The sequence below is a fragment of the Hyalella azteca genome, unplaced genomic scaffold (genome assembly GCF_000764305.2).
Source record: "Hyalella azteca isolate HAZT.00-mixed unplaced genomic scaffold, Hazt_2.0.2 contig3780, whole genome shotgun sequence".
In the NCBI taxonomy this organism is placed as follows: Eukaryota; Metazoa; Arthropoda; class Malacostraca; order Amphipoda; family Hyalellidae; genus Hyalella; species Hyalella azteca.
Window position 1 is genome coordinate 65063 of NW_025934016.1, and position 122707 is coordinate 187769.

Here is a 122707-nt window from a genome sequence, read left to right on the forward strand (position 1 = left end):
TTCTTGCAGAAGAATTCAAAATGACTCCAGAAAAAAACAAAAAGAAAATTCAAAACATGGTATCAAAAACAAGAAAAGTATTTTCTACTTCTACGCTGTTCTTCTGTTTCGCCAAGGAAAATGTCAGCCATAAGAATAACATGTTATTCACTGAAGCGATACACGTTTTTATATTCATGGCATGTAGTTCCTGAGGTTTTTTTCGCGATGATGTCTTTGCTGTAAGCCAAACAGATCCATAGCTGACGAAGTAAACAAGGTGAAATATACCGTAGTGTCGTCGTTAAGTGCGGTGTGTAGCTAGGACACTTCAGATTTTTGTAGTGCGCGCTATGCTTTTGGCCCTATTTAGCATACCAACAGTAGTGTTCCATGCCACACTATGGCTTGTAATGCGTAGTGCTACTTCATAGTGCTAGTGCCCTATTTAGCATACCAACAGTAGTGTTCCATGCCGCACTATGGCTTGTAATGCGTAGTGCTACTTCATAGTGCTAGTGCCCTATTTAGCATGCCAACCGTAGTGTTCCATGTCGCACTAGTGCGGCACTACGGCTTGTAGTGCGTAGTGCTACTTCGTAGTGCTAGTGCCCTATTTAGCATACGGGCCATAGTCTTCACGCATCGATTGATATGCGACTCTATGTTGTAGCTTGAAAGTCCTATAGGAGGACATAGCGTTCTACAGTATTCCATTTTTTTGCCGTTTTCTTTGAATTTAACATTTTAATTTTTTTTATTTAACACGAACAAAAAAGTCTTAGATTTCTATTTTACACATGTGTACCAAGTTTCAAAGTGATCCGTCCGTAAATAAAAAGTCTTTTTACTCAGATGCTCCCCTTAAATTTAAAGAAATAATTGACTTCTATAGGGCATACTATTCATTTGGAAGTTGATACTGTGACTCACATGCCAGATCTTTTTCAATCAACCGAATCAATGAAGCTGTTTTTTTTTTTTCAATTTCGATGAGCTTGGAAGTTTAATCTCTCATTTCCAAGACTGAGTTCGTGATGTGCAGACTAATTCATACTTCAAAAATATGTACAAAAATTTGAGAAGTAGACATGGATAACGAACGTTACGTTCATTTAAATTTTAAAACAATGAAGAACATATGTAGCAGAATATTGAAAACTTACGATTGTTTCAATAAACGTTTAATTGCGAGAAGAGGATTACTAGCTAAAGAAAAACAACGCTAAGTGTGTCAACGGCTATTCAAACGCTTTTAGATTCAAGGGAAAACGAAAGGGAGAACAATATAAAACCAATTTTGAGGCAAAAGTGGCTAGAAAGAATTAACAATGTTCGTAAGCTATTATAACTCTGTATGCTCTAATGCTATGCATCAACGCAGTCAGCAGCCACACAGATCTTGTCTCATTTGAGATTTACTCAATAAGTTCTTTCATGGTAACAGCCTTCGTGTATAAGAACACAGACTGAGATTTTAAATACAATTCCAGCTATTTATTTTTAAATCATCGACTTTTAAGATAGATTTGGTAAACTTGGTTTTAAATCTGTCAACATGGTGGCCAAATTAGAACTCCGGTGTTCGTGAAGCGCGGCAATTCTATATTATTTTCGATATTTGCTAATGTTCTCCTATTTATTTCCAACTGATCGATATTCCATGCATTCCTAGTCAAAATCCGTAGGTTAGATAGAACGAAATAAGTCACCTAAGTCTAACTAAGAAAAAATACTAAAGATTAACGCAGGATTTCTCCATCGATTGTCCTACATTGGAGTAGGAAATGCATGCCCTGGGGTTCAAGAGAAAACTGCTAACTCATAAATAACTCGCCTGTCGCCATTTCCAGTAAGTGATAAATGTTCAATGATAATTTTTGAGTGCAGTTATCACTCAATGCAGGAAAATTAATCCTCAAACTTTCAACGATGATCAAAATGTACCTAAAATAATTTGTTCATTTCTGTACTCATCCTGTGACCGGTCTCCACAAGCTGGTCCGTGTTATAAAATGTTCAACCTTCTATGTGTGAGTATTTACAACATACAACAACACCTCATCCGTGGTGTGGGGGCTCTATTTTTTAACACAACATTTTCAAGCTTCAGAATAGTATTTTTCTGTACAGACAATAAACCATTAGCTTGTGCAGCCAAGCTCTGATTATGTTCAATATTCAATGCGAATAACAGCATCGATTTTCAGTTATCAAATAACGCTACTTCCTCAATTTATTTCTTGAATCAATAGTAAATTCAAACTACTTAGTAGCAGGATAGTGAAAGTAAACAAAAGGCGCATATATCTCCACTTTATTTGAGTGAACATGAGTCTAGTGACATTTGTTCACTAAAAGAGACACACGCCATAACACGGCTAAATAATGTAAAAACACTATTTTTAAAAATGGTGCCTGGCTTCCACTACACGTTTTTTGTGGTGCGTGCGTAGCCTGGCTTCCACCACACGTTGTTATGCTGGGCGAGCGTAGCCTGGCTTCCACTACACGTTGTTTCACCGTGCGTGCGTAGCCTGGCTTCCACTACACGTTCTTTCAACGTGCGTGCGTAGCCTGGCTTCCACTACACGTTTTTTCGTAAAAAATTCCAGGAATTCATCACGAGTGAAGAAGCACGAAACTGTTTCACGACACATCGGACAAGACTGACTGCACAGAAGAAAAAAAATAAATACTGTATTAGAATGTTGATTCCTAAATTATAATTCATATTGGAAAAGACGCTGTTAATTTTTGTATCGTTATAAATATGAACAAATCGGTGATAATTTGCACATCTTCTTTTAATGAAACGTTAAGATATCTATTTCACATAAAGTTTTCTGTTAATAATCTTTTCCAGTTTTGACAAATTAACTCAGATCTATAATATTTAACAAATATTAGGAAGTATTACACAATCAAGTTGTTCCAACAATTTTTATAGCATGTTAAATCAATAAAAGCTTGCGTCAGAAGAAGCAATAACTTGTTCCTAACTGCTGAGCACAACTGTGAGTTTTCACTTATCTTGGTCTATTTGACTTCATAATTTTATTGACAGATTTTCAATGCAGCATAATCAAATTTTGATATAAGCACTACATTTCTTTATTACTATTATTACTCTCCGAAAAGGCCTAAGTAACTTATAATCTGCCCAACAGAGATTAGCATGACCAATATGATGGTCATTGCTCGGAAAACTATTCCTGCCAAGACTGTGGTTCTCACACAAGACTTCTGTGAATTAGAAGAAAAAAATATTCGAACTCCAATGTATAAACAGATCCAAATAAAGCTAGATATAAATTTGAAGGGGAGCATTTTTTTAGTTTTGTAATAAATATTTTCGCAGTGACTGCGATTTGAAAACCCAATCATCCCGAATTTACTTATCACAAATCACGTCATTTCCCAGTGACAATTAGTAATTTTTATCAATTGAAAATAATTGAAAAAAACTTTTGCAAACCCATAACTAGCGTCGAACCTTCATTTGTTCGTCGAACAAGTTATTTTATGAGGAGGAATTCGTAGTTTCTTTGTGTCCAGAATATTCATTTACTACTTTATTTTTCCAGATGTTACGACCAATCCTGTTGAGATTTTTCAACCGAAAGTTATGACCGTCAAATCACCCATTCAAGCTCAAATTCAACATGGAACTTATGTTTTGAAATGCAATAAAATTATAAACCATCTTTCGGAGCATCAGTTTAATAATCGAACATCAATTTTAGTTTATAACCTATTTTCCCAGATTTGTAGTGCCTTACTATTCCCAATTCAGAAAAAAATTTATTATCTGGAGTGTTATAGATAACGAAGAAGCAAACAAACAGCCCTTATACTCTTGTAATTCCAGCGTCAGACTTCAATCAAACCTACCTACACACAAAAAAATATATACATAATGTGTAAAAAATTTTAAAACTCCATGCTGAACTCGGAATTTGATATGTTAACTAGTCAGTAGGCTCTAAAATACAAATTCAATGTCATCATTTAGGAATAAACTTTCAAAACATTGAACTTGCCTCACATTTAGCCATCCTTGAATGCAAGTTGTGCAGAAGACGTGCTTGCAGTTCGGTAGCACGCCAAAGTTGGTTTGCGGCGTGATTTTGGTATCGAGACACACAGCGCATGCTTCTGCCTCACCGCTCTTCGGAATCAAATCCTCTGCTGACTTCACAGATAAAAACCAAGACCATGGATAGATATTGCGTTTTCCACATATAGCTCCGACCATGTTGATGTTCCCTTCAATTATACTAATTTCACTTAAAAATTCTTTGAGAGGTATTATCAACGGGAAGAGCTTGAATGGATCCATCAAATTATCAGTGCGTCCGTGAACTAATTCTATTAGCACGGCTTTAAGATCATGCACCATGATTTCGTCTGATTCCTTGAATGGAACACACAAGGAAATATCTGAAAGAGACCGGACAATGTCTCGAACACTTTCAGTGATGCTTTTAATTCCTACATCACTTATTTCCCTATTCACTTCACGACTCCCGCTTCCTTCCAATCGTCCGACAAATGCAGCGTGTAAAGTGACGGAAGTAGAAGAAAGACATTTTAAGGAAGGATTACGGCGTGCAAGGGTATGGATAAGAAAAATATCCTCAATTATATCCATTGCCAGAGCATCCACACCATCAGGCACTGCAAATTCGGGTGTTGTTACTTCATTTTCATTGGGATTTGTTGAGCTTCTGCTGTCCATTTCGGTGCGTTGGTGGTAATCCTGTTCGATGGATTCTGTATTACGGCGAGGCTCGCCGTTTACATTGAGATTCGCAGGAACAGTTGAAATTGGCAGAGTTGAGATGTACTCAGGAGCCCCAGTCGTGAAGTTACTGGTAGCGTCAGACATGATTTGTTCTGCGACTGACGAACTTTTACGGCTGCACTTCAAGTCATGCAGAGTCCCAACTGACTTGAGAACTGCACTGATGCTGGATCTTTGAGGAGCTGTAACACACTGACGCAATGGTTTACATTACACGCCTCTACCCTTCGCCTACCCTACACGCTACTAAACTCAAGCGGGTGATTCGGGTCACGATCCGCCCCGTTCTTTGTATATTGTCATCTTCTAGAAATTTCCATATTTCTAGTTAGTTCTAGTCTAGTTAAACTAGTTTATTCTATTGTAGTTCTAGTCTAATTTATTTCCTTATTTCTAGTTTTTTCGTTTTCATTCTTTTTTTAAGCTGTTTTCTTTGCTTTTACATTCTTGATAAACTAGCGATTTAAGCAATAATAAGCGATCAAAAGCAATACTTATATCCTATCAAAATAAGGCGAAGATGGATGCCACTGTTTTAGAAAGTACTGTGATCTTCATCGAAAGTCGGCCAAGACTTCTTTAGACATCAAATTTTTAGTAAAGTGTAAATTTTACGGTGCGTTCCCTAAATTTCTGAGGGTCAGACTCTACAAACGTTGTCTGCATGCTTCGTCATTTTACAAGCCATGGTGGAACAAGCTCCTTTCCAAGGAACTATTCTCCAAGAAGAAGGAAGACCTTGAAAATTGTAACCGATTTGATCACCGAAAGTGAAGCACGGGTCGGGAATTTATTTTCCATTCTTGATGCCTTTGCTATCCGTAAACAGACCAGACGTCTAACTGAATCATTCAAGAAAACTACGAGCCGGACCCATCGGAAGAAACTTAGCAACCTTGGTATCCAGAATGAAATCCATCCTTGTAACCCTGGTAAAGTGGTTTTCAATTTTAGTTCATACAACTTGGAACCACCAATCAAATTCTTGCTGGCTTTCGGCCTTGATTTTTGTCTGCCGGTTTTTAAATTGGAATTCTATACTTTTAAATTTTAAATTCCAATTTAAATTGGAATTTTAAATTGGAATTCTATATATATATATATAATTCTGGTTCGTAATCAAGTTTTAACCTTTGAAAGACTTGCTCTTAACATAAGAAATGTTTCCATTACCAATCGTCCTGAATTTTTTGGCAACTTGCAAAGCCTAGCTCACCGTCATTTTTACGGCTTCAAATCTTATAAAATTTTCTCATCTGTTTTCCAACCCCGTGACAACCATTTGTTAAAGGACTTGGCCAAAAATAAAGACCTAATCATCTGTAAGCCAGATAAGGGCAAGGGAGTCGCATTGGTTGATCACAATCGTTACATCAGTAGCATTTCTGCTCGCATTACAGACTCTTTTGAATTTATCGAAATTTTAGATCCAAATGCTAAAACTATTTTGAAGATTGAGGATAAAATTAATAATTTGTTAAGAAAACCTAAAGATTCAGCTGCACTTTTATCTGAAACTTATTTGAAACTTTATGCCTCTGACTCTTGCCCAGGTATCTTGTGTATGGCTTGCCTAAAATTCATCAGCCTGATTTTGCTTCGAATTTTCAGTCTCGACCTATTTTTGCTACCTACAACACTACGAGCTTCAAGCTTGCTAAATTTTTGGCCCCGGTGTTGAACTGTTTGACAACCAATCAATAAACGGTAGACAATTCTTACGTTTTCGTAGACCGCTTGTAGAGTTTCACCGATGTTCAGGATTCAACTATGGCTTCATTTGATGTAGAGAATTTGTTTACAAATATACCTCTCCATGAAACTATTGATATTTGCCTCAATTCGTTGTTCAAAGAGATTTATGACAATGTCATGGGTTTGAACCGCGAAATTTGTAAATTTCTTCTCGAATTTTCGGTTTTAAACTCTTGTTTTGTATCAGCCGGCAAATTTCACAGACAAATAATTGACGGCTTGGGCATGGGTCTTCAACTCGGTCCTACTTAATTTTGCAAATATTTTCTGGACAAAACTTTGGGAAGCGAGGAAACTAATCAAAAGGAATTGAGGTCAAACAAAACACGATTACAAGCAAGGTTTAAATAGTCTTTTCTTTCTTTAATGAAAATTACTAAATGCCATTAATTCCATCATCCCTAAACTTGCTCGGTACTGCCTCCAAAATTTGCGGTTGCGACTCCACTTCACTGTGTGTGAAGAGGCAATGGAGTTGCGCCTTGCTTCCGCGTCTGCCCAACCCGTATATTCTGAAGAATTAAAAAAAAAAAAAAACGGTGGTCAAGTAAAGCACAAAGTTAAATCGGACGTGGAAAGTTGAAGCTCGATTCGGTAAAAGGTCATTAGAGACAAAATTCGCGAATCTTAGTTCAAAAATACGCCGAGCAAGTGCAAATTCTTTCCACATGTTCTATATTGGGTGTAGAATATACAGCATTTACAAAAAGATCATATAGCGCGATTTTCAGAAATACCATGAAAATTCATAACTCATAAAATTATCAAAGTAATTTATACGGGATTTATTATTTACTCGGGTCATAAGTGAAAGGAATAGAATTTAGTACCTCATCACCTCTTGCTCCATGCTTCGAGAGATAGGGTGACATGCCTGAAATACTAAACAATCCTTGCATGGATTGCTGGTGCCGAGTTCGTTTCGGGGCTAGTCCTCACCCACGCAGAGGAAGGTTGCTGGGGTCAAGGTAGTGGTAGCCGCAGCGAGGAACCATGGGCCGTGGAGGTTTATCGTAGAGCAGACGACACAGGTGCTCACGTCCATCATTCCGACCGAGCTCAGGCCGGGCTTCAAATACAAGCTTCACTCCATGGGGTCAACAGAAGAGCAGGGGCTGAACATGACCACTGGGTATCTTGGTGCTCGATGGTGGCACAAAACGAGGAGGAGATACAGCAACACCCTGCGAGTTAATGTTGCGGAGTTGTGCAACGAACTGCCTGAAATTCTTGATAGAGGGCGTGAAGTGAAGTTGCATGGTCGAAATGTTAACGTTAGAAGTACAACCCATCCGTGTTAACTGCATAATAAACTATTGCTCACTACGCAATGACTGATAATTCACGGCAGAATGAATGATCATTTTCTGTACAACGTACAATCCAATTATATATTTCACTGCACGATGACTGATCGTTCACTGGACAATGAGTAATTTTCCGCGTCGCAATTACTGATGATTCACTGTACAATGACTGATTTTTCACTGCACTGATTTATCACAGCTCAATGAGTGATTGCTTCCTGCGCAATTATCGTTTTGCAAAGACGATTTTAGTGACATGTAATGTGTTCAATTATTTAACGTGTTCCGATAAATTTAGCAACACCGTAAAACGAGTATTAATTAGAGCCTAGATTGTTATCGTGATTTGCGAGAACTTTTTAACGGATACAATTAAATGTTCCAGTAATGAAAAGGAAAACGGGCAACTAGGAGCAATGCAAGTAATAAGTTGTAGTTTATCACTTGCAAAATGGTAAATAGGCCAGTTATTGCATCAAATTTGTTCAGATCACTTAAAAGGAATTAAATGCACATCTCGAGCTCGATGCAACGAAATCGTTAACATTGTCGTCAAATGTCACTATAATAAATTATCTAATCTACCTTCTAATTACGAACGATCGGTGCGGTTAAGGGTCGTGAACCTAACGCGTGAACATTTCCACAATAAGTAATGGAATACAAATACAAATTAATTATTCAAGTTATTGAGGAGGCTAAGTCGTGAACCAAGTAGAGAAATGTTAACCGACGGATCGCATTACGTCTCGATTGACCTGTCCTGTGAAGCCTAAACTTGACTCGGCCACCAAATTTTGGAACAAAAGGTAAAGGAAACAAGAAAACACAAATACTTTTTAAGGCAAGACTGGATCTTCCACCAATAACAAAGAACATTGGTTATTTCATATCATTTAGAAAAATCACTTGTAAATGTCATTCATTATATTGTAGCAATATTCACAATCAATGACTTTGCGGTCCTATATCAAGCGACTATTGCAGCGCATTATAAAGCTCTTAAGTATTGAGCATTGCAATCCACAAGGTTGACGATGCGAGCACTCAGGAGAAGCTGTAAATATAGGATGATTTGATTTTCATGCATCGTTTGTCAAAAATTAACCGTGAGTTAAATTCAGTCTTTATGCCCACTGAGCTCATGAGTTTGACTGAAACGGAAGCAATTCATTTCTGACATAAACTTCTAAATTTCAAATCGGATAAAATCTGAATCGTACCGTCCCTTGCCAGAAGCCTAAAACCAATGCTGTTCCGGACGCAAGGAATAAAAACTCTCATTACACAGCCAACAGCAGGCGGGTGCTACACTATACCACTTGTAATAGAACTGTCATAAAACTGCCTCATAAACGACCTCAAGAAATCAGATGATTGTTGAAAGACCGGAAAAGTGTAAATGGTTAAGGAGAGCGTGTGGGTAAGAAATCGAATATATCGGCTTTTCAGTGTTTTAGGCTCATTTTGTAGCTGCTGAGAAGACTAGCGCAGCAAACCGCATGTCTGTGCGTAAAGTCTATTTTTTGCATGTCTAGTTTTTGCGTAAAGCAATTTCAAAAATATATGCAATGAACATTTTATAACAATATTTTAATATATATATTTGAATTAAAACTGTACTTGTTGATCATTATACTCGTTAATTGCAAAGTGTTTGCACACGTTTGAAAGCTACAAACATGACGCGTTCAACAAAGCTAATATCATGGATGTACATGCAATAATTTTTGTGAACCCCGGTGTTCGTGAAGCGCGGTAATTCTATTTCATTTTCGCTGTGCTAATGTTCTCCTATTTATTTTCAACTGATCGATATTCCATGCATTCCTAGTCAAAATCCGTAGGTTAGATAGAACGAAATAACTCGACTAAGTCGCGAAAACGTACCGAAGATTAACGCAGGATATCTCCATCGATTGTCCTACATTGGAGTAGGAAATGCATGCCCAGGGGTTCAAGAGAAAACTACTAACTCATAAGTAACTCACCTGTCGCCATTTCAAGTAAGTGATAAATGTTCACTGATAATTTTCGAGTGCAGTTATCACTCACTGCATGAAAATCAATCCGCAAACATTCAACGATGATTAAAATGTACGTAAAATAATTCGTTCATTTCTGTACTCAACCTGTGACCGGTCTCTACTGGCTGGTCGGTGTTACTAAATGTTCAATCGTTAATGTGTGAATATTTATAACTACACCTCATCCGTGGAAAGGGGGCTCCATTTTTTGAACAAAACATTATCAAGCATCAAAAAAATATTTTTCTGCAATGGCAATACACTAGCAGCTTGTACAGCCCCAGCTCTGATTATGTTCAATATTCAATGCGAATAACAGCATTGATTTTCCGTCATCAAATAACGCTACTTCCTCTATTTATTTCTTAGATCATTAATAAATTCAAACTATTTACTGAATGGATAGTGCAAGTAAACAAAAGGCCTCATATATCTCCCTTTTATTGGAATGAACAAAGTCTAGCGACATTTGTTTACAAAAGAGACATTCCATAACAAGGATAAATAATGCAAAATTACTATTTTGAAAATATGGTGCTCGGATCCCAATACACGTTGTTCTGTCGTGCGTAGCCTGGCTTCCACTACACGTTGTTTCACCGCGCGTGCGTAGCTTGGCTTCCACTACACGTTGTTTCCCCGTGCGTGCGTAGCTTGGCTTCCACTAAGTCTACGTAAGGATTAAGGCGTGCACAGGTATGGATAAGAAAAATCTGCTCGCATATTTTCGTCGTATGAGGATCCACACCACCAGGCAGTGCAAATTCGGGTGTTGCTATTTCATTTTCATCTGGATTTGTTGAGTATCCGATGCCCATATTGATGCGTTTGTGGCGATCCTGTTCGATGGATTCTGTGGTGCGGGGAGGTTCACTGTCTGCAGAGAGATTCGCAGGAACAGTTGAAATTGGCAGAGTTGAGATGTACTTATGAGCTTCAGTCTTGAAGTTACTGGTATCGTCAGAGATGATTTTTTCTGCAACGAACGAACTTCTACGGCTGCACTTCAAGCAAACTGAGTCGGAACTGACTTAAGAACTGCACCGATGCGGGATCTTTGAGGAGCTATAACACACTGACGCAATGGTTTACATTACATGCCTCTTCCCTTCGCCTACACGCCCATCTGTACAAAACTCAATCGGAGTTAGGTCCGCCCCAATTTTTTTTCGTCCATTGGAAAAATTTCTACTTCGTAAATTCCCTAAGGGCTACATTTTCCACACCCTAACCGCTCAGGGAGCGTTTCAAATCCCATGTCATCTACTCTATTCTATACGTTCAGGCCAAACGTGTTATTTGTTCCTGGTATTTGGGTGGACTTTACATCCGACCTTTTTAGTTAGGCTTACACTATGAATTTATTCTTGCTGCCCGCTCCGCTTGGACACTTTTGCGACAAATTTTAACAAAGAATTTCCGTAGCACAATTTCCACGCATAATTTTGTCAAATCAAAACCAATCTTGACAAATTGAAAACGAGGTCATTTATTTATAATTCGCATCTGCAAGCGTTGCCTAATTTTTTATCCTTAGATTTTCAAAAGAGCGTAGATTGCTAAGTTTTAGCACGTTCTACACATTTAATTTCGACGTATCGAAACTGATCACGTCCTAATGAACAAAGACTAAACTGAACTAATCTTAATCACAATACGATACTGTGAGCGTTGTCAAAATTATTTCTTGACCCATCCGTGTTAACTGCACAATGAACAATTGCTCACTACGCAATGCACAATGAATGATTGCTCACTTTCACAGCACATATTGCTCACTTTCTCAGCACAATGAATGATCGTTATCTGTACAGCGTACAATCCAATTATTTCTTTCACTGCACAATGACTGATCGTTCACAGCGCACTGGCTGATTGCTCACTGTGCAATGACTAATCGTTCGCTGTACAAAGAGTGATTTTCTACGTCTTCCTGACCCCTGAATTACTGCAGATTTCCTTCTTAATTTATCTTCCAAAACCCTAGTCAGTAGTCAAATGCCTATCGAATTTTAATACTAATTGGACGGATTTTTTTTTTCATATTCTAAATGACTTGAGTCTAGAATCTCTCCTGAAATTCTTAACTATTCCGACGTGTACTCCGGAACTCGCCCTAAAATATCACGAGAAAGGAACAAAAATAAACAAATGAAAGTCTAAATAATTCAGAAATCAGAACATAAAAATATCCCTTCGAATCTGCTGTGCCTTCTTTAAGGAATGTTAAGCAACAATAATCAGCTTCAATTCTATTTATTTGCCTATTTGATGTTCGGAGCATCATAAGGGTGACAAGATGTGACTGGTAGTATGCAGCGAACCTTAATAATATCATATTAAATTACGATAATTGTTTCCCGAACTGTGGATTTGCTTCTTTATTTGTTTGTTAATGAAACAGATTGGTTTTAATATTGATACAAAGATTAGATCCTATAGAAATGACAGCTGATTTTAATAAAAATTGAGAGTTGACTCAAATTGAACCTGCGACATGAGATGATATTGTAAATAATGTAATTCCTAGGTCAAGAACACTTGTTCAGCCAGGCATTTTTGTATGGTCAGATTTTGGTCTCGTACCTAAAAGCGTAACTAACTATAAGCCTCGACACTATATGTGTTCCCGATCTCTAAGGATAGATTAAAGTCGTTGTGTTTCGGAAGCTGAAATTGATCTGGATATCGATGGTAGAAATTGATATGATTTCCGAGGTAAATATCCCTGCCTTAATGAATTAAAATTATTTAGTTTAATTAATTTAATTTAATCAAAATGAAACGTTGCTTAGAGGCGCTTCTCAAGCATAAGGGATACGGGTAAATGTCGCTGATGAGGCTAATAGTAATGGATAATAATCGGAGAAATGATTCTCATAATTATAAATATACATTTTATTTACATAATTGTCGTGTTTGAGTTGAAATTCTTTACATTGTACTTTAAACAACTTTGAATTTGAAACAGCAGCTGGTGACTATCTCTCGTACAAAATTCACTTTATCTTTGCTTTGGTACCCTGCATCTTGTCGAGCGTTCGTGGCAAGCGAGTCTATGTAATGAGATGAACATTTTTTCCGCTATATATAACATTTAATTGAATTGACGCTAATGAAGCCTTGTCGATGCCTAAGACAGATGCGGTGATAAATGTTACATTATCATGATACTTTGATGTTAGTTTCGGAGCGCACGGAGGAAAAGTTTAAAATTTCAGGACAGATTCCAGACGCCGGCCATTGAAAATAGGGAAAATTTCTTCTGATCAGAATAAAAATTCGATAGGCCTTCGTCCAGGGTCTCGGATGATAATTTAAGCAAGATAAAGTAGAATTATAAATAATTGAAAGATATGAATGATATTTTAAGAATAATAGATTATAAGATTACATGAATTATTAATTTGTAATAAATTTAATCCGCCACAAAGAATACACGAAAACAAGGGACCATAAAAAATAAATATAGTTGGTTTCAACACCTGGAAGAAGTTCTGAAATGAATTGAAACTAAAAAAAACGCCATTGCCTTCGTCTTTAATTTGGTCAAGATTGCTTTGGATTTGACAAAGTTATGTGTGGAAAACGTGCTTTGAAAATTCCTTGTGAAAAATTGTCCCAAAAGTATCAGATCGGCACGGAATGCAAGAATAAATTAATTCTATATCGTGAGCCTAACTAAAAAGATCGGATGACCGCCGTCCACTCAAATTTCTGGAAACAAGAATACGTTCGACCTGAACATGCAGGGTAGAGTAGATAACAGGTGATTTGAAACGCTCCCTGAGCGGTTGGTGCGTAGGAAATGTAGCCGGCAGGTAATTCCGTCCATAACTCAAAATAAGGAGATTTCTAGAAGAAGAAAATAAACAAAGAATGGGTCGGATCCTGACCCGATTGAGTTTTTTAGCGATGGGCGTGTATGCGAAGGGTAGAGGCGTGTAATGTAAACCATTGCGTCAGTGTGTTATAGCTCCTCAAAGATTCCGCGTCAGTGCAGTTCTTATTATGAATATTAAACATAATATTAATATTAAATATTAATATTAATTTAATTTCAATTATTCATTTTAATTAATGATTTTAATTAATTATAATATTAATATTAATTAATATTAATATTAAACATAATCAGGGCGTGGGTTGAAAAAGTTGCTAATTTATTACCATTGCAGGAAAATGTTCTCCTGAAGTTTTAATTTGTTTTGTTAAAAAGGAAAGCCCACACACCACGGATGAGTTGGAGTTATAGACATACCCATCCGTGAAAATTGCAACAATTTATAGCATCAGCCACCTAGTGGAGACCGGTTACAAAATAAGTAAAATAGGTAATGAAGGAAATATTGACGCACATTTTTATATAGGTTGCAAATTTGAAGATGAAGCGTAATTTTCATGCAGTGATAACTTGCTTGAAAATTATCATAGGAGAATAATTCAGATCAATCAAGAGACCCATAAAATTACCGAACAGCTAAATGATAGTTAAGTCCTTTCTGTGAACAGTGAAGCTGAAACCGTACGGATAATTTGGGAAAAATATAAGCTCTGGTCAATGAAAAGTCGGTTCAGAACCCGTCAATGTTGATCTCATTTCTATAGAATCTTATTTTTATCAATATTAAGACCAAACTGTCTCATGAACAAACAGGAAAAGAAGCGAAGCCACAGTGCGGGAAACAATTATTGTTTTTTAATATAATAGTATGGTTCGTTGCATTCTACTAGTTACATCTTGTTAACCCTACTATGCTCAGAACATAAAATAGTAAAATAAATCAGTAGGAATAACAAGTCGTTGAACTTATATTATTAAGTTATTGAAGTGGATTAGTTCGAGATTGTATAGTTAAGAAACTCCAAGTGGTTCAATCATATAGTGGAACTAAATGTGTTATATAGATCAATTTTACTCATAGAATACAATTTCTGGTATCCCCATCGGTGAAACGTATCATATTTAAGATTATATCTGAACAAAATTTGAATATTCATCCATATACATAATCACATTTAGCAACGAATTGAAAATAAAAATTTGTTTGCTACAATTTCAAATCGACGGGAAAAAGAAATCTGGCCTCCGGTTTTTATACCTTATCACTGTTCAAGTGCTGTATATATCAAATAGTCCTTTGGTGTTGGTCTCAATATTAAATTCTAAAATGATTGATTCTGAGAGTCCAAGTTCCTTTACCTAATAACCGGATACGGAAACGATGAGAGCGATCGGTATCGAGGCTCAGGCAGTCATGCTTCTATTATAGGTTTTAGAGCCGAGCTGTGGGCCCAAAGGGACTGGTAAAAATTTGTTGCTACTTATCATGCAAGTAGACACTATTTGAAAATTAATTTATGAATAAATACAGTGATTGCAAGCACTTCGGTATGCATCCAGTAAGAAATTCAGTCTTCTGAGGAACTTGGTGGCGGCAACAGTTCTACCGCGTAGCTGTTTCACTGCTTTGGTGTCAGTGCATGTGTTTCAAATTAGAGCCTTTCCTTCGGCATTGAGAGCTAACAAACTATATTGTAAGCTGCTATCAATATTGAATTGTTTTCTCACAAAAAGATTAATTAACAATGTCAGTTCTGAGCAACGGATTCTCTGCTCCAACACCAGCAAAGTCCCCGAAACTTGCAGAATCGTCGTCAATTCGAACCAACACTCCCGCGGACATTACTCTTGTTCCCGGGAAAACAGACGATACCTATAATTCCTCATCACCCGAAGAATCTTCGCGTAACAGTGAATTTCTCCTCAAACCGAACAGCAGTGGAAGCGATTCCAACATTGATGAGTTAGACGCATGTAGAACGAAGTGTGCTCCTATCTCCCCTCTTCCCGAAAATGAAGTGCGATGTATGTTTACATCTCAAGACAAAAGTTTACAGCAGTCGTTGTTGTTTAATGTAAACCATGTAATATTGGATGCATTACTGTATCTTAGAATCAAGTCTCATCGACAACCATCCTGCTCAGTTATTTTTGAAGTTTTATCAGTCATGTCCTTCATTTTCGTGCAGAATAGCAAGCGACGTCGCGTTGTTAACAAACTTCTCGCTGATTACGTGATCATTATAATGCTACAAGATATAGCTAGGATCATCGATAATGTGTCGCATATTCAACAATGCTATCCGTACGACGAGCAAATCGTTATCCAGCTCGAACTTTTAGAAGTTCAGTTACGACTTTTGTTCCTGAAAAAGAAGAATAATCTTCGGCAGCCATACCGCAAGGAAAGTTTCAAAACATTGCTCGAAATTACACTAAGGAGGATCTACAAAATGAAATGTCTTCTTCATAGAATAGGAGTCATTACTCTAAAAGTTAATGATCATGACATATGGTCAAGACTGTTGACAGTGGAGGAGAAAGATTTTATTCCTTCTATAGAAAAGCCCGAGTATTGTGCAGTGTGTCACATTACCAAACTCTCGCGGCACTCCAACTTTGCCATCATGTCCGACTGTCTGCACATTTTCTGCATGCCATGCATTGAAATATGGCGTAAACAAAGGTAATAATATATAATATAATAATATATATATACAATATAATAATAAATTATATGTATGATCTCAGTAATGGCAATTATTATTATGGCTATTCGTTATTAATAACATTATCGCTATTATATTATTAGCCACTATCATTATCATCACGAATGGCTAAAATAATATATTAAATGTGGTATGGTTTCTGAATTTTTTGTTAAGAAATGATTTAGTCTCGCTAAAAATTTAAATACGTATAAGAAACATACGAAAAAAACATTGTTCATAGAATACTTTATAGGTTTATAATAAAAACATCCTTCAAAAGGTCATTATGATCAAAATTTTTTATTTTTTGTTGAACTTTCAACAGTGATATTGAACATGTGATCGTACATTCGCGTTTATCAATAAGTCAGCAAACCCATTATTCAAACGGGTATTCTATGCTCATATACACTGCAACTGTTAAGGCATATTTAATTGAGTAAATTAACATTCGTGGCCAAAGAAATGTTTATATTTGATATTCGCCAATTTAATAAAGAATATTTTTCTGAGCAGTGTTTCGTGCCCCATGTGCCGTACTGTCGTCACGTGTTTCACCAGCCGAAAGCATTTCGTGTTGTTGAAGGCTGAACAACAACAACTGGAAGCCTTGCGACAAACCAACGGAACTTCTCGCGCCACGAACCTCGGTTGCAGCTCTGCAAGAAGAAAAAGCGAGACGGCCATAAAAAGCAACTGTGCGATATGAAAAGTATTACACTTAGAATTCCAAGTCTAATAGTATGAAATGTAATATATTTGTATGCGCCCCAGCAACAATGAAAAGGTTAGCCTAACGCTGCGTGAAGAGATCCAAATCAGCAACTGTGCAGTATACATGCGAATTTTGTGCAGCGCCGCAGTCTCCTTGATTTCAGATCCCTTCTGCCTACGTGTAATAATAATTTCAAAACGCACATCTACGGTGTACTGATAGAATTGTTGAGACTGATAATTTATTCCTCATTTATGAAGACTTAGATGCGCTCAAAATTTTCCCAAATTTAACTTTAACGTGCGGTCGTATGACAAAAAAAATAATAAACAAAAATTTCCCACATCGTTTGACAAAAATTAACCGCATTTAAATTTTCAAACAAAATATTATCTTAAATCTTCAAACCTGTGAGCTTATGAATATTACAGAAATGGAAGGAATTGGAATTTTGACTTAAACTTTTAACAGTCAGACCAAGCGGGTGCTGCACTACAGCACATGTACTAGAACTGTCATAAAAACTGCCTCTAGTACAACATCAAAAACCAAGATGACGTTAAATGGCCGGAAAAGCGTAAATGGTTAAATTCAAAGGAATAATTTACTTTTATTGGGCATACTATTAATTTGCGAGTTGATATTGCTGCCGTTCGTGTTTAAATAGAATTTGTGCGAAGGAGTCGAAGCTGACTATTGTTGCTTACCATTTTACCTGAACGCTCAACAGATTTGAAAGAAATATTTGGATGTCCTGAAGTATTTAGACTTTCATTTGTTTTTTCATGTTCCTTGCAAAACAACAGTCAAAGGAGGATTGATTCATCCATACTTGCCTGTTTATTTCAACGACATCATGCATCTTAAATTTTTCATTATATATTACTCCATTATAAGTTGAAATCATTTTTTTTATTCGAGCCGGCAAACATTGGGAAAGTTCTAACAAAATTTATTTGAAGGTAGAAATTGATGTAGTTTTCGAAAATAATATTTCCGTTTTCTTCGCGGTGTTCCTCAGGAATAATCAAGGGGCGCGGGTAAAATTGCGCTGACATTTATTCCTTTCCGAAACGAACACATAAATAGAATTAAGGATGCTAATAATTATAATTATGCTATATTTTGGATGAATGAGGCTCATATGGATGGATGAGGCTCATAATAAAATAATTATTGGTGAAATGAGGATTTAATAATATAATAATTGGGGATATGAGGTTTACAATGTTGTAATAATGCCAGAAATGAGGCTTGTAAGAATTTAATAATCGAAGGAATGTGGCTTATAATAATATAAAATATAGGAGGAATGAAGCCTAAGCATCACAAAATGAGCAATAAATAGTATCATTCCTAAAGTTTTAAAATCTAAATTTTTTTAATTTTTATCTTGCATGACTTTTTAATTTGTCAGTGCATGAAATTAATATGTTCTCATAAAAAATCACTTTATCTTGGCTTCAGTACGATGCATCCGTCTAGAGCGTTCAAGGCAAACGAGACAATATAATGAGATACACATTTTCTCCGCAATATGTAACCTTTAATCAAATTAACGCTTATGAAGCCCTGTCGATGCTTAATTCTGTGAGAAATATAATTTCTCATGATATTTTAATGCAAGTTCCGGAGCACACGGCAGAATAGTTAATAATTTCAGGAGAAATTCTAAAAACCAGCCACTGAAAATATTTTTTTTTAATTCACCTCATCAGAATAAAAATTCGATAGGCCTTCGGCTAGGGTCTCGGATGATAAATTAAGAAGGAAAATGTAAAGATGTAACTAAATTAAATAAATAATGATGTCTTATGCATTGTAGATTATTAAATCACTTGAATTCTTATTTTTTAATGAATTACTTGCTTGAATAATGCACTACAACGACTATACAAAAAAGGATACCCTAAAAATGTACTGATAGTTAGTTACAATGCCGGAAGACGTTCTAGAAGACAAAGTCCATAGACGCTTAATCTGACATGTAACCGAGAAATTTTGGATACACAGTGTGAGATTAATATTGATTGTTGTTAGAATCTTTTGTTCTGCTTTTATAATTTGTAAATTTCCGATGGCATTTGCAAGTGAAAAACTGCAGTTTATTACCAGCCTTGCCTCTAGTTGCCCGTTTTACTTTTCATTGTCGAAACGTTTAATTTGATTAGTGGAAATATTTTCTCGCGCTTCACGATAAATGCTTCCAAAATAGCATTTGAAAAATGATAGTGGCGTGCAGTGAGTAATCAGTCAGTGCGCAGTGAGCCGTCAGTCATCACGTTGTAAGCAATCAGTCATTACGGAGTTAGCATTCAGTCATTGCGCAGTGAGCAGTTAGTCATTGCACAGTGAAAAATCAGTCATTCAGCAATCAATCATTACGCAGTGAACAATCAGTCGTCATTGCGCAGCTAGCAGTCATTAGAAAGTGAACGTTCATGGCATTGCTCAGGGAGCAATCGGTCATTGTACAGTGAACGATTAATCATTTTGCAGAGAAAGATCAGTCATTGTACAGTGAGCAATAGTTCATTGTGCAGTTAACACAAATGGGTCAAAAATAATTCTGACAACGCTCACAGGATCGAATTGTGAGCAAGAAGCATCTTTGTTCATTGGGAAAAGATCATTTTCGATACGTCGAAATTATGCGTAAAACATGCTGAAACGTAACTTTTTATGCGCAAATAAAAATCGAAAATAAAACAGAAATATACAACGCTCGCAGATGCGAATTATGAACAAATAACCTTGTTTTCAATTTAGTCAAAATCGGTTTGGATTAGACAAAGTTATGCGTGGAAAACGTGCAATGAAAACTTAAACTCAAAATTTAGCGCAAAAGTGCCGAAGCGGTGCGGGCAGAAAGAATAAATTCGATAGTGTAAGCCTAACTAAAAAGATCGAATGACCGCCGTCCACTCATATATCAGGAACAATGAAAACTTTCGACCTGAACATACAGGATAGAGTAGATGGCAGGTGATTGGAAACGCACTCTGAGCGTGTGAGGCTTGGGAAATGTGGACGGCAGGGAATTTCCTCCATAACACTCTAAATAAGGAAATAATTATTATAATCACTTGATTGCTAATATCGCAAGTTTATCGAGAATTTAAAAGCAAAGAAAACAGCCAAAAAATTCACCATTTCTTAAGAATGAAAACGTTTTGGAGTCCAGCTCCATCGTCAGTTCAAAAGTTCAAAACCTATTAGACAAGCAGCATCAATTGGAAAACTAAAATTCCCATTGAAGATAAAACCTAAATTGACAAAAGAAAAAACAAATACACATGAGGTGATCGGCCTATCAATTTACAATTTCAATTGGATAGGAGCTGAAGGCTGCCTTCAAACTAGGTTTCTGTTTAAAAATATACAGGAATTTTAAATTCGTAGGTCAGAATACCGTTCTAAAACTTCTGCCCTTATGCTCCGCCAGCCTAGTGTAGAAATTGCAAAACGTCATATCGACGTACGCTGATGCACACTGCACACAATTGTATCTATATACTAGATACGAACGTATAAAAAGCGGAAGAGCATCTTTAAACATGAAGAACAAGCCGATTTTAAAGTTATTCACCAACAGATTAACATTCGGAAGATATTTTTCGAAAAAAAAACTTTCAATTATTTAGCCATAGTCTCAGCAGTATTACCGAAGTAGGGATAAGAACAATAAATCAGGATCATACAATCACAATCGGGAACAAGTTCATTATATTGCCTAGACATGAATTTCTTAATTTGAGTGTAAACATATTGCGACGGAAACCCATTTAATTAAAAGATGCTGCGCAAAAATTTAAATTCAGTCTGCATAGCATTGAAAGCTGAGCAAATACGGAAGCAAGGATTTATTAATGTATTAATCCCATTTAATTTGAAACGAAATGAGCAAAAACTAAAAAAAAAGCTGGTGCTTAAACCGGTAGACGTTGACTTTCGGAATACAGAGGTCTGGAAACAATCAGATTTTAGAGTAGATTTTGTACCATTGCAATCGAGAAAAGATGAACTATTGTTGGTTTCAAGCTCCATGGTGAATTTTATTGACTGATGGTGGAGGTTAAGTTAATAATCAAAGAAAAGGCCCACATGAGACGGATGCTTGAAAAGTAAAATAGTATCATCGACATATAGGTTATAGAAAAAAGGCTTAAAATCAAGAGGACAATTAGCCAGCCATTTAGCCTCGTGAAAACACATGAAAATAAACAAAACTAAGATTTAGTTTTGAATAATTTTCAATAGTTTCAAATTTCCGGGTCATGGTCTCATTACTTGCTCTGTGCCTTGTGTGGTTTGGGTGACGCCTGGGGTACTTCTAACGTTAACATTTCGACCATGCAACTTCACTTCACGCCCTCTATCAAGAATTTCAGGCAGTTCGTTGCACAACTCCGCAACATTAACTCGCAGGGTGTTGCTGTATCTCCTCCTCGTTTTGTGCCACCATCGAGCACCAAGATACCCAGTGGTCATGTTCAGCCCCTGCTCTTCTGTTGACCCCATGGAGTGAAGCTTGTATTTGAAGCCCGGCCTGAGCTCGGTCGGAATGATGGACGTGAGCACCTGTGTCGTCTGCTCTACGATAAACCTCCACGGCCCATGGTTCCTCGCTGCGGCTACCACTACCTTGACCCCAGCAACCTTCCTCTGCGTGGGTGAGGACTAGCCCCGAAACGAACTCGGCACCAGCAATCCATGCAAGGATTGTTTAGTATTTCAGGCATGTCACCCTATCTCTCTAAGCATGGAGCAAGAGGTGATGAGGTACTAAATTCTATTCCTTTCACTTATGACCCGAGTAAATAATAAATCCCGTATAAATTACTTTGATAATTTTATGAGTTATGAATTTTCATGGTATTTCTGAAAATCGCGCTATATGATCTTTTTGTAAATGCTGTATATTCTACACCCAATATAGAACATGTGGAAAGAATTTGCACTTGCTCGGCGTATTTTTGAACTAAGATTCGCGAATTTTGTCTCTAATGACCTTTTACCGAATCGAGCTTCAACTTTCCACGTCCGATTTAACTTTGTGCTTTACTTGACCACCGTTTTTTTTTTTTTTTAATTCTTCAGAATATACGGGTTGGGCAGACGCGGAAGCAAGGCGCAACTCCATTGCCTCTTCACACACAGTGAAGTGGAGTCGCAACCGCAAATTTTGGAGGCAGTACCGAGCAAGTTTAGGGATGATGGAATTAATGGCATTTAGTAATTTTCATTAAAGAAAGAAAAGACTATTTAAACCTTGCTTGTAATCGTGTTTTGTTTGACCTCAATTCCTTTTGATTAGTTTCCTCGCTTCCCAAAGTTTTGTCCAGAAAATATTTGCAAAATTAAGTAGGACCGAGTTGAAGACCCATGCCCAAGCCGTCAATTATTTGTCTGTGAAATTTGCCGGCTGATACAAAACAAGAGTTTAAAACCGAAAATTCGAGAAGAAATTTACAAATTTCGCGGTTCAAACCCATGACATTGTCATAAATCTCTTTGAACAACGAATTGAGGCAAATATCAATAGTTTCATGGAGAGGTATATTTGTAAACAAATTCTCTACATCAAATGAAGCCATAGTTGAATCCTGAACATCGGTGAAACTCTACAAGCGGTCTACGAAAACGTAAGAACTGTCTACCGTTTATTGATGGGTTGTCAAACAGTTCAACACCGGGGCCAAAAATTTAGCAAGCTTGAAGCTCGTAGTGTTGTAGGTAGCAAAAATAGGTCGAGACTGAAAATTCGAAGCAAAATCAGGCTGATGAATTTTAGGCAAGCCATACACAAGATACCTGGGCAAGAGTCAGAGGCATAAAGTTTCAAATAAGTTTCAGATAAGTGCAGCTGAATCTTTAGGTTTTCTTAACAAATTATTAATTTTATCCTCAATCTTCAAAATAGTTTTAGCATTTGGATCTAAAATTTCGATAAATTCAAAAGAGTCTGTAATGCGAGCAGAAATGCTACTGATGTAACGATTGTGATCAACCAATTCGACTCCCTTGCCCTTATCTGGCTTACAGATGATTAGGTCTTTATTTTTGGCCAAGTCCTTTAACAAATGGTTGTCACGGGGTTGGAAAACAGATGAGACAATTTTATAAGATTTGAAGCCGTAAAAATGACGGTGAGCTAGGCTTTGCAAGTTGCCAAGAAATTCAGGACGATTGGTAATGGAAACATTTCTTATGTTAAGAGCAAGTCTTTCAAAGGTTAAAACTTGATTACGAACCAGAATTATATATATATATATAGAATTCCAATTTAAAATTCCAATTTAAATTGGAATTTAAAATTTAAAAGTATAGAATTCCAATTTAAAAACCGGCAGACAAAAATCAAGGCCGAAAGCCAGCAAGAATTTGATTGGTGGTTCCAAGTTGTATGAACTAAAATTGAAAACCACTTTACCAGGGTTACAAGGATGGATTTCATTCTGGATACCAAGGTTGCTAAGTTTCTTCCGATGGGTCCGGCTCGTAGTTTTCTTGAATGATTCAGTTAGACGTCTGGTCTGTTTACGGATAGCAAAGGCATCAAGAATGGAAAATAAATTCCCGACCCGTGCTTCACTTTCGGTGATCAAATCGGTTACAATTTTCAAGGTCTTCTTCTTGGAGAATAGTTCCTTGGAAAGGAGCTTGTTCCACCATGGCTTGTAAAATGACGAAGCATGCAGACAACGTTTGTAGAGTCTGACCCTCAGAAATTTAGGGAACGCACCGTAAAATTTACACTTTACTAAAAATTTGATGTCTAAAGAAGTCTTGGCCGACTTTCGATGAAGATCACAGTACTTTCTAAAACAGTGGCATCCATCTTCGCCTTATTTTGATCGGATATAAGTATTGCTTTTGATCGCTTATTATTGCTTAAATCGCTAGTTTATCAAGAATGTAAAAGCAAAGAAAACAGCTTAAAAAAAGAATGAAAACGAAAAAACTAGAAATAAGGAAATAAATTAGACTAGAACTACAATAGAATAAACTAGTTTAACTAGACTAGAACTAACTAGAAATATGGAAATTTCTAGAAGATGACAATATACAAAGAACGGGGCGGATCGTGACCCGAATCACCCGTTTGAGTTTAGTAGCGTGTAGGGTAGGCGAAGGGTAGAGGCGTGTAATGTAAACCATTGCGTCAGTGTGTTACAGCTCCTCAAAGATCCAGCATCAGTGCAGTTCTCAAGTCAGTTGGGACTCTGCTTGACTTGAAGTGCAGCCGTAAAAGTTCGTCAGTCGCAGAACAAATCATGTCTGACGCTACCAGTAACTTCACGACTGGGGCTCCTGAGTACATCTCAACTCTGCCAATTTCAACTGTTCCTGCGAATCTCAATGTAAACGGCGAGCCTCGCCGTAATACAGAATCCATCGAACAGGATTACCACCAACGCACCGAAATGGACAGCAGAAGCTCAACAAATCCCAATGAAAATGAAGTAACAACACCCGAATTTGCAGTGCCTGATGGTGTGGATGCTCTGGCAATGGATATAATTGAGGATATTTTTCTTATCCATACCCTTGCACGCCGTAATCCTTCCTTAAAATGTCTTTCTTCTACTTCCGTCACTTTACACGCTGCATTTGTCGGACGATTGGAAGGAAGCGGGAGGCGTGAAGTGAATAGGGAAATAAGTGATGTAGGAATTAAAAGCATCACTGAAAGTGTTCGAGACATTGTCCGGTCTCTTTCAGATATTTCCTTGTGTGTTCCATTCAAGGAATCAGACGAAATCATGGTGCATGATCTTAAAGCCGTGCTAATAGAATTAGTTCACGGACGCACTGATAATTTGATGGATCCATTCAAGCTCTTCCCGTTGATAATACCTCTCAAAGAATTTTTAAGTGAAATTAGTATAATTGAAGGGAACATCAACATGGTCGGAGCTATATGTGGAAAACGCAATGTCTATCCATGGTCTTGGTTTTTATCTGTGAAGTCAGCAGAGGATTTGATTCCGAAGAGCGGTGAGGCAGAAGCATGCGCTGTGTGTCTCGATACCAAAATCACGCCGCAAACCAACTTTGGCGTGCTACCGAACTGCAAGCACGTCTTCTGCACAACTTGCATTCAAGGATGGCTAAATGTGAGGCAAGTTGAAGGTTTCAAAAATTTATTCCTAGAATGAAGATGTTGAATTTTGATTGTAGTGCCTTAAGACTAATTTGAAATTCAAGTTCAGAGTTCAGCGTGGGGCTTCTAACAAACTAAAGCGAACTAACCCTTAATATATTTTTTCTTTGTGTGTCGGTAGGTTCGATTGATCTTATATACTCATTTATATGATTATAATGTCTGTTTGGTTGCTTTATCGATATACAATCAGGAATTGAGAATTTTTCTGAATGTAGAATGATGAGACCCAGAGCGGGGAAAAGAGGGTTGAATCGAAAACCAACTAAGCCTAGTTTCAATCTAATATTTTGAAGGGCGGTTTACAATTTTATCACATTTAAAAACAAGAGTTCTATGTTGAATTGGGATTTGAACGGGTCTTTTGATGGGCTTCACTTTCGATTGGAAACTTATGAGGATTGGTATAAATGAGATTCTAAAATCTAGAAACCCAAGTAGCAAGTGAATACTAATTCTTTATATGAATTCAGAAGTTACAATTTTCCTCTCGTAAAATAACTTGTTCGGCGAAAATCTGAAGGTTCGACGTTAATTATGGGTTTGCCCAAATTCCTCTTCAATTAACTAAAAAAATTATCGTTTTCAGCGGGATGACGGAGTGCAAAATGAGGGAACCTGCAATAAAATAACTTGTTCAATAAATAAGCGAGTGTTCGAAGTTTATTATGTGTGTGCTCAAGTTTCCCTTTAATTGACTTCCTAAAAATTCATACTTGTCAGCGGGATTTGTGAGAGTAGATTCGGTATTATGGGACCTTCAAATCGCAGGCAATGCGAAAATATATTAGAGCCGAAGTAAATGATTCCTTTAAATTTAGAACTAGTTAAATTTGTCTGTTTATATATTGGAGTTCGAATGGGATTTTTTCTAATTCACAGAAATCAAGTGTGCGAATCGCAATCACGGCAGAAATGGCTTTCGCTCAATGACGATCATATTTGCCATGCTGTTATCTATTGGGTAGATTAGGAATTCTTGGGTCTTTTCGGCGAGAAATCGCAGTACTAAAAAATATAAAGCTAATTTCAAAGTTGAATTATGTAGCATTGAAAATCAGTCAACGAAATAATGAAGTTGAATAGACAAAGAAAAGGGATCACCGATTGTGATCACTTTTTTTCTGTGATCACCACAGCTGTGTTTAGTAGCTAAGAAAAAGTTATTGTTGCTTTCTCTGACGTAAGTTTTAATTGAGTTTCAATGATGAAACACTGGCTGTTGAAACAACTTGAACGTGTAATACATCGTAATCTTTGTTACAAATTAGGACGATAAGTTAATTTGTCAAAACCAAAAACGATTATTATTATTAGAAAACCTAGTGCGAAATGAATCCCTCACGTCCCTCTACAGGAAGATAATAAAAATTATTAACGACTTGTTCATATTTACAACAATGCACAAATTAACAGCGTCTCCTACAATATGAACTGTAATTTTAGAATCAACATTCTAACACGGGATCCATTTTTTATTTCGTGCAGCCGGTCTTGTCCGATGTGCCGTGAACAAGTTTCATCTTTCATCACTCGGGACGAATTCCTGGAATTTATTGCGAAAAAACGTGTAGTTGAAGACACGCTACGCACGCACGGGGAAACAACGTGTAGTGGAAGCCAAGTTACGCACGCACGACGAAACAGCGTGTAGTAGAAGACACGCTACGCACGCACGGCCAAACAACGTGTAGTGGAAGCCAGGCTACGCACGCACGGGGAAACAACGTGTAGTGAAAGCCCAGCTACGCACGCACGGGGAAACAACGTGTAGTGAAAGCCCAGCTACGCACGCACGGGGAAACAACGTTTAGTGAAAGCCAGGCTACGTACGCACGGAGAAACTACGTGTAGCGGAAGCCAGGCTACGCATGCACGAGGAAACAACGTGTAGTGGAAGCCAGGTTACACACGCACGGGGAAATTACGTGTAGTGGAAGCCAGGCTACGGACGCACGGGGAAACTACGTGTAGTGGAAGCCAGGCTACGCACGCACGGGGAAACTACGTGTAGTGGAAGCCAGGCTACGCACGCACGGCGTAAAAAGGGACCGGTGAGCAGCAGGGTGAATTCAAAGACCTCAGCTGAGGGAAGGCAGAACTCAAAATTCAAACAATGAACGAAATGCGGAACTTTCCATGATTCCTTTAAACATTTGATGCCCTGTAGTAGCGGGATTTCAAACTTCCCAATTAGTAATTTAAGGATAGCATTTGACTTCTTGATAGCATGCCGTGACCATAGCATGCATGACTTCTTGATAGCATGCCGTCCTTGATAGCATGCCGTCCCTGACTTCTTGATAGCATGACTTCTTGATAGCATGCCGTCCCTGGCATCCTCAAATATTTAAGGATACCAGGGACGGCATGTGTCGGTTATGGGTAAACTGATATCGCCGGACTCCGTTCATTCAAATAAAGTGGAGAAGTAGGATGCTTCTTTATTCTTTACCTAATGCTTCTTTATCCTTTACCTTTTCTTGTCCAGCGAGTGAATAGTTTGAATTTACTGACGATTCAAGAAATATATTGACGAAGTATCGTTGTTTGATAACTGCAGAAAGGTCGATACTGCTATCCGCTTTGAAAGTTGTTGACAACCCTAGCTTGGACTGCTAAAATTGCTAATCTATTCCTATAGCATGAAAATATTTTCCTGAACCTTTAAGATGTTTTGTTCAAAAATAGAGCTTCCACATCGTGGAAAGCTGCGTTTTAATACTGACAAGTATAAAGTACTCCACCTCGGGAAGAGCAATGAACAGTAAGATTACAGTATTACAGCAATCAACAGTAAGTTGACAGTGAACAGCAAGATTACAGCAACGAGAGAGTAATTATTGAAAAGTTTGGCGCGGAACAATATTTGGGACTTCATGTTCACATGGCGCTGAAATTTTCTGGGCATATTGAAACGCAGCTAATAATGCAATAAACTTCTTTGACTGATCAGACGACATGGATAATTCAAGACTTGAACGGAATGTCTTACGAAGAAAGATAAAAGATTATGAAGCTTCCAAGCATCTATTGTCTGCCTGGTGACCGCAATGAAGTAAACAAGTATATTCATGGTTTGTACAAGATCCCAAAAGGATTACTAGAATTTGAAACAAGAACCAATACCAGGGGCCATGACTAAAAACTAAAAATACTGCGTTGCAACTCTTCCACGCGACATTTCTTCTCGCTTCGAATAACCGAGTGTGGAGCAGCCTCCGTTATTTAATCGTTGACCCTGCGAGCATAAACGCGTTCAAGAATAGACTATAGATAGAGCTGTGCCGAAATATCTGCTCAGACTTAGAATGCTTATCGCCTTATCGAACCTGGTGGAAGTTTAGTAGCTATTTAAAACTATCATCAATTTTGAAAAGAACCTGTTTTTAGATCTCTGAACAAGTCGCGAAAAGTACAAGAATCGGCGACAGGCCACATCAGGCTCTTCAGCGCCGACATGACTTTGATATGATGAGTCGTGGTTTTATATCATAACCCATAGAAAGTTGAACAATTTGTAACATCGACCAGCTACTGGAGACCGGTTACCTGATGATTTATGAAATTAACTAATTATTTTACGCACATTTTGATCACCGTTGGAAGTTTGAAGATGAAGCGCGGTTTTCATGCAGTGACAACGTTCTTGAAATTTATAATAAGAGGAGAATTCAGATCAAGCGACCCAAAAAATTACCTTACTGTTTAATGCTAGAAAAGTTCATTCTGCAAGCAGTCTCGAATGTTAGCCCTGGAAATATTAGAACTTGTTCTGTGACACCTACACCTAACCCTCAAATTTATTTTATTTGATTTCTTATGGGGGATTCGAGTCTAGCGTCATAGGTTGCTTTCCTGTCTCTCCTCAGGCCAGTGATTGAGTTGAATTTGGTCCAAGTTTCCTGCCGAGTGTGATCGCCTACGAGACCTTGTACGTCTTAAAAGTACTTCCAAATTATTTTGCTAATCTATGATCTTACTTTTGGTCCAACTAAAAACAGAGGTTACTTTGGAACGCTCGAGAACGTTTTAGCAACTCATATTTTCAGAACTTCCGAATCAAAATGTCCATTTCCGAATTGTAGACAGAACTAAAAACTTATGTCGCTCACGAAACCTCTGATAATTCTACGTACAACTAATCTAAGACTCATTTTTTAGACTAGAACACCATTAATCAAGACTAATTTACAGAAGTAAGTTATCGTAAAACTTAAGTCTTACATAATAAGGACTGCTATCGCAAACGGCTGGAAAATTTTTCACCTCGAGAGGCATGAGCAGAGTCCCTGCAGGTTGCCCAAGCTTGAAGATTTATTCATTTATTTTCCTTTAACGCTAATTAGGATGTTTGAATTGAACACCAGCGACCAGTTTATATTGTATTGTATTGGTAGGATGTTTGACTTCTGTCACCAGCGACCAGTTTATAAAACCGCGGATTCATAAATTCGAAGCAATGTGATTGGTTGATTTGGCTCTGATCGAAATTTTAAAACACCTTTTTACCTTTATCAGTTGAGGTTATTTTTTAGGAATTGCTCATAAAAGAAGCATTATTCGTAACTTCACAAGACAATTACTTTACTATTTTTTTGATGAAATTTAAACGAATAGTTGCGTGCAGTAATTCGCATGCATTGATCTAACGGCGTATATACATTAAGGAAAAAAAATATTTTTACGAGACAGGTCCATAGCCAATTGAATGTTGTTAATCGTCCTGTGATCGATAATTTTGAACATTGATAAACACAAGCGATTAATTAAACGGCGCAAAGCCTCTCAGTAGCACGCATTTGTTTGATGTACAAGGGTGCCCAAACGGGTGATCAAATAACTTGTAGGACATTTAATTTATCACTATTTTGGGGGTAAATAAGAAGTGAGCGTCGTCAACTAGACATGAATATCAACAATGAAAATATGTACCAAAAAGGTAAATATTTTTTACCTTTTTTAACTTAATATATTTACTACTCTCGCTGTATGTAGGAATTTTACTTTTTTTTTTGTTTTATGCAGGACAAGAATTATGAATGAAATTAAATGAAACATTGTCATTCGGCTGGTCGAGAAGTTTCAATAGGTCAAATGAATGATGCGAATAAAATGTCAGACAAATTCACATGGATGGAAGTGTTTTTAAATTAATACACATCATTGCTTTCATTGGTTTAAAGAAGGTGCGGAATATCAAACTTTGATAGTATGCTATGAAAAGTTTTTTGTTAGATTGTAAGAAAATATTCTAGGGCATACATCAACAAGTGCTCTCCCGAGGATTTCCCGCTGACGATATATCAGCTGCATCATAACATGAAAATATATTTATGATGAAATATTTTTTTTTAAATTCCACTCGCGACTGTTCTTCCCACTAACTACATTTGCATTATTCATCGGGGCTTCGTGTTATTTATAATAGTGATGTGTAAAAAGTGTAAAATCGGCCCCGAATTAATTTTAAGAAATCGGACAGATACGATTTTATAACCATGTTCAATTTAAAAATCCTATCAATTTACTGAATCAGCGTTAACGTTTATCAATGCACTGAATGGCGTTAGCGGGAACTTTGCTCGTGAATGCCTCTCGGCCGGGCCGCCGGGGTGGGAGATTTTTTCCAGCCGTCGATGATTTTTCTATATGTATATACCGGGGTTTGACGATCAGTTTACATCTGTAAATTTGTCTTGGTTTGATTTAAGATAATGGTGTTCCAGTCTACAAAGCGAGCCTTAAATTAGTTGTACTATGACTGATCAGTGGTCCCACGTGCAATATCTGTTTTTAGTTTTGTCGGCGATTCGAACATGGACATTTCGATTCGGAACTTCTGATAATAGTAGTTGCTATAACGTTTTATAGGACGTTCCGAAGTACATGCAAAAACGCTTCTGTTTTTAGTTGGACCAACATTTACCATTTTATATTGGCACAATAATTTGCTAATTTTGTATCTTGCACTTTTACTTGTAAACCTTTTTTTTAACCTTTTACCTTCTAAAGATGTACAGGGTGACACAAAAAAAACAGAGCTCACTAAAAGTCTTATAACTCCTGAAATTTTATTCAGTTTGAAACAAAAATTCTATGGAATTATGTACAACCTATGTAGCCAACATCTGCAAAATCTCAATTCTATACCACAAAAACAAATGTCTTTTGCTCTGTAGTCCAAGGCATCTCGAAGCTCACACGTGGTAGACTCTTAGATCAATCCGTCTTCTTAATGAATCTGAAACAAATAACAGGATTACTTGAGTATTGTGGAAATTATTCAACTTTTTATGAGCTCTGTTTTTTTTGTGTCACCCTGTACAAGGCCTCGTTGACGACCACACTCGGCAGCAAACTTGTACCAGCTTCAACCTCGTGTTGCGTCAAAAAATCACGGTATTTGGATACCTTAAACTATACATAATTTGCTACCAGGCGATTACGGTTTCAAATTCGAAACGAGGTCTCCCCGTACATGGACATAAGGCTGCGAGCCTGCGACCAGACTAAAAGCGAGAAAGCTAATGCGCGCTGACGCGAGCTGGCCAGACACAACGCGACCGCGAGCCTGCGAGGTGGCGCGATCAGTTGCAACGATGGCGTCTCGGCGACAGGTGCTGCTTAGTGATTCTTCTTACCTCAAGTTTTTACAATTACAACGTGCGAATACAAAGATAGGCATTCATCCCATCAACGCATCACGCCATGAAAATGGAGAATACCATCACTTGTTTCGTGATTTGAAAAAGGACGCCCAGAAATTTAAGGAATATACAAAAATGACGATAGAAACTTTCGACCTCCTACTCGGCCTCGTCAAGGAAGACATCTACAAACAGTCTACCAACTGGAGGCGCGCCATTTCACCAGAGGAACGTCTTGTTGTCACGATAAGGTAAGGAATAATCATAAGGATTTCATTTAACTGCTATACTTTATTGAAATTCCCATATACTTTAATACATGACTGCAAAGCATATAATACAGTGGTTACCATTACCAAAGTGGGCGATATCGCCCCCCTAGGGGCGGTGGAAATATTTGGGGGGGGGGCGGTAAGGAAGAAGAGGGCGGTAGGGGAGCGGTATCCGAAGTCAATGTCAGAAGTTCGAACGTTTGTTTGACGATTTGTACACAACACGCGCAGCACATGACTCCCAGCGATGGTTTTTTCACCCAGATCCTTTTTAGTGCATTTTTTCATTTATGGAAAAAGTGCACTATTGTGCTCGCCATGTCCGTCTGTCTGTCTGTCTGTCTGTCTGTCCGTCCGTCCGTGACCTCAAGTTTTCGTCGACGAGAAAATGCTCTCTCTGTCACTCACTGCAGTGAGTACTGAGTTACATTTTTTTAACCTCTCCTGGGTTTAAGTCTGGGACAAATTAACGGCCGGACTCGCGGTCGGTCTCACGGCCAATTTCCGAATTCAATGATCAAGGAATATCTCTTAAACTGATGAACTTAACTCGATGCAACTTGGTACACGTATTCATTAGGACCTGACAATAATATTTTGCTCGTGAAAATTGTTTGAATTTTGCCATAGTTTGTTTTTGCCATAGTTATATGGCAATACGGGCCGAAATTCACAGTGATCAATTAATTTCTTCTAAACTACTGAACAGATTCGAACGAAATTTTGAATTTACAGTCCTAACTACCGAACGGTAATGTTTAGCTCGTGAAAATTTTTCCGATTGTGCCTTCGTTCGCGATTTTTTTTCATTTCACCTTCATTCATGATTCAAACAGCAATACATGCTTAAATTCGCAGTAATCAAGAAATTTTTTCCAAACTACTGAACAGATTTATACGAAACCTAGTATTTAAATACCTAACCTCAGCAACGGTGTTGTTTACCATTTTTTCGTTTTGTCTTCCTTTGCGAGTTATACGGCTATACGTATAAGGCTCTTGGTTAAATCGGCCGGTAGAAAAGCCGGTCATTCCTCCTATATCTGTATAACTCGCGAACGAAAGCAAAATAGAAAAATTATCACGAGCTAAACATCACCGTTGAGAGGTTAGGTATTTATATACAAAGTTTTGTTGAAATCTGTTCTGTAGTTTAGAAAAAATTTCTTGATCGCCGCGAATTAAAGTGACAAATTACCCGGCGATACGGGCCGAATATAAGGAAGTGCAGTGAAATCAAGAATGACGGTGAAATAAAAAAAAATAACTCGCAAATGAAGCTAAAATAAAAAAAATCATAAGCTTAAAAATCACAGTTTGAAAGTTGGGAATGCACATTCAAATTTTCGTTCAAATCTGTTCAATAGTTTGGAAGAAATTCTTTGATCACTGCGAATTTCGGCCTGTTTTGCAATATACGCGTAACTCACAAATGAAGGTAAAATTTAAAAAAAATGTACGAGATAAACATCACCATTAGGTTCTGATGAATACGTGTTCCAAGTTTCATAGATCTGCGTTCATTAGTTTGGGAGATATTACTTGATAATTGAATTTGAAGATTGTTCGTGAGACCGGCCACGAGTCCGGCCGTAAGTTCGCCCGCGACGTCCTAGGTTTCTAGTGCTGGAACAGTTAAAACAGCTGAAAAACATATTGGTTCACTAAATGGGGTTCTATTTGTGAAATACACATTTGTGTTTAACCTTTATCTTTTAAAATTGTAGCGTACTAAATTTCAAGAAAAGGGCGTATGTCTGTGGGGGGTGCTAGAAATTCACTAGGGAGCCAAAGGGGGCGCCAGCCTGAAAAAGTTTGGGAACCACTGATATAATACATCTGCAATTAAAACTGTTTTTAATAAACTGTGCCAGTAAAACTAAAAAAATATTGTGCAAAAACATAACATCCGATGAGAAATACAATTCTAATTTTATTTTGTTAACATATAACAGAGGTTTTTGATCCTCGCCATGTAAAAATTGGAAAACTAATTCCTGTACTTTCATTCGAATCATGCACTGGTTCCTAGGTGTCATGTTTTTCACAGAAGGCATTAAACTCAACAGAAACTGACGACAATAGTCGTTTCATCACTCTGGTCTTTACGGAGCAATTAAAGCTTTTCTTTTTCTAGATCTAAAAAATTCTGATGGAAATTGGACTCTACTTTCTTTTTCTTTCTGATTGGTTGAAGTGACTTTGTTACCGGTAACTGTTCTGCATCGAGCGAGGTTTCTTCGCTACCGGGGTTTTCGGGAAACGAAATAAAGCTAATGCTTGCATCATGAATCAAACTGAAATTCATCCATGCAAGATTGCTTCAGTATCATTTCACTCAAATTACCAAATGTTTTTCGTCCAAGCATCTGATCTTTGAGGAAAAACACCATTTTGAAGAAAGGCCATGTACCTACTCGTGTACCGTACCTACTCCTCTGGAAGCAATCCAGGGTCTCCTCTCCTGACTTTCCATGGGGAACTTTTTTCAGTTCTGTCCGGAAGTGGTCTCTGAGGCTTTTATACTTCTTTCGGGCGACAGATTCTGGGGAAAATATATTTAATTAAAAACATTGAATTGCATTTGAATTAGACACAAACACTTCAACTCCTATTGAATTAACATTATTTAAAGGGCCACTGGTACATATGTTACTGTCAATAGGAAATAGATATATTACATGACAATGGTCTGTTACGTTAAGGTATTCCATTGCAACAAAGATATTAATGCAGATTTTTTTTCTTTCAGATATCTGGCAACCGGGGCTTCGTTCCGGTCTTTGGCATTTCAGTTCAGAATGGGAAGATCCACAATATCTACAATTGTTTCAGAGACGTGTGAAGCGATTTGGAAGAATGTTCAGCCAATTTACATGCCATTTCCTGATAGAAAGTTGTGCATGGAAAAAGCCAGGCAATTCAATCGCAAGTGGAATTTTCCAAACTGTTTCGGTGCAGTCGACGGCAAGCACATTCGCATTAAAGCTTCTCACAAGTCAGGATCATTGTATTACAATAATGAACAGTTTTCCTCTCTTTTTTTGCAAGGTGTAGCAGATCATGAATGTAAGTTCGTCACTGTCGATATTGGTGCGAATGGCAGGCAGAGTGATGGAGGAGTGTTCAGAAACAGCGATCTAGCTAAATGTCTCGATATCAATGCATTTGATTGCCCAACTTCGCAACAGCTTCCTGGATCTGAAGACAAAACCCCATTTGTCATTGTTGGGGATGAAACTTACCCACTACTACCATTTTTAATGCGTCCTTACCCTAGACAAAATTTAGACCAGTCAAAGAAAATTTTCAACTATCGCCTATCTCGAGCCCGGCGATGCGTTGAGTGCGCGTTTGGCATTATGAACGCAAAGTTTAGATTACTAACAAAGTCTATCGAAACAAGTGTTGAACATGCAACAGTAATTGTAAAAGCCATTTGTGTTTTACACAATATGATCCTAGCTCGAGAAGGCATCGACATAGAAGCAGCAATGGGTGTCGAGGATCACTGTGAAATAGTAAATACCAGAACACCAACTGCTGAAAGAAATAGCCCGAGATATGCTATCAATGTTCGTAACACTCTGACTACTTACTTTACTTCTCCCGTTGGGAGTGTTCCATGGCAGGCATACATCTAGAATTCTAGATTATAAATACATGTATAAGGTTAATACTTGTACATATATATATATGACACAACATGATGTTTTATTGGCCTTTCCCGGAGTGCTCAATGCATCACATACATGCGACCAGCTGTCATTGATGTACTGACGATCACCGTGCCTGGAGTGCGAAGAGTCCCAATTAGCCGGCACGGCTTGGATGGAGCATATCAAGGCTTTGACATCCATCCTCGACGGGTCGCCTGCCGAAGACCACCACTGCCCTGGATGTAATGGACCATCATGATTCCTGCCTTCCGGAACGTAGCCTTCAACACTTCAAGTCGTCCGTATCCAGGCCGTGGGTCGAACCAGCCCTCGGTCATACGGCCACTTGTCGAAGGATGATAAATTTTGGAACAGAACTATGCTATCTGAAACCTAACCTCAGATGTAGTGAACGTAAAATTACGTAATTTAACGATGCCCGGAAGTCAGATTCGATCCGCGGCCTGGTGGTGCACGGCAGGTTCTATGTGAGGCCGGAAGAAGACAAAGCCGAGTGGTTCACGGCTGATTGGTGGATGTCCGGAAAGATCCAAGGCGTTCGATTCAGGGCTTATTGGTATACAAAATTGGTGGTGCACGGCTGCGCTCCCTCCTCGACGACGTCTCAGGGGCGCAGTCGCGTTTGTATATTTAAGGGGAGCGTCTGCCCCAAAAAATATCTGGGATATCAACAGACGGATCGATTCAAAATTTGGTACAAGTATGTAACACGGAATTCTGTTTTTTTTGTTCGTGTGAATTTTTCGAAAAATTGAAAGAAAACGTGAAATTCATAGAAAACTGACAAAAAGGGGGTACTATAGAAATCTATCTCCTAGGATTTCCAAGCTACAACATCGAGACACAGATCATTCGATGCGTAAAGACCATATCTACAAATGATGTAGAGGGTTTTTCGAATTTATCATTTTTGTGAGTGTGGGAGCATTTTTTCCGAACTCTTTCGAAATTTTCCAATTTCACCCCCTCCCCCGCCCCCTTTTTGCAAAATAAAATCCCAACTATAACGAACTTGGAAAAAAGCTCCACATCAGTTGTAGATCTTTTCTTTGCGAATCGAACGGTATATCTCATTGTTGTAGCTTCAAAACTCTAGGAGGAGATAGGTTTGCAGTGACAATAAGTTAACTTTTCAGTAGGGCCCGACAAAGTCGCGCGCGCCTCGAAAAAGACATTCAAGGGTGCAAGGTTGCAAGATTAGACGATATTTGAGCTCAATTTCTGTCAAGGATGGTGTGAACCACGGCACGAGAACCATCCCATACGACTACATACGGATAACTTAAGCACAGCGTGTTCAGACTAGCTATTTAAGTGTGCTACCGGTAATTTCGGCCTATATTTAATGTTGAATAACTCCACCACCCCTAACCCTTTCGCGCTCTGTCGTAAACGCATAAATCAACGTACAGAGATGGTTTTGGTACCGTTAGATGCGTCAGAATGTAAGCTTTAAGATGAGTATAAAAACCGAAAAAGTCAAAATTTTCGATTTTGGGGCAGACGCTCCCCTTTTAACAAATCTACAAGCTTCGCGCATCAGCAAGCGCCGCGGCTGCTAGTGTGAGCGCGCGTCTTATCTGGCCACCCCTATGGTATTATTTGAATGTAATATATGTAATATAGTCGCTTCGGCTCGCGTGCGCTTTCTCGCTTTCTGTCTGACCGCACCCAAAGAGTTATTTTGCTATATTTTTCCATATTAATGGCAGCACCGTCTCAATTATCCATTTCTTCTCTTAGACAAGTTTTGTTAAAGACCAGAGAATTAGTTTTATTTATTAGCTTCTTGTTAGTTTTTTCAATAAGTCGTACTAAATTCTTCGTAGGTGTTGGAAAGAATGCACCAGTATCGTTATGCGGTGCCCCGATCCTATACGACTGGCTATAGCTGAGGCCCTCATCATTAAGCAGAGGACTCCAGCTATCAACCTTCAAACCACCGGCTTCGTCAGAACTTTGAGATTGTTTTCCGAGTAGTTTTTTGCGCTTGTAAAATCTTCCTGTAGGTAGTATCATATTAACGAAATTTTAGCATTATTTGAATGGTATCCAATTTACTTGATTTCGTACATATGTCAACCCAAATTTCGTTACTCAATGCGTCTTTAACTTGAAAATGAATGTTGTGCATTCGAAACGTCGTTCAATATTAAAAATGTCTATCGGTAGTTTGATTTTCAATCTTCCAACACCTACGAAGAATTTAGTACGACTTATTGAAAAAACTAACAAGAAGCTAATAAATAAAACTAATTCTCTGGTCTTTAACAAAACTTGTTTAAGAGAAGAAATTCTGCCAGCCTACACTAATTATCCATTTCTGAACGCTATAGTAAAGCGGTCATTGCTTTGCGAATGCGTTTGTTTGCAAACTAAGACTGCTGGCCAAGACGATGCAGAGGAAGACGTTGCAACACGCCGCAGAAAATGTCATGCTCATGTTGCGCCATGCAAGCTCAGCGTTTGTTGCCGTTGAAGAGATCAGCAGAGTTGGTTATTCTAGCTAACTAATCAGCCGCTGCAACAGCATGGCTGGAATGTTTGCAAGCAGACCGTCACAAACATTGATTACGCTTAACTTTCTCTAGATCTGTAAGAGTTACTCTTTCTAAATACCGGAGGTAAATATTTGAAGTGTTTCTATATGTTTTGTTGCTGATAAAGAAATTGCACCTAATGAATAACGTTTAAGAAGCTAGGTAGGTTATAACTTCATATCGGAAATCATTTCAGGTAATAAAGAAGACAATATATTTACGCCGACTTTTTTAACGTTAAAGTAGCTCGATTTTTTTATGATTATCCAATATAAAGTGTGCTTTTCAATACTTTTTTTCGTGTACCTATGTCGATCAAATAATCATATTTCAAATTTTGTGTAATTTGATAATTAATGTTTTTCCATTCAAAACGTTAATAACCTGAAATACTGTTCGGAAAATTGCTTTTAACAATCCATTCTCTGGTCATCAATCGAACTTTATAATATAACAAATTACTAGTACCTATACTAATTTTAAATGTTATTATACAAACAATCAAAGTTGATCAAAGAACGAAATCTATCTTCAGTGCTATAAATAACAATAAACATCAGGCCGAATTAAAAAAATAGTAGCATGTCATCACAAAATACGACTAACGACACTTTAAGCCACAGAATAAATTGATAGCTACACTGCATGAATTTCCAAAAAGTCAACATAAAAGAAATGCTCATCTGAAAAAAATATCGAATAACGCTAGAATTTTTAGTATTTTGGCATAGGGTTTCGGTTGGAACTTCTGAACAATTGGTATCATTGATGGATGACTCGATTATGAAGAGATATTCGTAGAAGAATAGAGGAAAAGGAAACCAATGGATATTGAAAACAGGAGATTAGTAAAATGACGAAAGGCTCCGGAGAAGGATATTAAGGTGGCGAGAACGAATATGACATGAGATGGTAAATTAAAGAAAAATTCGAAGAAGGACGAAAGTTTTTGTCAACTCAAAAAAATTAAAACAAAGGAAGTAATGGGATGAATAAAAAAACTGTTAGGGTCAGGAGACCAGGAGCATAAGCGGCGCTTCAAAAATTGATGCAGCGTTGCGGGTGAATGCAACAAGAAAAAGCATGTTATAATGTGGAACACTCAGAGACGTTGCATTGGACGAGCAAGAAGAAAATCATTTATAAGACAAATTCGAGGAATAAAAAAACAATAAATAATGAAAGGGCTGGAGAAGGGAGGGTCGATGCTGGCTGCCTCACGTCTCGCCACAAGCACCGCATTCCTCAGCACTGTCCATCCTCAACCTAACCCTGACTAAATATGGGCCGCTTCTTGCCGGGACACACGCGCGGCGTTCTACTCTCCCTTCGTTTGCCTACAACTACAGCATAAGTGAGTCGGATAACGCCGATCCCTAAAGGTGATGCTGGTTTGTACTTAAGCTATTGAAGATTACTCTCCTCCGGTATACGGTTTACGTGGTTATGGTTGGTACATGTAACAAAATGTGACCATATTTCTTCATTCAGGCGACAACCGATGGGAAATTATAGAGCATAGAAAAATATGTTACTGTATACGAATGTTCGTAGACGATTTTTAATGCCCACGAATGTTAATTTGTCTTACTTGTCTTTTCATTCAGAAGAGGCTTTCTCAGTGACAATTACTGAAGCTGGCTTACTGTTCGCTTACAATTTAATCATAGCGGATGAGAGTACAAATTGTCTATTAATAGTGCTCAGCGAATAATATTGTCGCAAATGATCGTCTAGGCTTATCGCTCATTTAAAAGTTATCGCATCACTTACAGAGCGTCAGATTTCGTAGCATTGTGATAGTTTTTAATTTTCTGGCGAAGTGAAGCATAAATTCAATAAAAATGGACAACTATGGTTCCCATAGGCTCGAAATCTCGGCACCTATGGACTTCATCCTCCACTGTCGAGCCTTCCGCAAACGCTCTACACATTCACGAGCAGAGATTAATATTACGCGTAAATAGTAGGAGACTATGAGCATACTTATACAATAAACACACTTCAACTAATTCATCAATATTGAATATAATTATATTTAACGTGTAATTCAAATTAAGTGATGTGGGATGAAATTACGTTATGGTGTGAATTTACTGCCGTACTAAGTCATTTAGAGTATTTCATCCATTCTAGAGGCACTTGGCAATGATTCGCGTTCACACAGTCGATTTTCAGGCGCTGCTTGTCTGCGTTAGCTGTTCGTGTCTGAATCTGGAGGAGTGGACTGTAGAGGAGTGAGGACTAGAGGTGCCCGACTGCCCGTTTTCGCTTAGTGTGCAAGTTGACATGAGTGTGTGTGCATGTGCTCCGCTGCTGTGTATTATTTCAACACTTACTGTGCGTAAAATGTTAAAATTACCCAATTAGGACTGGTTACAACGTTTCTAAGTAAATTACGCCACCATGTCTGCTGCAAGCGACACCGACGTTCAGAGTTTAAGGTAAGAAACGTAATTTTCAATCAATTTCTTCCATGGCTCCTTGGAAGTTGGAACACGACGATGTGTGCGGAGAGAGTAAGAACGGTGCTTGCAGTTAGTACTTTCTTTTCTGATTCCAGATGTGTCTTCTGAACTCTGAAGTGTTTGCCATGTCTTTTACATTCTTTGGCCTTCGAAGCTTTGAAAGTTTATAAACGAAGAATATTCGATGTCATCTTGTTGCGTCTCAACTTATATTTCCGCAGTATTGCTAATGCTTCATAAGGTATGATTTTCCCGACAAAAAATATACCATCGTTTTAAAAGTTAGTATAGTATTGAACTTACGCTTCGCTAAAGCCTTGTGTATCGCATTGAGAACTCACTTTTCTCCAGTCACCTATCTTTCTTCCTCACAACTCCAGCTCTATTTATATAATCACATTTTAAATATTTTTTCACTTCTCAATTTGGTTGTTAGCAGATATTCTTAAAGATACATTTATATACCATGAGCCAAGCTAGCAGTTACTGTCCTGGTCAGCAGCATATCAATCATTTGATACACCTGCTTCTTCCTCACGTGTCAACTTGTAATCGAGATCTTTTGTGGAAGCCTCTATGTTTTGCATTTTGCCTGTCATTTTTAAAGCCTTCCGTGTTGTGACTTGTGATCGTCATTTCAAATGTCATTTACCTACTGTTGGGTGGTATGAGTATGTTTCTCATTAGGTACTCGTGTTTACGGTCGTTTGTCCAAAATTAATAACATTTGGCGGTAACAAAATGAGTGATAAAAATTGAAGAACTTTAGTTCCAAAATCGAACTTGAAATTCTGTGCCTAACCACTGTAACCAGGAAAATATACTATATTTTGCTCACACACTTTAACACGATAAAACAGATCTGATTTTCACAGCTCTTTGTCGTAATATTTTTTTTTGTTTCATAGCTTCTAGTATTTGGAATTCTAATGCCCACTATCAACCATTTCAATCATGAATATGCCAGCGGTTGTATATAGACACTGTAGCTCGTACCTGACAACTTGGCTTCTGTTTTATCGATTGACTTTCACTTGGCGTTCTGAATCGATTGCTAGAGCTCGCTTCTGTATCCTCTAGTCTCTACTCGCGCTACGTTGTATGAGAAATACGCGCCATATTGCTTAGCCTGAGGAAATATCCAAAAAATTTTGCCTCGTTGTTGTGCTGCTTGTGTGATAAGGCAAAACCTGTATTTTTAATTCACAAGAAGCTTGAGTATATCTGTCTTTTGATAGGAAGTTCAGTTTCTCGTTAAATATCGCGCTCAACCTTCACGTTTGCGTTCAATATGCAGGGATTTTTGTAGCGGTAGAAAATCAAGATATTGCTCTACTATAACAAAAATATTCCCCAAACAACGTCGTAAGCTAAAATGTATGTTTAGGGCCCATGGGAAAAATTACATACGTTTAATCGTAAAGTTATAAGTACGAGACTTGTTTGACGGAAAAGTACGTCATAAAGTACGAGACTTATTTGACGTAAAAGTACGTCATAAAGTACGAGACTTGTTTGAACTTTGATATTTTTGAAATACTACTGTTAATGTAACTCGTTGACCACATTTTGGTATTTATGATGTCTAAAGGATATGAGGGGAAGTAACTTTCCGGCTGCAATGATACATCAGGTTAGCCATCAACCCTTGTAAGCTTAACGTTTCCAAGTAGTATGCTTAGAAAGCTAGTATAAGCTTAAGCTTATTTTAATTGAATATAATTTTAATCTAAGCTTAAGTATAATATTTGCTGAACGTGCACTCGTTTCCACTCATGCGCTGAGCATGGTTCTCTGCCTGGCGCCTGCTATGCGTCCGACTGTTGCCACGCAAACGTCATTGCATTTTCATTGTTTAATTAAACTAATTTTTAGCGCTCTAGAAAAGCTAAGTTGCATTACAAATGTTAATGAGATGATTTGGCGCTTTTTCTGCAAATTTATTTATCGTTTAACTTTTTAGTACTTTGGATCGACGAGCTAACACTCCGGCCTACTTTGGATTGAAGTCGTTTAACTTGGAATTTAGTTGCCGATTAAAACTTTTTATCTGTGTTCTTTATTGAAGAAAAATATTTACAAGTCTTTACTGTTGATGGTTTTTTGTGGTTATTAATCTCCTGTCATAGCAGCATATTGAGAGCAGGTATTATAATTATAAATAATTATGTAACTGTTGCGGTCCCTTCAATAATTGATCAACGGGAGCCAGGGTACACACGACTTGTTCATTCGTGGATAGAAATTCAAACACACTTGAAGTGCGTAGGAAGATTTTTGTTAACCTACTAAACTTATTCACAATAATTTTTATTACTAAAGTGAGCGATTCAACTTCTCAAGAACAACATAAGCAGGAATGGGATATTGTTCCAAAATTTGCTGTTTCATGATGATTTTTTGACTAGATATTTCTTTAAATTTTTATAAACATATAGCGTATTTATTTATTATTGAAACTTAAAGCATTATGTATTAAATGCCGAATGTAATCACGCATTTATAGCCGGCTAATTTATTTTAACAATTATTTGTACGTTATGTAGCTGGGCGCCGCAAATTCACAACAAAGAACATTACAATATTTGTGACCTCTTGGCCCCTTCATGCACTATACCCTCGTTCTCGCCTTGACTTTTGCATGCATTGCTCTTCTGTCTGCTGACCTTTATTTAGTATATGGGCGATCCGCTTTCAATATTCTGCCCTTCACATCATAACAGCTGTTAAACATGCCAGGACAGCACCGCTCATAGCCTAAGATCGACGAATGAAAACTCGTAAATGCTGTACTTTAAATGCTCAACAAATAATGCATAAAATTGAAATATATTTCTGATTATTTAAATTTGGATAGAATGTTTGCCTGGATAGAATGTCTCAGGTGTGTACCTAATATTTCCTGTGATTCGCAGTCGATGTATTTTATAACCCGAATCCATTCACCGACGTTTTAAATGGCAGCTTCAGAGCGCTGGCCAACACACCACATGTGCCTTGTATCTGCATGTGGGTTACGCTACGTCTGACCTTCAGCCGTCGCGACGCAGTATGCGTACTATGCGCACCGTCCTGCCTGGTAAGGCAGTTTCTTCCGTACTGCCATGCCAGGTTAGGCAATATCCTGTGCTGTACTGCCTGCTCGCCTCCAGACGCCGGGTCCATTTGAGGCTGAGCTCAGACACGATTCCCATGCACGACCATCTCCCTGTAGGGCCCACGCTCTCGAGCTTACCTCATACTCCGTCGGTGTGGGTGACCCACTTTGCTTACCTCATACTCCGTCGGTGTGGGTGACCCACTTTGCTTACCTCATCCTCCGTCGGTGTGGGTGACCCACTTTGATTACCTCATCCTCCGTCGGTGTGGGTGACCCACTTTGCTTACTTCATCCTCCGTCGGTGTGGGTGACCCACTTTGATTACTTCATCCTCCGTCGGTGTGGGTGACCCACTTTGATTACCATATCCTCCGTCGGTGTGGGTGACCCACTTTGCTTACCTCATCCTCCGTCGGTGACCCGCCTAGCTCACTTATAGATTAACACAACAATTCGCGCGCTGTCGGAATTTAGCGCCATATTACTAGACCTTTCGCAAGCACTGAACTCATCTTGACTCGAAATCACGAGAAAAACATCAAAGTCGCCTATCAATTATTTACTAGAATTGCAGTTCAAATGCTTTCTAGCTCATTTTATCTCAAAAATACTTTTAGTTTCTTACATGCCAAAGAGTGTTTTCTAAGCTTTACTGAAATCGATCTGTGATGGCTTATTCAGCTTTGCATCATTGCTGATTGTTCATTGTCGCATGAAGTTGCTCCGCGGAAGTATGGAATGGTGCATCCAACGCGTTCAACGTTCGGATCTTACAGGTGCCAATTTTGAAAAGCAGTTAAACTTTTTAAGACATACGAGTCTAAAAACCTCTCGCGCTGTTTGGTAGCGCTGAATGCGTGCGTCATTGCGGGTTTTCACTATTTTTGGGTGCAGCATTCGGCCCATCTTGCGCTTTGTGCTTATCTCCAAGCCGCTGCTGGGCTGATAACAGCGCCATTTGGCGGCCTGCTGTGGCACGCATGTAGCTCACTTATGACAGGAACATTCAATGCTAGCCACATGTAGGTGGTAACATGCTTTATTTGTAACACTAAGGTGTGAAGTGAGTGTCGCTGGCCAAATTGAAGTGACATGCGTTTTTTTTGCCACACCAGGTTGTGAAGTATTTTACGGTGGGGCATGAAAATGTGGAATTTGCTTTGATGAAATTTGCGTGCTTGTGTTGTATTTTTAAGTAATGTCCTCTGTGTAGAGTGTGCTACCCTTTTGTGATGTGTGAATGGTGATGTGACTGACAATGGATGTTATAATGCATGCCATTTACGATTTAAAATAAAAATTCAAAGTAACCAGTAGCAACTCAATCCTATCTTTCCACATCACTCTACGTTATATTTTTCAGTTTTGCGTTGGACTGAAGCATGAGGTCACTCTTTAGCTGCGGTGATGGTGCATGCAGCCTGCATTGTTAGTGCGTGAGCCAACGCTCGACTTTCACTGCCGAATTTCCTATTGGTTCAACGAAGCGTCCGCGTCCGCTTCGTCGGTACCATTCAGCGTTTTGACGTTGCTGGTTCCACTTACTGCAGTGGTTCCCAGACTAGGGTGAATTATCCTCAAGGATTATCAACCAGTATCTGTGGTTAATGGAGTACTGTTGGTTTCAATTAGACCGTACATGTATCACAAATGATGAAATTTGTCGAAGTGTAACTTGCTCTACTGGCACGGTGAATAGAGAACCAAGTAAAAAAATGAAGTTTTCTGATGCGTATTAGCTAATTTGGATACTATATTTGTCTTACCTTCCATATAATTTGATGGTTGCTTTTGTTAATTTATTTTAGTTGTGTGCCAATTATCACTCTTAAGGAGCATCGAATCGTTATTCTGGTTGAAGCGATATTGATTGTTCTAGAGAATCAATTGTCGTCTCAATTAATAACACTTATCTTCTTTCAAGTCCTTGAAAGTTTTCTGTGTCCATTTGACTAGTAGATTGATTCGCAAAGTATATGGCTTTTTTATTGTAATCCATATAATTTTCCCATTATATCAGTCTTCTTGTCGCGGTTTTGATCGGACATGGCTGAGAATTCAGACAAATCCACCCGAAAATATTGCCTGCTTTCATCTGTTTATTTTCCTGCGAATATTCCTGGGATTTACTGCGGATGGTCAAGCTGGCAGCAGAGCTCCATGGCTGCCTGCTTATCTGATGCCGCAGCCTTGTCCGTCCAGCTGTGCCAATCTCGCGTTCCCGGCAATTTGGGAGCCTGCGTGGCGCTTGCTTTCACATCTTCTGCGCCGTCATTTATGTTTGTGTCGAGCCATAGAGGAGATTTCAAAGACATGGAAGCCTCCATGGTTATGTCTGGTTGCTTCTTGTCTCGCAAGTAATTGGCTTGCCTCCGTCATTTCAGTTTTATAAGGTTTTGTCTGGCATCAAAGTCTCCCATCCTTATTTTAGTGTTCTATGGCACAAAATATGATATCCTGTTTTAATGCTTCAGTATTCAGGCATTGGAAACTTAGCGCAGTGATATTTTCTCCTTTTGCACATACCATTCACAACGCGTCAAGCAAGAACGGTGCATTGCTGCTGAAAAATGAAACTGTGTGTTCCTCTGTGTAATTGAAGTAATTTAATTTTTTTACTTCATCGAACAGTTTAAAATAGGTTTGTAGTGGAGTTTCCAATTGAAAATTACTTAGATTTATTACATTTCTCCTGGATATGAATCATTCCAAATCAATGAAAATGAGAAAATTCACCAAGGAAAAATGTGAAATGTCCGTGAAAAGGTGGAGAACTTATCATTTTATTAGTTGTCAAATACTCATGTGCCTAATTTACCACTGATGCAGTCGGCAATTCAAGTACCTACACTAATATAAATTCTCCGTTTTATTCACCAACTTCCGCTATTGCGCATTTGGAGATAATTTAGCCCTACTAATTGACAATAGCGAATATCTTCGATCTGATATGCGTAGGGTTATATAAATGACTCTTGACTTCGATCCCTTTGACTTCGATCCCTTTGACTTCGATCCCTTTGACTTCGAATGGATGACTTCCCTTTGACTGTTGACGGCAAGAGCGTCTTACTTTGGGACGTGAGACCATCTTTGTCTCAGTGAGTGCCGATCTAAAGAGGTCCTCCACTTCGATAGATCCTAGAGCAGCTTTGATGCTCGAGCGAGAACACCGAGTCTCTTTGTTTCCTTGGCTGCTTGTGGAAACTTCTTGTTCCTTGGCTGCTGTTCGAGGCTTCTTGTTCCTTGGCTGCTGTTCGAAGCTTCTCGTTCCTTGGCTGCTGTTCGAGGCTTCTTGTTCCTTGGCTGCTGTTCGAGGCTTCCTGTTCCTTGGCTGCTGTTCGAGGCTTCTCGTTTCTTGGCTGCTGTTCGAGGCTTCTCGTTCCTTGGCTGCTGTTCGAAGCTTCTTGTTCCTTGGCTGCTGTTCGAGGCTTGTCGTTCCTTAACTGCATTTTGAGGTCCTTGGCAGTTTGTCAAATTACTATCTTCTCCTCGAGGGTCTTGGGCTCGAATTATTTTCGAAACGTTCGAGCGTTTTTTTTTCCTTTTCTTTGCAGCCAAACTATCTGCTAGCGCCAGCCCTGGTCTGCTTCCTGTTATATTTTACTCTGTGGGTCTGAGTGTTAGGGCCTGTCATTTTCATCCTCCTACCCTCGTCACGCTGTGTACTACCCTCCAACCCATTTCCGCTGCTCTGTTCTACCTTCCTACCCGTGTCACGCTGTTGTGTGCTACCCTCTTACCCTCGCAACACTGTATGCTCTTTCCAACTCTCATCATGTTGCTGTGTGCTATTCTCATACCCTCATCATGTTGCTGTGTGCTAGCCTTCTGCCCGCGTCATATTGCTGTGTTTTGACCTTCTCCATTCGTCGTGTTGCTGTGTGTTACCCTCCTACCCGAGTCACGCTGTATGCTACGTCATTGCTACCCTCGGATTTCTGTGTACTGCCCTAGTCCCGCTGTGTGCTACCCTCGTATTTCTGTGTACTGCCCTAGTCACGCTGTACGTATTTCTGTGTACTGCCCTAGTCACGTTGTGTTCTACCCTCGTATTTCTGTGTACTGCCCTAGTCGCGCTGTGTTCTACCCTCGTATTTCTGTGTACTGCCCTAGTCGCGCTGTGTGCTACCCCCGTATTTCTGTGTACTGCCCTAGTCACGTTGTGTTCTACCCCCGTATTTCTGTGTACTGCCCTAGTCACGTTGTGTTCTACCCTCGTATTTCCGTGTACTGCCCTAGTCGCGCTGTGTGCTACCCTCGTCGTGTTGCTGTGTACTCTCCCCTTTACCAAGCCCAGCAGCTGCGAGGGAGCTTCACCAGAGCCCTCATGCCCGCCGTTTAGTCTCATCTCCCCTCGTTGAGCCCATAAACTTTTGCCGGCCTGCGCACGCAGACGCACGTGCGATCTCCATCTGCTCGCCTGCTACTGTAGCCTCGCCTGCTCACGTCAGCTACTGTAGCCTCGCCTGCTCACGTCAGCTACTGTAGCCTCGCCTGCTCACGTCAGCTACTGTAACCCTGTCTCTTATACACATCTAGATGTGTATAAGAGACAGCTGTAGTCTCGCCTGCTCACGTCAGCTACTGTAACCTCGCCTGCTCACGTCAGCTACTGTAACCTCGCCTGCTCACGTCAGCTACTGTAACCTCGCCTGCTCACGTCAGTTACTGTAACCTCGCCTGCTCACGTCAGTTACTGTAACCTCGCCTGCTCACGTCAGTTACTGTAACCTCGCCTGCTCACGTCAGTTACTGTAACCTCGCCTGTTTCGTCACTGATTTTCCACTGATTCCGTCGTTTGGACGTCTAAGCTTATAAAACTCAGCCATTCATGGATTTGGAAACGCTTGTTAGTTGACTGATTTTTTATTCATATCTTCATTCTTCAGTTTCATTTATGATTGTTACACTATATTTATTATAAGTTAGGTACTTCAACTTTTTATTTTTCTCTCAATATTTTACAAAACCATCATGATAAAAGTGGGCAATATTTTCGTGGTAATTAAATACTCGCGTCATTACCTAGAGACTCGCGTTTTTTCCGACACTCGTTAGCTACATTACAGGGTTATTTGAGGGAAGAAAACGAAAAACAATTATGTATTTGTCCTCGAACGGCGATACTTTAAGCAAAAATTACTATTATTGCGTGGATGTTAGCTGTGTTTAGAACTTTTAACACTAGAGTCAGCTTGAGTGTAACCTATACGGCTCACATTTCCAGAATTTTTTATAATTTATATTACTGGTCGCATATAACTCGTCACGGTCACTAATGAGCGTATCTAGTGATAGCGACGACGTGTCCTTTACATGCCGTCAACGCTCCATTCAAGCTCCTATTATTCTACTAAAGTACAGTCGCTAGCTGTATTTAGCAAAACTATAGGAAAATAAAATATTTAGCAAAATAATAAATAAATCGCTGGCTGTATTTACCGTCCTTCGCTGTGAACCGCCTAAGCCGCGAACCATTTTCTGTCATGAATCGTCAACGTCACGAACCGTTTTTAATCATTAAGCGTTCTCCAACATGGACCGTTCACGCCATAAAAATGATAAAAAACGTGTATCTTTTAGCGTTATCATAGGAAAATATAGTAACTATGTAACAGTTGTTCGTGGTTAAACAAAAGTTTAAGAAAGGAGAAAGCTTTCAGCTTGCTCTTTTTGTCACAATTCTATAAATTGGCTAGCGTTATTAACGCATAACATTAACTTTTCAAGAGTCATGAAAATAAATTTTTATTTGACGTATTATTGCTGATACACAACGCAACATCACTCCACATTCAGTTTTACTTTGAGATGACGGCGCATCTAACGTAGCTAAGTCCTTGTAAAAATTATGCAATTTTTAGATGATTCTGAGATTGAACTCCACGTCAAACTCTGAACGAGAGCTTATAGATATTGATGGTGTTGAAAGGGCTTTGCATTCTTCGGCAATGTTCCTGTGTTCTGTATGTGCCGCATGGCCCTGATAACCGACTTTGTCATGATAAGATTACTGCTGCTCTATTGCTTAATTTCACGCTCTCTTAGCTGTTGAGCTTTGCAGTACCGGTATTCTTTAGGTGAGTGCTCTCTCTTGATTGACCGGCCTAGCTGCACTCGTATATAAAGAAAATAGTCTGGGATTAGTAATGAAATATCTATTTAAATATCCCATGCCAATTTTCCGGTTGAAATGCTCCTCAGTTGAACTTAGTACGACTAAAGTTGTACCATAACACCTCACCTGTAGACAATTTTGAAACGCGTTGTTTGCATATGCATTTCAATTGAACTCCGATCGACTGTTGATCATGCGTTACTATCATCAGTATCACGAAAAGCGTAGCCAAAATATGTTTTGTTGGTTGCGTTTTAAATTTTACAGTCAGCGGAACAGTTAAAACAACGCCTGTAAATAAGTACGTGCCACATTTAGCCACTCATCACGGCGCCACACGACACCACTCCACCAGGCGCCACGTAGCGCCGTGCCACTCCATAAGGCGCCACTCCTCGCCAGTTCACTAGGCATCACTCCGTGCCATTCAAAATACTCTCATTCGAGGCCCAAACTCTTTGATCACCTGCATGAAGATTGATCTATTATTCGAAGGATTTTTTTTTGGTTATAAGTTATTTTAATCGCGCTGAGTTTTGTTTTGTGTACGAATGTTACCATCCGTACAATGAATCCTAAACGCAAGTTCACCGCGACGACGTTAGATGTAAAGTTGACCGTGGTTAATAATTTTCTACAGTATATACCGTGTAACTGAGTACACCTGTGCAGTAGCCAGTGAATCTGAGGCTGTGAAAATAAAATGTATATTATATTTGATTATCAGCGCGATCATGTCACGAACTAATCCTGCTGTCGATTTTATTTGCGAAAAAATGAATAATTTCCATTAACTGGCTTATCTCTGATGAGACTAGTACGTCACCTAGTTTTACTGTCTACATTTTCGTAAACGGAAATGTTACATTCCATTAAATAGTACATTAAAGAATGTTCCATTTTGTAACATTCTTCGTCATTCAAAATCGGATTTACATTACACTTCTTTCATTAAACAGTACGGTACTCATTTTATGTTACTACCGATCAACCTGAAAAATTTTATACGTGTTCACCTCAGAAAAATGTTCTTAACGTTTAAAAGTAAGCCATGCTGCAACACCTACCTACTACTTGTATGCATCAGAGCAGCATTGATCCTGCATACGTGTTCGCCTCTGAGCACAGGTGTTTGCGACGCAACGTGCATGTGATGTTATTTGCTGCGTTCATCAGCGCGCATTCACGAACGTGTATGTACATGTGGGCCGAGTTTACTGTGCACACATTTTATCCTTCGGTGAATTATGTGCATGAGCGACTTGTTAGTTCAAAGTAACTTATTCAGATGATATGAGCTTTTGCATGTAGAACGTGAATAATTTGTTAAAGTTCACCTCACACGTTTATTTATTTGCTGCGAGCTAGAAGCGTTAAATATTTATTAGCTAGAAATTTGAGAATGTTAAAAGCATTGGAGTTTTTATACTGATTACAAATTGGATGATATCGAATTGGTTAAGAGGATAAATGGCACGGTAATAAATGCTTGCTAACCTTCAGCTCTTAGCGATCGAATTATTTGCCGAGACGACGCTGAAACTGCCCTTCCACGAAGCAATTTACAAGTGAACTTGTTGATGCGCTTTAGAAATTCATTTATTCCCGCACAATGGTTTTGTATTATCATTTGTCTACGATACAAAATTTTTCTCAGCAATTGGTATATGAACTTTGTTGAACTATATAAATTTGTTGATACGCAATAGAGATGTATTTAATCTCGTAATTTTGTATAAATTAACCTAGACGTAAATTGTTTTACAATGAGCAAATGAACGTAAATTATTAAACAATGAACAACGTTAGAAATCCTTTTCGTTCGCATATGACGCAGGTTTTTAATTTCTGTGATATTTCGAACAGCCCTCTCACTCGCCCCTGCGGCAGGACATAATTAATTAAGGACATTTTTTAAGCATTATTCTCTCTTGACTGCTGAGTTGAGCGATGTCGTACTTTCAATTTATAGTTGATCTTATCTCACCTTAAAATCATTATAGTTGGCCGGGCCTATCGTGTGCTATACCTTTCTCTTCTTTCAAGTTAAGTCATGCATTTTTTTTAGAATGCCGTGTTGCAAGATATATTCTGTTGTGGTCCATTCACTCTAATACTCTGATGTACAGAGATTTGAACACATTGCTTTATATTTTTTTAGCTTCATGGATACTATATTGAATGAAATGAATTAATTTACTAATCTTACATCAATCGCTGAGAGAAGTAAACCAAAATCTCGATTACGAAGCTTCTCTGATTTATCTAATCTACGATAGTAATGACGCACGATCTTAGATCTGTATTACCAAAGTACCAGATGATGAACCTCGTTAGATCTATTCATCCTACATACAAATAATAGGTGCTTCTTGAATCTATTTAACCAACGTCGGCAGCATGATTTTGCAACGTTACAATCGTACCTAGTGTTGGTACAGTTGTATACCTATGCTTTTCTACTTATGGGTTAATCGATGTATAAGGCTCGGCACAAATGTATTGACAAGTTGTATGTTGAAGTGTTTTCTGATATTCATTGAACCTTACTAAAAGACAAATAAATGTCTTGGAGGCATCTTACTCTAGTATTGTTTGGAGCATTCTCTTCCTTACACGCGATCCTTCTTTAAAGATCTAGCAGCGTTTAGTGTGTCTAATTTCGTTCACCTGATGACATGGTTAATTTCTGTTCCCCATATTGCGTCACGGCATTTCATAAGGACCTTCTGCCACTGAACCTGCGCGGATATTGTAGGCCGGCGCAGGTCCTTCTGCCACTGAACCTGCGCGGATATTGTAGGCCGGCGCAGGTCCTTCTGCCACTGAACCTGCGCGGATATGGTATAGGCCGGCGCTCGTTCTTGCGACTCCTCTGCAGCAGCAGCGGCGGCGGCGGCTGATCGCGCAGAACTTCTTTTGTTCTGGAGTTTATTGCCCCTTGAGAGCGAGCGCGACGTACGATCAGCAAGCGCCGTCCGTGACATCGCAGCTCCGGTGGAGATTTTGGTCCTGACTTATTGCGTGGGATGAGCGGGGAGCAGGGCAGTCGATGGCGGTAGGGGAAAAACTTGTCTTGGAAATGTTAACGATGAATGGTTAGCATAGTGACGTGAAATTGACGGAGAATTGTCCTGTAATGGAAGCGAGTTTTGTGCTTGCCTTTTCATTATTTCACAGTAGTGATTTTTCTAGCAGCGTACTAGAGTGCGCATCTTATTGTAATCAATCATAAATAAATGAATTAACTCTTAATCGCAAAAGTTTAATATTTTTCCTGTCTGATCCCCTCTCCATTCGTGCGGCGAAAGATATTTTCAACCTTACAAAAGTTTTCTAATGTAAAGGTGTTCAGCTGACATTAAATACACCATGCATGCATTATTTTTCCCCTGTTATTTCTCTACTGTTCAATATTATTCAGTAAAATCCCAGATTACATCATTCCCCTCTGCTAGAAAAACGTATTTTCTCGCCGCTGGCGACACGGAGCTAGTAGTGATCGCTTCTCGGAACGGTGCGAGTTCCACACTAGAAGTGATTCATGCTAGTGTCGTATTGTGTTCGTGGTGCGTGAGGTGATTCATGCTAGTCTCGTATTGTGTTCGTGGTGCGTGAGGTGATTCATGCTAGTCTCGTATTGTGTTCGTGGTGCGTGAGGTGATGCATGCTAGTCTCGTATCGTGTTCGTGGTGCGTGAAGTCACTAACGACATTCGTTAAGGTTTGCGGTGTCGCGCGCTCTCTCTCGCTAACCTGGCTGCACAGTTCTTGCTTTGATTCGCAGCCTCCAACAAATTTGTTCTGTGTGAAAAAATTGCTTGCGCTTGGAGAAAAAAATTACCTGCACGTGGTACGATATATCTTTACATATTTATTCGCTCTAAAAAATTTCACTTTTTGCAAGTATGACTTCCAAGATCTCCATTATACTTTTAATGAGCATTTTCTAGAGCATTTATTATTTGTACGGCGCAGTAATTTTTATCCCAGAACTCATTTTAATCGCCCTCAATAACGCAGATGTTCATGCGTTTACTACATTTAATCCTAACTTATTTGGAAACTTTCCTTAGCCAGAATTTTTTAAATGTAACTAGTGATTCTTTATTTTATCTGCAGTACAACACTAAATATCTGATTCGAGTGATTGCACATTTTCTCTGAATTTCTGAAGCACTTAGATCATAGATGACATTGCTCTTCTGAGATATTTTCGTTCTGTTGTATTGTTTTCATCAAGCGATACATTTTATGAGGATAAAATCTGGTACTATTGATAATACTATTCCTGCCGTCAACGCTTTTTTATTTCTCATTTAATGCTTGAGTACTAATCGTCGACGATAAATTCTGCTTAATATTATTATTAAAATCGGCTATGAAATAGAATTTTCACTAACGTGTGCTCCAGCAGCGCAGTGGTGACAAGTTTTTTTCCCAAGTTTCTCTGCGTCGATTTTGGTTTCTCTTGCGTGACACGCATGGGCGCCTCTTATAGTCGTAAATTGTGCCTTCATGTTTTCGAAGCGCAACACAACTGCTGCTATGTGTTGAGGTTCTACTGGAATTATGCACTGAAATCGATATCGTAACGTTCAACATCTCTTTGACAGGAAAATTTAAAAAGCTTGAGGAGATGGCTCTACAAAGTTTGAACTATTTTAGTGGAATACGGGCACTAACCTTTTCAAGTGATTTGTCTTTAGCTCGCATAATTCTATATCATTTAACCACTGTAATAATTATCTACCATTAACTTGTACAGAACTTTCATGGCTCCGATGACGTTCCTTCTGCTCTCAATTAAATAAATTGCTTTATGAAGCGCAATGCGATGAAGACTAGACACTGAAGTGTCGAACTTTTCCCAAGGATACTGTGCATATATCTTAAGCTTAAAATTAAAGCGATATATTTTATTTTTTTGCAATTTGTTGAGTAAAATTATCCAGTGTCATGCAGGTCTTCAAAACTGGCACCGCGGAGGCATAATCATTACCTGATAAAAATAATCAATCCGCGTACTTTATGAATGTTAACGGTTCAGCGATGTAGGTACACGGTAATGTTTAGTTACTACTTACTAGTGCGTTTGCTTCTATCTTACAGCTATGATGCATGACTTACTGAGGCGTCTGCATAATTCATCTGACTTTTTATGGTTACTTTCGTTATTTTTAGACTTATTGCTGCAGTGCTTACAGTTGCTATCAACTTGCTGCAGTTCTTGCAGCGACCTTCAACTTGCTGCAGTGCTTACAGTTGCCATCAACTTGCTGCAGCCTCCTACCATTGTCTCCAGAATTTGTACAGTGCCTACACCTTTGTTCCTCAGCCTTCTGCTGTGCCTGTAGGTGTCACAGGTCCAGATGTCTTTGCTCTCTTTGTCCCGGCCCCACAACGAGGCCAGCCTCGTGACCCCCTCTTGACGACACAGTCTCGTACTTTCGCCGTGTCGCGCTCCTCTCGACGAGGCAAATGTAGCGCGACTCTTACAACCTAACTTCAGCGTGCGCGAGTTGGTGCATGCGTTCAATAAATAATGTGAGAAGTGTAGTATTCCGCGCTCACCTGTTGACTTAAATAAGTTTTTCATCCGATTTTAATTGTTAGAATCCAGACTTATCTCGTTGAGATTCACGTCCAAATCCTGTCGTGGACAAGCATCGAACAGTGGAACAAGCAAGGACTTACGGTTGCCTATCAAAGAAATGTAAGAATTTAATATTCATCTTCAAATACATAAAAAAATAAATATAATAGTTGAAGCAAAAATCAGGCGACGTTCATTCGAATCAATCAGCATATTTCTCCCCAAAATTAAGTTTTATTGATCTTTAGTCACGGTCACGGTGTGGTGATGCCATCTGTTACTCATATTACTGCGCGTCTACTGCATGTTCTTTTATGTATTCCTGACATTCGGACATCCAAACATGCTCAATGCAACGTTACTCTGAAAGCTCTTCCTTGGCTAACCGAATTTATGAGATGTAAACAAGTTCAGTTTCTTTGTATCGTTTGTATAATATCGTTTTTTTTTGTTCTTCTATTCGATTTGACCGTGATTAATTACCTCACAAAATAGAGCGCTTTACTCTAGCGTAAAGATGGTCGTGTCCGAGACTTGAGAGCGCCCCTCCCACTAGACATCTGACCATAAACAACGTTGAATTCTATTATTTAAATTTTAAAGGGTATGCTCACCGCCAGCCATAATGGGGCTATGAGACCGCTGGGTCACCTATAATTCAATGAGGCCACCGCTAATTAAAAGGCACATGCATGGCTTGCAAATTGTGTCCCTTAACTTCGTTGACGGGATAAAAGAGATAAAAGCTACAGGCGAGGTTAACCTGAACCCATTTACACAGGCCAGTCGGATGCTGTTAGCACCTGAAAAAGTATTATAAATAAGAACTTTTGCAAAATGCGAGCATTGCTTTGAATGTTTGGCCTGATTAACACTACTTTCCGCTTGTATAGCCTAGAAGTACAGTTTGTTATGCGAGCTTGGTCATTTCCTGGACAATGAAGATGTATGCACACGACCGAATTTTTATGTTATTTTTTTATATTCTATAAGGGTGCTATAACTCCAATATTTATATCTTATAAGCTATAACCAAAAATAATTTTTCGCCTCGACTTTCCCGGAAAATCACTGATGTTGGACATTTTTTCTCATATATTATACGCGAGCTCATATCTGTTGTTCACTAGTGATGTGGGAAATGTAAAATTTTTAAATGTCGGATAAAATGCAACATGGGTTCTTCTTATAATTCGTGATTAAATTCCTGAAGATACGTTGTTTTCCCATTAAAGGCTTCAGAGGAAGAGTGTGTATATACGAGCGGAAGAATACAGACAGCAGATCCTGAAGATGTGTTCCACCGCTGGGGCAGCGGCAGGACTTTGGCTCTTCGGAGCCAGGATGGCCTGGAGGCAGCGCCGTCCATATAAGGGCAGGCTTATCGCGTGTCGGGTGGTGTACTGTCAGGCTGCTTCATCCTTCTCTGTCTGGCTCTCCGGTGCAACCAAGTTATTACTAAGAGATGGACGCTAAACTTTTTAACTTCCAGGCAGCTTTGCCCTTTTCTGCCTACATCTCTAGGACACGAAGAGTGTTTCTGAGAAATAGACGCTGAACTTTTTAGAGCATTTGTTCATTTATGGAAAAAATGCACTATTGTGCTCGTCCGTCTGTCTGTCCGTCCGTGATTTCACGTTTTCGTCAACGAGAAAATGCGCTCTCTTTCACTCACTGCAGTGAGTACTGAGTTATATTTTTTACATCTAGACGGCTATTACCCTTTTATTTCTAGATATCTGGGGGCAAGAGTAGTGTGACCGAAAAATGGACGCTGAATTTTTTTACTTTGAGGCAGCTTTGCCTTTTTCTGCCTAGATTACTAGGGCACACAAATTTTTACTGGGATATGAACGCTGAATTTTTTAAGACTTCCATGCAGGATCAAGGCATTCTGCCTTGATCTCTTGTGAACAAAAATTGTTACAAAAAGTGGTCGCTGATTTTTTTTCTTACAAGGCAGGTTTACTCTATTCTTACTAAATCTCTGGGGCACGAATAGTGTTAGTAAGAAATGGTCTCCGAACGTAACTACTGCCAGTAGGCATCATCCCTATACCTGCCTAGCTCTCTCCTTCATCTGCTATTATTGAGCAGTGAAATTGGAAGGTTACAATATATGAGCGGTGTAATATTATAAAGTATTATCGCTATCTGGACGATATTCACAATCGTTTTCAACTAAAAACTGCCGGTGCGGATAATATTATGTAACTTTTTAGATAAGGATACATCATTTCAAGAGCAGCAATTAACCGCTAAGAGAATATAAATACATGCTAATCCCAGTTCAGAATCCGCTGCATCTGAATAACGTTATCGAACACTGACCTCAAATAAGTCGCGTTCCCTTTTCTATAGATATATAGTTTACCTTTACTGTTATTTTCGCAGTGCTTGCAGTTAATACTACTCTAACTTTTGATATCATCGACAAATGCCAATACGTTTTAATTTAAAAACTTCTGAATTTAGCTCTTCAGTGTCTTTTATTAATTCTCCAACAATCGCTGTAATTGCGCTGCACGTAATGTAATCTTTGTTTGGAGTGGAACAATGGACTGCTTGATTGTTATCCTTCAAAAGTATTCTCAAGATGGCATTAATTACTGAAGACAATTGAAGGAATTTCCCGGTACTGATATACGTAGCGTTGATTTGTATTACGCAAAACAGGTACGAGTAAGAAGAACCAAACGTGGCGCGTCTCTATGAGCCTGATCCTGTATTATCTCACGAACTGTTGCTGCTTTGCTTTGTTCATGGTGAATTATTTGGATCTTAGTAAGCATCTTCAATTGGTGGCTGGTCTCGTGCGTCAGGTGACAACTCTCGTGCATGTCGTCCGTCGCATCTGCATCTCACTCAAGCAGTTCTGGCGTGCACTGTTTAACCGTGCCGTTTTCATCATTGCTAACAATATATATTATCAACGTCGAATTATTATTCGTTCATTAAAAAGTTCATATAAAAGTTAACGTAGGACCTAGAATTTGATCAAAAATCATACGATCGCCCTAGGCAACCCTGAGAACCGAGCTGAAGGGCCATGTGTGTTGCCATTGCCGTCGCAGCTGTTAAGTGCCTTGTCTTAATTGCGGACTAACGACGAGCTCTACTCATGATGAATGGTTTTAGAATTTTTTAGACAATCCAAACAATTTTTAGGCAGTCTTGCCTATTACGGCATGAAATTAAAATTTTGACATCCATCCGTCGAATAGCTTCCTAAGACAAGGCGTTTCTCGAGTTGGCCTCATGACTTGCGCGTCGAAGAAAAGGTGGAGGCATCGATGGCAGCGAGAAGGAGTTGCTGTACTGGCTCTGCTCGCGAGACCTTATATGGTAACCACCCCGACAATCGCACTTAGTCTCTCCCTAGCACCTCCCCTCCCTCAGTACTGATGAACTGACTTGCCTGGTCCTCTTGTGTATACACGCGTCTGCGGCTATTGCTCTGAGACTGGCCCCACAGTCCGACTCTATAGGCTATGTTTTCTTTGTGTCGTCGAATATTTTGTCAAACTTTCTCCCACCTTTGTACTGAAAATCACAAAAAATATTTCTTTTAGAATTTTTCTTTTAATCAGAAACTGTAATATGAGACCATTTCAATTTGGGTCATGATTGGATTACATTCAGTATTCATTTAATCTATCATGAAGCCACACGATTTATTCCGCCATTATGTGAAAACACCGCAGTTGACTTGATTTTTACATTTTTTCCCTCTCTAATAATTTGTGCATGGCTCTCGTCACCTGGCAGCGAGAGCGCAACTCAATGCAATAACCGACGACTGGAATGGCAGTTCGCTATGCGTTACCAGCCGAACATTCCGAGCATTTTGGGTACAAAGCATTCGTTCTTGGTGCCAAGCTAACGTTTTTCACAACTGCTCTTTAGCTCCTGACAGGTATCTCTGGTTGTCAAGTTACGCATTTTCCTCGGTGTCTATTCGATACTCGTTTCCATCTGAGTGGATGTAAGTTTTTTGTTCGTTGAATTAATTCATGTTATGAACATGCAAAGTTAAGAAACCAACGAACGCTTTTTTGGCATTCCTGAAATTATATCCCACTATTTTCGATCCTAAATTCTACACAACCGATTTGTTTACATTAGTGTCTATCCTATTTGTCAATTCAGACTGAATTATTTCAACTAAATTTCTCAAAACTTTCCTCAAACTTGCATTGATCTTTCGTTTTTTCCGACGCTGATATTTGCTTCGGAAGCAACTATCAGCTTTGACACCGGCAAGTGTTATCGACTTCTGTGAAAAATTCATTTGTGCTATGAAGAAAAAAGTAAGTGCTTGAATCAGCTCCTGTAGCGGCTCATCGACACATTTGCTTACTTCAGAAGCCAATTGCGGCGTCGTATTTATTAACTTTCGCTCTTGCGCTGATTATTTATTAGGGTATATATAGCGCCTCGATCATGATTCTAAGCTATGTGGAAACCTTTTTTTTTCATTTTGGGTTGTGCAAATATATTTTAGAATGTACTTTAAAGTGTATATGGACAGTAGCACATGATATTATTTACATAGAGGCAGTTTCGTAAGCATTACTACGTTCTTGACGATTCTTTGTGTATTTTAAACCTTGAAAATCTACCTACGGAAGAATTGCTGGTGACGATGCCGGCGAGCGCATGCGGGACTGCACACAGGCCAATAGTTTATGCAAATATGCCCGGGTTTATCAGTTGAGGTGATCCGAGAGTCTTGCTCGCCCTTGCTTTATTTCCCGCCGCCCACACACTCGCCTCCTTACGCGTGCACGCCCATCGTCTGGGGTGGCGGTGCCGCCTCCCTCCAGCCTGCATTCCAAGCCACCTCCGCCAGCACCGCTACGACCGCACACTTCCCTACATGTCTACATAGTTTTACTCTTCCACTCTTCGGGAACTATTTACTATTCTCAACTACTTTTCTTACTCTCTGCGTAATTCTCTCTACTCTTTGGATAAGTTATTTGCTTGTGCCGTACTCTTGCAACGGCGTCCTCCTCAAATTGCACCTACAACATTCGACTTCCTGATTTAGACATCGATTCCGTGTTTACGAAACAGATCCCTCGCACCTCGCACCTTAATTTCGCCCCTCATGTCTCCTGAAAGTTTGTTCTCGTACAGGCTCGTCAAAAAATATGAATTTGGCCACTTCAAAAACTGCTGATGTAACGCCGCAATTTCATGTTCTGTGATTATTAGTATTAGTGTTGCATTATCCCGCCAATTCCTAATGATTTATTTTCAAATGAACACAAATTTAAGCATGGCTAGAATATTTCACAATTTAAGTACTAACTCATAATGTTGGCGCACATCGCTATTTCCTGAATATAACCTAATATAACCTATAAATGTGAAAGCCAAATACTTAAGACACGGTCCGGAGTTGTTTCCATATAAAATGAAGCTCAAAATCATGAACATTTTCAGCTAATATAAGAATTTCTTACGTATTTAGCCAAAAATTGAATTCGAATGACTTAAAGACTGCCTCCAACTAATGTTGTGCGGCAGAGGCTATACAGGTTCTACAACCACCACTCGCAGGGAAATGATGCAGGATGTTTTGCATGTTTGTTTTGTATTGCCTCGTATCGCGGTCGACTGTGTTGCTGAGCTGCTTGCTCCCAACCACACCAAGGTGGCGTTACTTACCCTCGCCTACCTTACCAAGGTGTCTTACCAACCATTAACAATCTTACCAAAATGACATGACCAACTCTTACCAATCTTACCAAAATGACATGACCAACTCTTACCAACCATACCAAGTTGGCGTTACCAACCCTCGCCAACTTAATTACTCACCTTTCAAGGTGGTTATTCAACCGTGTTACAAACCTTACCTAACATTACCGGCATGGCGCATGCTTGCCTGCTTATACACGCAATCGATGTGAAATGTGGTGGCTCGTTTGAGCTTGTCGTGCTTTACGGAGGCAATATTTAATTGCAATTTGCGTCTTTTCCCTAAGTTGGTACTGTGTCACTGCTCAAAAGTCAATTTTCTGTAGAATGGAAGTGGATTCAATCTTCTGTCCAGAAGATATCAGTGCTTCTTGTATCATTAACACATCTTCTTTTCATGAGCCTCCGAAAAAGTTCTCCAGAATAATTTCGACATTGGTAGTTTAATTTATGATAATTTTGTTATTGTGATGCCTCGTGTCATGTTTCAGTTCCATTCATGTGTGCTCGACTCTCCCTCATGAGTGCTCTCAGGGAGCCCTGCTGCATCGTTAAGCGCGACCTGCTTTCCTGCGACCTACATTGACGAGTTATGAACTCAACGCGGACTTCTTCCCTTGTAATTATTCCTGCTATTTTTCACTCATAGTGGGGCCATGTGAGAGGCATCATAATTTGACACCATTTCTATAAACTACAGGAGTTGGAGCCCGAATAAGTGACTGCAAAAAAAATAATAATATGCCTGAACGTGTGCTTGAAGTATTTATGTATATTCATGTATCTCAGAACCGTCTTTCAAAATTTAACGTCCTTATATTTCAAGTACATCTCATTTCTGCGCTGAGTTTTATTGTTGCAAATGAGGCATGCAGGGCTGTTTGTGAGTGTCAGGTGTACGTGCATTCACTTTTACTTCATTCTTAGCGTCACACATTTCGACTAGCTTATTTTTGAGAATTTAAAAGCTGTGAATTGATCTTCTGTTTAGCTTCATGTTTATCATCTCATTTGGACTTCAGGAGCTAATTCTGCTCTCGGAAGATGATTGTGATGCATTAATGCAATTGAAGACGCCTCGTATGAACGCAGCAGCGCATACTAAGTGACTGCAGGCAACATAAAACTCATTGTATGCACTTGTTCTCCGTCACAGTAGCTCTGTGCCGGTAGCCTCCTATGCATATTTTTGTACGTGGCCCACACCTCAAGCGCTTATACTTCTCATTGTTTTCCTCTTGCTCTTTTTATATATAATCTTCGTGGTTTAATTTATCGTACAGCCTTTTGCTGGATTCGGACATCAAGCAAGACTATTTTTTTTCAAATTAGCAGCGATTTTTTTTATTAAAATTATCAGTTTTTTAATGCGGTTCAACACTAGACTATGGTTATTTGGCTGTAATGATGAGACTAATGAGAAAATATGAGATGAAAATCGTTTCCAATTGTTGTAAGTCCTTCTATCTGATGTAGTGCACTTCATATGCTCTATAATTTTTGCGACCGTGACGCTAGAATGGACTCTGCTTGTTGAAAAGGAAACGTATTTGGACTTTCTTTGAAGGCGAAGTATTATTATTTTGTATCTTTGATTTTTCCAGCTGCTAATCCATGCTATCGGTATTCGCAGAAAAACACGATAGTTCATCAACTGGAGGTCCGACAGTCAAAACATTCTTCCAAAGAGCCAAGAGTCAGAGCAAAGTTTCTGGAGTAAAATTACGAGTGTTCGTAGAGATGAAAAGAGAATAATGGCTTCAGTTGTGCGAAGTTTCTGGAACGGTGAAACCCAACGCCAGAAAATCTCGCCGTGCTCTGCCAAAACCTGAACCGCTCTTTTTGACGAATGGGAGGCGATTCCCCCTCACCGGGAACAGGGAAGCGCGATGGGTGAAATATTTCTGATTTTTAAAAGATGGTCGTAGATTACAGTGTGTATTCGCTTTCATTCCATTCGCTGATAATCATTTCAAGACATCATGGAATTCTTAGTTCTTCTAAAAATGTCAGTTGATGCTGGAAATTTTATGATATGATGTTTTTCCCGTAAGTTGGTTGTGCTCGCTTGCATGGATAATGGTATGGCGGGCTGGTTAACCATTTATCCAGCAGAGTTAAGTTGTGCTCAAAGTCCTCGTTCTCACGGCCAAACTTTGTGGGAGTCGTTCATTGCGAGACTCTCTTCCTGCTTTCGACCCTTCATATAGTGGCATGGGGATGCAACTTATGATTTCTAATAGCAGTGTTGCGTTTATTTTCCAGATTCTAGTAATTGTAATTGAACATAGAAATTGTTCTAACGAAAGAATATCAATCGACTTTAAAAGAACGATATGCGTATAAAGTACATTATTTTTGTTCGTATAAAGTGCTCCCAAACCAGGATGCAAGATCAAAACTCGTTTAAATTTTGATCCCAAACTTCGATCTTGATTGATCTTCCTTCGGTTCCGCTGCTGCCCGCTCCCCATTTCAGCACAAAACTTACCGAAGATTTCTTTTACCGACCACCAGCCGACTTTTTACGGGAGTTTCTGGTCAAATCTGCGGCTGGGTGGCTCCCGATTCTCCTCTCGGCTTGGCGCGGGTCATGTCTAGAATAGGAAAGCTGTAGCCCGTTCAGTGCTTTTACATCAAACTTTTCTCTGGAATAACGGAGATGACCTCCAGATATCTTATTTTTATTATCATTTTTGTGGTAAAGTGTATATAGAAAAAGAAAAAAGTTATAAATTTTAAAACATTGCTAGGTTCACTATTATTACATTGTACAAGATTCTTTCTTTCGGTGCTGGCTCGAAAGATATAATTTCGATAAAAAAAACTTACTATCAGCTGCTTGTCTCGGTTATTCTGGAACGCAAATCTGCAAAGCTGGATTCACAAAGCATGTGCAAAGGCGGCAGAAGGTGCTTAGCCCAAACCTAAATTCGAGTCACTGCACATACAAAGTAAAGTTCTGTTTGAGGTCCACGACTCGTAACACGAGTTAATTCGATGGAAGCTTAACTCACTTGGAGCGACGTTGCTGTGGTGGTGGATTGTACGTCTGTGAGGGCGAGTGACTGTACAGGAGCTACCGAGCGACGTCGCAGTAGCGGTGGTGGTGGGTTGTACGTCTGTGAGGGCGAGTGACTGTACATGCAGGAGCTGCCGAGCGACGTCGCAGTAGTGGTGGTGGTGGATTGTACGTCTGTGAGGGCGAGTGACTGTACAGGAGCTACCGAGCGACGTTGCAGTAGTGGTGGTGGTGGATTGTACGTCTGTGAGGGCGAGCGACTGTACAGGAGCTACCGAGCGACGACGCTCGTCACGCTAGCGACGGTCGAGCGATTTGTCTCTCGCCTCGACATGCTCCGCTGAGCGCTTCTCTTTCTTCTCTCTCTGTGCTCCTTCATCTCCTAACTGCTAATCATCAATTTTCTAGCTGCTTTTCTTTATCCTTTTTCTACGCGTGTATACTTCCGTCAAACATAATTTTTTCTCAGGCGACAATTGTTTTCTTTTGTTCTGACTTCGATTGATACTTGTAAATATTCAGGGCTTTAATGCTAATGAATCAATTAACCGAGAGCCATTAGTATGGGGTAATTTAGAATCCTGTTGTCATATCCTTCTTTGTCTGCTAGAAACAAAGAGTGCTGCATGGTGCATTAATTATGCTTACTTGAGTGATATCAAAACCCATTCTGTGGAATAATTAATTTTTCATGCGACGGTTTAATGAGTTTATTAGGCGTTATCTCACAAGGCTTCATGAACTATCGCGCCTGTTTTCTTGTAAAGTTCACTTTTCTCGGTTGCCATGAGCCTCCAGTGACGTATTAAGAAGGGGCAATGACCGTAGTAGTACCAAAATTATTCAAGTTTTTATTCTTACTATACTTTGTTAAGTAATTTTATTTATAGAAAACTTGCCAGCGATCGCTATCTCCTTCCTTGAGCCAGCAATTTCGTCTTAAAAATTTGGGACTTTAGAAAGCGTTATTTCTAAACTATTTATGGACTATTTGATACATCAAATGTTTCTTTGGTTCTACCGCTACACGAAAACGTGATCATTTGCCGCACATCGAACTTAGCTCAGTTGAGCACTTCTCCGCGCATGCTGCTGCATATTTTATTTATGTAACCGCACTACGCATCCAAATTACTCCAACTTGAGATGATCTTACAGACTATTTACCTAGAACCTAACTGATTATATTTACCAGCCTGCAGGTTTGTGCTGTTGTTTGTTTTCACGCTCGTGCTGCGGCTCATGGCCGACAGTGTCTCGAGATCGTCCCATGGTTGGCTGAGTGCGCCGTGTTTTGCATGTCGGGCGTAAGGCGCTAGTTTGCTAACTGCGGAGTGCGGATCATACGGCTTGTCGTGGCGTGGATGCTCTATTCTTACTCTACTCTGAATTTCATCTGTTTAAAATATTAAGTTTTTTTTGCAGCAATTTTCTATATGAGGTTTGTGAAAAATGTGGATAATCTCCAGGTATTCGCGTCAGTATTGTAAATTATGGCGGTAAGGTATGAGCCTCACAAGTTGGTTGGCGTGTGATGTGTTTAAAATATTATGTTTTGCAGCAGTTTTCTATACGAGGTTTGGGAAAAATGTGAATAATCTCCAGGTATTCGCGTCAGTATTGTAAATTATGGCGGGAAGGTATGAGCCTCACAAGTTGGTTGGCGTGTGGGTGTGACGCGGTCTCAGGACTCAGCGGGCTGCCTTCCCGCACGCCGCCGCCCTGGTTCTCCTTACCCGTCACAGCCGGGGGGGGGGGGCGTGGCTCCCGGTGGTGTCATGCGTGCATTGTCACCTTTGCTTTTTTTTTCAAGGCTTCATCAGGCTCCCTGCCTGATGAAGTTTGGCATTTATGCATTCTTCCCTTTCTTGAATATCTTGTTCGATGTCACATCAAATATTCTCAGTGGAGTGGATATTCTTGAATTCAAATATTCTTGAAGTGGAAAACATCATTTTTGTTTAGATGACAAATGTACGGTATCATATGAGATGCAGAAGCAATGACTGATATGACTGTTACGAAGAAAAGTCATTTAATACCTACCCCTATCCCGTGACCCGTTATCAGTACCCCGCTATATAATATTCTACTCGCCGAACTCGTGATGCCTTCAGTAGATATTCTGACGGTCGTCATGGGTGTTCCTGTCACGCGCCATTTGTGGCCGTAGCTTCGGTGTTGATTCCCTGTGGTGCAGAAGCTGGACGAGCGACGCCCTTTAACACTCCTCCTTCGAACTTTTTGGCTTTTACGTGGTTTTCTTCCCTTGTCGTACTAGATTCTCACATCTTTTATTCTATTTTTTACTCTAAAAATGCCTTGATCATTAATTTTACCGAGACTTTTAATTAGTTTCGATAAAATCGTCGGGATCGTAGAAAAATAAAATAACCTTGATTCCAATCACGCAACTTTTTTTCGTTAATTGCAGCATTAAGAAAGTGTAGTGCATTCTCGAGGATCTCACCGCAGCCTCGGGATGCGGGATGACTCGCGTTGACCTTGAGTGCGTAAACTAGAAGCCCACGAAGGCTTCGAGGCTGTGTCTGCTCCATCAGAGGTCGTCTAATTTAGATACGTTTTCATTTAGCGAAGCGATCTCGTCTCCGTAGCTCAGTCTTCCTTTTGTCGAGCTGTCGCTTTTGTTGGCGTCGTCCTGAGGCAGTTTTTTACCTGGCTCCCAAAGGCCGGCTGCTGGTGCAGAAAATGCGCCCAAAACTGCCTCAGGGCTCCACCTCATCGTGTCACTGTTGAAAGTTGTTGCAAGACTTCAAGCTGATTCAGCCTCTTTTCTTACCCTATTGAGAATCTTGGTCCATGTTGACCGTCCACAGGAATGCCTTCGCTGCAGTGAGCCACTGACCATGCTTAGTAATGCTTGTCATCATCTTCCTTCAATGAGAAGATCCGCATGAATGAGAGTGCAGATGTGCTCATCGTTGCCAGCTCTTACAGGTGTTAAAAAGGCTTCTATATTTGGAGCGTCCATGTATGTGGCGTAATTAGATTCGTTTCTGTAAACAGTTCATGCGGGCTGCAGGAGAGAATACTAGCTGAGATTTGTGCGTCACAAGGAATTACATATACGTTTTTTAGCGAGGCTGCTTGCATGAGCTGAGACGGCATGTATTGCGTTAGTGTGCACTTGTCGATCGCGCTTGACCTTCATTCCATTGTCTTGTCTTCGTGTGGGTGATTGATCAATGGGAACGAAGAAAAATGCGGACACGCTTCATGGTACTCGACGGTCGAGCGATTTTTTTATGTCTAGTCATCATGTCGGCCATGTTTACTCAAGGCGGGTGGCCAGTTACCAGGTGTAGATTTTTGAACCCTATGAATGTAATCGTGTGATGGAAATAGTTTATTCAAATGAGCTTGCTTTGTGTTAATATTCAAGTGAGCTTGCTTTGTAAAATGGTACGCTCAACCTTAATCCTAGCTTATCTTAATGTCCTTGCGACCTTACTTTAAGATTATGTTTGCTCTTATACAGAAATCTCCTGGTATCAATGACTAAATTTCTGGGGAAATTTACTTCTCGGAAGTGCCGACCCACGAACGTGGCCGTCACACACGTCTACGAAGCTGCTGATCATGATGGGGGACCTCAGAACAACCTCCTCTAGCTTGAATTTTGGCTAGCCGCTCATGGTTTAGCCTTTGGCCTCGGCGTGCATGACAACCCTCATGCAGCAACAACTTTGGAATGCCCCTCGCAATAAGTTCCGTCGCCTTTTGCTGTGCATATACACTCGCTCCCTCGGTCTCGAAATCTCCCATTGAAGGCACACTTGATCATTTAATATTAGCTATCTAAGATTGTTCAGTATTAGCTATTAGCTAGCTAGCGAACACCAGCACTCTCTGACTTTCAATTGAATTTATAATTGTTGTAATACATTGATGTCCCCTCAAAACTTAGCTCTTTAAGCGATATGAAGCTATTGCTATGCTCTGTCTTTATTTGCAGAAGTTTCAGAAGCGGCATCCGAGTTTCATTAAGCTACAATTCACGAGTCGACATTTTAAAGCTTTGGAACCCTTGGCCGTCTGTATTTTTATCCACTAAAATCTTCTTGCATTAAAATTTCACTGGTTGACTGTTCGTTTTCAAGAAAAGATTGTTGCAATGGAGGCACCGTCTTTTTGTCTCTGATGCCAGGACAGCTTTTGTATCTGTCGCAATTGAATCCCGAAACAGCAAAGATTAAGACGGAATTATTTTTAATATTATCATATCGTTCTTTGAAGATGGTCACGTTTTTTTCTCTTCAAATGTTTCCATACTGGCCTGTTTTTTCAACTATAATACGGTATGTAAATGGGTCATTTTCAGCATCCGGTTTCACTAGAGAGATCTATGACTTTTTCGCAATAGAGCTTAGTTCCTGAACTACTAAGGTCATGCATGATTTGTGAAGTTGAGAAAAAGTGTCCAGGAAGGTCCTTTTTTTTGTTCTCACTCAAACACTACGCACAGTTTTTTTAAATATCCTGGCACGTTGGCAACATTCTCTTACTAATTCAGCAAGTTCACCAGACTATAATCAACTCCCAACCGTGTGACCTGCTCTCGGGACCTGCTGGCAAATATATCACTGGTATCCCACCAGGTTATAGTGAAATAGTTAAATATCAATATCACCTACAACTCGAAATATTTATTAATAAATCTTGAATGCTCTAAATAAAATGTATAGGTGAATCATCTATCGACTTCCGTCATATTATGCTTACTAATTTTAAAGTGAATCATGTTTATTTATTCAGAGCATTACCTCAGCGATGCAGGTTAAGTTCGAAAATTGAACATTGAAGCCGAAAGTACTGTAAAAATCTTTTTTCTTTATATTTTCTTTGTCTCTTTGCGGAAACTGTGAAAATGGTTTGATTGGTAAATCCTAAAGGAGATTCGTTCGGCATTTGTCTACGTAAATCCTGATTGGTAAATCCTAAAGGAGATTCGTTCGGCATTTGTCCACGTAAATAAAAGTCAAATTCGAAGAACGAAATTCCAGGAAAGTCGTTTTTTTTCACCCTTCCCGATGTATAGTTATTTTCGGCCAAATTTATGAATTCTCTCTCAAATATCTTCAGACATACAAAAGCTGGCCAGTTCAAAGGCAAGCTAATGAGAAATCGAACAACCACAACAGGACAGATGTAATGCAGAAGAGCGAGGAACTGTCTGGCACCGCAGCAGCGGCAGCACAGAAGGTGCAGTGTTGCGTTGCAGCACAAGTGTCATTGTTTTAGCGGGTTCAGAACTGACGCTTTTGTGGCCGCTTGTCGTTCTCACGAAACCAGACGCTCTTTAGTGCCTACCTGACGCACTCTATTGCAGGTCTTTGCTGTGCGTGACTCACGTACGCATGAAATGCTCTGTCTCTGCGATCCAGACTTCCTCTGTATACGAAGTGGGACTATAGCTACTGAAGACAACATCGCTCAATAGACTTGTTCAGTCCCATAATCTAACAATTTTCTTTTGGTCAAATATCCGCTGAAATTACTAAAGGTATATGTATAAAACTAACATGTGCATTCTTTACAATTTAATAATTAGGCTGCATATAGACTATATAGACTATGACGTATATAGACTAGTAGTGTTTTACACGGGTAAATCACTCACAAAGGCAAAGGTGAAAACCTTCCCCGATATCCATGCCACACGGTAATAGTTAATTATGTTCTGGCCACCTGTTCGGTTGAACGTATCAACTGATGTTATTGGACTAACTTATGTTGAGAATGTTTACTTCAATTTTTTACGTATGCTCTCATTGCCTGTCACGTGCAATTCTGCACATAGATACATAGCTTGCAAATCACGTGTTCCTGGTACCGTAATTACGTGATGATCGTTTGTTTGTTTGCCTTTGTGTTTTTGCAGACACTAGCATACGAACTATTTTGGACCTGAAGCTGTTATTGTCTGCTTTTTTTCATAATTACTGATAAGGTGACGTGTCCGAATTAATATACATCACTTCATTTATTGTTCTCTCACGTAATATTCCTTTCGGTACGTTCTGCCTTACTGTGCACTTTTCAGAATTAAATTAAATAACATGTTGAAACTGTAAGATTAATTGATAATTGAAATAGTTGGATTGTAATGGCTAAACTTTGCTTCGATTTGTTTTGCTTTTTACTCATCGTATCAATTGCTAAGTAAATGCTTTCTTTTGGGCCACCAATTCCGTTGAGATGATTTCTAATGACTGATTGCAATGCTACGCTAGTGGGCGAACCACGTCCAAAATAAGAACGTAAGTTTTTTATATTTAGGCGCTACTCTTCCACGTCCCTCAATATGATACAGGTTGCAACATGTGTATGATTTCTTTACATTCTCTTGTGTTAATTGTTGTCTTTTGTTGCAGGTATGTGGTTGCTGTTGTGCTTCGATGAAACCCATGTGTGACGATGACGTAAGCTTCACTGATATGATTTTAACTGTTTTCTTTTTGTTCTGCTGTCAGAACATTACTTGGAATTTGTTGTAGACATTTTGATTTGGTAGACAATATGAAATATATTGTTATGAACTGAGAGGAAGAATTAGGAGTAATTGTTCTGAAATGCTTGGCTTAAACTTTACAAAGTTAGTGTTGTAATCTGTGTGAACTAATTAAAGTAATCGTCTTGAAGTAAGATTTTTAATAGTTATATATTTATAGTTATAGTTTTTAATAGTTATATACTTTTAATAGTTAATAGTATAAACAAATTACTGTAGAATGTGTTTGCTGACTACTTCATCGAAAATTATGCCAAACATAATAAACTAGTTGAAGCATTGTTAAGATTCTCCGAAACAGTGTTAAAAATGGGCCTCAACTTCAACTTGTTCCTTATGATGAGGTCGAGAAACTGTCGTCAGTGCAGATGAGCTCAGAGCTCTATTGAGTATTTCAGTGCGTCGTTACGGGAGATGGCTGCTCTGATGATGCAGTGCGATGAAGCATTAATGATGCAGCTCTGCGACAGTGGGTTTACGATGCCTCCAAGACCATCGCAAACCCTTCTTTGACCTGCTGACTCAAACACTTTCCTTCTGTTCTTCATTTGGAAGTTCAGATATCTCGTCTGAGATTTACAACATTTATTTTATTAATGAAGTGATTAAAAAAGCAGTGTTCTAATCGTTCTATTAATAAAACTAATTCTTTAAATCGCAGAAGAGCTCTGCAGCAGGAGCTATGTGACGCCTCCAAGACGGGGTTCTAAGAGCTGTTGACACAAATTTTCTTCTGTTTATTACCTGGAAGATCAGATTTCTCGTCATGATTCAAAGGGTTCGTTTTATTCGAGAATTGTTGGAAACACGTTGCTCGTTATCTAAATTATTGTGGAAAATAATTTTTTAGCCTTATTCTGCCGGTTATTTACCTACACCGTGCTTGTGCGGTGTCATAACAACCAAGTCTGGTCACAACAACCCCGTCTGGTCATAACAATCACGTCTGGTAATAACAACCACGTCTTGTCATGGTCTTGTCAACCTCGTCTTGTCGTGGTACAACCCCGTCTGGTCGTAACAACCACGTCTGGTCGTAACAACCACGTCTGGTCGTAACAACCACGTCTGGTCATAACAACCCCGTCTGGTCGTAACAACCACGTCTGGTCGTAACAACCACGTCTGGTCATAACAGCCACGTCTGGTCATAACAACCACGTCTGGTCATAACAACCACGTCTGGTCATAACAACCACGTCTGGACATAACAGCCACGTCTGGTCATTACAACCACGTCTGGTCATAACAACCACGTCTGGTCATAACAACCACGTCTGGACATAACAGCCACGTCTGGTCATTACAACCACGTCTTGTCATAACCACGTCTTGTCATAACCACGTCTGGTCATAACAACCACGTCAGGTCATTACAACCCAGCCGCCCACTCGTCGTTCAGCATTTTTGATGATCCAGTTCGGCGCTCTGCCAACACGGCCCGAAGTTAATGGCTCGATGTGAGCAGCATCCTTGTTAGCGAGGTCCTGTCGGTGGAATTACTTGTTCATTATTATTACGTACACGTATTGTACGCTCGTTAAATTCGTCAGTACGTCTAAAGCGTACGGAGTGTTCGTGGATTTCGCAATAGCTTAGAAATTATTTTTCATGAGACATCCAACTTGGAGCTTCTTAGATTGTATTTCGAATTTCATCACTACATAAACTTCTGATGTCCTGAAACTGGATTTTCTGAGACCACATTAAAAAATTTTCAATGTAATTTAGTAGCGAGTGTATGAGCTCCTAATTTACCATGTTTTATCTTCCCCTGAAGTGTATTTCACTTGAAACTATCTTTTAATAGAGACGCCTGATGATAAATTTCAACTAACTAACTGTTGATAAATTTCAATTGTTATTTACAGTCGATAATAAGTACGATATATTTTCAGATTAGTGTGAGCGTAACGAGGAATCCATGTTGAAAGCAATTTTCTAAACAATAACTCTTTGGGCGTCCAATGTGGCTTCTGAGTTACTCGGAGATGATATGAAATTGACGATCAAATATAATCGCATGCCAATTTATCGTTTTACTCAAATTTTTTTCCGTCTCGGAGTTCCGTAAATTGATATATATGTACTTCTTCCCAGTCAATTCTTTGTAAGATTTCTTACCTCCCTCGCCCTCGTGAAATATTGTTTAACTTGGGGCGACAGAACTTTGCCCTGGAAAATACGTGACATCGTCTTAGGTTGTGTGAGATTTTCACGGTTGTTCCCACGAATTTATATATCTTCGCGACTCCTGAGAATTCCTTATGCAGGTTAACAAAAAAAATACTACGGTACTTTTTTATATCTTCGTGACTCCTGAGAATTCCTTATGCAGGTTAACAAAAAAAATAAAGACTACTTTGTTCGGCGTGGGGTTGATATTGAACATGGGCATTCCTCACCAAGATTCTGTGGTGAATTTGACTTTCTATTAAATGCAGGACAATAAATATAAGGTTTGTTATTTGATTTTTTATCATTGCTGTCTACTGAAATTATTTTGAATTTCGTTTCTTATATTTCTGCTGTTATCGCCATTGTTGGCGCTGTTATCGGCACCTTTGCCTCTTTATCTTCGCCGTTGCCGCTGGAAGTCACGTAGCACCTTTAGCCCGGCACCGGCGACCCTGGTGACCCCGGCTTGAGAAAGCGACCCCATCCCGCGCACAGCTCCCGTATAGTCCTGGAAGCTCCGTCATGTAAAGTCTTCTATTGTGTTGATTTGACGCGTTATCAATCGAATAATTCATTGCAGCAATGTTCCGAATGATTGGAAATCGGGTGCTAACACTTTATTTCTTCCGTGTCTCCGTAAACAACATTATTGGATTCAGTGATATTTGAAATTAGGCGTGATAAAATATGAATTGTGACTCAGCAACCTATGTTACAATGTTTTATTGTATTTCTATCACAAAAACTATGGAGCTCATCGGCACAAGCGAATGAGTAGTGTTTGTGTGACTCACGCAGTCAAGCTTTGCTGTGCAGATTCTACTGTTAATCGATTGGTGTTGTTCATTTTACTACTTTAATATACGCGTAATTTTACGATGTTGTTCATTTTACTACTTTAATATACGCGTGTGTTTACGATGTTGTTCATTTTACTACTTTAATATACGCGTGTTTTTACGATATTGTTCATTTTACTACTTTAATATACGCGTGTTTTTACGATGTTGTTCATTTTACTACTTTAATATACGCGTGTTTTTACGATGTTGTTCATTTTACTACTTTAATATACGCGTGTTTTTACGATGTTGTTCATTTTACAACTTTAACATACGCGTTTGTTAACGACAAAATTTTGTCGTGTACGCTTCTTGAGCAGTTTCGTCATGATAGTTTTCTCACTCATCGTTCTCACGGCGTATCGCTGCTCCGATGCCTCCCGCGCCGCTTCTTCCGCCGGATACGCACCTCAGATGTGACGCACGTACGTCGACGCCGCGCCTTCCTGCTCCTTACTGCTATACACTTGCATCTTGTTTCTACGTCACATTTTACTTAAGTTGCATCTTTATGATAATTTTTCATTCGTCCCCGTTAGCCTGGATTACCAAATATGGTAAATTAGCTGTTGAGGTAATTCGCCAATTTTTCGAGAGCAATTCGATGGATTGTGAAATAAAATATCTTCAATGATACTAATTTAGGAATCTAAATCAGTATTAAAAGTGTTTGTGGGAAAAAACATGCTTATTGTTGCAATTTAAAAGAGATAAGACAATTTGGTAGCCAAAGATGTACAAGTTTTATTGAGTATAATCTTACTTAATTTACCAATTTTACCAATTTACACTTAACCAATTTACATTTACACTTTACCAATTTACACTTTTTACCAATTTACACTTAATTACCAATAATCTTACTGAATTTGTGTTTTACACTTGCTCGTTCTTCCAATTTTTTTATGGGCAAAGGACCAACGATTCCAATTCTCTATCACGGTCCAGTCTTAGTATATGCCAGGCGTTCACTTTCTTTGACCTATGTCAGACAAGAAAAAAATAAAATATAAGAAATAATAAAAAATAAAATAAAGAAAAACATTATTTTCTTGTCATTAATATTGGATTGGTCAAAAATTATTTCTTCTGATATACAGTTGCACTTGCTCGCGTTAGTTCTCCTTGAGTTATCGTATTGTGTTTCGTTCGCATTGAATTTGCCGCGGGACGTCCTAGCGCGGACGTCCCCAAAAATATGCGTAAATCATGATTTATCCTTAATTAAAAGTTGTTGTTTATCCTTAATTAAAAGAAATTTGTCCTTAAAAGTACACAAAAAATATTTTTTTACATAAGTACACAAAAATTTTTGTATTCTTTCTGAAAAAAAAAAAAATTTGGCGCTCCCTGCTAACACCGGATTATGCTGACATATAATTCTGCATAGGGAAGATCTGCACAGTATTTTTTTTTTGTATTCTATGTTCATGCTAAAAAATAAAACAATATGAATTTTAATTCTTTGAACCAAATTTATTCGTAAGTAAATACTTCTACATGTATACAATTCTGGATTTACATCATTGTTCGATATCAATCATTAAATGTCACCAATATTACTCGTATTGTGACGTATGTTGTATCCACAGATATTGAGACTCGCTATCAGTGAAGTAATTGATTAGATTTCACGTATCTATGTAAATATTGCTTGATTGTTCCTGACACCAGCCTACGACGCACATCGTGCTGTCGCATTCTTACTTTTGCTAGTTCGTAAGCAGCCGTTCTAGGTGGTGCGGTCCAAAGTTTCAAATATTGCGGTAAAAGCCCACCTTTTTATTATTCAATATACAAGCGTAGCCTTGATAATTCTAGATCTTTGCGCGCACTTAGCGTTGGAACGTGCAGAAAATATTGTGAGATTGCTGAAAGGTATCAAGATCCTTAGCGAAGAACATGATGTTGGAAGAAACTGTGCAGTGCAATCAAATTTCCCTTTGAGAGCACGAGGACGAACGAATATTTAACGAACTGTATCAGTGCCCACGTAAATTTTGCGGTAACCACTAAGCAATATGCCAGTTTTCTGCAGTGATCTTCGGGTCTGAAGTTCAATCTAATTTCAGGATGTACGCGCAAGAGAGAAAGTGTATTTTAGGATTTCAAGCTCATCATTTGAACAGCGCTGCAGTGCAGGAAAATTTCTCGGTCCCACGCTACTCCAGAGACTCGACTTATTTTGTCGACGTCTTCGATGGTAAACTCCATCCGTAAGTTGAGCTGGGTTTTTAAATTAGTTCGTCTATTCAATAGATATCTCCACTGACCTAATGGAAACTTCATTTTGAAATCATCCTGCATCTTTTCTTTGTTTCTCCTCGCAACGGTAACAACTCTTCTGCTCTATTGAACGCATCCTTCTCAACTCCGGCTGCCAAACGGACGCACTGAACGAACGCCCGCCAAAAGAACGCTCTGTTTCAGCGCAAATTGTATAGAGAAAGTCACTGACAGCCTGGAGTTTCTGTGTTCCACCTCGTTGGCTGCTTCTGCCCGAGAAATATTGTGGCAGCATAAAAGAAGCCGTTTGAATCGACGCGAGAAATCAGTGAACCATTCAAAAGGTTGATTCCCGTTCGAGCACTTAAGGTTTTCCTTGCGGACCTTACCATTAAGGTCTTGGGTACTTATATCAAGACAGATTTATCGTTTAGTATTCTACACAATTTTTTATACCCATATACGGCTCGAAATATCTTCCTTATATTAATGATTTGTATAGTTTTTGTTAGAGCAATATAATTCTTAATATTGATTTCATAAGCTCTATCAATTATGAACAACTACGTGCTTTTTTCTGATATACTCAGAAAGTTCACTACAGTCAGCCATGGAAGAGCCGTTCCTCGCGTACTCGTCAATCATTGTTAACTTCGGTTTTAATTTTGATCATTGTTAACTGCGGTTTGAGCTACGCACGAGGAATCGCCTGATCGAGAGATAAATATAATTTTAAAATTTTTGCATCGTTAACGTGCAAACATGACAAATTTTAATAGTGAGGCGTGTGTTGGGGCCGTGAGGCTGACAACTGTCGTGAAGACTGGCTAGTGAGGCGTGTGTTGGAGCTTTGAGGCTGACGACTGTCGTGAAGACTGGCTAGTGAGGCGTGTGTTGGGAGCTGTGAGGCTTGACGACTGTCGTGAAGACTGGCTAGTGAGGCGTGTGTTGGGGCTGTGAGGCTGACGACTGCCTTGAAGACTGGCTAGTGAGGCTTGTGTTGGGAGCTGTGAGGCTGACAACTGTCGAAAAGACTGGCTAATGAGGCGGGCGTGAGGCCGAGGACAGTCAGAAACTGACTAGTGAGGTGCCATGTTGGGAGTCGTGCGATTGGCGACTGTTATAAAGACTGAATAGTGAGGCCGGATTTAGGCACTGTAAGGCTGAGGACAGTCGTAAAGACAGACTCGTGAAGCGAACGTGAGGTGCTCGCTCTCATTTGTGACATCCTGTCACGCTCAGGAGCATCGCCTCCGTCCTACACTTCTCGAGTCATCCATCCTTCACTTTGCTATAGGGACGCATTCCAACACAAAATAAAATGAAGCCATCTTCATCCCTGCAGTATTCAGCCCGGTGATCGGATAGGTACAACCTTAAGCTGCAATGAGAACACGAATCAGCCAATGCTGATATGAACAACACAATAAATTATTAATAACCTGTTCAATCTCTCACAACTTCCCTACTCAATCTCTACTTTATTCCTTCACTTCACTTCTCGTCAGACTTCGAATTTGTTCATTACACATCTTTTATTTCTCCAAATAATCTGTCTTCTGCTTGCATCATTTATCCATTCTTAGTGCTGTTTCGGCTCCATCCTGTACTACTTTTTCGTGACTTATCCTCCTAAATTCTCGTCATTATCTATCATCAGCTTCCCGCTTCTTCACATCGTTCGTGTTTTTCTCCTCACCATAACTATGAGTCCGACTGAACATTTTTCACATCGAATGATCGGATGATTTCATTGATTTTTGCGTCCTCTTCTTTGTTCAATATCTATTTGTACACTTTAATTCTCTGAGCGTTCTTATGATAGCCTTGAGGTGTTTTTGCAAGTCGAAAATATATTTCGGTAAGTCCTAAGTGTGTTTCTTTATCATGTTAATTCTTAAAACAAAATTCTTGTCCCGGCAATATATGACAAGTTTGGAAGAATATGTCATATTCTTCCAATCTTGTCTTTTTGCTGGTACCTTTTAGTGTTTTATTAATAATTATGTTCCTTTGTTTTGTCGTCATTTGCCCTATCCTTATTATTTTTTCATTAATACCTTTTATGTTAATCGATTCTCTTAATTCTATAAATTTACATGAGCAACTTTCCTCTGTTTTTGCATTATCGTTTTCTCTGCCTCTTTAAACCCTTGAAAAATTTAGATACGACACAATTGCTCAAGTTGCTTGTCCGCTATCAAAGTGCACTAGACTTGAGCTTCCTTACCACGTAGACAAACGCCGTGTCTACGATTTAAACAGGCAATTGCTAATGCACTGACACCCAACAGCGCCTGGGCCGAGATTGCACTCTGAGCTTCTCAGGTGACCATAGAGATCGTGTCTCGCATTCCAGAAGCAGTTGTGCAGCCCAGAGCGTGGCTAATCTCTTGGCCGAGTTAGCTATAAAAACTGGAAGCTGCTCGATCTTGACTGCTCATGTACTAACATTGTCTTCTTATAGTCATAGGATACTCGTGCAGGATTTTCGTACATGTGATGCCATGCGATACCGCTAAGTATACAAGTGTCTCGGATTAATTGACCTTGTGAAGGTCCTGAAAGTGTATCGCAGGAAATTGATGGGTTTCGTTAGAGTTAGTCTGTAAAGGTAGCAATTATCTGCGTAACGCTTATTTTTTCCTCGTGTTAATAAAGGCGGAATATTTTTATAAGCGTCTAAAAATTTTCAGGCTGTTCTGATATTGTTAGCTTATATTCATGGTTATTGGTTACTATATTATTATCACATTTTCGAACCAGTTGGTGCTAACTTTCTCGAGTACCTCGACGTTTTTTTTTACAGCTATCGTTGCGTTGCAAATCTTGCGAACGTAAACAAACTGGGCTGCTCAGTGTGTGTATTTTGTGGGTGACATACCCTAGTGCCAGCCGTGGGTTCAACAAAGGCGCATTCAAGTCATCTGCATCAAACACAGAGAAGAATAATACGAGATTAAAGACATAAATAAAACGTCATTCAAGACAAAAATAAAATAATGTTTATTATTTAATGGTGCGGTACCAATTAATTCGGTCCACCATTTTATAATTGACCTTAATAATTACGAGGCGCAGCGCATCAATATCAACACTGTGTATCAGTGTTATTGAACTTTATCATAAGCTCAATAAACTGAAGGAGGCTTGATACACAGAGCCCTGTTTTATAGTTACCAAGCCGTTCTGATAAGCCAGTGTGGTTCCTATTGACTCTTCGGTGCCTGCGGTTGATAGGCTTCGAAGTTTTAGTTCTGCTAGACCCGGAATTATTGTCACGGGTATGTACTCCAAGTGCTGATTAATATATGTACCATTATATATTAATATTTGCCTGCATATCCTGCATATGTACCATCACATACTTATATGTGCCTGCTATAACTCCTGTGGCGCATACAATTGTTTAAATAGGTTACTGGACGTGCACTTTGGTTAAGGAAAATAAATCACCTGTTACTATTTTATCTCTCGATTGTAAGAAAAGTTCAATACTTGGCCACCTAGTTGAAAGAATTAAATAGCCATTGATCTAATTCAGTATTCCATCTATTATCGTAGTTCCGCGCGCAGAAATAGAAGCCCTTGTTCTCATTAACTTCAGTTTTAATATTTCCTCATTTACAACGGTGCCGGAATGTTCGAGTAAATCCATTTCAATTTGTCGGAAATAATTCAGCTAACATTCCTTACATTTACTCTCCGTGTCTCTGCACCAACTTGCGGACAAGGTAACACTCATTTCTTTGAGTGATATACGAGTCTTGCCGGTCAGTCGCTCGCGCTGCTTTACAGACCGCTCTGACAGCGTTCGGTTCTCATTGGAACCACCCCGCTTATTGGATATGAATTAATTCAATTCATGGAAATTTCACGAACATTTACTGACCAACATTTCTCTGGGTGTTGATTCTAAGATAGCCTTGTCGCTACTGAGATAAAAGTCGTACATGCTCCTAGTTTAAGGTCCGACATGGTACGAAAACATTTTTATCGTGTAATAAAATCATCAAAATTCGGATCTTGATGAAATTAGCCATTTTATTATTATTAAATTAATTTATACTCTTAGACTTATTCGCACTAAATCGAATTTGGTGATCTCGAACGACTTTTGATCCTAAAGGAAACTTGGGCTAGCAGCCTTGACCTCAGGACCGCTGCCATCATAACTCAAACTGAGCCCAGCGAACTCCTATCCTCAAGGCTACTAAAACCTGGCAATTGTAGTCATCATTGAAGATGCGTCGTCTAGGCACCACTGAAGGCTGCTTCGATGCAAAAACTGTCAAGCAGCTTGATCATTATCCAAACATTTCATGTTATAAACTTTTGCGACCAATTCTTCTACGACTAGAACAAATGTACACTGCAGGTCCTATTGAAAATTTGCATAATTTGTAAAACGGTACCATTTTAAATCCTCTATAACAAATATTTATGATCGGATTTCAATGCAATATTATACACAAATTTTTCAATGAAACTGTGCCTGTGCGTGGCCAGATGATTGAACTTCGATTACTAGTTCTAATTATATCTTCTGCCATGGTGCTTGCAATCACCTCCTGCAATTTTTCCCCGTGAACAAAGATTGCCGTTTTCGTTCTTATAATAGTTTGCTTTGTAGAGACAAAGGAAGCAGGCATGTGCCAGTCGACGAGAGGTGTCTCTTGGAATGGTCTGTCTGGTTGGCGCTCTGCGGCCGGGCAGAACACGAATAAAAGGCTTGCGGTGAACGTGGCGGTGCCTCGCGCGTCTATCCACCTCTGAATTCCTGCCATTCTCGACTCCATGCTTCGTAAAGCACGCACTCTATATACAGTTGTCTTTCAAATATCAGCGATGACCATGGCACATGTATTTTTGATTTCTTCGATTGCTATATTTGTTGATGGAAAACTTATCTTTAGCGTTCATTTGCCGGCACCCGCGTGCACATTGAACTGTTAGTAGACGACATTGTTCGCGCGACGTTGCCAGATCTTTTACTACTGCTGGCGCAGCGGTGCCACATTTCAGGCGCGCTGCTCTCTTCCACCAAAACCGGAGAATACAAACGCCTCCGATACCATCCTACTCTATGGGCTATTATTTCTTCACGTTTATGGGCATATTTCTGCGTGTCCTGCCAGTGGAGCTACATCTCCTCGTTCATTGAATTTCTACACATATGTTATGCTTCACATCATAACAACTGCAACCTGCATAACAATTGTTACGCACATCATAACAATTGCAACCTGTTCGTGAACGTAAATTTTCGTCGTGAATTTTTAAATGCGCCAACTTTCTTGTTGAGTGTGTATTGTGTAATGAGCATTCCACTTTCTGAAAGCTTTGAAAGTTCACTTTTATATTTTCTCAATTTTCATCGATTAGTGGTTACAAATGCGCTTTTGATATTTTTGCGGAACTGTCTTCGAAATCGCGAATCCATCCTCCCGTTTAGTTTTGCTTAAAAGTTTTTGAAATTCATATGTTAGTGTGTAAGAAGCGTTATATTATCGTTAGCTAATTTTACAGGACTACCCTGGAATCATTACTTTGCCCAAAATTATAACTTAATTGGTGTGCAATTACAGCTGATTATCATAATTATTTCTATCGTTGTAAAATGATTGTAATAAACCATTCAAAAACATCGTGTTTTCACAATATCATTATTATTTCTATCTTTGTAAAATGATTGTGATGAACTATTAAAAACATCATGTTTTCACAATATCATTATTATTTCTATCTTTGTAAAATGATTGTGATGAACTATTAAAAACATCGTGTTTTCACAATATCATTATTATTTCTATCTTTGTAAAATGATTGTGATAAGCCATTAAAAACAACGTGTTTTTTCAGGCACCTGCACGCCTTACGGAACTTCATCGGCAACCTTGTGGAGCAGGCGGAGAAGTCTGGAGGATGCGAGTGTCACAAGCCCCCGTCGCTGCTTCTCGTGGGGGTGAGTCGCGAGAAATTATTTTTACTTCTACGTCCGAAATTTATTCCATTTTCGAAAATAAAAATCTTTGATAACATAACGCACATGTCACATGCGTTGTGTTATCGATTTGTAAATGACACTTATTTACTTACCGTTAGCGATACTATGCAAATTTAAATGTCAGTTATCAAGAGTTACTGTCAGCGAGTAAAAGATTAAGAAACCAAAATATCCATTGTGCTTAATCTAGGTTTAAAAAATCTTGACGTATTTGTTCATGTTTTAGCCGCCGGGTGCTGGCAAGACGTACTTGGTGAAGCAAATGTCGAAGGTGTGCGAGATGCCGCTGTTTGGAGTACACACTCACCAAGTGAACAACGCTGCCAGCATCAAGAAGCTCTTCTCGCAGGCCAGGAACAACTACCCAAGCCTCGTCTTCCTTGACGACGTCGACAGCATCTTCGCAAACCACGACAAGTATGATATCCACTTGAAATCCTCGCCTTAATTTAACCCATTGTAGGGTTAAATAATTTAATTTTTGGCTTAATTTAACCCATTGTTGGCTGCATAGTTTTACAACGCTAAAATACCAGAGTTGAGTATCTTTTGGGGAGTGTGAGAGTGCACCTAATGATAGGAAACTATGAATTTACAACGGCATGTATGTGAGCTTTCTTCACGTTCTGCTATGAGCTCCGCACTCCCTTCATTATGAAACTACAATCCGACACTGTAGCAGTGATGAATTGTGTGTTACCTACCAGAGATTTTTCAAGTAATCTGGCCTGATGCTCCAATAAGTCGATGGTGACCTGTCTTTACATGTTCCCACCCTATACTAATATTCTGTACGTGTATATATATTCCTTTACTAATATTTTTTACGTGTATTCGTTCCTCCATATTAAAATAAAATAAATTCGTCCGTCCATGAATTCGTCTAGGAATTTCCATCAACATTTTATATCGGATCAAGCTGAAATAAAGAGAAGATTTTTCTCGTAGCTTATTGGATGCGTAGCTTGCCATATCTACGAATAAGCCGAAAACAAAACTTTCCTCCCTTCAGGAACTGCCAACTGACATGCACATCTGAAGTCGAATCTATTCATGTATTGATAATTATATTTCTGTTTGAAGTGTGAGCATTCACTGTTTTACGTATGAATTAGTCTTTCCATAATTTATTTCACACCTACAGGAAGTTCCATAATTATTTTGCAGTAAATTAAAGTTTCTCTTGGTTGCAGTGAGCATAGCTGCGGGCCACCCGTACAGCAGATACGTGAAGAGATCTTCTCTCAGCTCGGACCTCGCAAGCTCAAAATACACGACCCAGAGTCTACACACAACCCCACACAGCAGCAGGTGAGCTGGACTATACACGACCCAGAGTCTGCACACAACCCCACACAGCAGCAGGTGAGCTGGACCACACACACCTTTACTGGGCGATGCTACTTCAAATGAAGTCAAATTTTCAAAGGAATTCTATACAAATAAAGCCTTTTTTCAATAGTTACATTATAGCACTGTTACATCAGCGTGACGGGACTAGGAAGTCCCGAACTGATCATAAGGTTTTAACCGGAACAAAGAAATTTACGGACTAATTCTTCTGGAATTAGGCTTAGGTTGTTAAATTTATACCCCCGATTGGAGTGAAATTCGGGGACGTTTTTGTGACCACACATAATGTTACCAGGTTCACAGCAGCCCTGGAGGCAGTAGCAGTAGTCGAGGCTCGTCGCGCTCGTCAAGCTTGAGTCGTCCTCGACCCTCGGCGCCGGAGCTCAACGACTCCTACGACGAGTCCTTGTATCCCGACAACAACGGCATCATCGTCGTCGCCGCCACCAGTTCTCCCTGGCTTCTGTATAAGGTCGGTACATTTTGGATTTATATAATAAATTGTCCTTTCAAAATACTGTGTGCTGATTAGGAACAAACTCAGAGAAATAAGTCGGACTCAATCCATTTAGCGAAGCATTTTTGCCCATGTTTGGGTCTCCCTGAACTAGTTAAATCAGGCAAAAGAGCGTGTCAGTGTTGCGTGCAGACAGCTTAACACTAATTGAACAATATGACCCATTCATTTCTTAGAGCGCTGTCTTACGTTCACATGAACTCTAAATTAGCTAACTCAGTACTACGTGTACGATTATATAATTTATCAGTATTACGCGCGGAAAGTGTGTCCATACTTAGACAATATGCTGCATTCATTTCTCTGGGTGCCGTTGTATGTTCACATAAACCATAAACAATCTAATTCAGTCATTAGATTGTTTTACATTACGTGTCCTAATATTGAAAAATGTAATACAATATATAAAATATATTATAATAATAATATAAATTCATTACATGTCCTAATATTGGGCGTATGCTGTGGCAGGACCACGAGCTGCTGAGCAGGTTCCGCGGCGTGTACCTCGTAGGGCTGCCCGACAAGGGCGCGCGCTACACGCTGCTGCAGACGCTGCTCAGGGAGGTGCATCACTGCCTGTCTGACGATGACATCATGGAGGTCGCTCAGAAGACCCAAGGGTATGATTACGAAGTTATTTAAATTTTCTAAACCCGTTTTATCGCTTATTTCCATTATTTTTAAGGAGTTTTACGAACTAGAAACTTTACGTCTTAGAATTGTCGTGTAATCTGCGATATGATGTTTTAACAGTTCTTCAATGGAGGAATATGTGTTCATTCCACCTTCAAAAAAACCTGTTGGCCTGGTATTCCGTTGGCCTTTTATTTCGTTAAACTAAAGAATATCATTAGAATAATCACTTATTCATTTTCCTGTATACCTGTGATACTGAGGAACCAGATAGCAGATCATTTGATTTTGAGACTCAGATTTCAGATCATTTGAACATTTCTTGCCATTGTTACACTTTTGGCAGTATAACAAAATTCATGGTAACGGAACCTTATTTCGAACTACCCTGCCATGGTTTCGGCATTGTACCGTGTGACCAACTAATAAAGTGGATTATTGCAGTAAATACCACACCATTGATATATATCAATTATAACCGGTCTAAGATTGTAAAATAACCCAGACCACTTTCAGTCACAGTACAATCAAAATATGAATTTTTTTACGTGTGACCAACTAATAAAGTGGATTATTGCAGTATATACCACACCATAGATATATATCAATTATCACCGGTCTAAGATTGTATAATAACCCAGACCACTTCCAGTCACAGCACAATCAAAATATGAATTTTTTACCGTGTGGCAAACTGATAAAGTGGTTTACTGTTCGGCCAGGTTCACTCCTGCGGACCTTATGGTCGTCATGAAGACGCTCAGCTACCGTCAGTTCTCCTTCCTTCTGTCCATGGTGAACGGACGGGAAGCTGACGGCGGTGAGAGGTCAGGTAGCGGCAGTGATGGAAACAGCAGATCAACGACGCCGTCATCTGAACTTACTGAGGCAAGAATTTCCATTTTAAAGCACATGACTGTTCATAAATGTCCAAATTTTTTTGTTCTCCAATGTCATGCGTAAATGAATTGGTTGACGTTTATTTATGTCTCAGTCTGCAATAACTTTGCATTATTTAGGTAGAAAATAATGATGAATTTTTGGTCCGGCAGACTGGCTCTGACACCGACATAGACGGACTGAACGCCTATAGAGACCAGCAGAAACGGGAGGCTGCTGTTGCTGCTCTGACCGCCGCTGCTTTGGGAACAGTTACAGCTGCTGCGTACGCTCGGACTTCGCCTGCCGTTCCTGAAGGAAGTCAGCCCCTCAAGACGCCAGCTCCTCAGCAGGAGGTGTCAGGTGCTGCTGTGGCTGCTGGAGGAGAAGGTCTGTTGGGCCGCGTTGTCGGGGCGGCCGGAGTAGCGACTGTGGCCGCGGTAGCGACCTTACAGTCTGACTGGGCGACCGACAGTGAAGAAGATGAAGCCGCGATTCTTACTCAGAGGGTCAGTGGCATCGTATTTCTGTCATCTCGGTTACTGCTCAGATTGACTCGTGCATTTCATTAATATTTTTTTCGTTTCAAACAAAGTGAGAATATTCTGGACGTTTTTTTCCAATACCGCATGTAAATATTCAATATCTTGAGCATAATTTGAAATTTGGTATCTAAAGCTTCTGTTGGCGCGTGAAAACTTCATTCTTGTTGATATGAATTAATGGTGTTTGAATTTATCCATTTCCCGAAAAGTTAAGATTGAAAATCAATGTTTTTTTTTAATCGCTTTGGCTTATGCTTTTTTATTATTAGTCATTTCATAAATTTTCACATTTTTTTCGACAGGAAAGAGCACCCAGCGAAAAAACTTCAGCATCGCCGGATTCTGGGTTGGTCCAAAGCTCTGAGGAGACGCTGCCTGGTCAGCCTGAAGATACTACGCCAAAACGCCCACATGCGCCTCAACACAAAGCTCAGGCTCCTAGTGATGAATCTCATCAGAATAACGTTATAGCTCCGTACGAGAATTTAGATGACAAGGAAAGCTGCAGCAGTGACGACTCTCCACTCAACAGCTCTCGCGAGTCTGCTGACCATACTTCTGTTTACATTTTGGATCACGGCATATCCAATGACGCTCAACCATCGAGTCTAGACTCCAGCAAAGATCGAAACGAAAATTCGAATGAAGATCCGGTGACAAACAACAGATTTATAGGTCAGGAGGAAGAAGCTGGAATAGGAGAAGCTCCTGCTAATGACGGGAATATTATATCATCAGCTGAAGCATCTCCAGGGTCAAGAAGGAGTCGCAGCTTGTCTCCCAGTTCTCCCTCCCTGCACACCGACCGAAGCACCTACGATAACGTTTTGCCTGATGGCAGCTTGTACGACCCTGAACCTTTCCCTTGTGATATTCATACAGGAGATCACACCCACGACAGTGAAGGAGTTGACGCTACGGGATGCTCGGAAACTGAAGAGGTTATCGTTCATCCTGAACATAAAGATGTGCCTTTCCCAACACAAGCAGAGCAGAAGCAAGTGGTTAACGAAAACTTTGCCCTAAATGGGCCCTGTGATATGAGAGAAGAAAGCGTTGAGCTCCATTACAGTGAACCTCCAGAGCCTCTACGAGACGACAATTTAGCCGTGGACAGCGACAGCGATAACGAGTCTCCAATGTTGCGGCCACGCCGTGTCGGATTTGCAGACAGACCCGTGGCCATCGGGCCCATGTCTGAGAACGGCGCCGGCGGCAATAGTGGCAACAATAACAATAATAACTCCCGTAGTGTGTACTCTGGAAGGCCGTCAGGACCCTCCCCTCATGCCCTCGACTGCGGTGGAGAGGATTTGCCTCCTAACATTTCCCTCGATATAAACGCTGGAGGCAGCGATAACATCTTACGACAGCTGCTGTCACGACCGCCCATGTCTATAAGCAACGGGGGAGGTTAGTTATTTTTTCCAAGCTTAGGTAATTTGCCGAGAAAAGGATGAAATTCAACTACCAGACATATCCTTGAGTATCAGGATAGCAGATGACTGGCTCAAATTCCCAGGAGAAAGTTTTCATCCATATTTTTTTTGTCATGGAAGGTGTTCACTAATCAATTCTTTGTTCCATCACTTCGTGCTGTGTCTGGTAGCAGGATTCAATTTCTGGGTTATTTATTTCTTTTGTAAACCAAACCGATATCAAATACCTTGAACAAAAATAAAACTCGAACTTCTTACTGCAACGGTTGACTGAGTGAAACTATGAGGCTGATTTCTCATGTTAATTTCCAGTGTCACCTCTGCGCCGTGCGTCGCCGGGCTGCTCACCGACGCCACCTGCCAGCCCCGCGCCCTCGAACTGCAGCAGCGGTGCCGCCACCCTCGCCAGCAGCGGCAGCGGACGCGCCTCTCCCAGCCCTGCCATGCATCACGTACGTGACGCATGCGTGTGTCGAGTTGCAGTGCGTGTATCGTCACGCAGAAAATACAAAAAATAAGGAAACTAGAGTCACGTTCATAGAGGGTCTATGTAAGTCTCAAGAATTGGAATTTACATGGTCCGCCATATTTGTAGCAACGCATGTTTTTTGTTATTTCTCAATGAAACAAACAGGTGCATTGTTTTTTATTGGATGAGCTAGTAGACAAGAATTACCTTAACAATTCTCAGACATATTTATTCAATATGACCACCCTTATTTTTAATGACGGCCTCCAATCTACGCGAGAAAGCTTTACAGGAGACACGCAGCATTTCTTGAGGGATCAAGTCCCATTTTCGTGTCAATTTAGACTTCAAACTATCCAAAGAATCAAGAGGTGTTCTGCAGACCCTACTCTCTAAAATATCCCACCCAGAAAAGTCGAGAGGATTCAAATCAGGGCTTCTTGAGGGCCGTTCATTTTTGCTAATGAACGCTGGGATGTGACCCTGAATCCAGTTTTGGGTCATGTTTGTGCCATATGATGGGGCAGAGTCTTGTTGAAAACTACCTTGCTGAGCGTTTGAAGTGTTTACGGGCCTAAGGTAACAACACAGCTTCCAAAATGTCCGAAATGTATCGCTGACTGTTCAATTTCACTCCTGAGGGGACAAAAACGAGTGGGGACCTCCCAGTGGCGGTTACCGCGGCCCAAACCATCACGGACATGGGATTTTGACGTCGTGTTGCTGTTCTGGTTGCCACAGATCCATCCCGACTCCAAACTCTGTCATTTTGACGGTTAACGCTTTGTTCAATGTCAAATTTTTTCTCGTCACTGAACACCAAGTTGGGCAGCGTGCCTTCCTCAATGAGATCCAGAATGTGCTGGCATCTTTCGAGCCTCATTCGTTCATGGCGGTCTGTTAGTTCATGTCTTGTTTTCATCTTGTAAGGGGAGGTTTTGAGGTCATCTTTGAGGACTTTACGCATTGCTGTCTGACTGATTCCTGCTTCTGCAGCCAATTTTGCAGCTGAGCGACGAGGGTTTCTCCTCAACTTCTCCTTCGTGTTTTTGACCAATTGTTTTGTTCGGACACTTCGTTTCTTTCCTTGACCAGGTCGATTGCATGTTTCACCAGTTTCCTTGAATTTTTTTTACCATCTTCCACGCAGTTTCACGACTAATTTGGAGCTTTTTTGCAATGACTGAATTTATCTCGCCCTTTTCATGAAGGGTTACAATTGCATTTCTAGCTACTGCCAGAATAATAGTAAATTTAGACACCTTAGACTTCTGCAATATAAAATAGATGAATTAATAGATAATATTAAGCTTCATTATAAAAGAAAAGTCTCCTAGAAACCAATTTATTTTAATATATCAAACATCCGTTGCCATAAATATGGCAGGCCCTGTATATTTCCTCTCCTCTTCAGGGCCTTCATGGAGGACCGTCAGACGATCGTCACCCTCAGCCAAGGCCTCGGCAGCAACCTTCCCACGGCCTGCACCCTGATTCCCCAAAACTAAACCCATCCCCTCATCAACATCGTCCCCGTCGCCACTCCCCCAGCCCCGGCAGCGAAGGGCTACAGGACGTACACAACAGCAACGCACTGGAGCGCTTCCACCCTGTGTGTGCCTCAGGCCTCGAGTCTGACGCCAGCGGTGACAGGAAGCTGGCACGTCGCGACTCGCAGGTCAGTGGCAGGAAGCTGGCACATCTTTTGCGTGTGCTTGATAGTATAGTTAAGCAGTGTCGGTGTTAAAGAATAGGTTAACTTTAGCCTTTCGCCGATTCTCGTAAAGTTTTCGACTCGTCTCCTTGAGAAATAAAAATGCCTGGGCATTTCAAAATTGATTATGCACTTTAAAAATTATGACAAAATTTTCGTATGACAGAGAGACGCGCCTCCTAAAATCATCAGTGGCCTCGGCGCCGCGTCTGTCGCTGCTTGTGCCGCTGCGGATGTCGTCGTGGACTCGTCTAGACCCGCACTCTCTGTGAACGGTGAGCGAGAACAAGCTGCTTCTATAAAATCTTAATCATTTCAGGATTTATTTCTCTTTCCGAATTATTCTACATTTATTTCCAGGCAATGAATCGAAACATTTGTCTGTCGACATTTTCTCGGAAGGTTTTGATAATTAATATGTGTCGTGCCGAAATCGCGGAATTGCCGATGCTACAAAATCGGCAGCCAGTTTGCCGAATCTGTAGAATCAGCATTTCTGTACTATTGGAATCTGGGGTTAGATCAGTCAGCCAAGTTATTTTTTTAATATTTAAATACAAAGGAAGTTAAGGAACTTTACTAAACTTGACCTTACTTTTTCTAACTCTAGCTGTCGATTTATGTTCCAACTCTTACTCTAACGTCCTATTTTCTGAATCAGCTACGAAATGCTGATTCTACAGATTCGGTAAACTGGCTGCCGATTCCATAGAATCTTCAATTTCGCAATTTCGGCACGACATATGTATTAATCAACTAAGAAGCGTAATTTTAATTTCTCACGACGATTTCACTTTGAAATTAAAAATCTCGCAAGTAATGATGTTAATTCATTCGTAAGGATTTTTTCGTATTATTTTTCATCAGATAATGACTGAAATTGAATAGTTTTGGAGTTAAAAGTTTATTTATTCATTATAATTTCATTGGATTCTTTTTTCATCAGATGATGACTTGGCAAAGCTGGTAGACGCTCTGGAAATGCACATGGACGGCAAAGCAAGAGCGACGGGCGGCAGCACAGGGACGGACTCGAGTGACGTGGGCTCCACTGACGAGGAAAGCTGCACCGACGAGGACGAAGTTGACGGGGAAGACAAGGCGACCATGCGAGCTCTGGATGAGATCGGAGCAGGCACTATGAACATAGTCGTGAGTAACTCCTGTGACTCTTTATCATCATAGATAGATTTTGATTCGGCGATTGACTTGAACGTAATGGAAGAATTTCAGTTAGCGTGATTTTGTCGTTTTTATGTCGGATGACAAAAAACGATGACGATGAAAACTTTGACTGAATTTTCTCCTGAGATTCTTTGGGGTGAAAAATCATCAAATCACAATGAATGACCGTGAAAACATTCAAACCAAAATTTGGGCACTAATTTTTGTCATACAATAATAAAAATTTCTTGGACAATAAACCATTACTAAAATTGAACAGATATCACGATGTTTTGTCCTGTGCAGCCCATAACGCTGGCCGACGTTCTAGACGTAATTAAGAAAGGATATCGCACCGTCAGTGACGAGGAGATGAAGAAGTACACCGACTTCATGGTCTGGTTTGCTAACGTCGCCAAGTCTGCTTGCCCTCACAATAACGGTGAGCTTTCTAGTGCTGGATGCCCGTTATTTTTCATCAGTACTATTACATTTGACAATAAATCTTTTGCAGGCGAGTTTTAAAATAAAGTGCCATTGCTCTTATATTGGTTGTGAGGGCAATATAAAATTTGTTTCTTGAATGCTTACATATAACCTCAAAGCCTTCACTTATCTCCTCATACTTGCTGGGTTCATGTTTGACTTTTTGCGGCTTTCGTGATATTTAGTAACTAGCCTGCGCTCATTCTCAGTTTATTTCTCATACATAAAAAAATTAGAAGGAGAATAAGAGGCCTGATACGTTCAAATTTGTATTTACTGTCACAGGTGAAGTATTAGGCTGAAGAATTATTAGTATCTAAACTCGCTCAGGTACACGTAGTGGCCCAAGTCTTTGCTGATTTCTTGTCTGTGATTTGGCTTAAAAAGCCATCAGTGATAGGCTGACAGAGTTATGGACTCGTAAATATTTTTGATCGTACGGCTCCTCGTGTTAATAGATTCTCCGTGCACGATTTCAGGCAGCCGTTCAGAAGCGCCGTCGATGGACGAAGATGATTTCGGAGTGGAGTCGACGCTGTGCGCGACCCCAAGTTTGCTCAAGAGAAACCAACGACGCCGACCTCTAAGGAAGCTCGGCAAGTTCCTACTGAAGGCTCTCATGTTCATCCTCGACTAGAGGTTTAATTCCTCCCCCTGCGCATCGCCATCTTCATTTTAAAATCTAATTACTACAAGTCAAATGTCAGATGAATCTTGATGCGTTAGTTTAATGCTTAGTTCATGTAATCAAAGGCTATTTTTTGTTGCCCGATTTCATTTTTGAACATTTTCTTTCGCTTTTTATGTCACAGTTACTTCACGACGTCGAATGTTTCTCTATTGTATGGCAGTTATCTGAGGGCAACCTGAATAAGTGGTTGCACAAAAATTGCTGATTTGTGGTCATGTAAGTTCATTTACGCATGTTCTTTTTTTGGATCAATGAGGTATCCATCCCCAAGCTCAGCATTGATGGGCTTACTAGCAACTCTGTCTTGAGTGGATATTTTATAGGATCATTTTCGCGGGACTTGGGAATTGTTGCTCGTCTTCTCTCGGAAATTCATCAACTGTCCTTGATCTCTCATTTCCACGCAAATAGAACGGAACAAAATTTGATACTGTCTTGCAGCCCTGAGGCTAATTGCAGAATGTTTTGTTGTTTAGGTGAAGTTTGCAGTAGTTTGTTCCGTCTGACTGCGTTTATTTATTTTATTGGCTCATTGCGGATGTTGCATTTGTTAGTAGTCTGTGATCGTACTTCTAATAACCTCTTGTTTAGAGGGCATGGTAAGCATTTCTTATTTATTTGTCAAGATACGTTTGAAGATGTGTATCTCGCTAGTTGTTCGATCTCGTCTCTGGATTAATTAAGTTGAAGTTTTGTAAGTTCTATGCATTTTCTAAAGGGGCTTCTCCAGTTACTACATTTTCAACTATTGGAAGCGACGAAGTAGACAGGGCTCACGTAATGAATTTCTTTAATTGCAAAATTGCCAGTATTGGAGTCACCTTTTTACAGACCTTTTACAGAGAGTTATTTTCATTCTTTTGTCGGTGTTGACTGGAAAGTCCAATGATAATTTTAGCCTTCTTTAGTGCTGTTGTCTAATATATATTTTTTTGATCAGGTATCAAAATACTCCATGATATTTGTTATGATATAGACGCTTTTGGACTACCGACGTAGCTGGCATAGATGGGGAATCTGTCCGACTGAAAATGTGTTGTTACTTGAATTCGGAGTGTTGAGAGAAGGATGGAGTCATCTCAAGTCGCTTGCTGCATCATCATTATAGATGGTGCTGGAGTACTACTTACTTCAAGTGCTGTAGGACACTTGCAGTGTTTCATAAGATCACTACGGAATTTTGGTGACCTTATTAATTACCGAATACGGAATGAACCGATGTACACTTGTAAAAATACTTGCGGAATGAGTTGTAAATAGTTCTCTGAGATATGAGTATATTTTTCTACGGTTTTAATGGCACATGGAAGGCATTTCTACTTCTTACTGAGCTGCTTCGGAATCGAAATAAATCAAACAATTTGTAGAAAACGCACATTGATCAAACTACGAAGTGTAATCAAGCCGTGGTAATTGTCGATTTTAATACTGCATATAATTTTCATTGCTGTTACTGCCCGTCTGTTTCTCTGTACCGAACGTATGCAAGGCTCACAACTAAGCAGTTGTTGAAACAGAATAAGCTTGTAACGTAATTCTTAATATTTCTAATATCAATAATTTAGCATCGACTCATAGCTTGTTGCCAAGGGTCCTCTTACTACTGCTCGTAAAGCTGCGCTATGCTTGAGACGAATACGGATAGTTTAAATGGCTCAGTTTAAGCTCGCCCCATACCTAGCCGAGCCTACTGGTGCACAAATTGAAATTGAGCAAGTTATAGATTCGTGCGTTGTTTCGTCGCTTGCTTGTAAATAAGATTAGGAAGAGAATCCTTCGCATACCTGCCTCCATGGCTGCACCTATTCTAAACACTAGGGATATTATCCTTCCTATTCGTCATGATCCCAACTCGAGAAAGCTTCGCTCATTAGCCGTCATATTTCTACTTAAGGGAAAACAAGATGCGCCGAACCAACAAGAAAACTCTTCATCCGCATGATTCTTTGTTGTTCAGTTGAATGACAAATACAAAGATGGAAAACTGGAATGACAAATACTTGAACTACTCAAAGAGCAATTGATTCCGATGTTTCTAAGAGAACACTTCTTTCGGCCGCATCTTTCCGTCACAAGAGTGACTTCTCGGTAGTTTGTGCATTTATGTACATATAAGTTATCTTTAAGGTGTCACATGTGCAATTTGCGAGAACTTCAACCTGGCTAACTGAGTTCACGAGGTTTGTCTCATGTCCATTCGTATCCACGGTAGGTTCATTGTCTAGTAAAATGTAACTGAACTTTGATGGTATTCCCTTCATTTATCTCAGGAGTTTAGTCAGCCCAAAATATCTGAAATTCGTTCTGGTCATGAGTTTCGAAATAAATAATCGAGAGGGAATCCAGCCTACGAGCCACGTGTCTGAACCGACGAGCGGGCGATGCCAGTGTAAAATCTGCTGGCCTGAGCACGCTTCACTAGTGAAATACCGCTAGGTTAACCTAATTTGTTTAGAGGCAAATCGGGAAGTAACCTCGTCTCGTGTTCAATCCTAATGCCGACAGTAATTTCTGTTAAAACAAATGGTTACTGATCATATTTTGAATAATTCTTGAAGGCTACTTATCGCTCTGAAATCACTCGCTCACTTCATGTATTGATGCGGTACTAAAAAAAAGTTACACTTACCATTAGAATAGCAGATATTCCCTTCACGTAGGACTTCAGGAAGAGCTTGGAACTTTCAGCACCAAGACGACAAGATGATTGGCATAGTAAATGCATACGATTTTTTTTAGCAAGCGCGTAAGATATTTTGCCTTCGGTGCCAGTTTCTACATACCGCCGTCTAGTTCTCCTGCAGGTACGTTATCTCGACTACAAAATCTATCACCTGACGTCGCTAAATTGTTGCAGGAAAGAATCCTTATTTATGTACATAACCCTTGTTACTTTTTATTTAAATGCTGATGCTCTGTGATGTTAGAAGACGAGCGACTTGTAGCGCAGTATCAAGCAAACAATACAGCAAAAAAGGGTTGGATTGGTAAATTTTATTGACCTTTATCGTTAATAAGCCACTGGAAATTTAGAATCGATATACCGAAGCACATGCAGCGAAGTGGAGAATTGTGTGAAAGCTGATAAAGCGGCAAGAATTGATCGTGCATCGGAAGACTGATACAGGAGATATCGAAAATTAATTCCGACAAATATGTTATTCTCATCCGTACATTTAACGTACCAAATTTTTTGTTCTCCACACCAATCAATAGGGCAGTTCTTCGTTTCCTGTACTAAATTTAAACAAAGAATGTTGAAATTGCTGCAAAGCCATTCAACCTCAGTCTATAAAGACCATGAAAAATACATGAATGTCATTATAATCTAACTCCCAGTTTATCAGAATGACTCCACGGAATTAGATTGGCATGAAACAAAAATAATTATTTTCATGGAAAGTCTGAAGAAATTTCAACACGAATCGAGTAGATATCACAAACTCTAACTTTTTGTTCCAACTTGAAATATATTTTCTTTTATTTATATTATGCAGTGGAGATCATAAAAATCAAATAGGGGAAGAATAAGTTACGAGTTTTCGAGGGATGGGGGAAGAATAAGTTACGAGTTTGACGAGTTAATCTGAGTGTAGACTCAAAAATTTGTATAGCTGACCGACGCGAGGCTCGAACAACGCGTTTGAACATAGATAAACAAACATTTTGGTAAGCTATCAGAGCTCATTAAGCAACATTATAATTATCAATGGATCGATAATCACGAAAAAGTCAAAAACTGGCCTTGGCTGCATAAATACAAGCACACATGAAATCGCCTGAAACAATTTCAGACGCAAGATACAAATATAACAAATGATGGAAAATGAACGTTGTGATTCCAATTGCTGAAATTATGCAAGTTCGCAACCGTTATTGCCAATAAAATTTTAAAGTTTTCAATACAGGATAATTCAGTTGAGGGCAGTAGAATCCAACGGACCCTCTAATTAGTATCAGCCTCCAATCACTACGTGATATTAAAAAAATCGTGAGCTTGAAAAATGACTACTTATATATGCGCTATGAGGGTTTTTTCAAGTTAAGCTAAATAATATTATAAGAGAATCATGTACATATAATGAACGATTACACATGCATAAACGATATGTGACACATTATAGCTACTTAATAACTCCCAGGCTAAAGAGAGACAGTACACCATAATACAGGCAGCTTGACATCACAAAGTCTGTAAGGAACTCCGCATACCCATTAGGTTTCCAACGACTAGACGACTGCACCTTTAATGCCATATAGCAACAATTGACTACAAAAAAAAAAAGTTCTCTGTTTCGTCTAGTTATTTAAACTTGAGCTCCATACGCTTGAGAAATTTTTTAGGCTCTTTAGCTGCATTTTTAGTAAAAATTCGGATTAAGGAGAGTAGTTTCTTCTCGATGACCATGGAACAGATCTTACCGCTCACCTGCTCTTGGCAGTAAAAGTAGAAAGTATACTATTATTTAAAAGCTCGCTCAGGAGACACTAGTAAATCAAATTTAAAGCAGATGAATGATTTTTCTGTAGTCAATAATTTAGGTAACTGCAACATGCATAGTAAATGAACTGACATCATGAAATCTATCTTATGTTAAAAAGTATTCGTTAATCTATAATCATCACTTGCATTTTCTATACTATATTCTAACCCTTTAATAACCCCAAAAAAATCATAGTAGATATCATCATTCGCACGCTCAGTAACACAGCATTCCTAAGCTCAGCTCACGCAGCGCATATCAACAGATTATGCAGTAGAAAAGTCTGCAACCGAGGACGAGACTGGACCTAACAATATTGAAATATTGTACGATATAGACGAAACAAGGTCGTTAAACATATCAGGTACGACAACGGAAATGAATCGCTTAAATCATCATTAACATACGAGACTGAAATAAATAACATAGAATAACGGCAACGCTTCACGCAAAAATCCAAATTTTTGTCACGGAGCTTCTTGTGAAGAGTCACAGAGCGATGTTGACACAGCAAATGGTATAATCCATTAGAGGTAATATAAGAACATGTGCACGTTTCATTTTGAAAGTAAAAACTAAAAACTAGAGTTTCCTTTTAAAATCCTGCTAATATTTTCAAACTGATCAGGTTACCAGGCAGGATCGATCTAAAATATATTAACCGCTCCTCAGAATTTAACCTTGCTATTGGTATCCGGCACGGTCATTTAACCAGTACCAAAAATACATACAATTATAGGGCAACTGGAGCAGAAGGAAAGGCGATTCGTGCGGTCGGCGCTTCATGATATTACTGACTATTAGTTGAAAGTCGACGAAAAAAGGGTGATTTTTAAAGCTAGCTAGACAACTTAAGAAAGTACCCACAAACAAATAATAGTTCATGAAACTTCATAAATTAACCAACAATCAGTGAAATAACATTTATTTTTTTTTTTGTAACGATTCACCCAGGTTATGATACCAAACAGAAACATTATTAATTTTAAAATGAAGTATAGACAAAATATTGACGTTTTAAATAATTTAAATATTTTAATTGAACGAGACATGGATTTTTTAATCCGAAGCCTAAAATCGTCACAATTTTGTTTATAAAATCACCAGCAAGTTTAATCCAAAGCATAAAATCACCAGGTTTCTGCAAGAAGACAACTAATGAAGACGTTTCTGAGAACAAAATTCAATATAGCTAGTGAGATCCGGGCTAAACAATGACAGAAATAGCTAATGACAATCTAGGATACAGAATTAATCTGCAGTTGATAAAATATAATTTAAAATACTGTTATAATTTCGTGTCACAATACGAGCTGACTATTGATATCGTTCCACCACTGAACTATTACTAATAAAATGAATGAACCACTGCTCAATAGTAAAACTATTTAGGGAACTCTACACGTGACACTTTAATCTAATTTTAAAGTAATAACTCCTAGTCTCATCTTAGCATCATGCGGCTACTCTTGTTTGGTGACGAGCAACCTTTTTAAATAAGTATACAATCATTTAGTGACATTCCTCCTCCAGAACTCGAGACCGCAGGAGCAAAGACACTTGCAGTGCTGCGTCTATCCATCACCATTCAACATTTTACTAAGCTCTCAAGTACCCACTTAGTCACTGCACACTCAACGAAAGATGAATGAATCCATGGGTTCCGCACCGTTACAAAATGGTACCAAAGGATTGGCACGTATGGTACAAAACTCCTAGCTTTTGACTGGTATTACCGTTCATGCAAGTAAGGAGGCCACATCGTGAAGAACACTTGACAGATCTCAACTTCGTATGACAGCTGCAAGCTTTCTTATCTACAAGACATGACGCAGAAGAAAGCGATTATCTACTTTAAAAATTTTACTAAGTAAAGGCTCTATAATATTTGCTTTCACAAATCAGTCCCGACACCATAAACTCAAATCAATATCATTGTTAGACTGGTAAGAACACTTGTTCATGTAACGGCTCAAGATAGAACAATGTACCGTAGTTTATACTAAGGAACAAGATAGAATAATGTGATGAGGTTTAATATAAGAGATCTATGTATTTCACTCAAGCCACTACTCTTTCCACTAGCGGTAGCTATCAGGTGCTTCAAGTGCATCCCATTACCAGAAAGGAAACACAACTCCAAAGCATAAAAACTTGACTTATAATAACTAATGCAGCAACATTTCATCACAATACACGAAATTGACTGCTGAAAACAGCGGAGGTGACTACAAACACTGGAAACTGAGACTAGCATTTGAGACTCCACAGCGTACAGCGATGACAAATATTTACGCCTAAGAACTTAATGCCTAATAGATTCGTGCATATAATAGTAACAAATATCACAGATCTAGAGGAGAAAGCTTGTGTAAGATAGATACAACACTGTCACAGACCTTATGGAATAACAATCACTCACTAATCGAAACGTCACAGCGTAAGATGCCATCAGTGGTGTATGATAATCATTATAATCATTAAACAGACTTTCCAAGTAAGCCAGAGACCGACAATATCAACAGGATTCGTAAAGCGCTTGTAACGGCTCGAAACAATACAAAAATGCGGCATTATTTACTACTGAAAGCTGGGCACAATATTCATCTAATAACTTAGGAACAAAATACCAACGATATGAGCCGTCTTGTGACTGAGCTACACTGCATTGACATGTATCGACTGGAGACACAAGAATATGTCAATTAAATTATACGTTTGTTTCTAGATATTAACGAGCAGTGGAGCATATAGACGGCCGTGAGAAGCTAGACAAAACCAGAAGAAGTGAAGCTCTAAAAACCTGGTAATAGCAAACACAGGTTTGTGCTGACATAACATTTAGTAAGAGCTGCCTGGTGCACAGAGCCACTCAAAACTATGATCACTTCTTCTTCTTCAGTAACTTCTCACTCTGTCGTGAGAAGCCACTCCGAGCACTAAGCCTAGTAACGCCACTCCATCCACTCAGCCGTGTGACGCCACTACGTCCACTCAGCCCTCTAACGCCACTCCATCCACTCAGCCGTATGCCGCCTCTCCATCCACTCAGCCTTATGCCGCCTCTCCATCCACTCAGCCGTATGCCGCCTCTCCATCCACTCAGCCTTATGCCGCCTCTCCATCCACTCAGCCGTATGCCGCCACTCCATCCACTCAGCCGCATGCCGCCACTCCATCCACTCAGCCGCATGCCGCCACTCCAACCACTCAGCCGTGTGAGGCCATCGCGGCCCAGGCGCCTGCCGCCGCCTGTGCGCCCTCCAGCAGCAGCTGCTGCACGCTAATGTCGCATAGCTCGCGCTCACACACCACCACCTGCAGTGACGTGCATGCATTAGTAGTGATAAAATTAAGTAATTAATTAACGTTGATAGTAATAACGTGTATTAATTACTTTTTATTACTCATAGGAATGACGTACCTAAATTACTATTGATCTATTACTATTGATCTATTACTAATGATATTGAATTACTATTGATTATGTTTTCAGCGAGATTAATTTTGGCAGAGGAGAGAAACCCTTGCACCACAGCTCACCAAAAAAAAATCATAATAATAATGTGTCTGATTCGAGAAAACATGAATAGTATTCGCACTTGAAAATTTAGTAGTCATGAACAAAATTTGTTCATTGCAGCAAGTTTATCATTTGTCGACAAATACATCAACCGTTGTGAATGTTTTTCTCATCTAAAGGCTTGGTAAATCATGTATACGTCAGAAGTCAAACCTTTGTCTACTTATCCTCGAGCATTTTACCTCAAATCTTTTCATTTCTAAAGGCTTGATTAATTAATAGTTACCATAGGAGAACAAAAAGTTAAGTGAAGGAGTGTGCAGCGCAATGCACCTGGTCGTGTAGTACAGTCAGGACACTTACAGACGAGTTAAGTAAAGGGAAATAAGGTGGTGAAGCTGAATGAGTTGGTGAATTGAGTTGAAAGTAAATGAGTTTGCGAAGGTAAATGAGTTGGTGAAGGTAAATGAGTTGGTGAAGGTAAATGAGTCGGTGAAGGTAAATGAGTCGGTGAAGGTAAATGAGTTGGCGAAGGTAAATGAGTTGGCGAAGGTAAATGAGTTGGCGAAGGTAAATGAGTTGGCGAAGGTAAATGAGTTGGCGAAGGTAAATGAGTGGACGAAGGTAAATGAGTTGGCGAAGGTAAACAAGTTTGCGAAGGTTAATGAGTTGGTGAAGGTAATTGAGTTGGCGAAGGTAAATGAGTTGGCAAAGGTGAATGAGTTTGAGCAGGCAAATGAGTTGGTGAAGGGAAATTAATTGATGAAGGTAAATGAGTAGGTGAAGGGAAATGAGTAGGTGAAGGAAATGCATCGCACTATCCCCAGACCTGGCTGGCGAGCACAGTCAGGAAGTTCTCGAGCTGCTTCGAGCCCCTAAAGTAGAGCGCCCAGTCACCCGACGTCCCGCCTCCTGACTCGAGGAGCGGCGTCTTCAGCTCATCGGGGCGCCAAGCTGCATTGAACGCCGAGTGCACCTCCTAGGGACAGGTTCGCATGTATAGTTATTAAAATATCAATGAAGCTCACAATTATGGAGGTAAATAACAATAATTTCACGATTAAAAAAGATAATATTGCTAATTATTACACTGAACGTTCAATTCAGGAAAAGTTTTATTCAAAACATATGGCTTAGCCTCAGGCAATAGCGGTGTTGTGGTGGAACTCAGTCCATTCAATATTTCTCCTCAGACAACGAATTAGTAAGATAAAGGAAACCTAATGAGATATGAGAGCTCCTATCTAAAAAGCTATATAAGACAAATGAAAAATTACCATGAGATGACCGTTTGCCATCTTAAACCGCTCTATCCTAATGTGCAAATTAGGTTATTATTTATCTTTGAACTTCTCAAAATATTCAATATTTGAGATGGATGAATGCATTTTTCCTTGCATGAAAGCCCTAGTGAAAAAGTATTAAAATTGATAATTTGAACTAAAGTTTTCAAATTTCTATACTGGTGCACATCGTCAGTCTGTTCATCGTAGTGTTACTGCATCAGTCTCACCAGTACAGTGGTGCACCAGTCTCACCAGTACAGTGGTACACGTCTCACAAGTCTCACCAGGACAGTGGTGCACCAGTATCACCAGTACAGTGGTGAACCAGTCTCACCAGTACAGTGGTACACCAGTCTCACAAGTCTCACCAGGACAGTGGTGCACCAGTATCACCAGTACAGTGGTGCACCAGTCTCACCAGTACAGTGGTGCACCAGTCTCACCAGTACAGTGGAGCATCAGTATCACAAGTACAGTGGTGCACCAGTCTCACCAGTCTCACAAGTCTCACCAGTACAGTGGTGTTGCCACACTCGTTGTAGCGGCCGATGCTGGCCAGCGAACGTAAGTCAAGACGAGCGACGAGACGAGCCTCAGCGCCTCGATTGAGCGGAACTCTGGGGGCGCACTGTGCCAGCCCCTCCACCGCAGGTTGGTACCCTGGCAGCTGCTGCCCTGCTGCGCTCAGCGCCAGAGAGCGCGGTGGGTTTGGAGTGCTGGTAACTGCTGACCCGATCCCGTTCCCAGCAGCCGTAGTTCCAGCAGGTGACAGCGGGGAATTGACTTTAAGGTTTTGTTTGTTAGGCGCAGCTGAACTGTTGGAGTTGAGTGAAGATAAAGACGAACTCAAGTGCCTTGAATGTCTTAAGGTGCCCACGGCGGTGGGAAGCGCAGCGCCTGAACTCCGGCTGTCACGTCGCGCGTCTACCGGGGCTACAGTGGAGGGCATGTAGGCAGAGGAGGCTGCTGAGGGTGTGGGGTGAGGCGGGGGTGGTGTGCCGTGTGGGACTGCGAGCAACAAGTCACTTTGGTGCAACAGCACGAGACTGCCAGGCAGAAGCAGCAGACGGCACGGCAGAGGACGTCGCGTGCTCATGCGACCAGCCTGTGCAAGCAAATAACACATAAATTCATCATCTATAGTCGTGGCCGTTACATGGATGTATGCGTTGTCAGTGAGATGAGTTGAATGAACAAGACCAAGAAATAAAGGCATTGTTACTAATAAATTAAGCTTACGTACAAATAATCACACCGTCAAAAGCTGCAAAGCATAAAATTGGAACCGAGGCGCCGATTGATATAAAAAAATCGCATAATTTCTAGAATAGAACATATAACTAAGAAGTTTCAGACGAGAGAATAATTTCTAAAAAACATATCAAGTATGACATGAGATATAGCAAATGACTGACAGCATTGCAGAGCACGGCGCTGAGGGCGCTAGTCCAGCGAGCGGCTTGGTCGGCGTCAGAAGCGGCCAGCAGCAGCGGGGAACCGTCACTCTGGATCACCTGCGCAAGAAAGAGAGAACTGTATTAGGTAAGAGTATGATTGAGAGAGAACCGCCTAATATGACAGACAATAATAAGGGAGAGAGAAAGCACTGTGATTGTGAAGAAGTAAAATAGCAAATGAGAGAACAGTGCCAAAATATTAGAGTAGGCCAGTTGGGTTCGGTGTAGCGGGAGTCATCTTCAAAGTAAACAAGCTCTCTACGGAACAGTAGCTTGGTAATTTTTGGGGGCGCTGCTCGTAACGCGTGAGGCTTGTTGTATTGGGTATAGGCCGGCCTGGAACGCATGAGGCTTGTTATGTTGGGTACAGGCTGTACCTGGAACGCGTGAGGCTTGTTATGTTGGGTACAGGCTGTACCTGGAACGCGTGAGGCTTGTTATGTTGGGTACAGGCTGTACCTGGAACGCGTGAGGCTTGTTATGTTGGGTACAGGCTGTACCTGGAACGCGTGAGGCTTGTTATGTTGGGTACAGGCTGTACCTGGAACGCGTGAGGCTTGTTATGTTGGGTACAGGCTGTACCTGGAACGCGTGAGGCTTGTTATGTTGGGTACAGGCTGTACCTGGAACGCGTGAGGCTTGTTATGTTGGGTACAGGCTGTACCTGGAACGCGTGAGGCTTGTTATGTTGGGTACAGGCTGTACCTGGAACGCGTGAGGCTTGTTATGTTGGGTACAGGCTGTACCTGGAACGCGTGAGGCTTGTTATGTTGGGTACAGGCTGTACCTGGAACGCGTGAGGCTTGTTATGTTGGGTACAGGCTGTACCTGGAACGCGTGAGGCTTGTTATGTTGGGTACAGGCTGTACCTGGAACGCGTGAGGCTTGTTATGTTGGGTACAGGCTGTACCTGGAACGNGCTGGAGCAGCCGAACACCACGCTTCGAGGCGCGACATTCGTCGTCAAACCACGGGTCGGAGGCTCGCTGGGGGACACGAACAGTTCGTGCAGGAATGAGGTCGTCGAGCAAAGATGTCAATTCGATATCGTAGAGTTTTGCAAGATCGTCCACCGACAACTCCGACCGACCAAGTCGGGACGACTGAAGTCTCCTGCTCAAAACATCGCCGTCGAGATCGCGCCACGGGTGACAGGTGACGGCTCTGTACATCAACGCCGGGCGAACGCATGGCACCATCCACTGGAGTAGTCGGTGGTCAGATATTGCAGTATCGATGATGTCAACGGGCAGAAAGTGAATGTCGGTACGCGTGATGACAACATCCAGCAACCCGCCGAGGTCATGGGTTGGTAAGGTAACGTGACAGACCATGCCGAAGGCAGACAGTAGATCGTTCAGCTGACGCGCCCATTGGTCGTCGGCACGATCCAGTCGAACATTAAAATCACCAGTGATAAAAACGTGATCGGTGAGGGTCACAAGTCTAGTTAAAACATAGCTTAATTCAACAAAAAAATCACGTGCGACAGCAACTGATCCGGGACGATAGATGACGACAGCAACACACGCGAACGAGCCGCAAGCGACCGTGACACACAACAGCTCAAAGGTGGTGGGTCGGGCGCCGATGTCGAGCCTGGTCAGATTCACGCCGCAGGCGACAGTCGCTAGACCGCAGTGATTCGTCACTAGGGTGTTGAACTGCGCGCGAGGCCGTGCACGCTCGACCACTTGGAGTCCTTCAGCCCGAAGACGCGCGATGGAAACCGAGTCAGCATCATGCCAGGCAGGGTGGAATTCTAGAAATGGAGGTTCACTTCTAAAAAAGCTTTCCACCCAAGGTGGAATGCTTTCCTTAGATACAGTGCTCTGCCAGGTGACTGACTATAAATGAAAAGGAGGATCAAAAGTGGACAAACTGTTTCAGTTGTATAGTACCTCAGATTTGTTAAAAAATTCTTTGAATGTCTCTTGTTTGATGGATATTCTCTATTTTTCTTTTATTTAATGGATTTTTGAAATTTTTCCAGGCTTTTTGTTTGTAATGATCGAGTTTAAGTTAAGTATTTAGTTAACCAGTACTGTAGTATATATACCATATTTGGGGGCGGGGCTTATGGGCACAACCAATCATAGCTGGAAAGCATCCCCATCAACCAATCACAGCTTGAAAGCATCCCCAGCAACAAATCACAGCTAGAAAGCAGATAACATTACAACTTCATTAACCAATCACAGCTGGAAAGCTGGAAGGGGCTAAAATCACAATCCCATAAACCAATCACAGTTGAAAAGTGATAGGATATGTATAATGTATATAATAAAATGGACTGGAAGTGGAAAGTTCCTGGACTTTCCAACCTTTCAGGTCCTGCTTTCCAATATGCTATGTGTACTGGTTAATTTAATATCCCTCTAGAATTCCACACTGATGCCAGGTCTCGGTCAAGAAGACGACATCCAAAGAGTGCGAGCAGCGGATGCGAAGGAACTCGTCAACTTTGTTGTTCAGCGAGCGGAGGTTTAGGCTGCCGAACATTAACCGGCGACACGACTGCGCGGAGTGACGATCGACATGGACGCTGCGCAGGTTATGAGGCCTGCGAGCCGACACAGGTCCACGTTCAGCAGCAGAAGGATCAGCCGACGCACAGTCTAGCACAGATGGCTGCCGTCGTGGCAACGGCCGATTGCCAATTATCACAGACGCACCACCGTTGCACGCAACCCGATACATGGCGGCAGTACGCCTGTTACGACCGGAACGGCATCCGCGATAAGACAGACGAGGGGCGGGGGTAGGAACGAGCAAATCGACTCGTTGACGGACGGATGGATCGAGGGTTGCAGCGGCTGGCCGCAGGCCAAGCAGCTGCATTGTCGAGTAGGCTAATGGTGTCATGGATATCAGCCCGATTCAACTCACGTTACAGATTGTAAAATTGCAGTGTCAGACCTCTAAAAAGCAGCTAGAAGACCTGATGTGGAACGTCGAGACGATTACTTAAAAAATCCGTGGAATCTTGGTCGAACGAAGACTAAAAACCGGTCGAAAAAAACCGAGCCGGAAAACGAAACTGCACTCGTGCATAGTGTTGGGTACATGCTGTACCCAACAGTGTTGGGTACATGCTTGTTATGTTGGGTACAGGCTGTACCTGGAACGCGTGAGGCTTGTTATGTTGGGTACAGGCTGTACCTGGAACGCATGAGGCTTGTTATGTTGGGTGGTGGGGGTGCAGGCGCTGCAGCTCGTCACGTCCAGCATGGTGTGCGGCAAGCGATCTCCCGAGCACCAAAACTGGTACAGAACTCCGGCTCTGCACGCGAAAAACTGAATTAAGTAAATTCAAGATATAAAAACAATGGAGTTAAATTTATATTTAGTTGCTTTAACGATTTAAAAGCAATAAAAATATTTGAATATATTTACTTGACGTATAGTTAGTTTGACACCGAGTGGGTGATTAGGACACCTGTTACTTGCTCGGATATTTTAAAAACTTTTTCGGTCACTGAAAACAGACTAACCTACAATAACTAAGAGCACAAGTCAAAAAAGGCCTCCTACTTGAGGAGGAAGTGAGCGTTGCGCCACTGAGAGAAGAGCTTGGCAGTTCGGAACATGAGAGGTCCTTCCATAGTGGGGCCCAGAGCTCCCTTCTGGCCCAGCCGCATCCCACCATCCCAGTCAACCATCCAGCTCCCCACTACCCGGGTGCTTGCCTGTAATAAACTCGTTAGTAAAAACTGCAGCATATGAAAACTCGTGTAGTAAAAAATAGCAAAAAAAGTGTAGTATAAGAAAACTTGTGTAGTAGAAAAAAACTCGCCAAAAAGTTATGCGTCTTAATATTTAAAAATATAAATGAAATCATATACATAATGATTTAGCCGTTAGGCAATCGGGGAAAAAATATGGACTAATTGACGGTAAATTTGATAAAAACTTTTACATTAATAGGAAGTGGCATGTTAGGCAGAACGTACACTTACCTCAGTGGGCAGGAGCATCTGTAGCCACTGACTGAGCACCATAGGTTCCCACTCCCGAGCGTCCACCACCGCCGGCACCTGGCGCTCAATTCTGCCGGACATTGACAAGAAGTCATCGCTTTGGCCTCCTACGCCATGTCGCCAGACGGGAGGTCGCCACCACTCCTGTGGCGTGCTGGCTTTACTACCGAAAGAACGGGTGTCGTATGCGCGACCTTGAGGATCGGTTTGTACATCACCGGAGAGACGACGACTTTCCACGGGTCGTGACGCCAACTTTTCTAAGTCACGGCCGTCATCAAGTCCTGCTATCGGCAAGAACTTTCCTTCGTTAGAAAATTTTATCTCATTGGCTTGTAAGGCCATTAAAGCTCGTCGAGTTTGAAGCTCAAAACTTGCAACGAAGTCCAGTGCTAGGGAAGGATCAGCGGCACAAAGCTGCACGCCCACAACATTGCAGCCTCCGACACTGGTTTTCTCCTCGACACTTCCCCACTCCACAGCCGCCCTGCTGAGCACCACCACCCACTCCCTGTATGCTCCCAACACCAGCGAGTGCACTTGCGTGTAGGGCAGTGCGTGCAGTAGAGAGGGTGCGGGGCACGTGGTCATGACGTAGAGTGCGTGGCTCGACAGCACAACACGCACTGTGTTCGCGAAGCCAGCAGCATGTCCAGCACGCATGATGAAGATCTTATAAAGACGTTCACCTGGCCGTCGGAATACAGTCGAGCTCAACACGTTCTGTGTAGCTTCGTTAGGAATGACGGTAATGGATGAAAGACTGATAAAATCCCCACTACTATCCTCCCACTGTTGCTGCACCACGCAGTCAGGGCAGTCATGCACAGGAGCATCCGAATGTTTCAGAGGATACACCATAACCGGAAGAGCCTTTGGAAGAGTAAGCGCTATGCTAAATTCCAACATAGAGCTCTTCAAAATAGGATTAAGTTTAGAGTCCAAGAGTTTGCGCGTTTTCCGACGTAGCGCCATCTTCCGATAATGCTGCAGCTGGGTATGCAAGTTGAGGAGCTGGAGCTGTGCTTCCCGAGCTGCGTCATCTAAAGCAGCTACGACGCTCTCAGATGTGCTATCCAACTTGCAATCTATCTTCGAGTCCAGGATAGAGCTAAGCTTTCCATCGGAGCGCGCGTCCATGCGACTGCCATCCAACCCGCCCGACCTGCTGCCGCATGAGCTCAGGCTCAGCGTGCGGCTCATAGTCGCACCAACGACACCAACTTTGTCTGAGCCAGGAGCTTCTGAGAGCGCTGAATGTGCCGATTGCGTCATCACGCCTTCACTGCCATCTCGTACATATTTCTGGGAGGTTGCAACGTTTGACACATTTGTGACTGATACTACGCCTTCAGACACGAAGTTTCCCAGCTCTACGGTATTGGTGCTCTCCGATTTCTCAAGGCCAACAGTATCAGGCACTTCACTATGTACAATTGATTTCACAGGCGTTCCGTCTGTTTGATTGAAATTTATTAGTGTTCCGTCTGTTTGATTTATAAGAGCTTCCACAGTTTCTTCTAAATGAGCAGGTTTTCCCTTAAGATTCTTTTCCTTCTTAAGGTCCTGGCTGATGACAGCTTCAGGGAGGCCTCCCATGAGTTGATCCCACACAGCCCCTCCAACAATACCCGTCTTGCCTCTGCAGCCTTCAGTGAGCGCCTCTTCTTCCAGGTTCTCGTCTCCGAGGCTGCAGAAGCTCTCATCAAGGGGCAAAGGATGGCGCTGGTAGGACGACAAAACAATGCCGGGTAAACTTTCCGCTCCGCTCTCTTGCTCAGCTCCTGTGCTGCTCTCGCCATCGCTCAGCAATCCATCGCTAGTGTCGTCTGTGTCCAGACCAACTCCAGATGATCGCAACAAGGCTCCTCCAATAACATGCAGATCATCGTTGCTAGCGCACAGCAAACCAGCACGCAATGCTAAATCACCCAAGTCAGTGCCGCTGCTGCCGCTGCTAACGCTGCAACTGCCCAGCCTGCTCTCACTAGGGTCAGCGTCCGTGGTGAGCTGACTCACCTCTTCATTATCATCAGTATCTGTGATGCTACCGTCACCACCGCCTACCTCTTCATCACTCATGACCAACTCATCACTGAGACTGTCCTCACACTGAGAAGAGTCCAGCGGTACGTGAGAACTCTCGCCCTCATCAGCCTCCTCCAGCACCTCTGCAGATGTCGCTCGTTCTTCATCAGTCGCGTCGTCACCAATCGAGGTTTCAACCAAAGTGCTGGAGTTTTTCTTCATAGATCCTGAACTTGTGGACACGTAGCCATCAAGCTTGCTTTCTGTGATGAACTCGACATCTTCAGGCCTCGAAGTCTCGTCTTTAAAGTCCGTTTTTGCAGGAGAAGGTTTAGGCTTCGTAGATGCAGGTTTCTTGAGGCTTGACGCACTACTGGTGACTGCCGGGTCTTCCTGCCCTTCGGGAGGCGACCGCTCACTCAGCAATGCCTCGCGCTGCACAAAACCATATACCGATACATACATTTAATTTAAAATATCAACTACTACCATTTTATTTTTAATAAAGGTTGGCGTTTGCTCATATGAATAGAAAAGGGGGATTTAACGATAAGGACGGCAAGAAATTTTGCAGGCAACTTTGTCTAGTGTAACTATGATGCAATTCAGATGAGCCTCACTCAAGAAACTGTACATAATTGACCCACTAAAATAATTTAAAATGGACGAGTGGATGGATTTAATATAATTAATTCATTCTGGAAAGATTAGTCATTCAAACGCTAAACCAAATAAAATTACATATGCAGAAGCATTTGAACATCTTCTCACAGTATGAACATCTTCTCACAGTATGAATAATCGTCACTAGAAATTGTCAGCAGAGCAACCAAATAAGACGATGAAGAGGTCAGTATAATAATTAATATTGACCTGCTCGAGAGAATCGAGGAGCTTGTTCAGCTCAGGTGTAACGTCGATCACTCCCGCCTTCGTGAGGCTCTTGAGCAAATGCTTGGCCTCTATGAGCTGTTGTTGCTGACTCACGCGACCTGATGACCTGAACATAAACGTATTATTATAAACAAACCATATACAGCTCCAGCAAGAGCGTATATGCATACCCCATATACACGTAGCGGCCTAAGTGCACGTAATGGCTTAAGTACTGACTACTCGTAGCGGTCGATTTCTCGTCTGTGATTGGTGGGTCTAGCTTGAATAGCCGTCAGTTATTGGCTGAGAAAATTACGAACTCGTGACTATTTTTAATAGTACGGCTCTAAAAAGATTAGCTTGTTATCACTTTACTTTTGAATGAATCTAAGACTAATGCCTGTAATGTTACAGGTGCATGAGAGATGATGCGAGAATTCAACGGGACGAATTTCAGGAAACGATTGCCACACAGTTATAATGCACGCCCAAATTGGTTAATCAACCAATCAATCAGACCAATACAATTCTGAAGTATCTGCAAATAATAATATTTATGTTATACATTTTAGAAGACAGAGTTATGCAGGGCTGTCATATATACGTACGCATGTTTGTCTACTTGAATGCTAAGATGGACAAATGCAGGGAAAATTCTGTAATGACAAAGGCTAGGAATGTACAGCAATAGATGAGAATTCCATCAAGAAAGCTTAAAAAAAAAACAATTAAGAGGAGACTAATTTTTTACAGCTTAAAAATCAATCTGTGCCATTCCAAGTCGTCTTAATAGAATTTAGTTCTATCTATAGTTCAATCCTCAGTCTTCCTCTTGTAACCTTGAAACTCACTTGGAAGAATCCTTTTCCTTTCTTGTCTTGCTAGAGCCACCATCATGAGAAGGTTTTATGTTTTTCTTGCTGCATGAGCCTTCGTCGGCCGAAATAGCTGCACTTTTCTTGCTGCTGGGACGTGAGTGTTCTCTGCCCGGCGATGACGAAGGGGCGATGCCTCGTGCCGACGAACAAGGGAACGCTTCGACGATCTCCACGTCGAGCTCGTCGGCAGAATACTCGTCACACTCGCCAGGGTGGCGGCCGTTGACGTGGCCACAGGCAGGGTCAGGCAGCACCTTGACCAGCTTATCGTCGCCCACGATACCCATGATCAGGTCATCACCTACCAGACAATCGTGGTGATACGTATGTACATGATGGTTGTGGTGATGTGTGGCACTTGCAGTGATACACGACAGTTGTGGTGATGTGTGATAGTTGTGGTGATACATGATAGTTGTGGTGATACATGATTGTTGTGGTGATACGTGACCGTTGTGATCATAAAGGGTAGACATGGCAGCGTAGTTATGGTGATACAAGGCAGCGTAGTTATGGTGGTACATGGCAGCACAGTTATGGTGATATATGGCAGTGTAGTTATAAGGAACAAAGGACTGCGTCACACGCCAAATAAACATTGAAGCGCTGTTCCTCGTTAATCCTAGCGACACTTAAGGTTATTTTTCGAGAAAATTACAAGTGAATGGAAATCTCACATCTTCGTAGGATAAGAGATGTTGAGAATCTATCTATCTACTGTCTACTTCTATCTATCTAAACTACTATCTGTTGACAATTCAGCTTAGGATATGCAATACCTTTACCCCCGAGCAGGTTGGTCGGAGGTCTGTTCTCGACGAAGCCTCCTTGCGTGGCCGCCTTGAGCTCCTCCTCGAGGCTCATCTCCTGCGCCTCGGCCTCGTCCTTCATCGCGCCTGACGACGCACGCGCCTCGACGCGCGAGGCGCCGCGAGACCCGTGATGACGCTCGGCCTTCTTGCGCTGCTGCAAACAAGAGCAGTGAGTGGCTGAGTGACGAACACGTTCAGAGACAGAGCAGTGAGAGCAATGAACACGTACAGAGACAGCAGGGGCAGAGCTACGAACACGTTCAGAGACAAAGCAATGACAGAGCAACGAATAAGGTCAGAGACAAAGCAGTGGCAGAGCAACGAACATGTTCAGAGACAGAGCAAAGAACACGGTCAGAGACAGAACAGTGGCAGAGCAAAGAACACGGTCAGAGACAGAACAGTGGCAGAGCAACGAACACGGTCAGCAGAGACAGAGCAATGACTGAGCAACGAACACGGTCAGAGACAGAGCAGTGGCAGAGAAACGAACACGGTCAGAGACAGAGCAGTGGCAGAGCTACGAACACGGTCAGAGACAGAGCAGTGGCTGAGCAACGAACACGGGCAGAGCAACGAACACGGGCAGAGCAACGAACACGGGCAGAGCAACGAACACGGGCAGAGCAACGAACACGGGCAGAGCAACGAAAACACGGGCAAAGCTACGGACACATGCAGAGCAACGAACACGGACACAAACGCTCAATAAAATATTACTTAGACCAGTATTTTCTCAACACTCGTGGGCTCACAACAATATTAACTCCACGATGCCTAGCATGCCATTCAATAGCACAGAAACACAGGATGGTTCTATGTCCAAACATTTCTTGCATCACCTTCTGATTGCTTTTTCTGCCTTAATTCTGATTAAACATACCCTGATTAACCACTGATTTAATATGCAAGTAACGTAACGTGAACAAATCAAATTAACCGTGCAGGATGTATAAACTAGAGACAAGTAATTAAAGGATTCCACACACTCGGAAATAAAAACAATAATGTCAAACGAGGTCATTCAAGCGAAAACAACAAAAAAAAACTAAAGAAAAAGAGAAATCCCAATCACCTTGCCAAAGTGATGAACCTCAACAGTCATCTCAGCCTCATCATCTTCCTCGAACACCTGCGGAATTGAAATATAATTACTAACTACCGTTCCACTTCGAGGCGCATTAAAAAACAAGCATTATGACTTGACCGCGAATGAGTTTAAAATATGAACCATTTTTTGGTACCTGAAAAGTCTGGTTGGAGTCACCAAACACTGTGAAGTATAAATACGTTACTGTTACTTTAGTGCGAATCAATAATAACGATCAATTATCATTATTAGTTAATAACGATCGTAATAAATAATTACTAAGATCAATTTCCCGATCGTAAAAAAGTGGCGTCAACTGCTAAATAATACGCGATGTCGATCTGGGGCCTTACTTTCTAAACTCTCTCCAGTACAGGTAGCGGTCTAAGTGCACGTAGCGGCGAATTTCTTGTATGTGATTGGTAAGTTAAGCTTGAAGCGCCGTCTGTAATTGGCTGGCGGATTTACGAACTCGTAACTATTTTTGATAGTACGGCCTCGTATGCACACGAGTCTACGGCAAATGTACTTCATAAGAACTGGGACGTTTGAATTCATATAACAATTTGGATTTGCTACATCACTAAATTTTCTGATAAGGTTAAGATATGCAATTCTGAATATGTATCGAAAAAAGTAATTCTAATTCGGGTGAAAAATATTCCTGAATTCCTAAAATAATGACAACACAAGTTCATTGAAACCGGATTGAAAATATTCACATTTACAGCGAATTTGTGTCTAACATTTATTCTTCAATTCTCATTTTTTATCAAAATTCATCACCATCTTTCGCGAGAAAAATTAGTGAAAATTTTAGATGGTAAATTATATTCCCAATTATTTGGTCGCATTTAATGATCCTAGTAAAGCAAGTCTAGCTTTGGGTGAGGCTCATCGCTTGACAGCTGAACGAACTGAAAACTTGAAATAGCAAAATTCAAGCAAACCGTTTTTGTCGCAAATTATCAAACATTAAATAAAATTATACAAATATGTAGAATCAAATAAATATGTTCAAGTAAAATAAGCCCCATGAACAAATGAATAAAATAAAGTATATCAAAATATATAAAAAAAAACTTAGTATTGCAAACGTAAAATAGTAGGATTGGTTTCACGTAAGGCTGAGTCGAGAAGACGCTTTAAATTCAATACAACTGGGAAAGCATTGCACTAATATCCATGCAAAAAAAAGTATATATATCACAGTAAGTATGAAAGTCAAGCTTAAAGCAAAGAATTAAGCAAACCTTTTAATAAATTCAGGGAAAGACAATCAACATCTAAAATTATTACACAAATACACCATTCAAGTGAACGCTTCATTAACAAATAAGAACCTGGCCAGTGGGGTGACAAATTGACAATTAAGGAATATGTCGTCATTATTGCATCAAACGCTTGACTACAGTAGAAACAACGTCGAAAAGTTATTTCGAAGGAACCTGCTGCATTCAACTACAACACTAAAATAAAATTAAAATAAGAACTATTATTGCAGTATAACACTAAAGTTTAATTAGAATTAGAATGACGTCCCAATACAACACTAAAATAGAATTAAAATGACATTCCAGTCAAACAGTAAAATAGAATTAGAATGACATTCCAGCAAAACAGTGAAATAGAATTAGAATTTATACAACATTACAGTAGAACAATAAAATAGAATTAGAACTAACAACGAATTGCAGTAGATCATTACAGCAGAATTACAATAACTAAGATGAACCTTAGGAAGGCTACCTGCTCATTGAGATCCTCGGTAGCCTCCCTACACACGTCTATGGGAGGCTCGTGGAGCTGCTCCAGGGAGAGCACCAAGGAGGTGAAGGGCGGCTCCAGGGCTGCTGGCCCCGTGACACGCGGGGGCGGGAACACCGACACCCCGCCGCTACCCACCGACACCCCGCCGCTCATACCCGCCTGGGGAGAGCATGGAGTTTGTCTTGTGAAGCGCGACTGTGTGCGAACTCTGCTACTCGACTTCAATGCTAATAATCTAACATAATAGGCTCATTAATGGCAGATAATCTAATAAATAATCTTAATAATCGCAGAAATTCCAATAAAATAATTTTAATAATGGCTGAAAATCTGATAAATAATCTTAAGAATGGCTGAAAATCTAATAAAATAATCTTAAGAATGGCTGAAAATCTAATAAATAATCTTAAGAATGGTTGAAAATCCAATAAAATAATCTTAATAATCGCAGAAAATCCAATAAAATAATTTTAATAATGACTGAAAATCTAATAATCTTTATAATGATTGAAAATCTAATCTAATAATCTTAATAATCGCAGAAAATCTAATAAATTTCATTGTGTAAGAGACACCTTAACTTCATTCCAGGAAACTCACAACTCTCATTGCTTCATCTTGTTATTGCTTTCATTTATCTTTTCTTATTGCTTTCACTTATCTTTTCTTATTGCTTTGATAAAAAATTGAATTAATTAATCGTGTTATTGCTTTGATACAAAATTGAATTAATCAATCGAAAGAACTAACCTCAAGTGAAGGGAACTGCGCCTGAGGAGCATTGAGATCAAAGTGAGGCGAGACGCGTTCGTCGTGCTGGGAGTCTGGCGGCTCAGTCTTCCTCTCCTTGGCAGGCTTGGACTTGGCGGCGCGGCCGCTGAGCAGGGACGTACGCAGGGACCGCAGGGAGCGCAAGGCAGACGTGCCCTCAGAAGGCTTCTGTCTCACCACGGCGCTGGGGGCGATATCCTCCACCTCCTCCACCACTTTTTCCAGCTCTTCTTCCGTGCCCTACAGCAAAAACAGCACATACATAGAGTGCATTAGTAAGCTTTATTCTCGTTTCTACCTTATTATTATTATTATAATTTCATTAGTTGTTTCTTTCAATTGATGCGTCACTTCCATATCAGTAAAATAAATTAAAACCGCTTTTTATTGGTACAATTTGATCTATTGTGAGCACACTTCTTTTGGTATTGCTTCTTTAAATTTTTTCTTGGCATATATCAAATTATAAATAGTACCGTATCCATCATTAGAAGGCCTCTCTAGCACCATCCATCAGCCACCTCTAGCACCATCCATCAGCCACCTCTAGCACCATCCATCACCCGCCTGGCAACTAATTTTGGAATAAATAATTGAATTTTATTCAACCAGAAGCCCCAGTTTTGCCCAGTCACCTTATTGAGCCTGACGTGCTCTAGGCCGGCCAGCAGCGTGGGCAGCACCAGCTGGGCACTGGGGTCGCGCAGGAGGGCATGTCCACAATACAAAGGAGGCAGTAGGTGGGCATGACTCAACACGACGCTGATCAAACTTTCTAACTCTCCTCTAGACAGACAACGCAACACCCACTGCCAGCCTGAATGAAATAGGTACCATAAATATTTAATCTAATCAGAAGACACTTAAAGAAACTATGATGCTAAAATTGCATTCCAATTGACACCTAAGATCTTATTTCTTCTTACAACCTATGGACATGTACAACTAGAATCTAAAAATTTTTCAAAAACTAAATTAATTAAATTTTTCCATAGCAATCAGAAAGTAACATTTTTATGGAGTGTCTCACATCTCCAAACAGAAGCCAAAAATTTGCTGTGGCAAACATTCAATATCAGGAATATAAACAAAATAAACTAACAATAATCCTTCAAAAAATATCCTCACATGGAATTTTATCTCATTTGTTTATACTGAATTATTATTATAGTTTGCAAGTTCCTATCCTGAACTTATTATGTACACAAAGACTATAAATAAACACACTAGCATAGGGAGTGGTTGTCAAGATTTTATTTACATAGATGAAAGCTTGTGTTGATAACCCATGCAATTTCATTTTTAACAGTAGGCAAACAAAAAATCTCACCTCGGCTGCGGGGGCACGGATATTGCAGTAGGAGAGCATGAGTGTCATGGTCTAGCAGAGGAGTTAGCAGCGGCCAGTAACCCTGTAGAGGTCGCCTCAGGCCATGTGCCAGAGCACTGTCAACGCCAGACACAACGGCAGACACACAATCCCTGCCAACACTTCGCTCTGACCTACTGCACCATTCTCCGTAGACCTGCACAGAATTGTTTTATGTCAAGTTCTCATAATAAGAATCTTATTTGAGCATTCCGATAAAGTGCAGTTAATGATTGCACTGATAACAAAAACCTAATAAATGTGCAACTATTTTCATTCAACAAATTTTCACATTTTTAATTATTACATAAATTTACTTAATGTTTGGAAGAGTACAATTTCTACTAAACACTAAAGGTCATGAAAATAAATAAAAAATCAAAAGGTAATGAAAAGTATTTTTAAATCTGTTTACTTGAAAAATTACAATATAATTTTTGAGATGTAATAAAAGTAACATAAAGAAGTACCTAACAGGATACTCCATGATAATGAAAATCTCTAATAAGATGCTTAGTAGGTACCTGATTGAATATAAACAAAATAAGTTTGAATATAAGGTTAATTTGTTTGGAATGACAGGTACCTTTTTAACTGCTTCTCCCAGATTTTTCAAAATGAGCTCCTTCTGCTCTTCTTCGTCCATTGTCAGTCATATCCCCTGACTGGTTCACCAAGAATTTATTACCAATTTGTTTTATTTATCATTTTAAGATGATGCAATTAAAGGCTCATACAAATTTTAAGCTTAACAATGCCATTCAAAAGAGAACTTTAAAGCGTTTTTTGATAAAGGAAAGGAAGGAAAAAAGGCCTTTTGCAGAGAATGGGCCCATTCCTAAACTAGCCCAACTTCATTCTGAAGATGAGAACCTGGTAAAATGGCAGAATGATAAAACTTTTATGGTTAGGTTTTTCTTTATATTTTAGAGGTTTAAAAGATAAAGTTCTTATATTTAGGTTTAAAATTTATGGAGTTTTTGATTTAATCATGCATACCTATTATTTTTCCACTACGTAGATGTTTTGAGGAAGTTATTCCTATCCAAGGTTCAAGGTGAGACATGGTCTCAAGCCCAAGCCCCCAAGGTCAATCTGTTTTGTGATGGATTAGGCTAGCTCAAAAAAGTACTCAATTAAATAGAAGAACATTTTTTTTCCATATGGCCTAGGCCTAATAAAAACCAGCTATTTCTTAATACTAATCAATTTTCTCATAATAAATTTCCCCTTCTTATTATATATATTATATATAGGTAGTAAGGTAGCTGGTAGCCTGGTAGCATAGGGCATAGGCTACCTACTTACTTGCTACTTCTGACTCTGAGATTGAGAATAGGGATAGGCAGAGGCTACATAAAAATGGGTAACAATCTATCAACTAAAAAATATCACTGAGTCTGAAAGTAAAACATACTTTGAAATTTGCATTTTTAATTTAATTGGTAATAGTATGATTATTCTATATGATGTTAAAAATTTCAGAAGGATTTATATATTAGTGAAATCAATTGAGTAAAAAAATTCATATCATTTATCAAAGTAATTAAAATAAAAAATTGAAGTACCAAATAAATAGGCCAAGGCTAATCAGCCGATGAAGCCTTGAGGCTTCAAGCTTGAAGTTGAGGGCAATGATTCATTTCATTGTAGCTAATTTGTAAGTGATTAATAGCAACAGGCAACTTGAACTTCGCAAATCGCAACTGCGTGAACTGCCAACTAGCAAGTAATGTCATTGTCAATCACTCAATGCCAGTTGCCACAGCACAGTCAGCACTCAACAGTCTCAAGTCAACTAGGCTCAAGTTCCATAGCACTTTAAAATGTGGATAGATTTCTTTGATCGCAACTAGGCCTATCTATATTATAAACCAAACAAAACCACACATTTAGAGAAAGACCAAAAACATTTTTGCAGTTATCATCAATTCATCATATTCATATAATGTGGTAATCAAATTACACAGAGTAGAGACAAATTTCTGTTCTGACCAGCATTATATCTGTCTAGAAAACGCTACTGGACTGAGAAGCAGAATCAGGACTCTGGACTCTGGAGAAAGGACTGAGTCGTGAGTGGCAACTTCTGTGACAGTCACACCCAACTTCCGAGATGACCCAACGGGGCCAACCGACCAATCATCGCTCAAGACTAAGTAAACCACAACTAGCTATCGGTCACATAATCGGACATCGGTGGACAAATCACACGCGAGGACTAAATAATCGTAGAAATCGTTAAAAGAAACAGAAGATTGTTCAAATTGCGTAAAAGTGCCAAACTTTGCACCTCACAAGTAGAATGATTTGTCAACTTCAATCAATTCAATGTAATAACAATTTTTATACGAGTAGGACAGTAGGTTGCTTATTTGCTAGCTTGTCCGTTGCCGCGCATCATGCGTTTCTATTCACGCTCATTGCGTGTCTAGGTCTCTTCTGCTCATTCTGCTGTGAAGTCACTTCTCAACCATGAATCCAACTAACCGAGGTCAAGTCACCGTTGATTAACCACTACGAATTTGTGTGGTACATGAGAAATATTGTTAGTGTTTGTTGACCATGTAGACTGTAGATATACAAAAATAATTAATATTGAATCTAAAGAAGACGACTGTGAATTTCCGCTCTAAGTAATTGACCGCCACTAATTCAACGATTGAGGAAAATAAGGCAGGATTTGCTACTATAGAAACTTGAACAAGATTTATTTAAGTTCGCAGGATATAATCACGGCTGGCTTGGTTATCCATGGCTGGCCACAAACATCAAATCTGCAGGTAGAATAGAATAGAATAGAATTGTCGGCGTTGAAGAAATAGGCCCATGGTCTGTTGCCGATTCTTGAACTTTTCGTGACTTAATTCACAAGGGATCCGGCCTTTGGAACCCGATCTTTCCATAACTGACGATTGATTGAGATAGCTGCTGGACTTATTGCCTGCTCCGTAATTTGCTAGGCATTATTGTTTCAAATTCTAGTAATCCTTCTGGGACCTTGTATAAGCCATGAGTATACTTGTATACTTCAATGAGGTCCCCACGCAGACGTCGATAACGGAGGCTTGGAAGCTTCATAATCTTCAATCTTTCCTCATAGGACTTTCCTTTCAAGCCCGGAACTATCCTTGTTGCGCGTCTTTGAACACTCTACTAAATTTTTGTCCTTTTCAAATTTCGGTGACCACACGACGTTTCCAAACTCAGTTGGTAGACAAAACCAAAGTTGAAAAATCGGTTGAATAATGTAGACAGCATAATAAATCTCAGTGATTAACAAAAACAGGTGGAATTCACAATTTATTAACGATCCAGTCTTACAGGTTCATCCAATTTTGAGAAATTAGCTAGGAGCGAGGTAAGCAGGTTCTGGCCAAGAATCAAGCCCACCTCTGACGTCTCCGGAGCTTCAAGGAGAGTAGCACCAGCCTGCCACCGCTGTCGAGCAGGAGAACGTCGGAGCTCCAGGTAAGGGAACCACGCTCTCGTCGAGCCACCACGTCAGACCAAGAGGAGAGCAGGACCGCGGCCGAGATAAGATGCTTCAGGTATGCCTTCCGAGAACTGCTAGGAAAAACACCAGTGAAACAGATGCCGTGCGGTTACAGTGGTGTAGGAAATCTGAATATTCTTGCTGCAATGATTCTTCTTCGGTTTCGGCTTGACACCGGCCAGAAAAGCGGATTATTATGACTAATAAATTTTAAACTGAATTCCACCAGATTTTTGTACACTGGGCCCGGCCGCTGGAATCTCTGCCGTAAGCTCCTAGAGATTTCTAGCCAAATTATTACTAGCAAGGTTTGCATTACGCATGGTACAAACTTTGGCAGCTTTGCGAGTTGAAGCTCTCGGTACACGATTGGGAGTTATTCCCTCGACAACCTGAGGATCAGGTTTCAAACCGCGTTCTAGAAATATAACATATGTGACGTGACGACGAATGTTTTCGCCGTTACTTCTGCGAATTGTCACGGCTACGACTTCTCCCAAATCTTTCTTTTCTACCCCGGTAAATTATCCCTGTGGGTAAAAATACGGTTTCGTAAGCTTAGTTCTAACGGCTACTAAATCATTAACTTTTAATTCTAAATGAGACTTCGGCTCGCAAGCTCCCGGCTTTGAAGAAGCCATTTCTTTCAAATTCTGAAGGAATTCGTTCCAGTAACTTTGACGCAGACGCTCCTTAACATTTTTCAACTTCTCAGAGCGTTGAAACAACAATTCGCTTTTTTAAGGGAGCCAGCCGCATGTAAAAAATTTTACTTATTACTAATTTTGCTTATTTATATAATGCCCTCGATAAAGCTTCAGTGCTTCAGTGTGGCAAATACCGAGCAAATTTTTGAAGTAAACTTGGGTTTATAATTGTGTCTGTGTGTCTATGGCATATACCTAAATGTGTTCTCCCCTATCAACACCTGCTTTTATACGGCATCTCCAATAATTATGCAAAATTCAATATGAATTGACCAGAATTGAACGACGCTGGCAGAATTGAGCCATGACAATTACCCCGGTTGTGGTTAACGCTAACGCACACGCACTTTTGTTACAGTGACCTCACTAAGAAGTATAGGTACTCCAAAATGCACTCAATACGCGTGGTATTCATGTCACAGTAGGCTCATCCTTCGACCAGTTTCCAATGAGCCCTAGAACGATGGACTTTGCTACCATTTTATGAAACTCAAGTGATTTAATTCAAAATGTTAATTGTGCATTGGATATTAAAAAAAGATAATGTAATCGATTGTGAGGGACAGTGCGATTGATCATTTGACTATTAACCACCTCTTGTTAGACTGTCGACATGGATTCGTGGCCGGCAGGCCATGCATCACCAACCTAATGCCCCCATTTAATTTTTGGACTCGCAAGCGGAACGAGAGATAGCCGTTTGGCAGAGGTATGCAATTTCGCTTGAGTTGTTAAGGTCCTTGGTAATAGAGGCAAATATGCTGGTTTCTTTCTTGTTTTATTTTACTTTTATGGAGGCCTTGAAAACTTGTCCCATGCAACCTCGTGCGAGGATGTTGGGACACAGTTGCTGCAGAGTTTTGTTCTTGAATAGATGCTTTATGAGACCTCAATGTGTCCTCTCGGCGAATAGTGCAATGTGATCAACACATGGGCGATATTTCTGTTTCAATTTAAGGGGTATCATGTATGTGACTTAGGGTTGAGTTCACGGAAGGAAGCTAAACACGTCGAGGGTGAGACCACACCCAGGAGGAGACAGAGCTATGGAGGAGACTGCGCATAGGAGGAGACCACGCCCAGGAGGAGACCGCGCATAGGAGGAGATCACGCCTAGGTGTATGCTACGCTAGGGGAAAGACGGCACCAGAGAGAAACCAATACAGAGTGGAGTGATGGATACCAATATATGCCAGTTCTGAGAGGGTAATGGTATCACGCTAGTACGTGTGCCGTGTAATCAAGCGAGTCAATCTGGTAGTTGTAAGCATAGCCAATGCGGCCGCGCGAAGGCCGTGGGCCTCCGCCCTCCATCTTCATCGTGCCAACTTGAACCATAGCTGACAAACACTGTTCAGGCCGCCTGCCCTCTGAGACATTTACGATTTTGATCCATTGTACAATTTTGTGGTTTCTGGATATTTCCGCCTGCAAAATGTATTTACACCTTGTAATACAGTTTTCAAATTTATCCAAAAAGAAGCACTGATATTCATCGTTTGATTTATTATTTCTTAAACGACATTCAAAGTTTCCTGTTGCAGTCCACAGGGTAGTTTTGAACAAGGGTCCATGCATGTTGTGCAGCCACGAACCAATTTTCCTCGCCGCGGCTCCGCGAGATAACAAAAGCTTTGCAACTAGCAAGATGTAGACTGGCATTTCGCTTAGGCAAGCACTTTGCTCGCATCCAGAATTTAGCCTCACTTTCCCCAATTAATATCGCCATAACATAACATAACATAGTGATGTCGGCGCTGAAGAGTAGGCCTGATGTTGTGGGGGACTTGGCCCACATTTACTACGTTTAACTCCAATGAATCAGTGGATTTCAAGGTCAAGGCAACTAGTAGTTTTCCACTAAAATTAGATATAAATTTGAGGTACGGCAAAATAAAATTGGTCGGGTTAAAATAAACACAACAGCAATTGGTAATATGAATTAATTTTGGTTTAAGCTCACTGACCTGCTCGAAGGTGATGATCCCGATGGAATTGGAAGATGAGGCCGGTGGCGGAGACGAGGAGCTT

General features: G+C 40.2%; 4 protein-coding genes across 8 annotated transcripts; 3 read left to right on the forward strand and 1 right to left on the reverse strand.

Moving 5' to 3' along the window:
• Positions 1 to 23806: 23806 nt before the first annotated feature.
• On the forward strand, positions 23807 to 27749 carry LOC108676552. Of its 2 annotated transcripts, none has more exons than XM_047879768.1 (2): positions 23807 to 25265; positions 26801 to 27749. In XM_047879768.1, the coding sequence occupies exons 1-2, from the start codon at positions 24423 to 24425 to the stop codon at positions 26822 to 26824; spliced, it is 867 nt and encodes a 288-aa protein (XP_047735724.1). In that variant the 5' UTR covers positions 23807 to 24422; the 3' UTR covers positions 26825 to 27749. The 2 variants fall into 2 exon arrangements, with proteins under 2 accessions (XP_047735724.1, XP_018020129.1); XM_018164640.2 differs by having other exon boundaries at positions 23818 to 25270.
• A 4172-nt stretch (positions 27750 to 31921) lies between these two features.
• On the forward strand, positions 31922 to 35929 carry LOC108676553 (protein ANTAGONIST OF LIKE HETEROCHROMATIN PROTEIN 1). The gene is made up of 2 exons (XM_018164641.2): positions 31922 to 32213; positions 34987 to 35929. Exons 1-2 carry the CDS (start codon positions 32098 to 32100, stop codon positions 35876 to 35878), a joined length of 1008 nt encoding a protein of 335 aa, XP_018020130.1. The 5' UTR covers positions 31922 to 32097; the 3' UTR covers positions 35879 to 35929.
• A 4790-nt stretch (positions 35930 to 40719) lies between these two features.
• On the forward strand, positions 40720 to 95133 carry LOC108676555. Of its 2 annotated transcripts, none has more exons than XM_018164643.2 (15): positions 40720 to 40898; positions 82112 to 82214; positions 82483 to 82673; positions 83450 to 83567; positions 83905 to 84081; positions 84598 to 84749; positions 85485 to 85650; positions 85815 to 86150; positions 86489 to 87599; positions 87938 to 88077; positions 89509 to 89772; positions 89975 to 90083; positions 90755 to 90960; positions 91279 to 91414; positions 91938 to 95133. In XM_018164643.2, exons 1-15 carry the CDS (start codon positions 40861 to 40863, stop codon positions 92093 to 92095), a joined length of 3405 nt encoding a protein of 1134 aa, XP_018020132.1. In that variant the 5' UTR covers positions 40720 to 40860; the 3' UTR covers positions 92096 to 95133. The 2 variants fall into 2 exon arrangements, with proteins under 2 accessions (XP_018020132.1, XP_047735723.1); XM_047879767.1 differs by lacking the exon at positions 40720 to 40898 and adding an exon at positions 75765 to 76239.
• LOC108676550 lies at positions 95124 to 117354 on the reverse strand. 3 transcript variants are annotated; one of them, XM_047879766.1, is made up of 17 exons: positions 117060 to 117354; positions 116435 to 116630; positions 115740 to 115921; positions 115084 to 115344; positions 114313 to 114492; positions 112549 to 112605; positions 111441 to 111627; positions 110635 to 110962; positions 109781 to 109907; positions 106859 to 109342; positions 106434 to 106588; positions 106062 to 106182; positions 102858 to 102956; positions 101954 to 102547; positions 100986 to 101135; positions 99841 to 99951; positions 95124 to 99777 (listed from the first exon to the last, which is right to left on the reverse strand). In XM_047879766.1, the coding sequence occupies exons 1-16, from the start codon at positions 117117 to 117119 to the stop codon at positions 99844 to 99846; spliced, it is 5289 nt and encodes a 1762-aa protein (XP_047735722.1). In that variant the 5' UTR covers positions 117120 to 117354; the 3' UTR covers positions 95124 to 99777; positions 99841 to 99843. The 3 variants fall into 3 exon arrangements, with proteins under 3 accessions (XP_047735722.1, XP_018020126.1, XP_047735721.1); XM_018164637.2 differs by having other exon boundaries at positions 95124 to 99951; positions 111441 to 111624; XM_047879765.1 differs by having other exon boundaries at positions 95124 to 99951.
• Between the last annotated feature and the right edge of the window lie 5353 nt (positions 117355 to 122707).

Bases quoted from the DNA above. Each gene is read 5' to 3' on its own strand.
- LOC108676552 (XM_018164640.2), top strand. From the start codon at position 24,423: ATGTCTGACGCTACCAGTAACTTCACGACTGGGGCTCCTGAGTACATC. The intron at 25,271-26,800 runs GCAAGTTGAAGG...TATTTCGTGCAG, and splicing joins CAAGGATGGCTAAATGTGAG to CCGGTCTTGTCCGATGTGCC.
- LOC108676553 (XM_018164641.2), top strand. From the start codon at position 32,098: ATGACGATAGAAACTTTCGACCTCCTACTCGGCCTCGTCAAGGAAGAC. The intron at 32,214-34,986 runs GTAAGGAATAAT...TTTTTCTTTCAG, and splicing joins CGTCTTGTTGTCACGATAAG to ATATCTGGCAACCGGGGCTT.
- LOC108676555 (XM_047879767.1), top strand. From the start codon at position 76,097: ATGTACGCGCAAGAGAGAAAGTGTATTTTAGGATTTCAAGCTCATCAT. The intron at 82,215-82,482 runs GTGAGTCGCGAG...TTCATGTTTTAG, and splicing joins CGTCGCTGCTTCTCGTGGGG to CCGCCGGGTGCTGGCAAGAC. The intron at 86,151-86,488 runs GTCAGTGGCATC...TTTTTTCGACAG, and splicing joins CCGCGATTCTTACTCAGAGG to GAAAGAGCACCCAGCGAAAA.
- LOC108676550 (XM_047879766.1), bottom strand. From the start codon at position 117,119: ATGGACGAAGAAGAGCAGAAGGAGCTCATTTTGAAAAATCTGGGAGAA. The intron at 106,589-106,858 runs GTAAGTGTACGT...AGTTTATTACAG, and splicing joins AGATGCTCCTGCCCACTGAG to GCAAGCACCCGGGTAGTGGG. The intron at 102,957-106,061 runs GTACAGCCTGTA...TTTCTTGCGCAG, and splicing joins ACAAGCCTCATGCGTTCCAG to GTGATCCAGAGTGACGGTTC.